The sequence below is a fragment of the Solanum lycopersicum genome, chromosome 3, assembly GCF_036512215.1.
Source record: "Solanum lycopersicum chromosome 3, SLM_r2.1".
NCBI lineage: Eukaryota > Viridiplantae > Streptophyta > Magnoliopsida > Solanales > Solanaceae > Solanum > Solanum lycopersicum.
The window spans coordinates 9,630,877-9,765,444 of record NC_090802.1 but is presented as its reverse complement, the minus strand read 5'-3'; the positions used below and the strand labels follow the sequence as shown (position 1 = coordinate 9,765,444).

Below are 134,568 nucleotides of genomic sequence, written 5' to 3'. Positions count from 1 at the left end.
GGTGTACCTCTATGTCATGCTTAGAGTCACACATTCATCAATTACTATGTCTAGTCATGCATCATTTTCTTTTATCAGGATATAATTTTAGCCATCATGATTCAGAGTTAAACTATGTACACAAGATATAGGCAATGCCGGTTAAACAGAAAAAAATAATTAGTCTCTTGGGGGAAAAGAACACAGGCACGAAAACCCCAAAAGAGGATAGTGAATTGGGTTACTCAGTCTTCACCCTACCACTCACTTTACATTTACCCCACCCCCAACAAAAAGACATGAAATATTCCCAAATGCATAAAAATTTGAAATACAAGAGTGGTAGGTGAAGCAAACCTCAGGCGCAAAGCGTCAATGATCAGCAAGCTGGTGGGTCCGGTTCCCCGGAACCCACTACCCCTGTAATATGGACACCCTCAGTAGTTTCTACAACATCAACAGCACTATCAGTAATGCCTCCCGCTATTTCCACATTTCTGGAGCTAGATTCCCCAATAGCTAACTCTACTACCCTCATCTGACGCTCCTCCTCATCAGCAAGTGAGGCTCTCCTCGCAGCCTCCATCTCACGGCGCTACTTCTTCCGTGCTCGATCCTCCATCTCACGGTAGCTGACCCAGAAGGTGTTCCTGTCAGAGGGCTCCTCATCAAACTGGGAGGTAGTGACTATGCCAGACGCCACCTTTTTGGGTGTGACTTTGGCAGCACATGCAGCTCGAGATGGGGTGGAAGTGTCTTGGGGCACATACTCGGGGTCACGCTCATCATCACAGCCAATGACCAGGTATGCAGATGAGGTGACAAACTTCGATCGCCCGCGTGCGTAGACTCGATATTGTTTTGGTGCCATAATAGATAGTACCTGTAAAGAGTCATTATTAGTACTAGAAGGAGCAAACAAGACAAGCAAAACGACACAAAATAAATAAAAGAGTTAAGATGTAATGACATTTCTATAGTAATAGTGAAACACGACGGACCAAGTTGTGAGTAGGACGGACCGTCATGGGGTCCGTCATGTCTTACTTAAAATGTATTTATGTGGAGAACCTGAAGGAAAGCCTCTGACAAGTATGACGGTATATGCAGGACGGACCGTTGTGATTATGACGGTCTGTCGTTGATGTCCATCGTGGGACACTTAGAAAAAAATGGGCACCCTTAGGAGAGAGGTCTCTGACAATCATGACGGTGTATGCAGGACGGACCGTCGAGGGTATAACGGTCCGTCGTAGTTGTCCGTAAGAGGACACTTGGAAATAGGATGGAGGCCCTTAGGAGAGGGGTCTCTGACCGTCTTAACAGTTATGTAGGACAAACCGTTGTGATTATGACAGTCCATTGTAGATGTCCATTGAAGGATGAAATACCGTGGTTTCACGGTATTTTTAATACTTTTCCTTAAGTTTAGCGGGTCCAAAAGCCTTTTTGTACTAATTTTTGTGTAAGTTTCTCTTTATTTGCAGGAAATCTATCTAAAAGATGAATGCAGAGGTTATTGAGAGAGAAATATAGAAAAGTACCACCTGCAGAGCTTGTGACGGTTCATCGTGCCCGTGATGGTCCATGTGTGGCATCGTAGTGCAGCTGCTGAAGAAAGATGGGGAAGTCTGACCAAATGTGGGGTTACAAAGTGCGTGACGGACCGTCGTAGCCATGACGGTTTGTCATGCTGGTTTGTCATGAAGATCAGAGTAGTCCAGTACCCAAATTCCAAGAGTTCAAGTGTTTTGGAACGGAGACCCTCGACGGACCGTTGTGCCTGTGATGATCCGACATACCTGCCCTCAAGGGTAATGAAGAGAGAAGCAGAAGAAATTGCACAACTGTGGGACGACGGAGTCCATGACGGTCCATCATGATCATGACGATCCATCGCGAGGTCCGTTGATCCAGCAGCATTTTAAAAGATTTACAGCAAATAGAGTCCTAATTTAATTAGGTTTTTATTTTTTATAGATAGTTCGAAAAACCTCGTTTTTGAGGTTAGACCCTTGATTATTTCTAGACTCTTTGTTAGACTCTTGATTATTTTTTAGACCCTTTGTGAGACTCTTGAATATTTTGAGACTCTTGTAATTGATTGTTGGTGATTTTTGTTGATTAATCAAGCGAACTTTCGGATTTTACTCTTTCTCATTGAAGTAAGTGCATGAATTCTTATATCATATATTTGAATATTGTGATTATGACTATGGGTAACTAAACTCCATAACTAGGGTTGTGGGAACCATAGGTGAATAATGAGGTAAAACCTAACTAAAATAACAATTCTAGAATAGTGTTTTGCATGTATTGATAATTCTTTCGCATAGAAGTTTTTTTAACGGATGGCCAACTTTAGAACTCGCCTTAATGCTACTTGCCGGACCAAGGAGGTAGATAATAGGCAAAGAAATATAAACACAGATTTAGTGTATACTATCTAATAGGCTAGTATTGATTGGTACAAGGTAATAACTTAGTCAAATATCGAATATGATGCTTAATATGAGGTAAATATAAGGGTTAGTATAGCAACACACGTAGCTAGACCAAGGTGCGGAGTGAAATTTTCTAGATGTCGGACCAAGGATTTAGAAATACATAACTTATCACTTTGCATGCAAGATACTAGGAAAGTATTGTTATAGTTAGAATTATCAAGTTATGAACCTGTGGGGAACACATAAACCCTAGTTACTTTTATTAATGGATTAAACTCCAACATTTGAAGCTGTTAGTGGTCTCTTTAATTTCACTAGTTATTTTCATCCATTTAGAAATAGAAAACCCCTCTTTTATCATTTTTGTTTTCCAAGGAAATAACTGACTGAACAATAGTAACAATAGATTGAAGTTAAGTCTAAACTATTTTCCTCGTGGGAACGATCCCTACCTCATTAGTTGGGTTATTTACGTGACACTGCCGCTTTACTTCTTATTTGTGAAGTAGGTTTGAGCGTACCAAATTTTGGCGCCGCTGCCAGGGAAAGTAGTTTTTAGATTAACTTAAACTTATTACTATAGTTTAGTTGATATTTTCTTTATTTTACTTTGTTTTATTGTTTTTGATGTTCGCACAACCATCTTCCTTGTATGCCAAATACACAGAGATGAAGAGAACCCTTGTTTCCCTACGATCATCAATTAGAGTGTACACTACGCAACATGAATCAGGGCTTCCTTCAGTGTAGGGAGGCCTGACTTGGACTTAGATGTATTAGGTCTAAGAGTGTTTCCTCTCTCACTGACGGAAGAGGCTTCTATATGGTTCACTGAGCTCCTTTACAACTCAATTTTCACTTGGAACCAACTAAGGGACGTTTTTCTTAGCACGCTACTACCCAGTCTCCGAGAAACTAAACCATAAAGACAGAGTGAACAACTTTGTGGCACTACCAGGAGAGTCAGTTAGTAGTTCTTGGGATAAATTCACCTCATTTTTGAGAAGCGTACCCAATCACCGCATATATGAAGAGTCACTGAAGGAATACTTCTATTGGGGACAGGATGATAATAATAAAGCGGTGTTGGATACTATAGCGGGTGGTTCTTATGGGGAGTGTCCTTATGCTGAGATTGCTGAAAAGTTAGATAAAAACTCCCGGAATAATAAAGCTTGGAGTACTAGGAAGTCAGATACTGGGAGAAACACCTTCGCAGTGCAATCCACTCACAACCCAGCCACGGATGAGATCCGTGAAGACATGGCACAGATGAGAACTGAGCTTGGGTTTGTATTAAAACATATCAATGGGGGTGCAAAAAAGATAAATGCAGTTAACTACTTGTCTACACCACCACCACCTAATGATGAATGCTATTATGCAGAGGATTTTTGTGCAGTAAATGAGCAGACAGGGGGTTTTCGAGAGCGTGACCAAGGCTCAAATCAGGATAATTGTCCCCAAGGTCAAGGGAACCAAGGTCGGATCTATGGTAACTATAACTGTAGGGGTCATTATGTCCGAGATGGAAACTACAACTGCGACAACAACTTCAACAAGGGTCTATGGTAACAGAAATGATAGGAATGGGCCCTATGTCACTCCTCAAAATCGTGAAGTTACTATTAGGGATGGTGGAGATAGTATGGCGCGAGTTGAGGATATGTTGCACCAAATGATGAGGAGGTTTTATGCTAGTGATGAGCACATTAAAGAGTTAAGGGGTAATTTAGCGGGTATTGGGCAAAAAGTCGATACACATGCAATATCGATTAAGCAGATCGAGTTGCAATTGGACCACTTATCCGCGACTGTGAACACACGGCAACCGGGCACTCTTCCTAGCAACACTATCCAACATCAGAAAAAAGATGCACACTGTATGGCAATCACTACTCGGGGTAGTAAGCAAACCATTGACCCACCTATGTGGTCTAATGAGGAAAAGGTGAGAAAGGATAATGATAAGGTGGTAGAGGGTAGTGGTGAAGCAGAAGATAGCACTGGAAAAGATGCAGAAGTTCCTATAAAGGTATTCTAGACCATTACCCCCCCCCCCACTTTCCTTAGAGATTAGTAAAAATGACCGAGGGTGATAAATATCAGCGTTTTATAACAATTCTGAAGCAGCTTTCTATCAATGTCCCTTTGGTAGACGCTTTAGAACAAATGCTCGGTTATGCAAAGTTTATGAAAGATCTAGTTACAAAGGAAAGATCGGTCACTTTCGAGGATGACGATCAAATGCAGCATTGTAGTGCTATTGCTACAAGATCTCTCGTACAAAAGAAAGAAAATCTGGGTGCATTCATTATTCCTTGACAGTCGGGTCATTACATTTTGGGAAAGCATTATGTGATCTGGGGGGCAAGCATAAATCTCATGCCCCTCTCAATTTACAAAAAGTTGGGTTTGGGTGACCCAAAGTCCATTGTGATGCGGCTACTGATGGCTGATCAAACAGTGAAAATGCTTATAGGGATACTCCACGATGTGCTAGTAAAAGTGGAGTCGTTCATATATCCGGCAAATTTTGTTATTCTTGATTGTGAAGTCAAATTTGAAGTGTCTATTATTCTTGGGAGGCCATTCCTTGCTACATGTAGAGCCTTAGTTGATATGGAAAAGGGGCAGATGAAATTTCGGTTGAACAATGAAGAAGCGACCTTCAACATTTTTAGGTCCATGAGGAAGAGTGGTGAGCTCCAATCGGTATCTGTTATATCACACAAAGAAAATATGAAGAAGGATAATAAACTAATAAGTGAAAAACAAGAATTTATGGTTGGGGATTTGGTGCTTTTAGACAATTCTAGGTTGTGTTTGCTTACGCGCAAGATCAAGTCCAAACGGACTGGCCCTTACTTGATTAGCCAAATATTCCCTTATGGAGAAATTGAGTTAGAAACCAAGGAGGGAGTGCATTTTAAGGTGAATGGAGAACAAATAAAACTCTATTTTGGGCATACTGCATCGGTGAATGAAGTGATAGAGGCATACCATCTTGATGAAGGCTGAGTAATCAAGTGCCCTCAATCATGCTGCGTCATTAAATCAGCCGCTTGTTGGGAGGCAACCCAATACTTATAGTTTTTTTATTTTTACTAATGGTAATATTTTCTACTAATAGATTTTAAATTTGCAGGCACATCACCAGGAAAATACAGCAAAAAATCACTCTGCAGCAGTCACTGACGGATACATCGACAGACCGTTGTGCCTGTGATGGACCGTCGCATGAATCTGTCATTCATTTCACCCCATTCCTTCCCTCTTTATCCCATTTCCCTCCCTTTTCAACTTCCAAAGATCATAACCCCCCTCTCTTACAACCGATATTTTTCCCCAATATCTCCAAATTCCTAAAATTCACTATCTACTAGTCGGAGTTGCCGTTGTGGGTCTCTACTTCATCACCAAGTACCTTCCTCACTTGTTTTTCTCAAATTCTCAGGTATGTGTCTCTAATTTCTAATCATTTTCACTGCATTTGTTTTTATCAATTGATATTAGCCTAGTTCTTCTTGATAGGTTCATTCTTTAATAAAATTCTGTCTGACCTAGATTGAGAATCCTCGAAATTTCCGTGTTAAAACTCTAGAAATAGGTGCTTTAGCATTTCTAGTTTACTAGGTAGTTGGGTTAGATAAATCAAGGTTAAAACACTAACAATTCCATTTGGGTCATAGGGGATGAATGGGGCATCCCCAGTTTTATCACTGAATGACAGAACGAGACCCCGATGTTGGACCGTCGTGCCCACGACGAACCGTCATCGGGTCCATTCCAATAGACCTAACACCCTACTGACCAATTTTCTCCAAATTTCCACCAACAGACACATGCGATGGACCGTCATTCCCACAACGGACCGTCCTACACAACCTTTGTGGTTGTCAGAGACCCTGTTCCTAAGGGTCTCTCACTTTTTCTAAGTGTCCTCCAACAGACATCTACGACGGACTGTCATACCCAGGACGGTCCGTCCTGCATGACTGTTATGACGGTCAAATACCCCTCTCTTAAGGGTCTGCATACTTTTTCCAAGTGTCCTTTTACGAACAACTACGACAGACTATCATACCCTCGATGGTCCATCCTGCATGACCGTTATGACAGTCAGTGACCCCTCTCCTAAGGGTCTCCATATTTTTTTCAAGTGTCCTCTGACGGACACCTACGACGGATCGTCATACATGTGATGGTATGTCCTACATATACCATCATACTTGTCAGAGACTTTCCTTCAGGGTCTCCATATAAACATAGTCTAAGTAAGACACGACGAACCCCATGATGCTCCATCGTACTCACGACGAGTCGTCACCAAGTCTGTCGTGTTTCACTGTTACTATAGAAATGTCATTACATCTTAACTCTTTTATTTCTTTTGTGTGGTTTTGCTTGTCTTTTTTGCTCCTTTTAGTATTAATATTGATTCTTTACAAGTACTATATATTATGGCACCAAAACAAGATCGAGTCTACACACGCAGGCGATCGAAGTCTGTTGCCCCGTCTACCCACTGTTCATTGGCTCTAATGATGAGCGTGACCCCGAGTACGTGCCCCCAGGCACGTTCACCCATCCCGAGTTGCACGTTCTTCCAGAGCCATACCTAAAATGGTGGCGTCCGACGTAGTCACTGCCTCCCAATCTAAGCAGCGCACACTGAACGGCACACCTTCTAGGTTAGCTACTAATGAAGAAGGAGCATTTGACTCTTTAGGAGTTTCGTAATTGGAGGAAGCCTCCGGATTTGCTGAGGTCCCTACACCCACCACCGCTGCACAGTCTACCTTGTCTGATAAGGCTGACAATTCGGAATTCACACCCGATTCACCGACTCGTGCTCTCCCCCCGGTTACTGACCAGCCCAATCAGTGGTGTGTCGACGGGTAGTATCAAGCCTATTCTGATGCAAAGATCTTGAATGACAAAGGATTCATGACTCGGACACTTACATTGGAGCGGCGGATCCTTACGGGAAGTCTTTTGACGATGCCAAAGATCTACAATCTCTTCACCAAACATCGACTTGAATAGAAAGTGCGTCCGTTGGGACGTTATAGTGAAGAGTTTTTTCGAGAGTTCTACGCCTCCTACGTAGCGACTCTCCGATCACAGATTGATAGGCATGCTGCCCCCGCCAAACAGGCCCTACTGGAGCAGGTCCGGGTATGTGGCATTCAGGTTGATATCTCCCTTCCTGCCATCCGCCGGTATCCATACGGCAAGAATGTTGATGCTAATCGGACCCCTTTCACTGCCAAGTATTACTACCGATGGCAGATTGTCAAAGATGTCCAATTCTTGCGTGAGCCATAACTGAGAGAGACCACAAAGATGTGGATGTCCCTAGACTTGTCCATTGATGGGGAGGGTGCTAACTGGGTGACCGAGCCGAAGGGAGCCATCAAAACGGCTAACCTGACCTTCACGGTGAAGTTTTTGTGGTTGATTGTCCGCCACTGCCTTTCCCCCACAGCCGCTGATAATATAGTCACATGGGTTCGAGCAATACTGATGGCAGTGATGATAGCCAGATTTGAGATGGATTTTTCTTGGCTTCTATAGGCAGTCATGCACGAGAGGGCTTTTAAGGTCACAACTACTTTCCCTTTCCCGTGCATGATATTTTCTCTATGCAGGTCCACAAGGTGTGCCTATATGGCACGTTGATCAGCTCAAGACCCCGTTGGGAACTGTTGATATCGGCCTCATCAGGGATAAGGCCAATGAGTTGGCTCCACGCAAAGGGCCCGTCCAGAGGTTCCTCCACTTGGTGAAAATTTGGCTGATACGGTGGCACAGGCCCGCACGGCTACGCAGGCGGCTTCCACTGACACTACCTCGGTCAAGTCTATCCTAGGTAGTAGCACAGCCCCGAGCTCCTCTCGCTCAGCCCCTTTCTCCGCTCTGGTCCCGCTTGCTAGGGGCCAGAAATTAGAGGCACAGATTCCTACACTCATGCATCACATCCAGCCTTGGATGCAGAGGTCTATTGCTGAGGCAGAAGAGCGCTTGGAGCAAAGAATGGTCTAGCACACTCAGCGATATCGCTGAGGTTCATCAGCGCTTGGACGTTTTTGAGTTGCGGGTGTTAGCTCGACCAGCCCCTCAGGTTGGTGTGTCGACCCTTCAAGCTGTGGTCGACAGTCTTCGCGCAGACATTGATACGATCTTAGAGGCTAGGGTGCCTGAGTCTCAGGCCCCTTCTGCAAGCCTGCTGAAGACACAGTGATGGCATCCCTATTCGCCACATCATAGATTCTACCACCTCTCCCTAGAGAGCATGCTAAGAGGAGTAGGGGTCGAGAGGAGGATGAAGCTCAAGCACGGAAGAAGGAGCACCGTGAGATGGAGGCTGCGAGGAGAGCCTTGCTTGCTGATGAGGAGATGTGTCAGATGAGAGCAGTAGAGTTAGCTGCTGGGGCGTCTAGCTCCAGAAATGTGGAGATAGCGGGAAGCACTGCTGATAGTGTTGTTGATGCTGAGGACACTACTGAGGGTGTACAGATTACAGAGGTAGTGGGTTCCGGGGAAAAGACCCACGAGCTTGCTGATCGTCGGCGCTTTGAGCCCCAAGTTTGCTTCACCTACCATTCTTGTATTTCAATTTTTTTAATGCATTGGGGACAATTGCATGTCTTTTGTTTAGGGTGGGGTAAATGGAAAGTGAGTGCTAAGGTGAAGTCTGAGTAACCCAATTCACTATCCTCTTTTGGGGTTTTCTTGCCTGTGTTCTTTTTCCCCAAGAGACTGATTATTTTTTCTGTTGAACCGGCATGTCTATATCTTGTGTACATAGTTTAATTCTGAAGCATGATAGATAAAATGATATCCTAATAAAATGAAAAATGATGCATGACTAGGCATAGTAAATAATAAATGTGTGGCTCTAAGCATGACATAGAGGTACACCACTGCATGACCCTAAGTCTAAAATTCAAACTAGGTGTCTGATAATCTGATAGAGTATTTAGATGTCAAGTGAGTGTGAGGAATATTTGGATAGTCCACTATTTGTACTGAGCTAGAACTTGTCTGGTTAGTCTTGCTAAAAGTAAGTTGTAATAGACAATTAGGAAAGGATGATAGGCCCTTTAAGGGGACTGGGGGACGGGACGAAGGGGGACGGGACGAAAGGGGACGGGACGAAGGGGGATGGGAAGGGACGGGGGATGGGGAGGGGGGATTTCACCCGGGACCAGGATAGGGGGGATGAAAATAGGTCCCATCCCGTCCCACTATATATATGGGATGGGATGGGATTTGGGGGGACGGGACGGGACGGGACGGGATGGCATGGGACGGGGGATTCTATTTTTTTTAATATTTATATATTTTTATTGAAATGGTACGTCTTTAGCTAAGAAATTTTAAATTTAATTTTCAATTTTCAATTATCAAAATAAATTTTCTAATTTAAAGTTTCAATTTTCAAATTTTAAGATTCATTTTTCAAATTTCAAGTTTCAACTTTAAAGTTGTAAATTTCAAATTTGAGAAGTTTAAATTTGTAATTTAAATATTTTAAAGTAATGTAAATTGTAAACTTTAAATTAAGTATTTTAAAATTAGTTTAGTACTTTAGTATATATATTTAATTGTATATATTAAAATTAAAATTCAAAACAATAATTGTATAAAAAAAATTTATTCACTAGAACTTATAAGTTACAACTTACAATCAACAAATATTAGTGGAGTAACTAATCTACGCAGCCACCTTGTAGGAAGGGTTCTGTTTCAATAAGTTCTCATACGTAAAACTAATATTTGTTATAGATATTAGATGAATAACTAATTTTACTCACCCACCTTCTAGGAAGGGTTCTGTTTCAATTAGTTCTCGAATGTAATCTAATAATATCTGTTTTCTCCTTTAAAATTTAATTCTAATTGTCGCATCATATCGATGGTGATATCCTCCGGTGTTGGCAAACTTGTTAGAAATTCTTGTGCCTCTAATTCATCATCACTGCATTCAATATAAGTTTTGATCCAAGTTGCTTGTTTTTTACTTAACTTTGGCAAATTGTTATTCCTCCTTTCGGCATTGCACCAGTCTCTAAATAAAACTATTGTTTCCAAACTGTCTTCCACCAATGAATGTCTATGATCACCGATTTAAAACCTTGCCGCACTGAAAGCAGCCTCCGATGCAACTGATAAAGCTTGAATAGCTAGAACATCACGAACCATTTTGCTCAAAGTTGGAAATGCATCGCTTCGTCTACTCCACCATCCTAATAAATCTTCATTGCCATCTTTGATTTCCAAGTTTTATAAAGATTGATTAAGATATTCTTCAAAATCATCATGGTTAGTAGAATTAAGACCAAGAAAACCTCGCATATAACATGAAATTGAAACTGACAAATCAATCTCAACATTAGAAGTTTGACCAACTTCTCCTTAAAAATTTTCACTAGTTCTATATTTTTCATACAAAACTTTTGCTTCTATTTTTATGCTACACTTACACGTTTCACAATCTGCAGTTTCTTCCGGTAAAATTTCTAAAGTTTCATAAAAAGTGTAAACAAGACCTTTCACACCTTGTAATTTATAAGCAGGATGAAGTAAAGTAGCCGTTTAAAAAACTTGAGGAATAGGAAAAAAATATTTTTTAAATTTTTCAATCATACCTTCAATTGCAACTCTAAAGTGGTATATTTTTTTATATTTAGAAAATTGAATTGAAAGAGCACAAATATTTATCAATACGGATGATTTAGTAGGATAATAAATTCCCGAAAACATGGTAGTAGCATCATAAAAAAGTCTTAAAAATTGTAATAGTTCTTTAGTTTCTTCCCAATCTTCATCATAAATTCTATCTAATGGGTTAGCATTATGAGCATTAAAAACCATTTGTATGGGTATTCTATATTTATAAGCAACCAAAAGCATTTCGTAAAGAGAATTCCACCTTGTTTTAATATGTTTTTGAATTTTTCTAGGTGACAATTCACATAGTGAACAACGCTCATTAAATTCCCTAATTCTAGCATCATTGTTTGTATGAAAAATCCAGGTAACAGCATATTCAAATTTTACGCTACCACAATCAAATAATGAAATACCATCTTGTACAACTAAATTTAATATATGTGCAACACATCAAACATGAAAAACTTTATTGTCAATTGGACATAATCTAACTTTTAACATGTTAGCAGCATTTGTATTATTAGATGCATTATCTAATGCGACAGACATTATTTTATCTATAATCATGTAATAATCTAAAATACTTCAAATATTTGTAGCTAAATATGCACCAGTTTTTTTCTCTATACATAGTTTATAACATATAATTCTTTTTTGCAAATTCCAATTATGATCAGTCCAATGTGCAGTTACAGTTAAATAATCATTTCCATTAACACTACGACCAATGTCCGAAGTAATAGACACTCTACTATCTAATATGCTAAATAGACAACGAAGAAATTGACAATGTTTACCTTGATATTCAAAAACATCAGTTTTGACAATATTTCTTGAAAAACCTCTATAATCCGGATTATAAGTTTGTTGAATATATTTGACAAAACCGGGATTTGAAGGAAAACTATAAGGCAAACCACAAACAGAAACCATTTTAGCTAAATTTTCCCGATCTAATTCCTTATTATATTTATGTTGTGTTATTGGACCAGCGGGGTTAAAAGGATCTAATGTTCCTTGAACCATGTTAGATGCCGCTATCGATGCATTACCGGTAATATCTAATTCATTAATTGAAATTCCCTTTTTTCTATTGGCTAATGCTTTAGCTTCTTTATATTGAATCGGCACACAAGATAACAAATGTCTATTTAATCCCCCCGTTCCACCTTGACCCCCACCTTGTTTATGTTTAAAAGCTTACTTACACTTATTACAAATAGCAACACTATTTTCTTTATCAAAAGTCATAAATTGCCACACAATAGAATTTTTAGGTCGTTGATACTTCACCTTCTCCCTTGTGGGAGGTATAAGGGGTGGATATCCAAATTTTTGCTCCGGTAAATTGATAGTCTCATTTGGAACTTCTGTCACTGGACTAGTAGGTGATTCATGTAACTCCTCTTCTCCCAAATCAGCTTCTACTTCTTCACCTGAATTTTCATCAACATTAGAATTAATATTACCATAACGTCGTTCTAAACTTTCGTGATCGAGTTGAACATTTGAATCAGTATTATAAGGAGTTTTATCAACATAAGTAGAATCATTTATGTTAAATCAAACTCTACTCGTTGATTTAGATGAAGTACCACCACTTTTACTACTCATTTTTTCTTTACTATTTTTTTTACCAAAATTAAATAATTTAAAAAGTCTACTTTCTTCATTATCTTGTGCTTTCTCTTTTCCTTTACCGCTATTTTTTTTGCTAGAACTCATACTTAATTTTATATATATATATATATATATATATATATATATATATATATATATATATATATATATAAAAAGTTTAATATAAAAATAATAATAACACAAAATTAAAGACGAATAATAAAATATAAATATTATGAAATGAATGTACCAAACGTCTGCGTTAATAGCAGACGTTCAACCGATTGTTGAAGCTTGTTATTTGTTGTAACTTGTAATTTGTAACTCCAAGCCAATACTTGATAACAAATATGAGATAATATAATTATATTTATTGATATAATATGAAAATTTTGAATTGAAAATTGAAAAAAATGGATTCTAATAATATGAGAATTAAAATTGAATAGATATTAAGATATACACTTGAGAGTTGAGAATTGATAGAATATAGAAAATAGATGAGAGAAATGAGAATAGATGATTTTGTAAGAAATAGTAGAGGATAGGTGTATTTATAGTATTAAAAATTGGTTAAAATATAATTATAATAACTTGAGGGTTTAAAATAATTTTTTAAAAGTAGGGGGTGGTAAGGGGTGTTTGAGAAGTCAAAAAGAAGCATAAATCCGTTGGAGGGGGCCCACTAGCCGTTTCCCCAACGGATAGTAAAGGCTACATTTTTAAATTTAAAAAAAAATATTGGGGGGGATCCCGCGAACCGGCCGGTTCAGCCGGGCCGGGACCGGGCCGGGTCGACCGGGACGCAGGGGTGAACCGGCCCCTGACCGGTCCCCTCATCCCCCATCCCGTAATCCCCTTAAACCTGGGGGATGGGCCGGTTCCAGGGCGGGTCGAGACGGAACGCGGGCCGGGGCGGTATGACCCAGTCCCCGTGCCAGCCCTAGGCCCTTATTCAATATAGCCCATTTTTAGCCGAAATAAAAGAAAACCAAATGAAATTTATCCTTCTTTGATCCAAATGATTTGAGCTGAAACCAGACCTTTCTTTTTCACCCCAACTGATCTTTTCTAAGAATAATGTGTTGGCCCTGGTCCCTCATTGGACATGTGCACCTCATCTTATGCCAAAAGCATAAGTTGATGGTGGATAATAAAGTAAACAACCCTTTTATGGATCTGACCCAATTTCGGGTATTGCCTACTTTGACTCATGGCAAAGCCATGAGTTGAGGGTGGCTATTATGAGGAATGCTCTAGAAAATGGGGTTGAAAGAACAAATAGAGAGAAAGAACAAAAGAAAAGTGAATCAAGAATTAGTTGAAAGAAAAGTATGTATATATATATATATATATATACAAGCAATAAAAGAAGAGAGTCACTTACACAAATGAAGAAAGAAAGAAAAATAGCAAGGTGAAAGAATATGAGAAACTAGGTAAAATAAAATGATAGAAAATGGTATGTTTAGTCGATATGTAAAGTCACTAAAGTATACCTAAATATACCCTACCTTACCCTGAGCCTATGTTACAAGCTAAGAAAGTCCTATTGTGATCCTAAGAGTTGTATAGCGAACTTAAACCAGTGAAAATAAGGGCAAGCTTATCGCAATATGTATGAATGAGTATGAATTTGTTCTGAGAGTGAGTGTTCAAAAGTAATCGTTATACTCAAACTGAAATCATTGTGTGAAAAATGAGGATTTTGTTTTGAAGTGAGGACACTAATTGAAATATCGGAAATATTAGCACCTTGGTGAGAAATTTAAAAGGATAGGTGTTAGTGCATGGTGAGTCTGTTTCATGGATTGATCGGGATTGATAGCATATTGATTGTGAAGGATAAAACATGGATACTATTGTATAAAGATTTTGTATTGAGTCATATTGCACCGCTTGAGGACAAAAAATGAATTTTAGTTGAGGGTGTTGATATACCGTGGTTTCACGGTATTTTTACTACTTTTTCCTATAGTTTAGTGGGTCCAAAAGCCTTTTCATACTAATTTTTATGTAAGTTTCTCTTTATTTACAGGAAATCTGTCTAAAAGATGATTCGGAGGTTTTTGAGAGAGAAATACAGAAAAGTACTACCTACGGAGCTTGTGATGGTTCGTCATGACCATGACGGTCCGTAGGTGGCATCGTAGTGCAGCTGCTGAAGAAAGATGGGGAAGTCTGACCAAGTGTGGGGTTACGGAGTGCGTGACGGACCGTAGTGCTGGTACGTCATGAAGATCAGAGAAGTAGTCACAGTACCCAAATTCCAAGAGTTCAAGTGTTTTGGAACAGAGACCCTCGACGGACCGTTGTGCCGATGACGATCTATCATACCTCTCGTCGAGGGTAATGAAGAGAGAAGCAGAAGAAATTGCACAAGTATGGGACAACGGAGTTCATGACGGTCCGTTGTGACCATGACGATCCGTCACGAGGTCCGTTGATCCAGCCGCATTTAGACAGATTTCCAGCAAATAGAGTCCTTTTTTAATTAGGTTTTTATTTTTTATAAATAGTTTGAAAAACCTCGTTTTTGAGGTTAGACCCTTGATTATTTTTAGACTCTTTCTTAGACTCTTGATTATTTTTTAGACCCTTTGTTTGACTCTTGAATATTTTGAGACTCTTGTAATTGATTGTTGGTGATTTTTGTTGATTAATCAAGCGAACTTCAGATTTTTCTCTTTCTCATTGAAGTAAGTGAATGAATTCTTATATCATATATTTGAATATTGTGATTATGACTATGGATAACTAAACTCCATAACTAAGGTTGTGGGAACCATAGGCGAATAATGAGGTAAAACCTAACTAAAATAACAATTCTAGAATAGTGTCTTGCATGTATTGACAATCCTTTCGCTTAGAAGTCTTTTTAACGGATGGACAACGTTAGAACTCGCTTTAATGCTACTTGCCGGACCAAGGAGGTAGATAATAGGAAAAGAATTATCAATACAGATTTAGTGTATACTATCTAATAAGCTAGTATTGATTGGTACGAGGTAATAACTTAGTCAAATATCGAATACGATGCTTAATATGAGGTAAAGATAAGGTTTAGTATAGCAACACACGTAGCTAGACCAAGGTGCGGAGTGAAATTTTCTAGATGCCGGACCAAGGATTTAGAAATACATAACTTATCACTTCGCATGCAAGATACTAGGAAAGAATTGTTATAGTTAGAATTATCAAGTTATGAACCTGTGGGGAACACGTAAACCCTAATTACCTTTATTAATTGATTAAGCTCCAACATTTGAAGCTGTTAGTTGTATCCTTTAATTTCGCTAGTTATTTTCATTCATTTAGAAATAGAAAACCCCCCTTTTATCATTTTTGCTTTCCAAGGAAATAATTGACTAAACAATAGTAATAATAGATTGAAGTTAAGTATAAACTATTTTCCTGGTGGGAACGATCCCAACCTTATTAGTTGGGTTATTTACTTGACATGACCGCTTTACTTCTTATTTGAGAAGTAAGTTTGAGCGTATCAAAGGACACTTAGAAAAAGTGAGAGACCCTTAGGAATAGGGTCTCTTATAGCCATAATGGTATGTGCAGGACGGACCATCGTGGGAATGACGGTCCGTCGCATGTGTCCATTGGAGGACACTTAGAAAAAGTGAGAGACCCTTAGGAACAGGGTCTTTGACAACCAGAATGGTTGTGCAGGACGGACCGTCATGGGAACGACGGTCCGTCGCATGTGTCTGTTGGTGGACACTTGGAGAAAATTTGACAGTTGGGTGTTAGGGATGTTGGAGCGGACCCAATGATGGTCCGTCGTGGATACGACGGTCCGTAATCAGGGTCTCGTTCTGTCATTCAGTGACAGAACGGGGGATACCCCATTCATCCCCTATGACCCAAATGGAATTGTTAGTGTTTTGACCTACATTTGTCTAACCTAAATACTTAGTAAACTAGTAATGTCAGAGTTTTAACAAAGCAATTTTGAAGATTCTCAACCTAGGTCAAACAGAATATGTATTAAAGAATGAACCCATCAATAAGAAATAGGCTAATACTAATTGATAAACAAAAATGCAATGTAAATGGTTATAAATCAGAAACAGATACCTCAGAATTTGAGAAAAACAAGCTAGGAAGGTACTTGGTGATCAAGTAAAGAACCACAGCGGCAGACTGCGACTAGTAGAGAGTAGATTTTAAAAATTGGGGAATTCGAGAGAATGATTGGTTGAAAGAAAGAAAGGTAGGAAATTTGGAGTTTAAAATGGACGGAAATGGGATGAAGAGGGAAGGAAATGGGTGAAATGAAGGGGGTGGAGGTTTTAAACGTTAAGAATTTTTAAAAACCCCAGCCGGGTCGGGTCGGGTAAGCTTCATTAATGACGCGACGAGTCCCCAACGACGGTCCTTCACTATTGTGACGGTCCGTCATTGGTTTCGTTTTGTCTGCCCTAGTTTTGAAAATAATAAAAAGACATACCTGGCATGACGGATTCATGCGACGGTCCGTTGCGTTCGTGATGGGACGTCGATGGTTCCGTCAGTGACTGTTGCAAAGTGATTTTCTACAGAATTTTTTGGTGATGTGCCTGCAAATTTAAAAGAAAAAAACTATAATTATTGGGTTGCCTCCCAACAAGTGCCTGATTTAACGTCGCGGCACGACTGAGAACACTTGATTACTCAGCCTTCATCAAGATGGTATGCCTCTATCACTTCATTAACTAATGAAGTATGCCCAGAATTGAGTTTTATTCGCTCTCCATTCATTTTAAACTGCACTCCCTCCTTGGTTTCTAACTCAACTGCTCCATGAGGGAATACTTGGGTAATCAAGTAAGGGTCAGTCCATTTGGACCTGAACTTGCCCAGAAGCCAATGCAACCTAGAACTATCTAAAAACACCAAATCCCCAACCATAAACTCTCGTTTTTCACTTTTTAGGTCATTATCCTTCTTCATCTTTTCTTTGTAGGATACAAGAGATACTGATTGGAGCTCACTACTCTGCCTCATGGACCTACAAATGTTGAAGGTCGCTTCTTCATTGTTCAACCGTAATTTCATCTGCCCCTTTTCCATATCAACTAAGGCTCTACCCGTAGTAAGGAATGGCCTCCCAAGAATAACAGGCACTTCAAAATCTACTTCACAATCAAGAATAACAAAATCTTCTGGAAATATGAACAACTTCACTTTTACAAGCACATCGTGGAGTATCCCTATAGGCCTTTTCACTGTTCGATCAGCCATTAGTAGCCGCGTCACAGTGGGCTTTGGGTCACCTAAACCCAACTTCTAGTAAATCGAGAGGGGCATGAGATTTATGCTTGCCCCCAAATCACATAATGCTTTCGCAAAATGTAATGACCCGACTTTACAAGGAATAGTGAACGCACCCGGATCTTCTTTCTTTTGTACAAGAGATCTTGTAGCAACAACACTACAATGCTGCATTCTATCATCATCCTCGAAAGTGACCGATCTTTTCTTTGTAACCAGATCTTTCATAAACTTGGCATAACCGGGCATATGTTCTAGAGCTTCTACCAAAGGGACATTGATTGAAAGCTGCTTCAACATTGTTATAAAACGCCGATCTTTACCATCCTCGGTCATTTTCACTAATCTCTGAGGAAATGGGGGGTGGTCTAGGCATGGGAATTACCTTTATAGGGACTTCTGCATCTTTTCCAGTGCTATCTTCTGCTTCACCACTACCCTCTACCACCTTATCATTATCCTTTCTCACCTTTTCCTCATTAGACAGCATAGGTTGGTCAATGGTTTGTTTATCACCCCGGGTAGTGATTGTCACACAGTGTGCATCATTTTTTGGATTTTGGACAATGTTGCTAGGAAAAGTGCCCAGTTGCCGTGTGTTCAGAGTCGCTGATAATTGGGCTATTTGCAACTTGATCTGCTTAATCGATATTGCATGTGTATCAAATTTTTGCCCAATCCCGCTAAATCACTCCTTAACTCTTTAATGTGCTCATCACTAGCATCGAACCTCCTCATCATTTTGTGCAACATATCCTCAACTCGCGCCATACTATCTCCTCCATCCCTAGGAGTAACTTCACGATTTTGAGGAGGGACATAGGGCCCATTCCTATCATTTTTGTTACCATAGTTACCCCTGTTGAAGTTGTTGTCGCGGTTGTAGTTTCCAACTCGGACATAATGACCCTCACGGTTATAGTTACCATAGATCCAATCTTGGTTCCCTTGACCTTGGCGCCAATTATCCTGATTTGAGCCTTGGTCACACTGACGGAAACCCCCCGTCTGCTCATTTGCTGCATAGGTATCCTCCGCATAATAGCATTCATCATTTGGTGGTGGTGGTTTAGACAAGTAGTTAACTGCATTTATCTTTTCTGCACCCCCAGTAATATGTTTTAATACCAACTCAAGCTCAGTTCTCATCTGTGCCATCTCTTCACGGATCTCATCTGTGGCTGGGTTGTGAGTATCTAACTTCTTTGTACTCCAAGCTTTATTATTCTGGGAGATTTTCTCTAACTTTTCACCAATCTCATCATAAGGAAACTCCCCATAAGAACCACCCGCTATAGTATCCAACACCACTTTATTATTATCATCTTGTCCTTGATAAAAGTATTTATTCAGTGACTCATCATCTATGTGGTGATTGGGGACGCTTCTCAAAAACTAGGTGAATATATCCCAAGAACTACAAACTAACTCTCCTGGTAGTGCCACAAAGTTGTTCACTCTATCTTTGTGGTTTAGTTTCTTGGAGACCGGGTAGTAGCGTGCAGAGAAAACGTCCCTTGGTTGGTTCCAAGTGAAAATTGAGTTGTAAGGGAGCTTTGTGAACCAAATAGAAGCCTCTCCCGTCAGTGAGAGAGGAAACACTCTTAGCCCTATTACATCCAAGTCCAAGTCAAGCCACCCTACACTGCTTTTACACATTGCCCTTACCTTAGCTATATAGGCATGTGGATCCTCAGAAGGTAGCCCTGAAAAAAAACCTCTGGCAGTGAGCATTTGCATCAGGCTACTAGTTACCACAAAGGTGTGGCCTAGTGGTAGAGGGGGCAAGACAAGCGGCCCATCGGAGTTTGTTATATTGTCATAGCCTCTGTAGTATTCTTGGGGACGTGGAGCGGGGTTCTGTCTCCTTTGTTGGTTCTCACCTAGAGCATCAGGTAACAACTGACCATGAACATCAACCGAAGCTGGGATGTTCTAGTTTGGATCATCATCATTAATACTCAAGTTTTGATTCATGTTGCGTAGTGTATGCACTAATTCGTTATCGTAGGGAAACAAGGGTTCACTTCCTCTCCGTGTATTTGGCATACAAGGTTGATGATTCTGCAAAAATCAAAAACAATAAAACAAAGTAAAATCAAGAAAATATTGACTAAACCATAGTAATAAGTTTAAATTAATCCAAAAGCTACTTTCCCCGGCAGCGGCACCAAAATTTGATACGCTCAAACTTACTTCTCTAATAAGAAGTAAAGCGGTCGTATCAAGTAAAGAACCCAACTAATGAGGTTAGGATCGTTCCCACGAGAAAAATAGTTCAGACTTAACCTCAATCTATTATTATTACTACTATTTAGTCAATTATTTCCTTGGAAAGAAAAAATGATAAAAGGACGGTTTTATATTTCTAAATAAATGAAAATAACTAACGAAATTAAAGGAGACAATTAACAGCTTCAAATTTTGGAGTTTAATCAATTAATAAAAGTAACTAGGGTTTACATGTTCCCCACAACCCTAGTTATGGAGTTTAGTTACCCATAGTCATAATCACAATATTCAAATATGTAATATAAGAATTCAGGCACTTACTTCAATGAGAAAGAATGAAATCCAAAAATTCACTTGATTAATCAACGCATGAAAAATACCGTGAAACCACTGTATATCACCAACTTCAAGGAAAAATTTACTTCTCCATAATAGACCTTCAGTCAGGCTATCACCAATTGAATATGAAGGAAAATGACATTCCAAAGATGGCTTTTTGAACTCGAAAAGGTCATATGACTTTTTCATAATGTTGTTTAGGTTGACTAATAATCTAGAGGCATTTATGTATTTGATGAATATAGTGTTTAGATATTACCTTGAAATGTTCGTGACTGTGTTAATTGATGATATTGATCTATTCTGGAATTGAGGATGAACATATTGATTATTGGAGGAATATTTTGCAAATTCTCAAGGACCAACAACTTTTTGCAAAGTTTATGTAAATGTGAGTTTTGGTTATGGTTTGTACCTTTTCTTGGCGATATTGTTTCAACTAAGGGTATATAGGTAGATCCTAAGAAGACTGATACATTCAAGAGTTGTCCTAGACCTCTATCCCCTTTAGATATTAGATGTTTCTTTGGTTTAGCCAGTTACAATAGAAGGTTTGTTAAGGTTTTATCTTTAATTGCCTCTCTTTTGATGGCTTTGACTGAAAAGAAGGCTAAGTTCATATGTTCTGAAATGTGTGAGAAGAGTTTCTAAGAGTTGAATATAAACTTACTTGCACTCAAGTGTTGACCTTACCAGAAGGGACTGATGATTTTGTTGTTTACTGTGATGCCTCGAGAATTGCTCTAGGTTGTGTACTTATGAAAAATTGAAATTTATTTGTAATTCCTCAAGATAACGGAAGATTCATGAGAAGAATTATCATATACATCACCTAGAAGTAGCGGTAGTTGTTTTTTCCTTAAAGATTTTGAGGCATTATCTGTATAGTGTGCATGTAGATGTGTATACCGACCACAAGAGTTTGCAATATGTGTTTAATCAGAAGGATATAAATCTTTGCCATTGAAGGTGGCTTGAGTTATTGAAATATTATGATATTAGTGTTCCTTATCACCTCGATAAGGTGAACATAGTAGTTGATGCTCTTAGTCAATTGTGTTTGGGAAGTGTTTCCCCCACTAAAGGAGGTAAAAAGAAGTTGGTTCAAGATGTTCATAGCTTGATTAGATGTTTCATTAGTGGACTTTACCAATGGTGGTGTTAATTTTCCACAATGTTTTATAATTGTCTTTTCTGGCGGATGTGAAAGCCAAGCAAGGTCTTGATCCAACTTTGATCGACTTAAAAGAAGCGGTGCTTAAGAAATTCGCTGACACTTTCTCAAAATGAAGAGATGGTGTAGATAAATACCAAGGCTTCTTGTGTGTTCCTAATGTTGATGAATTGAGGGAAATGATCGCCATAAGCCCACAATTATCAATACTTTATTCACCCGAGAGACACCAACATGAACCGTGAAGATTGGGACTCTATTGGTGGAATAGGATAAAAAATGATAATGCGGAAACAAGTGAAATTTGAGAATAAAAACTGGGACGTTTGTCCCAAGATATCAACATTCCTACTTGGAAGTTAGAAGATTTGAATATGGATTTTATTGTTGGTTTGCCTTGTACCTGGTGACACTACCCGATTTGCGTTATAATAGATCGAATGACGAAGTCAGTTCACTTTATCCTCATTAAGGTTTCTCATTCGGCAGAGGATTATGCTAAGTTGTACTTGGTAGAAATGGTTAGTTTCATGGAGTTCCTTTGTCCATATTTTCCAATCGTGGCACCCAATTAACTTCTGAGTTCTAGAAATTTTCCAAAAGGGTCTTGGTACTCGTGTTAAGTTTAGTAAGGCTTTTCATCCCTAAACCAATGGGAAAGCAGAGCATACTATCCAAACTTTGGAAGACATGTTCAGAGCATGTGTGATTGATTTTAAGGGTAATTAGGATGATCATTTGTCGTTGATTAAGTTTTTATAACAATAGCTATCACTCGTGTATTAATATGGCTTCATTTAAGGAACTGTATGGTAGAAGGTTTAGATCTCATATAGGTTGGTTTGAAGTGGGTGAAGTTGTCCTAATAGGTCCTGAGTTAGTTCATGAGATCATAGAGAAGGTTCAACTTATTAGAGAAATGTTTAAAATGGCTCAAAGTTGGCAAAAGTCGTATGTTGATGTAAGAAGAAGAGATCTTGAGTTTGATGTTCATGATTCAATTTACTTTAAAAGTTCACCCATGGAGGGTGTAATTAGACTTAGTAAGAAAGAAAAGCTTTTCCCCATTATACAGTCACATATCAGATTTTGAGACGTGTTGGTGAGGTCGCTTAAAAACTATATTTGCCTAATGAGTTAGCAACGATGCATTTGGTTTTCCATATCTCTATATTGAATAAATGTTTTGGTGATCCAACGACTATAGTTCCCTTAGAAGGTTTGGGAGTTAGAGAATATTTCTTATAAAGAAGGTCCGATTGAGATTTTAGACTTACAAGTGAAGAAGTTGAGAAACAAAGAAGTTGTTTCTGTGAAAGTGTTGAGAACGAATCAATTAGTTGAGTGTGCTATTTCGGAGGCTGAGGCTATTATAATATGTCTATATCCTCATCTCTTTCCTTTTAATCCTACTCTAGCTTGAGATAATGAGTTCCTCATGTTCTACTCTTTGTTTGGTGTCGTGTGTGTCAAATGTTTCTATGATTTCCTTACTATGCATGATTCATAAAAAAAGTTATGTTTTAAGAAAATGAGTCAATTTATTGTTTTCTACATGTTTATATGCAGTAGAATATGAGTTGCATATAGACTTCAATATGTGATGTTTTATGATGTGTTGAGCTTGGAATAGATGTTTCTTCCTCAAATGTGTGTATTGCATACACGATGGGTTGTTAGATTTAGTTCCACACCTCTCATGATGTTTTGATTACATCCTATCTTGGGGTCGATATTTCCTCCATGGTTATATGCATTTAGAAAAAGTTTCGTTGATGATTAGGTTGTTAGTTTCTCTCCTGCTCTCTTTTCGTACTATCTTGAATCTCATTCTAGGATGAATGATCCCAAGGGGAGATATTATAACACCCCGGATTCGATAATGGTCAAAGTTTTAGTTTTCAATTTGCAAGTGTCATGCGATGGAGGTCACCCATGGCCCGTGGATTGGACCACGGCCTATAGGTGTGGTTAGTGGTTTTTCACCCCAACTAAGACACATAAGCGCAAAACCATAGCTAGACTAATGGACCATCTGTGGGTCCACGTCTGTGGTCGAGGGTCTGTAGGTAAGGACCCCTAAAATCAAGTTTATGACCATGGACGACAATGATGCAGGGTGAACCATCGATCAGTCCACCATGTGTCGAGAAGAGGCATCAATCGTAGGTCAATATCTATTTTCACAGGTAGTTGAGTCTTTTCCTAATTAGTCTAGCATAATACTATGTCATTTTATCCTTCACTAAGACCCCCATATAAGCATTTTAACCCCAAAAATTCTCCAATAGAAATCATTCTCTCAAATTTCTAAAAGAAGAACAAGTCTCTTCTACAAAATATTTCTCTCTCTAGAAAGCTTGAAGAAGAGGAATTCAAACTAGGGTTTCAAGTCAAGTCTCTATTCCTCAATTGAAGATAATAAATTGGCTTTGAGGTATGATAGTTTTCATATATGAATTTCTTCCATTAATTCATGAGTTTCCAAATTCTCCTATTTTCACAGTTAGAAAGCCCCAATTGAGTTAGGGTTTTCTTCAATTGTCATGGGTTCTCTTGATTATTGATTTAAATGATTGAATTATTATATCTTATGCATGCATTTAAGAAATACCATTATCTTATGATGATTCCCCTATGATTATTTTATTGTTGATTTATCCTTGAGTATTCATAGTTGAGTATTTTACTGTTGAGTTGAGTCTTATCTCTCTGAGTTGACTATGCTTCACTGAGTCAAGTATCTTATTATTGAGTTGAGCCCTATTTTCCCTGAGTTGAAGTTCACTTTGATTCATTGAGTTGAGAGAGGTAAGTATGTTTCTTTACATTAGTTCAAGCTTATATTTATGCTTTATAATTCCCCTTGTGTGCTCGTACATTCCATATACTGAGCTATTTGGCTTGTATCATTTCATGACAGATACAGGTATTCAGGATCATCAATAGATGTTTCGTTGAGGTCATATGAGCTTTCATTCATCTTTGGTAAGACTTCTTACATTCCGAAGGACTTCACCTTTATCTTACAATTATTAGTTTTGAGATGTCTCAAATCTTCTCCTTATATCCTTCTGTAATAGTAGAGGCTTCATACATTGACAAAGTTGAGGATTTCCTGTATTTACTTTTATTTTGAGTATTGTAGAGACTTTTAACAAAGTTGAGCATTTGAGTTTATTGAATTTATTTCAATTTTAAGCTTTTGCATACTTGAGTTAGTGTTTCGCTTGTAGTCAACTAGGATGAGAGTTTGCTTGGGGACCAGCAATGATTCTCGAGTGCCGACGATGCTAGAGTGTAGGCTTGGTTCGTGACAAAAGTCTACCCGAAGGTCATATGCTAACCTAGAGGGTCTAATCTATCACAAGCTCAAAATGTGAAATTAACCCTACAGGCTCAAAAAATCAACTTTTGAAGTAACTAGACCAAAGCTAGGACAACACTTCAAAAAAATGCAATTCTAGCCTAAGATAGACTCACTAGGACTAAAAAATTAGCAAATATAGAAATATCAACAATTACTCAAAAATAACCATAATAAGGCTAAGGCAAACAATTACAATATATTCCCCAACACATGCTCGAAACCATCCCCGCAAATTAGCTAATAATGTGCTAGCACAATTACAAAAATATTAAAGAATAGTAAATCGTATCCCACCTCGAAGTCGATCATGTGCGCTTCTTACCTCTAAATCAAATTCTTTCCCTTCTAAGACACCTCTAAATGTAGAAACGCTATCATATTAATGATCTAGTATTAATATGGTCATTTAGACACCTAATTTAAAGAAATTAAAGATGAAACTAAAATTAGGCAAAAAAATTATTATTCAATCCGTGCAAGCTATCCCTAAATTAGTTCTATCAAATGATTCTCACTAGATCAAGGAGTTTGTGAGCATCAAAATGCCCCAAAACATATCATACATCTAATTTTTTGAGGATTCAATAAATAATCAAAACTGACAGGATTCGAGTGAAACTTACATGTTTAACATGATAAACATGAGCCTACCATGTCCAAAACATTTCACAACGATTTACACTCTTAATCGAGCGTTGAAAGTTATTCACAATGAGGAATTATCAGAAATAAGTTGATGAAAAAGGCATAAACTAAATAAAGGTCACCACATTAATTATCATGATAGCGAGACCCAAATATTTCAATCTCAATAATCAATTAATAATTGGAGACCATTAGTCTATCAATGTAATCGAGTGAATCAACAATAACATAGTGAAGACCAAGAAGAAAGGCCTACACAAACACCACACCAAGCCTGCAACTGCTACAACAAATTTCATTTAATTAGTGAAATAATGCTCAAAATATTTAGATGTGAAGAACAAATTGAGAAGCAACACCAAGGGTTGCACTAACTCAACCAATAAGTTTTGCCCCAATGAGGCTCGAGATTTGTTCAGAATCCCGTGCATAGAAACAAATTATGCTACCATAACAAATTTTGTATGCAAACTATATAGAGAGGTCAATACTACCAACGAGCGTTGTCTCGACAAAAAGTAGGTCTCCCACCCAAGGATCTATTTATGCCAAAAGCCACAGATTTTCTGAAAATGAGTCTCAAAGCCTCAAAACCCAAACCAAAGGTCTATTATACTAAACTATATGTTCCTGATCTAATAGAATTATTGAAATTATATTTTGAGACCGTTTACATGATGATTTGACTTAAATCAGCCGTTCAAGTTTCAAAAGCTATAAAATATAAAAATTCATATAAAAACCAAATGAATGGATAGGTGATCAAACTACCAGTTCCATGTGGTCATCAGTAAGCAGATAAAATGACCAAAAGGGTCAATACAACATCCACTTCTAAAAGAACTATCGTCCTCAAAAGTTAAAAGCCAAAAAGTGTTTGAAGTGTCGAACTAGTAAGGATGCTTAGTTCGCAAGTCACGCTCGGTCCCCAAGTGAACTCATAAACTAAATGATGTCTTCACTATACTTTATCCACATAAATCTCCGTTGAGTGAAACCACCTAATATATCTAGCAAAAATAGAAAATGTTTTCTCCATGAAGGTCAAACATTCATCCAACTAGATTAAGTCATATCAAAGCATTGGTACTCGTCAAGGAACACTTTTGGATATTATTGTGTTCTATGGGACCATTCTCTTGGTCGTAAATCTTCTAAAGACCGTTGAAGGCATCCGTAGAAAAAGGTTTAAATGATTTTGTAAATCTAGTCCCAATACTTCCTTCTCTGACTCACTAAGATGTCCCGTCAAATGATCTACAAGTCATAGATGAGTCTCATATGTAGGTCCCACACTTAATAAAATTTTGAGATCAAAGTTGAATTCTACAGTTAGGGTCTTCAAAACATAGAAATTCCTATCGACCATAGACGGATTTCGTCAAAATTGGTCAAAAGTTAAGGCTTTTGAACCTTTCTACATTTGAACCAACGATCCATAAAAATCCCTATGGACCATAGGAAGTTCTGGTAATTAATTTTTGGGGGGTTTTTTCCTAATTTTTTTCGGTAATAGTATAAACATTACCATTGACAAACATAATCCAGAAAAATACAAACTGAAGAGCACCTTGTAATCTTCTTTGAAACAGAAGGACAATCATAGGCCTCAGAATGCAAACAAACAAAAATTAACTAGTTACAACTTCAATCTATGTGTTAAACCTCTATGTCTCTAAAATTTCATATTTAAACTAGGTATCATCAATCTCTCCACCAACTCCTCTATGATTTGCTTAATGGCTCTCTCTGTATGTACAAACTCTCCACAAAACAGCTTTCAATTCTGTGCGCTTCATCCTTCTGTATTGTTTTTCAATGTTTCATTTTAATCTCTAATAACACTTGTCGCACACCCCCGGATTGTAATTTGATACCAGCTCATTGCATCATAGCTTCCTCTATTGTTCTAAACCAAGCACATTCACCAAATAAGTGCTTAGTCATTTCCTAATTTTTTTAATTCTAAAATATGTCAGTTTTTCTTATATCTTAAGCCCTATATAGAGCCGTCAAAATGGGCTTAGCCCATGGGGCCGGCCCAAACCATCTCGTTATTGGGGTAGGATTGGATAGGATTTTCATGCCTTTTTAAAATTAGGGCTTATAAGCCCTGCCCATATAAGTCATTAGCCCTGGAGGCTTGATCAGGGTCAGGACAGGGTCAGCCCATGGGACAAAACTTTTTATTAGGTAACTTACAATAATTTGATTACATAAATACACACTATGTTGTAATATTATGAATCTTATCAGATTTTAGTATGTTCAAATGCATATATTTCAGAATATATGGACTCAAAATTAGGTTAATATGTTCTAGATAACAATCTATCAAAGTAGATTTGCATGTAACTAGGATGCATTTACAAAATCTCACGCCCTCGCCTCCTTCAAATCTTGCTTATCACTTACTTATCTCGCTCGCGTATCTCGTATGTAAGATACATACTAATTACACTAAACTTCTTGCTAGTGTTACTAAAACAACACCATTATTTTTCATATTTGATTTGAAAATCTTCTCATTTTCTTAATGTTATAGAATTATAAGTTTTAAAACAAATGAAAAAAAAAGGTTTAGCCCGCCCCAGCCTTCTGCCCTTCAAGGGTTGGGTTAGGTTGAGGATATTCAGACCCTCCCGAATGAAAGGCCCACCCGCCTTGGCCCGCGAGGCTTGCGCCAACCTTTTTGATATCTCTATTCCTATATAAGGATTTAAGTCCTAAAACTATTCAATTTGAACCCATTCTCCTAATTTCACAAAATTCAACCAAATTCATTCTCCCGAATTCCCTCCCAACCTAAGGAAGAAGAAAAAGAAGACAAAGTTCATTCAAGTGCATCAATTCACTATTCATCTTAGGCTTTAAGTATAAAGGTATGTTGGTATTCACCCATAGAGTCCATTTCTCCATGCGGTCCCAAGGTTTTGAATTCCATAATCTCAAATTCAATTGAACAAATTGGGGTTTTTCCTAATTCTACATGGGTTTCACACAATTATGATTTTTCATTGTGATTAAGTATTCTAATGAATGACTTAATGTTAATACATGATATTTAATTAAATTTTAGATGAAAGTATTAATGATGTCGTGAAAGGTTATCTCAATTACGAATATGATTATGATTGTGTAAGGTATTTTTCACATATGGCTTCACTTTGTTAAAAGGTTTTCTCACCTATGCATGACTTGTAATTTAAGTAGCTATTTTAAGTTTTGATCTTAAAATAGGTATTTCATTAAATTCTATTGGTCATTGTCTTTCCTATTTTGTAAAGAATATTTGGCTTTTGTCTATTACGTTGGAATTTAGACTTATCATCGAGAGGGTTTTGTAGTGGAGGCTTAAATAAGATAGTATCTACTTGCAAACTCTATTCCTTAATGACATGACCACATAGGATTGTCTTAAATGACCTATCAGTTGGGTCCAATTAAGAAAAAGATGATGTGTACGGGTTTCACCTTGGCAAGTAGAATCTCATTCTTTCGGTATGAGGGATATACCAAATTTCATGAGTTCATTTTGTACGAAAATTAGGTGTAACGAGGTTCTATACACCATCTTATACCAAGAGTATACTTTGGATCGTGATAAACTTTGTTTTCAGAGAATACAGAAAGGTCCTAGGATGTCTCATAAGCCACATTGGGTAGAGTCTTGCTCATTAATATGAAGTGTGCCCCATATATGAATAGGAAGCTACAAGACATTCGGGAAATTTCACTCCTTTCATCACTCTAAATTCGTGCAATAAAGTTTAAATCTATGTATCTTTCTTTTAATCCTTATCCGATGTTTTTTAGGATATGACCCTCATATGTTAGAAGGAATGTTAATAAGATTGTGGAACAAGAAACTTCTCAAGTTTCTCAAGTTTTGTCAGATCTATTGGCCGAAAAAGTGACTAATCTAGATTTTTGGATCGTTTTTTAACTGTTGGCTCAAGTTATGACGTCTCAAGAAAATAGGGATACTAGTGCTCCCATGAACCTAAAGTGGGTACAACCCCATCTAAAATGAGGGACTTCACTATGATGAATCCCCCCTTGTTTTATGGTTCCAAGGTTGAGGAAGATCATGAAGAGTTCATTGATCATATTTATAAAATTTAATGATCATATTAGTGATAATGGTGGAAAAGTGGAATTAACCGCGTATAATCTTAAGGGTGTTGCTCAAATTTAGTTTAACCAATGGAAGATAGGGTGTGCGATTGATGCGGGTCATCTTAATTAGGAAAGTTGAAGGTTATTTTCCTTGATAAATTCTTTTCCCTTCAAATGATGGAGGAAAAGTTGTTTGAGTTTATCAACCTTTATCATGGGAATATGTGTGTGAAAAAGTATTTCTTGAAATTCACACAATTATCCAAAAATGCTCCTTCTATGGTTGGTATTCTAGGGCAAAGATGAGCAAATTAATTTTAGGAGTGTCTCAAATGGAGGTTAAGGAATTTCGTTTAGTCATTCTCATCAAGGAAATAGATATTTCTCATTTTATGGTTCATTCTCAACAAATTTAAGAGGAGAAGCTTAGGAAAAGGTCTAGGGAGGCAAAGAGGGCAAAGAATATTGGCAATTACTTTTCACATTCAAGATTTGATGGACATTGTTGTTCTAGGTTCCAACAAAGGTTTTTCGTTCAAGGTTCCTCCAATGATCCAGCTCTTAAGTTCAACAAAGAAAGGGTGTCGAACCATAAGCCTCGCGTAGAAAGTATATTGGAAATGGATCTTCAGTTCTCGCATACCAAAATGTGATAAGAGTTATTAGGGGAAATGTTTGATGGGTATAGATAATCATTTTTTTGTGTGGAAAGAGTAGTCAATAATTAGAGAGATTGTTCATGCAACACCCCTAAAATGAACTAAAGGGAACTAGAGTCTAACATGTGTGTCATGAGTTTATAAGGTCTTAAAATGAAGTATTATAGTGTTAGAAGTCAGTTTGAAGAGTTTGAAAGTGAAACATCCAAGAACGTCCATATGACACCAAATACCAACAGAGAGTTAGAAAAACCAAAAAAGGAAAGGATGAAGTGATATTAGAACATTTCACCTGACTATTTACCTCAACGAGTGGTACCATCAAAAATTAGATTTGAAGGGAACAATAGAGATTTACTCGTGCTGATAACGTATTATAAAATGGAAAACTTTCACATATAGCCACTTAAAAATAATTAATTACACTTCATAGCTATAGTTTGATAATTACAATTTGTAGCTACATATTATATGGAGAAGAGAGGGGAGAGAGACTGGGAGAGAGAGGAGAGAGGCGAGAGAGATGGGGTAAAGAGTGGGAGAATGGTGAATTGTATATGTATATTGGTGAGATAATTGTATATTATACATACGTAATTGTATATATGGCAAGAGATATTGGGATAGGGAAGAGAGAGGCGAGCGAGACTGGAAGAGAGAGGAGAGAGGCGAGCGAGATTGAGAGAGGGAGGAGAGGGGCGAGCGAGAGAGGGCATAGAGAGGGAGAGAGGTGAATTGTATATGTATATAATTGTATATAACTGTATATTATACATATACATTTATATAAATGGCAAGCGAGATTTAAAGAGAGAGGAGAGAGGCGAGCGAGATTGAGAGAGGAGGAGAGAGGCGGGCGAGAGAGGGCACAGAGTGGGAGAGAGGTGAATTGTATAAGTATATAGGCTAAAAAATTGTATATTATACATAATTTTTTGTGTATCCTGGCGAATTATACATATACAAACATGAATAATTATACAAATTTGAAGTCAGTCCACGTAATTAATGTATAATGTTAGTCCCAGGTGGTAATTATAACAAACTATAGCTATGATGGGTAATTAAATAGTATAAGTTTGCTTATCCGCGTAATTTTTCTTTATAAAATCAAGCTCATAAGAATATAATCATAAAGAGAAGAAGACAAGAGAAGTAGATAGAAGAATATGAATTTTCTTCTTATTCAAGTATGTATTCCAAATGATGAGTAATATCTCTATTTATAGTATTGAGATTAGAGTTGTCAATATGACATGGTCTTAATATTACTATGAGTTATCATAAATATTGACAAAACAATATTACATGATGTTAATGTTACTATTTGTTAATAAAACTCATAATTATCCAAGTAATTCTTTCACCTTAAAAATATGTATACATGAATACAATTATGTGTTCAGTATATCTATTTTGTTGTAAAATAGTTGGAGTGCCACGTAAATGGAAGGTGGCATCACTATTGATTGTGTATACATGTCATATGACACCTTCCCATTATTGATGTTAATGTATGGCTATAAATAGCCATTGTATAAAATATATACATATACCTTTTAAAGAATATTACTTCCTAAAATTTTCCTTCTTTTGGTATATTAATTTTAGTAAGTTCTTTTATAACACGTTATCAGCACGAGTCTCTGCCAGTTCAAGTAAAGATTTTAAAAGCCTCGGAGGTATAAATTTCATTTTCTTAATAATGTCTAATCTCTCTAAACTTGAATTTCTTGCTCTAGACATATCGGGAAAAAGCTATCTATCATGGGTACTCGATGCAGAAATTCATCTTGATGCGATGGGTCTAGCAGACACCATCCAAGAAAATAATGAAGCATCGAATCAAAACCGTGCCAAGGCGATGATATTTCTCCATCATCACCTTGATGAAGGTTTGAAAATGGAATATCTCACTATTAAGGATCCTCTGGTATTGTGGAACAATTTAAAAGAAAGATATGACCACCTGAAGTTGGTCGTCCTTCCACAGGCACGTTATGACTGGATCCACTTGAGACTTCAAGATTTTAAATCTATCACTGAGTATAACTCTTCCATGTTTAAAATTATCTCACAATTAAAATTATGTGGAGAAAATATCACTGACCATGATATGTTGGAGAAAACATTTTCCACTTTTCCTGCCTCAAGTATGCTTCTGCAGCAGCAATATCGAGAAATGGGATTTAAAAAATATTCCGAATTAATTTCACATCTCCTTGTTGTTGAACAACACAATGACTTACTGATGAAAAACCATGAAAGTCGACCTACTGGTTCTATGCCATTTCCTGAAGTAAATATGGCAAATTTTCACCAATCTAGGCGTGAAAAAAGGTCGTGGCCCCAGTCGTGGCCGTGGTCATGGTCGAGGAAGAAATTTCAATCATGGTGATCGTCTTGCACTAAATAATAACCTTCAACACCAGCAGTGTAAAAAAAGAAGAATGAAAAACATGATGTAGCGCAGAAGAAAAATTCAGACAACAAATGTTATCGATGTGGAGGAAAAAGACATTGGTCACGTGCCTGTCGTACGCCAAGGCACCTGGTTGAGCTATATCAAGCTTCCCTGAAGGAGGTGAAAAATAACGTTGAAGCCAACTTTATCTCGGAAGATACTGTTGAACCCATGCATCTAGATGTAGCGGATTTCTTTGAGAATCCCGAAGGAAAGATAGATCACCTGATAGGTGATGGATCTGTGATAATGTAAATATGTTTCATTTTTGTCGTTTGTATGAACTAGTATGAATATGTTTTCCTAAACTTGTAAATAACTAAAAGGTTGTCTAATGTTTTTGTTTAGTGATAATATTATAATGTTTATATCGTTTATATCTTTTATCTTGAAGAGTATATGGATACCTCAATGATCAATCATGAAAATATTTGTGTAATTGATAGTGGAACAACGCACGCCATATTCAAAGATGAGAAATACTTCTCCTACTTGCTTAGAAGAAAAGCAAATGTTACTACAATTTCTGGTAATTCAAACTTAATAGAAGGCTCCGGAAGAGCTACTATAATTCTGCCTAAAGGGACAAAACTCGTCATAGAAGATGTTTTGTTCTCTTCTAAATCCCCAAGAAACCTGTTAAGTTTTAAAGATATTCGCCGAAATGGATATCATGTTGAGACAATAAATGAAATGAATATTGAATACCTTGGTATTACCAAGATTGTCTCAGACAAGAAATATGTGTTGGAGAAATTATCAACTTTATCTTCTGGCCTATATTATGCAAAAATAAGTATGATTGAAGCACACTCTATCGTAAACCAGAAGTTTACTGACTTAAAGACTTTTGTGCTTTGGCATGACCGAATAGGTCATCCTGGATCAATAATGATGAGACGAATCATTGAAAACTCAAATGGACATCCATTAAAGAACCTGAAGATTCTTACAAATGATAAGTTTTCATGTGCTGCTTGTTGCCAAGGCAAATTGATTATTAGGCCATCACCAATGAAGGTTAACATTGAATCCCCTCAATTTTTAGAACGAATACATGGGGATATTTGTGGACCTATTCACCCATCTAGTGGGTCGTTTAGATATTTTATGGTCCTAATAGACGCATCTTCAAGATGGTCTCATGTGTGCCTCTTATCATCTCGCAACCTGGCGTTCGCAAAATTATTGGCACAAATAATACGATTAAGAGCGCAATTTCCAGATTATCCCATTAAGACAATTCGCCTCGATAATGCTGGCGAATTCACATCCCAAGCTTTTGATGCTTATTGCGTATCAGTAGGGATAAAAGTTGAACATCCTGTAGCTCATGTTCATACTCAAAATGGCCTTGCTGAGTCATTTATTAAGCGCTTACAATTAATAGCAAGACCTCTACTTATGAAAAGTGAGTTGCCTACTACTGTTTGGGGACATGCTATCTTACATGCAGCATCACTTGTTCGTCTTAGACCGACTCATTATAATAAATACTCCCCATCACAATTAGTGTTTGGCCATGAACCAAATATTGCTCATCTTCGAATTTTTGGATGTGCTATATATGTGCCTGTAGCACCACCTCAGTGCACAAAGATGGGCCCTCAAAGAAGGTTAGGCATATATGTTGGGTTTGATTCACCCTCAATAATTCGCTACCTTGAACCATTGACGGGAGATTTATTCACTGCAAGATTTGCAGATTGTCGATTTGATGAAACAAATTTTCCGCAATTAGGGGGGAGAAAAAGAAACTTAAAAGTGAAATTGCATGGAAAGTTTCATTATTATCTCATTTTGATCCACGCTCCCCTGTGTGTGAACAAGAGGTCCAGAAGATCATCCATTTACAAAACATAGCAAATCAAATGCCAGACGTATTTACTGATTCAAAAAGGATAACAAAATCACATATTCCTGCAGTAAATGTGCCTATCCGAATCGACGTCCCAAAAGGACCATCTACAAGTGTCATAGCTTCTGAATCACAAATACGCCTGAAGCGTGGTAGACCATTAGGTTCAAAAGATAAAAATCCTAGAAAAAGAAGTATAAAAAATGACACTACAAAAGAATCTCACGAAGAAATTCAAGATCTGATTAATCCTGATATTCCTGAAGAGATCGGTGAACACGAGACTCAAGTAAATGAAGAACTCTCAATAAGTTCTACAGATGATGAGATACGTTTAGATCGATCAAAAATCATAGTGGATAATGTTTTCGCATATGATGTTGCACTTAACATTATGAAAGGAAATGAGGATCTTGAACCTCTATCTGTCGAAGAATGTCGACAAAGATGTGATTGGCCAAAATGGCAAGAAGCAATTCAATCAGAATTAAATTCACTTGCTAAGCGTGAGGTTTTTGGACCAGTAGTCCAAACGCCTAGTGATGTTAAATCAATTGGCTATAAATGGGTCTTTGTACGAAAAAGAAATGAGATTGTAAGATACAAGGCACGCCTTGTTGCACAAGGATTCTCTCAACGACCTGGTGTCGACTATGAAGAAACATATTCACCTGTTATGGATGCAATAACTTTTCGATATCTCATCGGCTTAGTTGTACATGAAAATCTTGAAATTCATCTAATGGATGTGGTTACAGCTTACCTTTACGGTTCACTAGATAATGAAATTTATATGAAAGTTTCGGAAGGACTTAAAATTCCTGAAGCATATAAATCTCGGGAAATGTATTCAATCAGATTACAAAAGTCATTATATGGCTTAAAACAATCAGGGTGCATGTGGTATAATCGCCTTAGTGAGTACTTGATAAAACAAGGTTATATAAACAATGTCATTTGTCCTTGTATATTTATTAAGAAAACAACATTCGGATTTGTTATTCTTGCTATTTATGTTGATGACATTAATCTCATTGGAACTCCAGAAGAGGTTCAAAAGGCAATTGAATATCTAAAGAAAGAATTTGAGATGAAAGACCTTGGAAAGACAAAAACTTGTCTTGGACTACAAATAGAATATTTAGTAGACGGGGTCTTCATCCATCAATCTGCCTATACTGAGAAAATCTTGAAACGATTTTACATGGACAAAGCACATCCATTAAGTACTCCAATGGTTGTCCGATCACTTGAAGTGAGTAAGGATCCATTCCGACCTCAAGAAGAAAATGAGGAACCTCTTGATCCAGAAGTACCTTATCTCAGTGCAATTGGGGCACTTATGTATCTTGCTAATGCTACGAGACCCGACATAGCATTTTCTGTTAATTTATTAGCAAGATATAGTTCTTCCCCTACACGAAGACATTGGAATGGAGTTAAACATATATTGCGATATCTAAGGGGAACTAGTGATATGGGTTTGTTTTATTCTAACAAAGATAGTGCAGATCTTGTTGGTCATGCAGATGCAGGTTATTTATCTGACCCACATAAAGCTCGATCACAAACAGGCTATCTGTTCACATACGGAGGTACTGCTATATCATGGCGATCTACGAAGCAGTCTATTGTCGCTACTTCTTCAAATCATGCTGAGATAATAGCCATTCATGAAGCAAGTAGAGAATGTGTATGGTTAAGATCAGTAATACATTTTATCAAAGAAAGATGTGGTTTGAAGTGTGACGTCAAGATACCCACAATACTCTTTGAAGACAATGCTGCATGCATAGCTCAATTAAGAGGAGGCTTTATAAAAGGAGATAGAACGAAACACATTTCACCAAAATTATTCTTCACACATGATCTCCAGAAGAATGGTGATATTGATGTGCGACAAATTCGTTCAAGTGATAATCCAGCAGATCTATTTACCAAATCTTTACCAGCCTCAACTCTTGAGAAGATGGTTCACAAAATTGGAATGCGAAAACTTAACCATCTGAATCGTGGTTTTTATCAGGGGGAGTAAAATACGCACTGTACTCTTTTTTCCTTAGTCTAGGTTTTGTCCCACTGGGTTTTCCTAGAAAGGTTTTTAATGAGGCAGCAAATAATGCGTATTATGTATATCTATGTACTTTCTTTTACATAGATATCCAAGGGGGAGTGTTGTAAAATAGTTGGAGTGCCACGTAAATGGAAGGTGGCATCACTATTGATTGTGTATACATGCCATATGACACCTTCCCATTACTGATGTTAATGTATGGCTATAAATAGCCATTGTATAAAATATATACATATACCTTTTAAAGAATATTACTTCCTAAAATTTTCCTTTTTGTAACATATTTTCAATTGTACAGGGATATTTCGAAAACAAAATGTCTTGTCCGCCTCAGCACCAACCACCCACCCTCCCACTTCCCCTGCCATTTAAAACCCTAATTTCATTCCTACCGCTATTACGGCGGCGATGGGTGGCGTAGCCATTTCCATTGCCTCCTCATGAGATTCCAACTAATCTCCGTCAGCTCCATTTTCATCCTAAATTCTCGCCACCACACATACCTTCATAGAAACCTTTCCATGGCTACTGAAACCCTAAATTCCGCCATTAACGGCGAAGTCGTCGACGACGATCTTCTTTGCTCCGACGCCACCACCACTTCATCTATCATTGAACAAGAAGGAGGGAGGCATCCAGTCGGACTGAATTGTGCGAACGGTTACTTAAAGGGGGAAGCACGGATAGAGAGAGCTTGGGCTCATTGGAAGAAGTTAGGAGAGCCGAAACTTATTGTTGCTCCAATGGTTGACAACTCAGAGTTGCCTTTTCGTCTGCTGTGTCGAAAGCATGGTGCGCAAGCTGCTTATACACCTATGCTTCACTCCCGTATCTTCAGTGAAAATGAGAAGTATCGTTCTCTTGAATTTACTACCTGCAAGGTATCTAATTCTCATTGTTGTGTGGAAATTCGGATTTGTAAACTACTTTGTCATTGGAAATTTTCAAATCCAGTAAATTTAGTTGAAATTTTGTATTTTGTCATTGAATGTGTACAAGTTAATAGTAAAGAACTAGAATCTCAAACCCATTAGAAGAACTAGAATCCCAAACCCATAAGGTTCAAATTTTGGCTCACTAATGCGCATTTTTGAGGGTTCATAGTGCTCCAAAGCCTTTAACTTTCTTCAAGAGACAAACTATTGAGTATAAAAATGAAAAAGGCAGAATAGCATGATTTTATGGAATGTGCTAATCACTTCTTTTCACTTTAGTTGCTTAGAAATGTTCAATACATTCTTAACTGAACAATTGTACAAATACATTTGACTTGCGGAATTACATTGTAATTTTTCAAGTCTTGCTTACCTTGTTTGATATATTTTGTCTTTTCCAGGCTCTGATCTCGTACTTTATCCCTTTGTCATTTTGTAAATTGCAGGAGGACCATCCACTTTTTGTTCAATTCTGTGCAAATGATCCAGACACTTTGCTAGAAGCAGCTCGAAGAGTAGAGCCATACTGCGACTATGTGGACATCAACTTGGGGTAAACTCCTTTCCCATTCGTTTCCTTTGTCTAATCTTAGGATTTGTTATTTTGGATTGTATTTCTTGACATCAACATACTTTATGGGATGAAGGGATATAATGTATTTGAACTGTGAATACATCTTCGCCTCAGTTGTAATTTGAGTTAACATTTCAATTTAACATAGTAATTAGGGATAAGGATACTACATTCAAGTTTGTACAAGTTTCTTGAAAACTAGACTCTGTTTTGCTTGAGAAACATTTATCTACAACATGGGCTCTATCAGTAACTTGGAATTAGTTGAGGTAAAGAAAAGTCAGTTTATGAGAATTATTTTTGGGTTTGCTATGGACGTTTGGGTAATGGCGCCCTAGATGACATCATTTTCCATTACTCTCTTTTGTTTCCATCTCCTTCTCTCCCTGAAGTAACTATTTTCACCTTACTGGCTTACTTGCAGTAGCCACCTAGCGCTTTCTATGCCTTGCTTGAGGTCAACTATGTAGTTATAGGCTAAGTTGCTCGAATTCTTCACTTTGTGGCGCACCCGTGTCGACACGACGTGGGTGTGGGATCTATGTCCGATTTGGTCAACCTATTTTGGGTACATTGACCAAAATCGATGGGAAAATTTTGGACAATTTGGATGATTTATGTAATCAATGCAAAAGCTATGGTGAAATTGAAGGAAATGAAATAGCTTTTATTAGAAATTTCTATGTCACTCCTTTACCTTTGATCCCTTTCCAATATTCTTTTTTTATATATATTAGGTAAAAGCTCCTTCCAAGATTCTCCTCAAGTTCTCCACATAATATCTCATAATTTAGGTTTTATTGCTCTAAATTTTAGATATTCTAATTATTTTTGGGCAAATCCTCGCACCCATATCCATACATGGTTCTATTTCCCCGAAGGGAGTAGAATACGCGTTGTACTCTTTTTTCCTTAGTCTACGTTTTGTCCCATTGGGTTCTCCTAGTAAGATTTTTAATGAGGCAACAAGCAAATAAATGTCTATTTAAAGATATATGTACTCATTTTCCTTCCTAAAGTTTCTTTAGTTAGGCATAGACATCCAAGGGGGAGTGTTGTGACATGTGGATGTCATATGTGGATAGTGTGTGCATGGCAAGGTTAAAAAGTGTGGTATTTGTGCACTACTTGTGCAATGTGATAGATGACTTGTGTCAGCTATTTACTGACACATGCACTTTGCCTATAAAAGGCTTGTTTCTTTCTTTTGAGTGACATACGAATGAAGGAAATACAATACATCCTCTCTCTTTTTTTATGTTCAAGTACTCTCTCTATTGTTCTTCCTTTTTTTTTTACCTATTTAGAGTAATTCGAATTGGTAGAGTCTCGTGGTGATAATGTGTTATAAAATAAACAACTTAACAAAACTAAAGTAAAAAAGGAAGAACAATAGAGAGTACTTGAACGTAAACAAAAAGAGAGAGACTAAGGATGTATTGTATTTTTCCTTCATTTGTATTTCATTCACAATGAAGTAACAAGCCTTTTATAGGCAAAGTGCATGTGGTAGTAAATGGCTGACACAAGCCATCCATCACATTGCACAAATACCACATTTTAACCTTGTCATGCACACACTATCCACATGTTCACAACATTCTTAAAAATTAGATCATGAAGGATCCAACATTTAGGTCCGCATCCGTATGGGACACCTACGCCCGAGTCCGAGTAACTTAGGTTATAGGGAGTTGAGTGATCGTTTTTGATGAGTTATTGTATCTTGAGAACCATATATTTAGTATAATATGATAGATAATGACGGCATTGCTGCTCTCTAGTTACAAGTAGCAGAAAGGATGACCTTAAGGTTTCCATTAGGATTGCCAGGTGAAAAATTTACTCCCACTGGAAGGCCTATTTTATCAGGCTCAATGTTGGGAGAATTCCATTCTTCGAAGTTCGATCCACCAAATTACCATTTGGTCGAGTCACAGACTGTTCTTAAATTGTCACGTTGTTGACTTTGTAAAATGGTGCACTAGTAACTTCTTGTTCAAGGAGGCATAGATTTGGTACAGACCTAACCGAGTTGGATGTGCTTGGGGCTCGTGGCCCTGATCACAGAATGAACAAGCTTTGCATCTTTACGACCTTCAGATGTAGAGCAGCAGAATAATAACAAATTTGGGAATGCTTTAGAAGTTGTATTAGGTTTCAAGATGTAAAAATTTGTGCGATTTGTAAAGTTTTGACTAGTAGAATTCAGAAAAGTACTTCGGCTTGATAGGTTGTTCTGTTGCCAGAGCATAGAACAAAGCAGCTTTTGTTTTCCAGTTCAAGATGAGTATGTCCTTAATTGTGATATTATTTTTTTCCCATTTCTAAGCTGACTGTTTTATGAATGTTACTGTAGTTTGTCTTACGCTATGTTTACTGGATTCTCTAATCGGATCTTGAATCACTTACCATGCATCTTTATTTTAGTTGGTTTAAATTGTCCCACGCAGGTGTCCCCAGCGTATTGCAAGACGAGGGAATTATGGAGCATTCCTCATGGATAATCTTCCTCTTGTGAAGTCTCTGGTAGAAAAGTTGGCTAACAATCTTGATGTTCCTGTGTCATGCAAAATACGAGTTTTCCCTAATTTGCAAGATACACTTAGTTATGCAAAAATGTTGGAGGATGCTGGTTGTTCTCTTTTAGCAGTGCACGGCCGAACAAGGGATGAAAAAGACGGAAAGAAATTCAGAGCCAATTGGGAGGCCATCAAAGCTGTTAGAGACGTTGTTAGGATTCCTGTCCTTGCTAATGGTGATATACGGCACATGGATGATGTACATAACTGCTTGGAAAAGACTGGTGCCGATGGGGTACTTTCAGCGGAATCTCTTCTTGAAAATCCAGCTCTATTTGCAGGATATCGAACTGCTCAATGGGGATTGAGCACTGCAGGAATCAAAGAAGATGGTAAGCTAGACCAAGCTCAGTTAGTCGTAGATTATTTGAAGTTGTGTGAGAGACATCCAGTGCCATGGAGAATGATCCGTTCTCATGTGCACAAGATGCTGGGAGAGTGGTTTAGGATCGAGCCAAGCGTTAGAGAGGATTTCAACCAGCAATCCCAACTCACCTTCGAATTCCTTTATGGCTTGGTAAATCGATTAAGGGAACTTGGAGTGAGTGTACCACTTTATGTGAAGGAGACTCAAGAGGAAGCTGCATCTCCAAATGGAGACGGGGCATAAATTATCTTCTGTAAGTTCGATTTGATTCCACTTAGTTGTACAATCAAAACATAGATTGTCATTCTTGCTGGCAAAAAGGAAAGTTAGATCGTCATTCTTTACTACAAAGTTCTTTTATTGCTGCGAGAGATCTTTATTTATTTATTTTTACATATAAGATACATATGGGATTACAGGCAAGAATTTTGAGATCATTCCCATAGAAAGATAAGATGGGTGATTTATGGTTATGGTTAAAAAATCAAAACGAATTGCAATCTGAATTAGATCGATTAGAAAAAATGATATTGGTTTGGTTTGGTTTTAAATTTTGAAAATTGATAATGTTTGGTTTGGTTTTGATTACTAATAAACTATTTCAAAAATCACCAAACCAGTAATTAGATATATAAATTTTATAATTATTTATATATTATTCATAAATAAAAAATTAATATTCTGTTTAATTTTAAGTAACTTCAATTTTAACTTTATCATTTTCTCAAGCCCAATACTTAAATTTTTGGATATATTACAAATTTCACATGCTTTTAAGGGAAAATTATAATTTATCGCTTAAAAGTTTATAATTACAGAAATCCCTCAAACTGATATAATAATATAAGCGCTGATACACTAAAAAGAGGGTTGGATACATTAATGGCCGAAAAATCAAAGCGCTGATACATTAAAAAAGGCATCGCATGCATGTGTTGATACATTAACAAGAGGGTCAAATTAGGGGTAGGCGTTCGGTTTTTCGATTCGGTTCTTCGGTATTCGGTTTTAGAAAAGTGTGCACCATAGTTTATACCAAATTAGATTGGTCCATTTGGTTTTTTCTACTTCGATTCGGTTTGGTCCGATTTTTAAATCAATTTTTCGGTCTGAATAAAAATAAAGAGGGAATATGATAAAGTGTTAAGAGTTTTATAATATATTTAATAAAAATAAAGGGGCATAGATGATTTTTTAGCAAAGATGTCAACGAATTTGTTTCCTTTTCTTAGCATAGATGACTGCCATTTTGCTTAAGCCTAAAGGCTTTCTTCCATACCGGAATACTGAATGAATAAAGAAGAGAGCAAGCAGCCTAGCAAGCACGATACCACGATGAAATTTCGAACAATCAAAATATAAGGACTCATAGTGTACAATTGTACATAAACAACAATAGTTCAACACTTTATTGACATTATATTTGTTGTCATTTAAAAATTAAAAATTTAAATGGGTCATGTAAATGTTTTGAGTCAAAATTCAAAAGTATATAACGATTACTCCCTCCGTCCCATTTTATATGACACCATTTGACCCGGCTTGGAGTTTAAGAAATAAATAAAGACTTTGAATTGTTTACCAAATTGTCCTTCAAAAGTGGACTCACTTTTCTTTCTCTCTCCTCATAAATGTATTAAAGTACTACTTAAAATTAAGTGGGACCAACAAGGATAAAAGAGAAAATGTACCTTTAGATACTTACCATATAAGAAAATGTGACATTCTTTTTGGAATTGACCAAAAAGGAAATGGTGCCACATAAAATAGGACGGAGGGAGTATTAATTAAGCAATATAATTTAAATATTTTTAAATTTAGTAAATAAAACTTCGGTTCCTCAGTGCACCGTAGTTTCAGGACCCTTGCACCGAACTCCTTACCGAAGAACCGAAGTTTCAAGAAAAGAAAACCAACACCAAACCGAAACACCAAAGAACTGAAATTTTTCAGTTCGGTTCAATTTTTTGGTTTTTCGGTATTTATGCTCACCCCTAGGTTAGATACATTAATGGAGGGTTCGGATACATTAATGGCCAAAAAATCAAAGTGATACATTAAAAAGAGAATTGTATACATGCGTTGATTCATTAAAAAGAGGGTCGGATACACTAATGACATTTTTGCCTTAAGAAAAAAATGAGAAATTTTGGAGATTTGTAAAACTTATAAGAAATAATGACAATAAGTAAACTAAAATGTGAGATTTCTATAATTATTCCTAAAAAATTTTCGACTACTATGATCTTAAGTCCAAGTCCATTAAAATTCATTACTTTGATCTTTACCTACATTGCATCACATAAAATAGTTACCCTTTCTCATAATCGAATCACTTTGTTCGTGTAATGATAACTTTAATATGGCTTGATTGCATAATTAGACCAACAATAGTTGTTCTATGGATTATTCATGTATTAAAGTGTTTGGGTCTATGTAGTCCCCAAAAAACTTATTACTTTCAAGCCAAATAGTAGAACCAAACTGACAATAACCGAAGCAGCGGTTATTTTTTTTCCGTTTCGTTTGGTTTTAAAAATTTTAAAAGATAACCAAACCACGAACACCCTAGGTAAGATCACATTGGGTATGTTGTACTCAACCTCACTTTGATCTATACAAGAGACTATTTCACATCTTTGAATCCGTGACTGGCTACGCAACAACCCATGATGTAAAAGACCAACAAGCTCTGCAATGTGATGCAAAGGACTTCGTCAGTTAACAGTGGTTCTTGATGGCTTACACTTGGAAAAAGTTTCTCATCATAAAAAAAGGTAAAATTAAGGAGAAAGCTGAGTTATGACCAAAACATAAAGTAGATATAATGAGATCAACAAATTAGGAATAGTAGATGTACTCTGATATCACAAAAGAAATTAGAGAACCAATGACATGTTTCAATCGTCTGAGACAATTATAGCTTTGCATGTTAATACACACACATATATGATGACTTAGTAACAATGAAAACCAGAATCAGGTATAAATTCCAACTATAACGATTCAATTCGCTGCTGCAACAAAACTAATCAACCATCATATTGCCAAAACAGTGTCAGCTATCAGTAGGTTATGACCAGCTAACACACACATACACATGATTATACCAAACATTATTAAGACTACACCAGAGGCGGATATTGCTTGGCCTGCAGCTTAACCCGTTTCTTGTACTCAATAGCATCCTGCATAAATGTGACCATAAGCGTAATCATCTCATTTAAAAATAAAGCTTAAACGATTGAAAAGATCAAACTTCTAATTACTTTATTATGTTGTCTTCAAACACGTCCCCCGACAAGCAAGCATTGTTCACATGAAAATTGTTTTTGTTTATTATTTTGATAAATCGATATTGATGACTAAAAGAGAGCCTACTTCTAATTACTTAGATCTTATTCTCGTCGACATTTTATAGGCAGTACCAAACTCCTGATTTCCATTGAACAGTTTGCGAATTTGAAATGGAAACAATCAGTATAAGCAAGATAAATAATATAAGCAGACTAGCCGATAGTGCCAACAATAAGAGCTATGGGATCACTTCACCATTCCGGGAGTAGTACTCCCATACTAAGTGGTGGCCTACACTGCTCAAGATGGTTAAATTTCTAGTCTCTGTCCCCTATTGAACTCTCATATGATCCGCCATGGTTATCAATTATAAGTGTAAACTAACAAATTTAGTGTATTTTAATGAAATACGGGTCCATGGTTGAAGCTTTAAGTGTGTAGTTACTACCTTTTTTGGGATGTCATATAGAAAATGCATTGGAGAGTACTAAATATATTTTTCCATTACAAGAAGAATCGATTTGAAAATATTCAGAGTTGAGGGTAAGACAACTGATTTGGGACATACGCAATAATATTTGATTTGAGGAAACCAAACTTACCTGAATAAAGAGATGATATCCTTCAGTTTGAGCAGGATCAGCAGGGTTTGGCTGATCTAACAGGTCTTGGATGCCAACGAGTATCTGTTTCACTGTAATGGCTGGTCTCCAACCCTGCAGATGATAAAACACAACCAACAGCCGTCATAATGTAAACACAGAAAACAAGAAGTGAAATAGTACAGAGAAATGGCATATTCCACATACACTGTCTTCATTGAGGATCGACAAGCAAACTGTTCCTGATGGATACACATTCGGATGGAAGAAACCTTGTGGGAATTTGCACTTTGGTGGTTTGCTAGGATAATCTTCACTGAAGTGAATCGTAACTGGATAACAACCACCTTCCCAATCCGTCTGCATGTACTCAAAAGTTGTTAGTCACCAAACAAACTCCTACTATAAAGGTACACGGTTAAGAATCAGAAAAGGCAATGATTGACACACATCATATGGATCCTTGTTTACATATAAGTTTAACGTTTGTTGCTATATACTTTAGTTAATGTTGGGCAAAATTCTCTAACAAGCATCATAAAGACTTGAAATGCTTCAAAGGAGGGAGGGGGAGATTCACAAAGTATAAGTGGAATCCATATTGCATATTGCCACAAATAAATTTACCATAAATAAGTATTCTCTTTCCTAACATTAATGTGAGTGTGTCCAGGTTGCTAATGTCAATGTGCCGCTAGACAATAGCAATTAGCAACCAACATGGAGGACTTTGGGTTCACATGTACCCACGCTCTTCCTCATAGGAGTCAGGAAAGCAAACCCCTCTTTGGTGGTCTTTTGTCTAGATAACTTTTGTTTCAAAACAAACATTATTTTCTATTTTCTCTCTCTTTGTTTGAAGTTTAGTCCCATATGCTAACGAATCCCTCCAGTATCTTGAATCTCATCCTCGGTGTCATCATTATTGTAAGGTGTTGGTACTTCTTTAATACCAAAGTTAGAAATCTTATTGTCCAAAACAACTTCAAGATCCTGTTAGAATTTAGGTAGTGGCTAAAACATACAAATGCTACCTTTTGTACTGAGTTATTAAAAATTGTTAAGAACTCTAGTGCTATGGTTACCTTCTTAAAATACCATCATGCAATAGGCTACAAGAAAGAGAACATTTGCTGGTAGCATGAGTTTTCGGGAAAAAAAAATCTATTTCTATGAAGACAACAGTCCCCAACACTTCTCTATTAATCGTAATTGTTCCATAATATACAACTACAATAACATGAAATAGGAGAAAACGAAAAACAAAACAAATCAAGCAGAAAAGGAAAAAATTAAAGAGCATCAGCCATTTGATCATTTATATATAGCAGTATGCTTCCAAAAGTTTTATTACTTAGCTCAACTCAATCTATTTTCTCAATCTGGCTTTAAATGGTCAGGCCTATTATGAACATTCAATTTCACTCTCAACAAGTAAAGCATATTCAAGAAACTGGTAAGGAAAAAGTATCGTGGTGTGTTCAAATTTCATTTAGTTTCAAGATTGGTCATTGGAGTGTGTAAAGCAAGACCGAAAAATAATCCTCTAAGAAATTTCAAGAACTGTACATACATCAGTATTACTTTTATTTAGTTTTGACTCATAATGAAGATTAAAAAGTTCTTTTAGACCTTAAAATTCTTAATCTACTTCTTGTTTGCAAGACTCAAAGCCAGACAGAAGCTTCAAAATTTTAATTTTAAATAAATCGAACGAATATTATAGAATCAACGAATTATAGATACGCATTTAGTTTTAATTATCTTACTTTTCATACAACCAAATCGAACATCGATTTTAAAGGTGGTAGTGCATCCATCTTCTTGAAATCATTGGTAGTTGAGAATGATAAGGAAAATGAAGTTAGTAGCTTCGACAATGAGATTTCAAATCGTCCTAGCATCTGAATCCACATTTTTTTTAATTTTGAGAATTGTGACGATAAAGGTATCCACAAAGTTCGCATCCCTAAATGTAGTATATACACTTTTTACCGCTTAAGAGCAAATGAATACCAAGATGTCACACTTCAAAAAATCTCATGCCACAGCTTAAAGCATCTTAAAACACTTGCTACCAGTGGCATATGCAGGATTTTTCGTCAGCTTACATATATATGTGTGTGTGTGCCTCTTTTAAAAAAATAAAAGAAAAATACTTATAACTTATTTTGATTGAGCTTTCTTTAATGTATTCAAAATATAATAAGTAGTACCAAATTAAGAAAGAAGGGGAAAAATATAAAATAATAAGTGCTCCGTGCTAAAGTAAGGAAGAACGGAAAAAGAACAAAACAAATTGTATAAAAAATGAGGTTATGCAGGTTTGAGCCGCTGATCTCAGCTTTAAAAATTTGAAGTCACACTGACTGAGCTATGCGCAACTTTTCCTTAAGAAGTGTCACCTTGTAGTATTTATCTCTTTTATCTGTTTTTCCCTTCTAATAATTTATCCATATGTAGTAAATTTTATCTAGAACAGTGTCATGTGACACACCATAGTCCTTCTTAAATCCACTGCTACTTGCTACCATCATGTTCTACATATATATGAGGTGGTTAATTTTTAAAACTTATTATCCATTTCAGACAGGACTGATTAAGTTCACTTCCTTCAAATGAAAAATGAGAAATAAGTTAACAATCAAAACGACTGGACATTTGGTTTCCATTTGCAGCCAACAGGACTTGTTTCCTAAGTATGACGGAACAACAAATCCTAATCATATGCTGATAGTGAGATAGTCATATATTGACTTGATGTAAGGATTTCACAGTAATGTGAAATACCATGAGGCATAGCGTAGTGACAGAAATACCAGCAACTCACTGAAACATCATCTAAAGCCCTTAGACTCTTGTTCATAAATATGATAGAAGCAACACCAATATGGTAAAATGTATGCATAATGCACCCCAAGTATACTATACTTTGAAATTTACAAAAACAACGAGAAACCATTTCTTCAAAGCTACTGAGAAATTCAAGGAAAAGATGGGAATTCCAAAGTCACCATGGCATCTATTAAAGCTTAATTGCACACTACTAAGGTTATACATAGATAGTTCAAAATCACTAAAAGCTATTCAATTTTGAGAAGTATCACGATCAGAATCATCATCAACGACAACATACCCAATGTAGTCCCACAAATGAGGTCTAGGGAGGGTAGAGTACACGCAGACCTTACCTCTACCATAAAAGTGAAGTAGAGAGGCTGATTCCAATAGCAGTATCACGATCAACATATACATCAAAAATCTTGCATGGTCTTAATTAAGCATAATGTTAACAACCAAGAAAACCCTGAACATCAGAAGCTACAATTGATGCCTTTCCAAAGGCTTCAATCCAGATATAAGAAAACAGATGTTATTCAACAAAAGGGATCAAATTTGACTGACCCTTTAACTGATCACACACTCTAATCAACAAGTTTTGTGAGAAAGATGAAATCTTTTACATCCTAACAAGAAAAACAAGAAGATAAACAAACTAAAACACTGATGGGGTTGATGAGAAATAGAAAATTTACCCCTGTTTTACCAGGAATAGAGCAGTGCCACACCATCAAGTTCACTGACCCATCTGGAAGCGTCTCCGGTTTAGCCACAAACCCCTACACAACAACCAAACAAAAACATCAAAATCTTGAAATGAAAAGACCAAAAAAGCACTAAAATTAAGAAAGACTTGTAGCTTTTCATCTATATAAGGGAAAAAGAGGAGAGAAATCAAACATGGGGATGATTCCTGCGCCAAGCTTTGCGTTCTTCAGCAAGACGGCCACGAGCGATTCCTGCAGACATTGCTGTCTCTCAAGTCTTTTCTCGAAAAACAACACAAAGAAGCAAAGTATTTGAAGCTTTGTTGGCTGCGCTGCCATTTTAAAGAGACAAATTTTCTTGGGAACAAAAATATTTAGGGTCAAGATATGTGATCCAAGTTGGAAATTAAAAAATTACTTCTTCTGTAACATTTTAGATGAGCTAATTTAATTCGAGACAAAATTTATAAAATAATAAAAGATTTTTAAAATTTATTATCTAAAATGAATGAATCAAATTTATGTGAAGGTATATAATTTCATAAAAAGTAAAATGAACATTTCAAAATTAAATTGTTATTTAATATAAAAATATATCATTCTTTTTTTAAACCGATTAAAAAAAATAAATCATATAAATTGAAACAGAATAAGTACTATTTTTTAAATGTTGGATTTTGTGGAAGGGATATTAAGACGAAGAATCGAATCTTTACTAATAAAATAAAAGTTTAAATAGTAAATTAATTGAGTGCGTAAAATTCTTCGATTAGGAAATATAATGAGCATTTGAAATTGAGCATTAATATGATATAAAATGCGAATGAAAATTATAATTTTACTTGAAAAACTTCTGTAAACTAGGGTTAGAATCATTCTCTCTGTTTCAAAAAGAATCATCTAATTTGATTTGGAATAGAGTTTAAGAAAAGAGAGAAGACTTTTTAATCTTTGTGGTTCTAAATTAAAGTTATGTCAATGTACCAAAATGTCCTTTAATCTTGTGGTCTTAAACATGTCACGTGAAAAGTTAAAGTTAAAGTGTTGCCAAGAAAGAAAAGGGATCTATTTGCAACAAATTTTAAACATATGAAAAATATATAAACCATACAAATAAAATCTGAAGAAACATGATTTTATTGATAAATATTGCGGGTACAATTCTGTTGATCCGTTGATTCCACTCTCCTAAGATTTATCCATGATTCGAGGGTCGTTAGTGACGTGTTTATCGAACTAGGATGATTTAGATTTGATCTCTTTATATATGAATAATCCATCAGTTTGTGGAGTATTCGAGATTTTGATCTCTTTATGAAATTTTTGAGATGCCTTTTAAGGGAATTTAGTACCCTTTTTATAGGCGTGAACTAGGGTTTAGGGTTAAATAGCCTCCAAGAATATTATTTGAGTTGAACACAATTTGTAGAGTTCCAACTCGAATTAAACGCATCTTGTAGAGTCCCACAAAATTTCAATGTCTACAAATGCCCCTGCTTCAAGGGTTGTCGGAGTGTAGACTTGATAAAACTCAAAGACGAGGCTTGAAGTACGTACTCATTCTTCCACCTTTGCAGCTTCAGATTTTCAGATTTGATTTAAGAGAGAAGAGATGAAGGGCAGATTTGGTCCCACTAGACGTGCCAATTTGTTATGTCGTACACAGTTTATACTCTTGCAGGCCAGGAATGACATGTAGTTTAGGCCGTACCTTAAGGAGCATTTTAACTCGAAGATTTAACGCAAATTTAAAGAGTTTTATGATATACAATTTAGACTCGTGCCTCAAGAAGGATTTTAACTCGATAATTTAACTCAAACATGAAGATCTAAGGGACATACAGTTTAAGCTCATGTTTCAAAGGGCATTTCAACTTGAAAATTTAACTCTAACTTGAAGATTTAAGTGACATACAGTTTAAGCTCGTATTTCAAAGAGCATTTCAACTTGAAGATTTAACTCGAACTTGAAAATTTAAGTGACATACAATTTAAGCTCGTGTTTCAAGGAGCATTTCAACTTGAAGATTTAACTCTAACTTGAAGATATAAGTGACATACACTTTTAAGCTCGTATTTCAAGGAGCATTTCAACTTGAAGATTTAACTCAAACTTGAAAATTTAAGTGACACACAGTTTAAGCTCGTGTTTCAAGGAGCATTTCAACTTGAAGATTTAATTATAACTTGAAGATTTAAGTGACATACAGTTTAAGCTCGTATTTCAAGGATCATTTCAACTTGAAGAGTTAACTCAAACTTGAAAATTTAAGTGACATACAGTTTAAGCTCGTGTTTCAAGGAGCATTTCAACTTGAAGATTTAACTCAAACTTGAAGATTTAAGTGACATACAGTTTAAGCTCGTATTTTGAGGAGCATTTCAACTTGAAGATTTAACTCAAACTTAAAAATTTCAGTGACATACAATTTAAGCTCGTGTTTTAAGGAGCATTGTAACTTGCGTTTAAGCTCATGCGTTAAGGAGCGTCTAGATATACATTGACTATTCAAAGTCATCTTCGGATGCAAACTCGACCCCACTTTGGAGTTCTTCTATATCTTCATCTTCATGAGGTCCATAGACAAGAGATTGTTGATCTTCTCTTAAAGTCACGCTTAATTCCATGTCATGTGCACGAGTTGCTAACTCTTGAAATTTATTGGGCTTTAATCCTTGCAAAATATAGTGAAGATCTCAATTCATACCTTGGATGCACATTTCAATGCTAAAAGGTTCACCAAGGCAATCTTTACAGTTGAGGCTTAAACTTCTCCAGTGATTGATAAAGTCAACAACTAACTCATCTTCACCTTGACGAGCCTTTGTAAGTTTCATCATACTAACGACACGTCTTGTGCTATAGAAACGATTAAGGAACTCTTGCTCTAATCTCTCCCAACTATCTATAGAATTAGGTTCAAGATCTGTGTACCAATCAAAGTCATTTTCTCTAAGAAATCGAACAAACACTTTAACAAGATAATCACCATACGTCCCAGCAATATTGCAAGTCTCGATAAAGTGCGCTATATGTTGTTTGGGATTTCCTTTGCCATGAAATTGTTGAAGCTTAGGATGTTGATAACCCTCATACATTTTCAAGTTATCAATCATTTGTGTATATGGATTTGCATATACGAGAGAAAATTTGGATGAAGACTCAGATTTGTCTTCGATAGCCTCTATAATAAAGTTCTTTAATTGATCAATTGGAATCAAACCTTCATCTTGAGATATGAATCTCTTTGGTCTTTGTTTGTTTTACGCAAGACACTTCTTTGTCTTCAATTTTAGAAAACTTTAGAGGTGATTTACTTGATCTTCTTTCAATCATGTTATCTATCTTATTTGTTAGCTTTGAAAGTTTAGCATCTTGTTCGTGTGCGCATTTATTCAGGCCTTCAATTACTTTAGTTAAGTTTGCTAGTTGTTCTTCTATAGTGGAAGACATTTTGATATTCTTTGATACTTAAAAAGTTGAGATGAGAGGTAGAGAATGGCACGCCCTAACAATTCTGTTGATAAATATCAATTCTGTTGATTCCTTGATTCTACTCCTAGGATTTATCCATGATTCAAGGGCCGTTAGTGGCGTAATTCTCGAATTAGAATGATTTATATTTGACCTCTCTATATGAATAATCCATCAATTTGTGAAATATTCGAGATTTTGATCTCTTTATGAAATTTCTGAGATGCCTTTAACGGGAATTTAGTACCCTTATATAGGCATAAACTAGGGTTCAGAGTTGAGTAGCCTCCAAGAATCCTAATTTGAGTTTAACACAATTAGTAGAGTCCCAATTCGAATTGAACGCATCTTGTAGAGTCCCACTAAAATTTCAATGTCTACAGAATCATTCATTTTTAAAAAGACAAATAGGATCATTCTTATTGAAACGAGGTGAGTACTTATTACTTTATAAATACTATTTAATCATTTGTAAGTGGAAATTATATACAAATATGTATGACACGCTGGATTGATCCTTTGTTAATACCTAAAATGATTCTTTATATAAAGTGTTTTTCCCTAATGAGCTATACAAAACACAAATTTAGAGTAGTTGGGATCTAATGTAAAATTACAAATATCAGGATAAGAAACTGGAAAACAAATTGACAAGATTGGGCCACATGTTAGTCTTTCTTAAAAAAAAAAAAAAGGAAGCTGACGATTGGAACATGTCAAATGAATAGGTCTAACGCAATTAACTAATGTGTCTGCAATAAATGTTGATAAAGATGGAAGCTGACGTTAACTAATTTCCCTTTTTAGATATAAATTATAATAAAAATGATTAATATTTATAATATATTTTCATCATATTAATATGCAAAAATATTGCAATTTATAATTATAATTTTTTATATTTTTTGAATCTCTAAATTTTTTGTTTAAATATTGAATTATAATATTATTTAATTTAACTTTGAAAAATTGTCAAATTGATTTTTTGAAAAGTGCAACATGACGAATAAAATTGAATAAAGAAAATATTTACTAAATATTTAAGTTGTAAAATTATATTTAATCAAATTCTAATATAAACAATAATACCGACCAAAAATGAGAAAAAAACAAAATAGTAATAAATTGAAGTTATAAAACATTAAGTTACCAACACTTCCGAGTTGTAAACTAATTGTGTAATATATTTCATTTATTTGTTTATTAAATTGGTTAAAATATTGAAGGAAAATAAATTTCTTCAAGAAGGTGTTTATTTTTCTATACTTGAAAGATTACATCTTTTGCAGCAAAAATAGTAATAAACAAAATAGGTCAGGATATTGTAAACTGTTTGTGTAATATATTTCATTTATTTATTTATTGAATTGGTTAAAATATTGAACGAAAATAAATTTCTTCAAGAAGGTATTTATTTTTCTATACTTCAAATATTACATCTTTTGCAGCAAAAATAGTAATAAACAAAATAGGTCAGGATATTATACACCATATCAGAAAATGCGAGATGTTTGCATGTCTTTCTCCGCATTTCTTACTTTATAAATAAAAAAAAAGTTGGGACAATGCACAAATATACTCTTATGTCCGAAATTTTATAGACACACTTATACTATACTAAAGTACTATTACTTTCTGAACTTATTTTAATAGTAACTTTTTATCCCATTTTGACCTATGTGGCACTATCTTGTGGGTCCAACACTGATTGATTTTTTTTCAAGCTAGTGTCACGTAGGTCGAAAAGAGGTAGAAAATGACGTATAAAATAAATTAAGGGGTGGAGGGTGATAGGACCTTAATATAATTTAAATGTGTCTCTAAAATTTCGAATATAATTTGAGGGGTTAATTGTGCATTTTACCAAAGAAGTCTACTACTCTCTGTCTCCATTTTATATATATATATATATATATATATATATATAGAAATAGGCGGCTGTGCTGGTACGGTTCAATATCTTAATGTTTTTTTTTTATTTTAATTCATGTGATATAGATAGAATTTAAAAAATTAAATAAATTTTAAAATGATTTAAGTTAATTACTTTTTGTCCTGCTTCATCTGTGAAATTTGGTATTTAAAATTAAAAGTCATAGTTAAAATAGGTATCATAATTTCAAAAAAATTACACACTAATTAAATTAAAATAGAACAAAAAAAATAATTTTTTGAATTTTTTGAGAAAAGAAAAAGAAACACGATGAAGACGACAAGTCGATGGAGACGTATCTGCTTCAGCACAAATTGTCTCTTACATAATAAGAGAAAGGTAGAATTTAGCAAGTTGATTATATTTTAATATGATTTAAGTTGTTAGTTACTTTGTCCTTCTTCAACGTTAAATCTTGAATTTAAAATCAACGTAACCAAAATAAATTTTATATTAAGAAATTATATAGTAATTAAATTAAAAAAAAACAAAAAAAAATTAATTTTAAATTTTCTTTAAAAATCGCGCTACATACTTCAACAAAAACTGTCTTATATAAATAAAGAAAATAATAGTATTTTATTGAGTACGCAATTTTTCTTTTAATAAAAAAGAGTGAAATTTGCCGTCCAAAAAATTACAACATATATATATTTATATATATAATTATTTCAATAATGTAGAATTATTTGTAAGTATAAAAATGGTGTAACTCTTTTTAAATTTAATTTAAAAGAGTGACGTAAATTTGGAAAACAAAAGTAACCGAACATTATTCCATACAAATACTCACCTTGAATATTGAGACACGCAAATTGGACGGTACTAATTAAATCAACAATAATTCACGAATTTGCCGGTATAATTAAATATTATTTGTCTAATATTATTTTCATTCACTTTAATTATCCTTTTCTATTTATGTAGTTTGAGAAATAATTTATTACTTCATTCTAATTTATTATTATTAATAATTATTATAATATTTATTAAAATATTAAATTTATAATATCTTAAAATAATAATATAATAAAATTTATCATTTAATTTGGGCAACTTTCACATATAGCAAACAAAAAATTCATATTTGTATGCTATAGCAAACTTTGCATAATTGCGCTCCATAGCAAACATAAAACTGTATAATTTGCTATACATATACAATTGTATAATTCGCTGGTCTAAATTATATAATTCGCTGGCCTATTTCGCTGCAATTGTATAATTTGTTTTGCATACATTTGAATCGAATTAAAATGTATATATATATTGCATAATTATAAGTGTATAGCAAGAAGATATATGTTTTTCTCGCTTTATACAAAAACAGAAACACAATATATACACTTCTGTTGTATAAAGCTAGAGAAAATTGTATAATTCGCAATTGTATAATTCGTTGACCTTTTTCTCTGCAATATTTGAAGTAAAATGTTTGTAAATTGTATAATTAAGTGTATAACACGAAGATATACATTTTTGCATGTGTATATACAATTTTCTCTCGCTTTATACAAAACAGAAACAGAATTATACACTTCTGTGTATAAAGCGAGAGAGACGAGCGAGAATGGAGAGTGGCGAGCGAGATTTTTGGGAGAGAGACGCTGGCAAATTTTAGCTAATGTTTGCTATGGAGCACAATTAAATCAAACCCTAGCTATTCCATTTAATTTAGGTTATTAGTTTGCTATTATATACAATTTTTTTTTTTTAATGTAAGTACAAATAGATTTTATATTCTTTTGTAACCTTTGTGGTCCTTGTTTTAGTAGGTTTTTAATTAAGAAGTCAATGAGTTGAAATTACTATTATAGCCTTAAAACAACGCAAATATGTATGTGGGCTCACGTGGGAAATGGTTGGTTGGTATAGCTAGGTATTTATAGTTACTTTTTTTTTTATAAAATTACTTAATTTGATATTTAGTTTTTGTGTATGATCGAAAGTTGAAAATTTGTGTTTGATTTAAAATATTCGATTCAAATGTACTTTTGTGAAACACGAACTTAAAACATTTGATGTGGTTTGTCAGGATCATTTTCAAATATTTTTATTGAAGTTGTGGACTTCTCATGACTAAATCGTAGTTTCAAACATTTTTATTGAAGTTGTGGATGTTTCATGGCTAAATCGTAGAACTTCTTTTTATTAAAGTTTTATCTGACTAGTAAAAAAAACTAATTTCAAATACTTTTGACTGAAGTATGTTGTAGACATTGAAAATTTATGAGATTATATACCATAAGTTTAATTTTAAATGGAATTTTTGGGGGTTACTTCATTATAAATTTTAAATTATGTCTATATAAAGGCTAATATTTTTTCTTGAAGCGGCATCTCAAGAATTTCTTAAATTAATGAAATATCCACAAAGAGATCAAGACGTGATCGAACTCTTCTTGACTATCAAATACTTTAAGAAAATTCACAAAATTCTCTTTACATGAAAATCAATTAATTCTCAAGAAGGTCCACTCATTAATGTTTGAGAAATATACTGTTCACTTAAGTGTGATGGATCTTGACTTGGCTCTGTTGAATGACAAATCTACTGTCATTATTGATAAGAGAAGTGAGGATCAGAAGTCTTTTCATAAATAATAGGAGCGCTCTAATAGATTGAGACTCATGTTCATGCGAATAACTGTTGCTAACAACATTAAAAGTACTATTCCACAAACAGAAAGTGTCAGGCAATACCTGAAGTTTGTGGAAGAACATTTTCGTTCTGCTGATAAGTCTCTCGCTGGTACACTAATGGCTGAACTCACGATCTTAAAATTTGATGGATCGATTAGTATGCAAAATCATATCATCGAGATGAATAACATTGCATCAAGACTTTCAACCTTGGGGATGAAAGTGGATGACACCTTCTTGATTCAGTTTATTATGAACTCATTGCTTCTTGAGTATGGATTATTCCAAATGAACTATAACACTATTAAGGATAAGTGAGATGTTAGTGAATTGTCCAGTATGATTACTCAAGAGGAATCAAGACTAAAGAAATAAGGAGATCATTCTATTAACCTTATGGGTCAAAGAGCTGGTAAAGGACTTAAAGTGAAAGCCAACAAGTATTTACAAAAAAGCACCTGCTAAAATTTCACATGATGTTTATAAGGAACTCAAGGCTGATGTGTGTCGTTCTGTAAAAGGAAAGACACAATCAGAAAGATTGCTTGAAACACAAAACTTGATTTGAAAAGAAAGGCACATTTAGTGCCTTTGTATGTTTCAAATCAAATTTTTAGTCGAAGTTCTTAACAATACTTTGTGGCTTTCTTTAGGTGCAGTTATTCATGTATCCACTATATTGCAAGGATTCATAATGATCCAAACTACGAATCCTAATAAAAAAATTCTTATTCATGAAAGATCACATGAAGGTTAAAATTGAAGGCATAGGGACTTACTGTTTGATCTTGGAGACTGGACACACATTGATCTGTTACAGACTCTTTATGTTACTTTAGTTTCTAGAAATTTGATTTCCCTTTCAAGACTTGATGTTCTGTATTTGTATTTAAGTTTGGACATGGATGTTTCAATTTATATAAGAATACTATTTTATAATTCTGGTGTTCTTATTGATGATTTATATAGATTAAAAAACTCGATAATAATTTTTCTGAATCCCTACTTACTATTCATCAAAATATTAAAACTAAAAGTAGTTCGCTAAATGAAAATTTTGCTTATTTGTGGCATAAACGTTTGGATCATGTATCCAAAGAACGATTAGAGAATTAGTAAACAATAAGATTTTTTGAATACGAATTTTAATGATCTTGATATATGTTTGAATTGCATTAAAGGAAAGCAAAAAAAGCATATCAAGAAAGGTTCCACATGAACATTCAGCTTCTTGAAATTATACACGCTGATATTTATGGATCCTTTAATGTTCCATCTTTTGGTGGATAAATATATTTTATCACCTTTATCTATTATTCACATTAAGGATTTATCTATTTGTTGAAAAAAAAATCTCAAGCAGCGGACGCTCTCAAAGTGTATGTTAAAAAGGTTGAAAGACAATTAAATAAGAAAGTGAAAATCATTAGGTCAGATAAAGGTGGTGAATATTACGAAAATTATAATAAATTAGAACAATGTCTAGGTCTATTTGCGAAATTCCTTGAGAACGGTGTTGAATGATGAAGTGTAGAAATTAATGAGGTAAGGGTAAATATTTCATTGCCCATGGATGTACCTACTTCTACACCAATCATAAATGTTGTTCCTCTTGTTGAAGAACACTTTAACAATTTTGAACAATATTTGGGTGAAACACTTCAAAAAGGAACTAACTCACAAATATCTGACGCAAATGAACCATAAACAATGTCATAAAGAAAATCGGCATTATGTGATTTATTTGCAAGAGTCAAATTTTTGACATTGAAATTAATAAAAATTTGATTTCATTTTTCACTAGACACAGAAAGCAATGAGTCTAATAAACGAATTGATGCCATGAATGAAGAGTTGAAATACATGGAATACAGAGTTTGGGATCTCGTTCAATTATCAGAAAGTTCTAAAATAATCGAGTGTAGATGGGTCTTCAAGACTAAACGTGATTCAAATGATAATATTGAACGATATAAAGCCAAACTTGTTGCCAAGAGAAACACTAAAAAAAAGGCATTGATTATAAAGAGACCTTTTCATCGGTCTCAAAGAAAAACTCATTAAGAATTATTTTGTCTTTGGTAGCTCATTATGATTTAGAATTACATCAAATGAATGTGAAAAGTGTCTTTCTTAATGTAGACCTCAAATGAGGATGTTTATATGGACCAACCTAAGAGTTTCAAAATTAAAGGAAAAGATCAAATGGTGTGTAAACTAAAGAAGTCAACATATGGACTCAAATATGCCTCACAAAAATCATATCTAAAGTTTAATGATACCATAAAATCTTTTGGATAAGGAAATTACCGTTGATCCGTGTTAATACCAAAAGATCAGTGGGAGTAAGTTTACATTTTTAGTCTTATATGTTGATGACATTTTACTTGCTGCTAATGATTTAGGCATATTTTGTGAGACGAAAAACTTTCTCTCTATGAACTTTGAAATGAAAGACATGGGTGAGACATCCTATGTGATAGGGATAGAAATATTCCGTGATAGATCACAAGGATTATCGAAACTGTATCAAAGGGCTATATCAAAAAAGTTATAGAGAGATTTAACGTGAACAATTGTTCAGCAAGAATAGTTCTTATTAAAAAGGATCTCATGCTATGCCCAAAGAATGATGTAGAACGAAAAGAAATGGTCTCAATTCCTTAATCTTTAATTGTTGGAAGTTTCATGTATGTTCAAACATGCACAAGACCGTATATTAGATTTGTGGTCGGAATGTTAGGAAGATATCAATGTATCCTGGAATTGATCACTGAAAACCTACAAAGAAAGTTTATGGCACGTTATGAAGGCACAATTCATATATTATGGTTGAAAAACTTTATTTCAAGACTTGGGGTTGTTGACACCATTACCAAGCCACCGAAAATTAATTGTGATAATGCTGCAATAATATTCTTCTCTAAGAATGATAAGTACTCCAAATGTGTCAAACATATGAAATTAAAGTACTTTACTGTCAAAGAAGAAATTTTGAAACAAAAAGTGTTACTTAAGAATATTACAACTAATTTCATGATTGTAGATCTGTTAACAAAAGGTTTACAGCCAAAGACATTTAAAGAACATGTTCAAAGAATGAGTCTTGGTTGTACTTATGATTGATACATTTATGATGTTTTATACTCTGAGCTCAAATTATGTATTTCTAATATACATTAATTAACATCTTGTTTCTCATAATGATGTACACGTTATTGTTTCAAAAAATTACAAGACGAGTCTCTATGAGACATTATTGTGGACCGTAATGTTATATGTTTTTATAGCTTATGAACCTAGTATGATAAGTTTCTAATGTAGTAGTATATGGAAGGAAGTATGTAGCTTAAAATCTATTTACAACTACCATAACTCGCATTAGTAGTTTGTTATTATTTTGTATGCATGAAGGACATTATAGAAGAGATCTATTGTATGCCAACTAATGTTTATTAAATATTAATGATATATGGTTATGGGCCAAGTGGGAGAATGTAAGAATTATTATTAATTATTAATTATTTCATACTTATGGCCCAAGTTACTAGCAATTCAAGTAATACCATGCGTAGTATTTAATAAGGAATAGATCTCGTCCGTACACTGGTTACTTGATGGATGTACCAGATTAAATTATAACCTCTATAAATTGGTCCTCCTTCCACCAATTAGGGTTACCACATATTCTCTACAATAATTTCATCACTGATGATTGTGGTAACATAAAGTTAGGGCAAGAAGGTTGAAACCAATTTACAACTAACGCTTTTGTTTTTCTCTGTGATGATATCTTCCTTATCATGTATGTGCTCTTAACGATCTCTATATATGATTATCGTGTTCAAGATCCTGAAATTATGTTATAAAGTATTTAATCTTACAAAAACTACTATTACTACTTGTAATTGCACGTGACTCTAGAGAGTAAACTACAATAAAAATTATATAAAATATGTGCATAGCGATATAATTTTGTACAATAACTAAGAACGAATTTATTCCAAAACTACAAATGATGAGTGTTTTTATAAATATAAAAGTTTGGGGTAATTTTTAAATTTTTAAATAATAATAGAATTTGGTTCAAATTCCAGATTTGCTTAGAACTTGGGATGTTTGTCAAGTACAAACAAATTATATGACCAAACACTAATTCACAAAAAAAATTCAAGTTTTTTCTCAAATATATTTGTGGCATTAGATGCAACTCTAACTCCACATAACCACAAAAATGAAGCTTTATTTTAGGAGCACTTCAAATTAAATCTCGTGTTTGAGTTTCATCAAGTCTTCATTCCGATAAATCTTAAAATAGAGATATTTGTAGATATTTTAATTTTGTGGGACTCTACTGTTGACATCCTTTAAATTGGAGAAACGTCGCGGTGACTCAAATTAAAAAGAATTTTCTTTGAAGAATTTTAAAACGAGTAAAGGAGTTTAAGGAAAAGGGAGTCACCACCTAATTTTTAGGAAAACTAGGAAACCAATCGATAAATTAACTAAAAAGGAATATCTACGAAATCAATTTGATTCTAGGTAAGGGGTTCAAGTTATTTCAAAGGGAAGAGATTAGACATCTTTCGAAATTCACAACTATGTTTCCGACTGAGTTCACTTTTTCAAATTAAGGAGGAGAATGAAATAATGTACAAATATAATAAACATGCAATATACATAATAAAATAAAATAATAATACCGGCCTAAGGTTTGCCTAACATCGATATATACAAAATAATGAATTGAAAATAGTAATTCGAACTCCTTTCGAATAGCTTCAAGCAAGTCTTGGGTACTTGTAAACATACTTAGTAAAAGTGTTAGTAATCAATAAATAAATATGAATAAAATTGAATACATGAAATAATAACTTAAAAATAGAATCCCGTCTTATTAACATGGGAGATCTTGGAAATCGACGATAATTTCTTCATCAGCCAATTTAACAAATAAAAATATATGAACTTAAATTAAATTTCCGTCTATTTAAATAGAGAGACCTCCAAATCCGATGAAAAAGTTCTCTCATTGGCCAATTGTAACATACAGTAATATAAATCGAACAAACTAAGTTGTAAATCAACATAAGATAATCTGAAAGATGACCATATGATAACAAATTAACAATAGTATAACTGAAAATACTTAAAAATACATATAACCTTATTAAATAAATCAAGAGCAATTAGTTAACGAACATATGAAAGGAGATATATAAACTATCATTATAGTAAAAATGAATTAAACAAGAAATAACATTACACAATAAGTAAAGCTATATCAACCTAATAAAATAATACCTAGAAAACAGTAACAAAAAATCAAATAAAATATTTATACAAAGGAAACTAAACAAACAAACAATAATATCAATTAAATCCCAATAAAATACAAAATAATAATAAGCAATAATATAGTAAACTCAACAATTATGAATATTGAAGTAAAAGTTCACTAGAATATTTTTTTTTATAGTAAGTAAAGTCCAACACAAAATTTTAGACAAATAGTAATATAATAATGATATATCGTGGTTTTACGATATTTTTAATGCTTTTTTATTTAAGTTTAGTGTGTCCAAAAATCTTTTTGTACTAATTTTTACGTAAGTTTCTCTTTATTTTGAGGAAATCTGTCTAAAAGATGAATGCGGAGGTTTTTGAGCGAGAAATACAGAAAAGTACCACCTACAGAGCTTGTGACGGTTCGTCGTGCCCGTGACGGTCCGTGGGTGACATCGTAGTGCAGCTGTTGGAGGAAGATGGAGAATTCTGATCAAGTGTTGGGTTACGGAGTGAGTGACAGACCGTCGTAGCCATGACGGTCCGTCCTGCTGGTTCGTCATGAAGATCAGGGAAGTAGTCCAGTACCCAAATTACAAGAGTTCAAGTGTTTTGGAACGGAGAACCTCGACGGACCGTTGTGCCTGTGACGATCCGTCATACCTGCCGTCGAGGGTAATGAAAAGAGCACCAAAAGAAATTGCACAAGTATGAGACGACGGAGTCCATGACTGTCTGTCGTGACCACGACGATCTGTCGCGAGGTCCGTCGATCCAGCCGCATTTTGAAAAATTTCCAGCAAATAGAGTCCTTATTTAATTAGGTTCTTATTTTTTATAAATAGTTTGAAAAACCTCGTTTTTGGGGTTAGACTTTTGGTTATTTGAGCTTCTTTTGTGGATTAGAGTTGGTGATTATTATTACACTTTTGGAGAATCTTTAGTCTTCGATTAATTGCAGTAATTGATTGTTGGTGATTTTTGTTGATTAATCAAGTGAACTTTTGGATTTTATTCTTTCTCATTGATGTAAATGCATGAATTCTTATATTATATATTTGAATATTGTGATTATGACTATGACTATGGGTAACTATACTCCATAACTAGGGTTGTGGGAACCATAGTCGAATAATGAGGTAAAACCTAACTAAAATAACAATTCTAGAATAGTGTCTTGCATGTATTGATAATTCTTTCGCTTAGAAGTCTTTTTAGCGGATGACCAACGTTAGAACTAGCCTTAATGCTACTTGCCGGACCAAGGAGGTAGATAATAGGGAAAGAATTATCAACATAAATTTAGTGTATACTATCTAATAGGCTAGTATTGATTGATACGAGGTAATAACTTAGTCAAATATCGAATACGATGCTTAATATGAGGTAAAGATAAGGGTTATTATAGCAACATACATAGGTAGACCAAGGTGCGGAGTGAAATTTCTAGATGCCGGACCAAGGATTTAAAAATACATAATTTATCATTTTGCATGCAAGGTATCACGAAAGAATTGTTATAGTTAGAATTATCAAGTTATGAACCTGTGGGGAACACGTAACCTTAGTTACTTTTATTAATTGAATAAACTCCAACATTTGAAGGTGTTAGTTGTCTCCTTTAATTTCACTAGTTATTTTCATTTATTTAGAAATAGAAAAACCTTTTTTTTCTTCGTTTTTGCTTTCCAAGGAAGTAATTTTCTGAACAATAGTAATAATATATTGAAGTTAAGTCTAATCTATTTTCCTTGTGGGAACGATCACAACCTCATTAGTTGGGTTGTTTATTACTTGACACGACCGCTTTAAGTTTGAGCGTAACAAATAACTTAAAAGAAAAATTAAAAATGAAAGAATATGTCATAATACTTGCCGGAAAGAATCCAAAATTAAAAACAGACCTTTGGAGCCTCAAGTCTTTTTTTCGGTGAGACCAAACGTGTGACCATTCTAGCATATTTGGAAATGAAGTTCTCTTGGAGTTCGAAGGTATCGCCGGAGCTGGTGTTGAGGCTTGCTGCTCCGATATTGAATCGTAAAGGGAAAAAGAGAATAGGAACGGTGGTTTTATTATTCTTCGATTTGGAGCTTGTTTCGCCGGAAAAGGTAAAAAAAGAATTGGGTTTTAGGTGGCTGTTTGGGGTAGGATTTCTGGTGGATTTGGGGTTGTGGGAGGTTTTTGATGGTGGTTTGGTGGGTCACGAGTTGACTGCTTTCCGGTGGGGTTTTGGAGGCAGTTTCGGTTGGTAGTTCGGGATCTGTTTCAGGTGTTTTTCCAGTGATGTTTTGGTCAAAGAAAATGGAGGTTGCTCCTTTTTTTTGGGTGTCTGTTTGGAGATAGTTTCTGGGTGGTTTCTTGTGGATTTCCGGTGATGTTTTGGAATGCAGTTTGTACCACCACTAATGGTGTTTTCCGGTTAGAATCTGGTGGGTTTAGGGAGGAATTTTGTGGTTTAGCATGGGGTTTTGGGTGGTGGAACGGTGAAGATTTTGTGATGTTCTGGTTGTTCTGAGGTTGGTGTTGTTGGTCGAGCTTGGTTTTTGGATTTTGCGTTTTGTAGCCGCTTAAAATTTATTAAACATAAACTTGTTCGAATTATATCAAATGAATGAATATATTAATCCAAATAAATATTATGAATTAATATAATTAATTTAATTCATATATGAATTTAATTAAAGTTCGCTTCATAAAGCTCATATGATATTTCACTTAAATTTGATAGTCGACGAAAGTCCTGTTCCAATAGCAACTCTTCTATTCTAAAACTATAAATAGGGGTCTCATAATTCAGGAAAATAGAACCGAGAATTCTAAACAAGAAGCTAGAGAAAACTCGTAGATCAAAAGCCATAAATTTCTCTACAGTTTCAAGAATTCAAGAATTCAAGTGTTCAAGTTCAAGATTTGAAGAAGTCAAGATCAAGTTCAAGAACGATTAAGATCAAGACTATCGAATTTAAGATCAAGCTCCAAGCCCTTGAATTCAACTACAAAGTCAAGATCAAGATCAAGATCAAGTCCAAGTATAAGTTCAATTCCAAGATCAAGTTTAAGAACGATCAAGATCAAGACCACCAGATTCAAGATCAAGTTCCGAGCCATTGAATTCAACTATAAAGTCAAGTTCAAGTTCATGTTCAAGTTCAAGTTTAAGTTCAAGATCTAAATAAATTTCAAGTCAAAATCAAGTCCAAGATCTAAATCAAGATAGAGATAGAGATAGAGATCAAGTCCAAGTCCAAGATCAAGATCAAGATAGAGATCAAGATCAAGTCCAAGTCCAAGTCCAAGAAGAAGTCAAGATCAACTTCAAGAATGATCAAGATCAAGACCATAAAATTCAACATCAATCTCCAAGCCCCTTGAATTCAACTAGAAAGTCAAGATCAAGGTAAAATTTAAGTCCAAGATCAAGATCAAGTCCAAGTTCAAGTTCAAGTCTAAGATCAAGATCAAGTCCAAGTTTAAGTTCAACTCCAAGATCAAGATAGAGATCAAGATCAAAATAAATCACAAGTTCAAGATCAAATATTAAATTCCTGAAATTATATTTGAAAAGGCGAATTCAGAGGAATCATAGAGATTGTAACACTCGCACTGAAAATAATAAATCGATTGTTGCTATAATCTTCCGTTCTTGATTATTATTTTCTCGACGTGAATTTTATTGTCTATAAATTCTGACACGCCCAGTGGGACAATCTCTACCTTTCATGTCAACTTTCAAGCATAAAAAAATATAAAAATGTTTTCCACTATAGAAGAACAATTAGCAAGCTTAACTAAAGCAATTGAAGTCTTGACAAAGTGCACACACAAAAAAGATGCTAAACTTTTCAAGCTGACAATTAAGATGGATAACATGATTGAAAGAAGATCAAGTCAATTACATTTGAAGCTTTCTAAAATTCAAGACGAAGGAGAGTCTTGCGTAAAGCAAAAAAAGATCAAAGAGATTCATATCAGCTGAAGGTTTGATTCCGATTGATCAATTAAAAAACTTTATCATAGAGGCTATCAAAGACAAATTCGAGTCTTCATCCAATTTTTCTCACATATATGCAAAGCCATATACACAAAGGATTGATAACTTGAAAATGTATGAGGGTTGTCAACCTCCAAAGCTTCAACAATTTGATGGCAAAGGAAATCTCGAACAACATATAGCGCACTTTATTTGAGACTTGCAATGCTGCAGGGATGTATGGTGATTATCTTGCTAAAGAGTTCGTTTTATCTCTCAAAGAAATTGCCTTTGATTGGTACTCAGATTTTCAACCTATAGATAGTTGGGAGCGATTAGAGCAAGAGTTCCTTAATCGTTTCTATAGCAAGAGACTTGTCGGTAGTATGATAAAACTTGCAAAGGCTTGTTAAGGTGAAGATGAGTTTGTAGTTGGCTTTATCAATCGTTGGAGAAGTCTAAGCCTCAACTGCAAAGATCGCCTTAGTGAAAATTCTAGCATTGAAATGTGCATCCAAGGTATGAATTGGTGTCTTCACTACATTTGCAAGGATTAAAACCCTATACATTTGAAGAGGTTGTAATTCGTGAACATGACATGGAATTAAGCATGACTTTAAGAAAAGATCAACAATCTCCTACCTATGGACCTCATGAAGATGAAGATATATAAAAACTCCAAAGTGGGGGTAAGTCAACATTCTAAGAAGACTTTGAAGAGTCAATATATATCTAGACGCTCCTTAACACATGAGCTTAAATTGCAAGTTACAATGCTCCTAGAAACACGATCTTAAACTGTATGTCACTTAAATCTTCAAGTTGAAATGCTCCTTCAAACACGAGCTTAAACTGTATGTCATTTACATCTTCAAGTTGAAATGTTCATTGAAACACGAGCTTAAACTGTATGTCACTTAAATCTAAGTTTGAGTTAAATATTCAAGTTGAAATTCTACTTGAAACACGAGCTTAAACTGTACGTCACTTAAATCTTTAAGTTTGAGTTAAATATTCAAGTTGAAATGCTCCTTGAAACACGAGCTTAAACTGTATGTCACTTAAATCTTTAAGTTTTAGTTAAATCTTCAAGTTGAAATTCTCCTTGAAACACGAGCTTAAATTGTATGTCACTTAAATATTCAAGTTAGAGTTAAATCTTCAAGTTGAAATGCTCCTTGAAATACGAGCTTATAATGTATGTCACTTAAATCTTCAAGTTTGAGTTAAATCGTCAAATTGAAATGATCATTGAAACACGAGCTTAAATTGTATGTCACTTAAATCTTCAAGTTGAAATGCTCCTTAAAACACGAGCTTAAACTGTATGTCCCTTAAATGTTCATGTTTGAGCTAAATCATTGAGTTAAAATACTCCTTGAGACATGAGTCTAAACTGTATATCGTAAAAATCTTTAAATTTGAGCTAAATCTTCTAGTTAAAATGCTTATTAAGGTATGAACCTAAACTGCATGTCACTCATGGCGGCATGGTTCACAAGAGTATAAATTGTGCACGACACAAAATAAAATCACTCACTCCTCCAGAACTACATTGTGACTTGATCCTTTTCATCTAGGTACTTAGGCACTTAGAACCATATTCTAAGTTCAGTTGCATGAGTGTCTGTTATTTGTAGTTTTGATAATTTGACAAACTTAGGGACCTCATAAAGGTACCGGGTTTTCTATTTGAGTATTGCAGGTGTCTTGTTTGAAGTATTGCATATGAAACAAACCCAGAGACCTAGTAGAGGTACCGGACTCTCATGATGATGAGCCAGTCGACTGCCAGCTGGAGACGGTACAGAAAGTAGGTGCACACTTCCCGATGGCGTCAGAAAAGTGTGACCTTTCCAACCAATGGCAAAGAAGTTTAGGAAAGTGACTTGACCATATAAAAGGCATTTTCCTAAACATTTGTAGTTAGTTTTTGCTACTTGATAAATTTTTTTCAAGAACTCTTGCGAAGGCTACACAAAAAGCAAAGGCAGAATTATTTCAAGGACAATAGCAACATCTGGAGCATTTCGTCTAGTTGTTTAGGAATTTATTCTCTTGTTCTTAAATTGTAAACCACTCCTAACTTTATAAAGGAATTGGTGTGTTGTGTTAGAAGTCTAGGTTGTCCAGGTGGGATAGCTTAGTGGGTAGATTGTTTTTCTACTTAGGCTTGTTGAGCAATAGAGGACTATTGCTTAATGGTAAGATTGATAACTCTTTCTTATGTTTGGTGTAATCGTGTTTCGCTTTTGCTTTTGAAGATTAGTGAAAACGATTGAAAATCCTGTGAGACAGGTCGTAGTTTTACTCCCTTAAGCAAGGAGGTTTCCACGTAAAATCATTGTGTTGATTTTACTGCATTTAACTTTCTGGTATTTTTCTGAAGTAAAGTAAGGGACCTGGTCCATTACTTATTAAGTGAAGGCATACATTCTATCAAGTGGTATCAGAGCAGGCACTACCTATTTGGTTAACACCAAGGAAGTGATTTTGTTCTAGAATGGCAGCTCCACTTAACCTCGAAGAAGGTCAGTCATCACACAGACCTCCTCGTTTCAATGGACATTCCTACAGTTGGTGGAAAGTTAGAATGCACGATTACCTCATGGCTGAAGATATCGAGTTATGGGATATTATACTAGATGGACCCTTTGTTCCAATGATGGAAGAAAAGGATGGAGAAAAGACCATTACTGTTCCAAAGCCCAGGTAGAAATATGATGATGCTGAAAGGAAAAAGATTGAAAAGGGTTTCAAAGCTAAAACTCTTCTGGTCTGTGGGATAGGACCTGATGAGTACAACAGAGTGTCACCCTGTGAGTCTGCTAAAGAAATTTGGGATTGCTTGTTGATTGCACATGAAGGAACTGAACAAGTCAAAGAATCTAAGATTGACATGCTCACATCACGATATGAGAACTTCAAAATGAAGGAAGGAGAAACAATACATGACATGTTCACCAAGTTGTCTTCCATTACAAATGAAGTCTGGGTGAACCTATAAGCATGACCAAACAAGTCAGGAAAGTGCTTCGAATTCTTCCAAAGTCTTGGGAGAGCAAAGTTGATGCCATTACAGAAGCCAAGGACTTGAAGGTGCTGACCATGGATGCCTTGATTGGTAATTTTAAAACACATGAGATGAATCGAAACTATGATTTGTCAAAAAAGGAAGCCAAGAAGGACAAGTCATTGATGTTGAAGTATAAATCAGATGAAGATTCAAGTGATGATGATGATATGGCATATCTCATCAGTAGATTTCAAAAGGTTGTGAGAAAAAACAAAATTTATAAAAGAGGAACAAATGAGACTCGAAATGCTGCTCAAGGTGATACTTTCTACAAGTGTGGAAAATCTGGGCACTTCATCAGAGAGTGTCCTTTGCTCTAGAATGAAAACAAGGAACATCAAAAACACAGGGGTGGTATAGAAAATAGAAGGGACCTAGTACCTGGTAACAGAGATCGTAAAACTGCTGCTGATATGGTTGTCAAAAGGGCTCTTGCTGCATGGGGGGATTCTTCAAGTGATTCAGAAGATCCTGATGAGCCAAAAGATGTGTCTATGGTTGCTGTGCATGAGGAGGAAACTGTCTTCAATGAAATGTTTGCTCTCATGGCACACACAGAAAATAAAGAAGAGGACAATCAGGTAACTCTCTTGACATTAAAAATGACTTGGATAAATATTCTCTTAAAAAATTGAGAACCTTGGCAAAAGTCATGCTAGATTCTGTGATAGAGTTAACATCTGAAAGAGATACCATGAATGCTGAACTTGAAATTTTAACTGAAAACAAAGGTCAATTTGAAGACACAATGTCAAGCATGGTGTCTCTAGAGTTAAATAACTCTGAACTTAAGAACCAGTTGTGTCAGATTACTGAAGAAGCTGAAAAGCTAAATGGAAAGTCAAATAGTTTGCAAGCTGAAATTCAAGAAAAATTGAAAAACTGAGAAAAATCTTAGTCTGTCACTTGAAAAGAGTAACAAATTAGAACAGGATATTGTGAAACTTAAGGAAGAGCTTGAAAATTCTCTTAAGTGGACTAAATCCTTAAAGTTGCTGTCAAATGTGACAAATCAGAGTAATTTCAATAAGAAAGGACTAGGAACTCTGAACATAAGTCCTCCTTATAATCCTCACAGTAAGTATGTGTTTGTGTCTGACAATCTGTTGTGTCTTCATTGTGGTAAGAACGGACATTTGAAGAATGAGTGTGTTGGCTGGAGAAACTCGTGTGAAAAATACTCTAATTATGCTGAAAGACAAAATGTACCAAAAGAGAGACCTGGTCCTACAGAGCCTGTCTCAACTCACAGATTTTCAAAGAAAAAATCTGTTCCTGCTCCTATGTCTTTTGTTAGAAAGCCTCAAAGTTTACCATATTGGACCAAGTACAATCTGATCACTCCTTTGCCTGCCTACTGGGAACTCAAGCTGAAATGGGTTCCCAAGCTTAACAAGTGATTTTTGGTGCAGGTGAGTGAGAGGAGCAGCAGTCAATGTTAGTATATGGATAGTGACTGCTCTAAACATATGACTGGTGATATGACTGGTGATGTAAAGAATTTCCTCTCACTCAAGACCCTCCAAGGAGGAGGTGTCTCATTTGGTGATGGCAAGAAGGGGTACATTCTGGGAGTTGGCAAAGTAGGAAGATCTCTTGAAGATTCAATTGACAATGTTTACCATGTGGATGGGTTGAAGTACAACTTGCTAAGTGTGTCACAAATCTGTGACAAAGGAAATGAGGTCAAGTTTACTTCTGAGAAATGCACTGTGGTGAGTTTAACTACAAACAAGGTAATTCTCACTGCACACAGAAGTAAAAATATGTATGTGGCAAACTTGGAAATCTCTCATGGAGATGACTTAACATGTCTCAGTGCTCAAAATGAAAATGCTGATCTCTGGCATCGTAGGCTGGGACATGTGAGTTCATCCTTATTGAATAAGTTGATTTCAAAGGACCTGGTCCGAGGGTTGCCCAAAATGAAGTTTGCTGAAAATAAAATATGTGAAGCTTGTGTTAAAGGAAAGCAAATCAGATCATCATTCAAGCCCAATAATCAGGTAACATCATCCAGAACCTTAGAGCTGCTTCATATGGACCTTTGTGGACCCTTGAAGGTTCAAAGCAGAAATGGCAAGAAGTACATTTTGGTGATTGTTGATGACTATTCAAGATACAGCTGGACGAGATTTTTGAGATCAAAGGCAGATACAGCTGATGAGCTGGTGGTATTCTTTAAAATGATTCAAACCAAATTGAATCAAGTTGTTTGCAGCATTAGATCTGATCATGGGACAGAGTTTGAAAACTCAACACTGGATAGATTCTGTATGGAAAATGGTACAAGCCACAACTTCTCTGCTCCAAAAACTCCTCAACAAAATGGAGTAGTGGAGAGAAAAAACAGAACCTTGGTGAACATTGCCAGAACTATGATTATTGAATCAAATCTTCCTCAATGTTTCTGGGCTGAAGCTGTTAACACATCATGTAATGTTACCAACATGTGTCTAATAAGAGCTGTGTTGAATAAGACTCCATATGAACTGCTCAACAACAGGAAGCCAATGCTGAACTATCTTAGAGCTTTTGGATGCAGATGTTTTGTGCTGAATTTTGGGAAGGATGATCTGGGAAAATTTGATCCCAGAAGTGATGAAGGAGTATTTGTTGGATATTCTTCATCCAGTAAATCCTACAGAATATTCAACAAACGAACACAATGCATTGAAGAAAGCATTCATGTTGTTTTTGATGAAAATGAAAGCCTGAAGAATGATGGATCAAATGATAATGATGATGATGATGTGCTCAAAATGCTAAAATCAAAGAAGATTGAAGGTGCTGAAACTGATGCAGATCAACAACTGAAAAATGATTGTGATGATCAGAATCACAGTCTACCTGAAGAGGATGCTGAGGTTGAACAGGATGATAGGGTACCTGGTACTACTCAAAACTCCAGCCAGAGTACATCAGACTCCCCAGGAGATGATGTCACTCCTGATGAAGAAGATCATGATGATCTACCAAATCAGTCTGCTACAAGGTCAGGATGGAAGCATAGTTCATCACATCCTCTTGAGAATCTCATTTCTCCCTTGAATTTTGGAATTCAAACTAGATCAAAAACAAGAAATCTAGTTGCATTCTCAGCATTCATATCATCCATTGAGCCTAAGAATGTTAAAGAAGCATTAGGTGATGCAGACTGGATCAATTATATGCAAGAAGAACTTCATTAGTTTGAAAGAAGTAAGGTATGGTACCTGGTTCCTCGACCTGAAGGCAGAACAATAATAGGAACCAGGTGGGTATTCAGAAACAAACTTGATGAAAATGGAGTTATTACTAGAAATAAATCCAGGCTGGTGGTGCAAGGATACAATCAAGAAGAAGGAATTAACTATGATGAGACTTTTGCACCTGTTGCCAGAATGGAAGCTATTAGAATCTTAATAGCTTTTGCTACTTTTATGGGGTTCAAGCTGTATCAAATGGATGTGAAGAGTGCATTTCTGAATGGAGATCTCAAAGAGAAGGTGTATGTCAAGCAACCTCCTGGTTTTGAAGATGTAGAGCTACCAAATCATGTGTTCAAATTGAATAAGGCACTATATGGTCTGAAACAAGCTCCAAGAGCATGGTATGAAAGGTTGTCAAAGTTTCTGCTGAAGAATGGTTTCAAAAGAGGCAAGATAGACAATACTTTGTTCTTACTAAAAGAGAACAAGAATTGCTTATCATTCAAGTCTATGTGGATGACATAATTTTTGGAGCTACTTCAGAACATCTTTGTGAAGAATTCTCATCACTGATGGGAAGGGAGTCTGAAATGAGTATGATGGGTGAGTTGACATTCTTCCTGGGGCTGCAAATCAAGCAATCATCAAATAGAATTTCAATATGCCAGGAGAAGTACATCAAAGAGCTGCTGAAGAAATTCAATATGTTTGATTCCAAACCTATTGACACTCCTATGGAAACAAATTCCAAGATGATAGTAGAAGAATCTGATCCCCTTGTGTATCAGACAATGTACAGAGGAATCATTGGCTCCTTGCTATATCTGACTGCTAGCAGGTCTGATATTGTGTATAGCGTTGGAATTTGTGCAGGTTTCAAGCATGTCCTCGTGATTCACACCTGAAGGATGCAAAACGTATTCTTATGTACTTGAAGAAAAATGGGGACCTAGTTCTCTTTTATCCTGCAGGTGATACTTTTGATCTGGTTGGTTTTGCAGATGCTGATTTTGCAGGTTATCAAGTTGACAGGAAGAGCACCTCTAGAATGGCTCATTTCCTTGGATCATCACTTATCTCTTGGGGAACCAAGAAATAGAACTCTGTGGCTCTTTCAACTGCTGAAGCTGAATATGTAGCTGCTGCAGCCTGTTGTTCTCAATTGCTGTGGATCAGGCAACACTTAGAAGATTTTGGAATCCACATCAAAGCAATTCCTCTCATGTGTGACAACACTAGTGCTGTGAGTATGGGAAAGAACCCAGTTCATCATAAGAGAACAAAGCACATTGATGTCAGACATCATTTTTTGAGAGATCATGTTTAGAAGGGTAATATTGTGCTCACATACTGTCCAACGGAGGAACAGATTGCAGACATCTTCACCAAGGCTCTGAGCAAGATCAATTTTAGAGAAATCGATTAAAGTTGGGGATGTTGATCTCCAAGTGATGCTTTTAGCCTCCAACAGTAAAACTCTTTTGATGGTTAGAATTGCAGTGCAGGTATCCTTTGTGTGAATTTTAAATATCTGAACAAGATCACTTTTGTACCTTTCGTAGGTATACTCTCAATAAGGACCTGCTCAGTAAAAGAAGAGACTAGAACAATTAAGGAATGAAGTTAAACTCTATCATGGTACCTGGTACTTGTCCAGGTTAGCATTTTTACATTAAATTTAAACTAAAAAATTTGACCGTTGAAAATGCCACGTGTCAGTCATCGGGTACTCTGACTGATCAGTCCAATCGTTTCTCCCTCAAACGACGCATCTAATCAATGACCTGGCACCCTTTCACTTCTTTTAAAAAGGCCTTTTTTCTTTTTGGAACTCACATCTGTCTCTTAACTTTATCTCTCTCTTTTTATCAAAAGGCTTATCAAATTCAAAGGCAAAATCTGTCTTCTTCTTCCCTTTCTTTTCAACGAAACCTTCCAGTATCACAAACATGTCTTCCTCTTCATCTTCTTCTAAGAAAATGTTGGATGCCCTTAGTGAAATTGAGCCCCTTGCATTCTATTCTCCAACAACTGCTCAAGCCAGACTTTCTCCCCCACCCAGTCCTCCACAAAATACTCCTGATAACCCTTTCTTCTCCATAGATTTAAACACTTCTGCAGTGCCCACTGGACCTGGTCCATGTGAAGACATGTTGCCTGACAACATGTTTGAAGGAGATCTACCAAAACATAGGGCTTCTGAGTCTAATATTCTGGCAGCGAGTGAGGAACTCGTGATTGAAAGTCTGGCAATGATGCGAGAAGAGGCCAGAGCAGAAAACACTGATTTCTTGGAAGGAGAAGAGGTCAGGCCTTCTCAACCCATTTTCGATAAAACCCCGATTTGGGGCGGTACTCCTCTTCCTCTTCATCTGAATCTGCAAGTGAGGAAGTACCATTAAAATGGAAGGTTGAGAGTCGAAAAGGGAAAGAAAAGGTCGTGGAGGAGACTCTTAAGAGATGACCTAATACAAGGTCTGCTGCACAAAAATTGATGGTAGATGCCTTGAAGGCAAGCGCACGCTCTGCTGCTGCAGTCAGAAGTGCACGAACCTTCAAGGTATCAAATTTTAGGATACTTAAAGAAAAATTGGTTGAGCTGTCTGGAGAAGAGGTTGAAAAGAAAAATAACAAGAAGAAGTCAGAAAAGAAAAGGGAAAGGGTTACAAAGAAGGTTGAAAAGTCACAGTCAAAAGGGAAGAGATCTGAGAAAAAGAGAAAGCGGACACAGGGACCTGGTCCTCAAGCCAGGAAAGTTGAGAATGTCAACTTGCAGGAAGTAGTTGACAGTCTGAGGAAACAAGCGGTTCTCGCTGGAAGAGTGTTTGATATGGGGATTATTACTCTTCCGGGCATGGATTCTCTGCATGACATGGTGGAGATCCAATCTTGGCTGCACCTGTTTAACAAGAAATCCCCCATCCTCCATGAAGAAGAGGTTCGTGAATTCTATTATAATGTTCAATTCATGGAAGGTGGGAGTCCCTCACACGTGTGAACAATATTGCTATTTCTTTGAATGAGGTGGTGTTGGGCAGAATCCTCAGAGTGCCTACAGAGGGGACCCGGTCCGTGCTGAACAAAAATTGTTCTTCAGAATTTGCCTCCATGATTTCCAAGACTCCCACAACTAAGGTTGCTGGGATCTATAAGAAAATTATGAAGAGTGAGTATCAGTTGGTCTTCGAGTTCGTCAACAAGGTGGTTCTTCCTCGCACAGAAAAGAGAACACTTGCTACTGCTTCTAACTTGTACGTAATGGAGATGCTGTGCAGCTTTGAGGCTCTGAGCCTTCCTAGTCTCATGATTGAACACATTCACAAAATAGTTATTGAGAGGAAATGAGTACATGGAATGGGGTATGGATACTTTCTCACTAAAGTATTCAAGCACTTTCAGATTCCTCTTGGTGTTGGAAAGGTGGGGACAGTTAAACAAACTATCTATGAGCATACCTTGTTTGAATATGAATGTATTGAAGGAAGAGGCTTACCAAAAAGCAAGATGGCTCAACTTCTTGAGGACCTGGATCAGCTTAAGCATGAGATTGAAGAACTCACTCTGCGGTTGAGTAGTAAAGAGGCTGAAATTGCTGTACTCAAAGCAGAGCTGCTTACTGCACAGAGTGAGGGACCTGGTTCTTCAGTTGTACAAGCTCTGGAGAAAGAGAAAAATGAGTTGAAGGCGAAGATAACTGCCCTGCAAGAAAAGGCCATCAAGGATAATGATGCTGCCAATGCACGACTCACTCTTGTTATCCAGTCCCTATCTCAAACTCCCCCCTCTTCCTAAATTGTCAATCAATCCTTTCCTGTGTCATTCTTTTTTTGTGTGGCTGATCATCGTGTTGATGGATTTTTAGTTTGTCTTTAATGTATTTATGTTATAATGGCATGTTGGATACTTTATTCCTTTGCTGTTCTTCCTATGTTCTTTTGCGATTGCTCTTCCTCTACTGTTTGATTGCTTATTCGCTCTGATCTTGCTCAGTATTTATGTTCACTCAATGGTTTACTGCATATCTTTTTTATGATGCCAAAAGGGGGAAGTAAACTGTAAGTAGCTAAATAAGGGGGAATATACAGTAAGGGGGAATACACTACAGTAAGGGGGAATACACTGTCAGGGGGAACAATTCTGGTGAAGATCTCAGATCATATCATTGTTTGTCATCATCAAAAAGGGGGAAAATGTTATTTGTAGTTTTGATGATTTGACAAACTTAGGGACCTCATAAAGGTACCGGGTTTTCTATTTGAGTATTGCAGGTGTCTTGTTTGAAGTATTGGATATGAAACAAACCCAGGGACCTAGTAGAGGTACCAGGCTCTCATGATGATGAGCCAGTCGACTGCCAGCTGGCGACGGTACAGAAAGTAGGTGCACACTTTCCGATGGCGTCAGAAAAGTGTGACCTTTCCAGCTTATGGCAAAGAAGTTTAGGAAAGTGACTTGCCCATATAAAAGGCATTTTCCTAAACATTTGTAGTTAGTTTTTGCAACTTGATAAAAACTTATCAAGAACTCTTGCAAAGGCTACACAAAAAGCAAAGGCAAATTATTCCAAGGACAACAACAACATCTAGAGCATTTCGTCTAGTTGTTTAGGAATTTATTCTCTTGTTCTTAAATTGTAAACCACTCCTAACTTTATAAAGGAATTGCTGTGTTGTGTTAGAAGTCTAGGTTGTCCAGGTGGGATAGCTTAGTGGGTAGATTGTTTTTCTACTTAGGCTTGTTGAGAAATAGAGGACTATTGCTTAACGGTAAGATTGATAGCTCTTTCTTACGTTTGGTGTAATCGTATTTCGCTTTTGCTTTTGAAGATTAGTGAAAACGATTGAAAATCCTGTGAGACAGGTCGTGGTTTTACTCCCTTAAGCAAGGAGGTTTCCACGTAAAATCATTGTGTTGATTTTACTGCATTTAACTTTCTGGTATTTTTCTGAAGTAAAGTAAGGGACCTGATCCATTACTTATTAAGTGAAGGCATACATTCTATCAGTGTCAAAAAACCAAATGTTCCCACTTGATCTGTTACATGAGTTAAAGCTATGAGTAAGCTTTTATAAAACTTCAAACTTGCACCAAATGTTGGTGACTCAATGGAGGTAGACCCTTATGAATAAAATTGTTTCAAGATGAAATTTTAAAATCTCCAAGTATGCAAGTTGAAGTCTTTAAATTCTTCAAGCCTAGTCTTTGAAAGATAAAATATCTCGACAAGACTTGAAGAAGGGGGCATTTGTAGTCACTTAAAATTTATTAAAGATAAAGTTGTTCGGATTATATTAAATTAATGAATATATTAATCTAAATAAATATTATCGATTAATATAATTAATTTAATTATTGAAATTCAGATAAATATGAATTTAATTAAAGCCTGCTTCATAAAGCCCATATGATATTTCACTTAAATCTGATTGGCCGAAGGAAGTCCTGTTCCAATTACAACTCCTCTATTCTAACATTATAAATAGGGATCTCATATTTTAGAATTAGAGAACCAAGAATTCTAAACAAGAAGCTAGAGAAAGCTCGTGGATCAAACACCATAAATTTCTCTCCAAGTTTAAGAATTCAAGAATTAAGGATTCAAGAATTCAAATGTTCAAGTTCAAGATTTGAAGAAGTCAAGATCAAGTTCAAGAACGATCAAGATCAAGCTCCAAGCCCTTGAATTCAACTAGAAAGTCAAGATCAAGATCAAGCCCAAGTATAAGTTCAAGTCCAAGATCAAGTTCAAAAACGATCAAGATCAAGATCACCGGATTCAAGATCAAGCTTTGAGTCCTTAAATTCAACTAGAAAGTCAAGATAATGTTCAAGTTCAAGATCAAGATCAATATCAAGTTCAAGTCAAGATCAAGATCAAGATAGAGACAAAGATCAAGATAAGTTCAAGTAAAAATAGAGTCCAATATCCAAATCAAGATAAAAATAGAGATAGAGATCAAGTCCGAGTCTAAGATCAAGATCAAGATAGAGATAGAGATCAAGATCAAGTCCAAGTCCAAGTCCAAGAAGAAGTCAAGATCAAGTTCAAGAACGATCAAGATCAAGACTACCAAATTCAAGATCAAACTCCAAGCCCCTTGAATTCAACTAGAAAGTCAATATCAAGATCAAGTCCAAGTTCAAGTTCAAGTACAAGATCAAGATAGAGATTAAGATCAAAATAAATCACAAGTTCAAGATCAAGTTTTAAATTCCTTGAAATTATATTTGAAAACACAAATTCAGAGGAATCATAGAGACTGTAACACTCGCACTTGAAATAATAAATCGATTGTTGCTATAATCTTCCATTCTTGATTACTGTTTTCTCAACTCGAATTTTATTGTCTACATTATTGTTCATCATAAAAGGGGAGAGGATTTTGGCTTTAAGATTTTTGCCGAAAAAATGGAGGCAGTGGTGGAAATGATAGTTGTTGGCTGTTGTTTTGATGTTATTTTTGCTTAAAGAATGAAAAGAAAAATAACGGATGTCTTACTTAAAAATATATGATATATATAAAATGACTAAGTTTCAAAAAATCAATTAATCTTATGATTTTAAGAGAAATCAATTTTTCGAATTAATAGAGTCGCCACTTAATTTTTTAGTTATAATCAAGAAAACTTAAAATTATTTTTTAAAAGATTTAAAACAGATAGAAATCAGTAGAAAAGGGTTCGAAGTTCAAATGTACATTCCGAGAAGGTTTTAGGCCTCAGAATGCCCGCTAACTTGCGGTTGACCGGCGATATAACTAAACGACTTTCAAATATTTTCTAAATATTGACTAAATTAAGTGAATTCAGATTTTAGTTATTTACTTATTTACTATTATTTTCTAAGTAATCATATGAGTATTTTATTTATATATTTTTTTTTGGAAAAGCAAAAGAATAACATCATTTAAAAAAGGGGGAAGGGACATAAAGGGATTAATGAGACCAAATATAGAACAAAGCTAAATAATATATGTATACATATATATATATATATATATATATATATATATTGTATCTTGTTTCTTTCTATCTCTCCTATTCCCTACACTCGTTATCGTTGATTTCGGGGTGTTAAGCTTACCTATTTAAGGGTTTTAGTAGGTGCCATCATGACCTTGGTATTTGGGTCCAGGTATCCTTTCTTTTTTAAAAAAAAAAAATTAAAAATGAAATTAAGAAGAATAAATTAAAACATTAGGAATAGTCAATTACCTTTCTATCCTAATTTGAGATAAAATTGTTGCAATCAATTCTATTAGTATATATTGAACATTCACCCCCTTTGACTGATCTTTTTCATTGCATCACAGTTATTTCTCTAGTTTTGCTTTATTGTGAAAATGGTAAGTCTTATTTTTTCCTCTTTTTTTGAGCTTTTTTGGTCTGAGAATAAGTATTTGAGATTGAAGATGCACAAACCAAATGTATGTATTTAATTAATTTTTAATTTGAGAAGTTTAGACCCGAGATCTTGAATTCAGTTTTTGAAAATGAGAAGCTAGGAATTGTATGCAATCTCAATTTGGTTCTATTTTTTGTTTCCAATTTAACAATTTTGGTGGTTATTAGGATTATTTATTAGCACTAAGTTTCTTGAGTTTTCATTTACCTTTCTTGTTTCATTGTTTTTGCACAAGAATTCACTGTATTTGGGGGAAAGTGATGAAGCATCAACGACATCAAAATTTTTTGACTTTTTTGTCTTAATATTTGACTTATGATAGAATTTCCTTTTGATAAATAGATGAATTTTGGTTTTCTTTCACTTTTTATAGCATTGATTTCTACGTCAGCTTACTTGCATCTCAACTATCCATATCTTCGTACATCAACATATTTTTTTTTATAAATTTTCTTCAATTGATAGAACTTTTGATTCACATATTCAATTATTTGTGATTATTGAACATTATAATTTTTTCTACAATGGTACTTGAACTTATGTAGCTTCGTGTGTAATGTTTTAGTTGTGTTACTGTATAAAAGTTGGTCTATGTTCTTAAGATGACCTACCAAAACAAATATGTATTTTTGTAGATTGTATTTGAATATTAATAATTTCTCTTATTATTATTTACATTTTCCTTATTATTATGTACGTCTTATCAATTGAAGTTGACATGTAGGCTGGCAGTCACAGAGACGATCCCATTATAATAGAGGTCAGTATTATGCACACTTTATCTAGTATGATTTCTTTATTTGACATGTCTAAAGATATGATAGAAGTCTTCTCTATCTTATTCTTAGTATGTATCTTAGAAGGGCCTTACACCCTGACTTTTTGCTTGAGAAGCTTCTGACAATTTAAGTAACAAAATCTTTTGTGCCAAAGCCATGAATCATTTTTAACTTTATTTTTAATGCATTTTATTAAAATTTTACAGAAAATTTTCTTTTTATCATCTCTACTTCAACAATAACTTGATTTGACTTAATTTTATCAGAAACTTTGCAATAATTATCTCTAAACACAAGAGAATAACCATTTTCCATGAGTCAACCAACACTAAGCAAATCTTTTTCCATGTTAGGATGAAAAAGAATATCATGAATTTGCTTACCACTTCCTTTTAATATCAAGAATATGACTGAGGCTCCTCTATCCCTATTCTCACTTTTGTAGCAATGATACTATTAATTGAGAGAAAATCTTTTTTTATCTCAAGTAATGTGATTACTACAACGCTATCAATATATAATTCTTTACTTTTTTCTTGAATACATCAGATTGAGAATCAAAAAATTTTTCTTCCATTTTTCCTCATATTCTTCACAAAAAAATGCTTTCTTCCATTGCTTGTTCTGGCAATACTTCTCAATGTGGCCAAACTGTTTACAAAAGTTACATTGAGGCTTGCCTTTCTTCCAATATTATTCTGCATTATGATCAGTCAATTTTGCAAGTTCTATAAAAAGTAATAGAACCTTTATCATCTTTTTCTTCAACCTTCTTAGAAGAACCATCATGATCCTTTTTTTTTAGATTATAATTTTTTTTGTTGATTTTTTGAGAAAATTTTGGTATTCCCATTGGTTCTAGACTGGAAATCCATCTCCTTGGGTTGATCTTCATGAAAAAATCTTCGCTTTTCATTTGCAAGAAATAATCCTACTCTCTTCAATGGAAAACTTAGAAAGATCTTTCGTGTCATCAGTGATAGAAACAATGTACTCATACTTTTGTGTAAAACTAATTAGAATCTTTTCTACAATTTGTTAGTCCAAAATAGTATCACCATGATTTCTCATTTCATTGACAATATAGATGGCTCTTGTGCAATATTCATTTATTATTTTCAAATTCTATCATCTTTATATTTTGATACACTCTACTAAGAGTTTGAATATTTATAGTGCATATCTTTTCTTCACCATACACCTCAATTTTCAGAGACTCCCAATCTTATTTTGCAGTGTCACAAGTAGCAATCTTTAAAAAAAATGATCTTGAGAGTCATATTTTAATTTTTCTCAAGGCTTTTGCATGTAAACAATACTTAACCTCAAATATTTTTCATGCCTACTACGGAATGTTTACAATTTTTTTTGGCTCTTCATATCCATTTGTAACAATAGTCCACAAACCTTCAACTTTCAGACGTGTTCTCATTCTTATCTTCCAGTATTCAAAGACATTACCATAAAAATGGAGTAAGAACAACTGATGAATCAACCTCTTCATTTTTTTGATGTCATATTCTTTTCTTCACCTAATCGTCAATTAAAAATGAAAAACTGCTTTGCTACAAATATGTAGGAAGTATAGGAAGGTACTTTCTTTACAGAATGTTCAAGTGTTATATAAGCTACTTATTATCTCTTGAGATGATTAAAATCATCAGTTACATATTATTTATACTAATAAAAAAAAATAAAACCAAAGGTCTTACACAAATAATTAGATACATGTATTACAGAATCTTAAAAAACTTTTTGAAAAACATGGAAAAGGTGTGTGTCATTAATTCCAATAGTTCTTCCTTATTTTCTTAATTTTTCACTCTTTGGGTAATGCAAAATATCAACACCTGCACTACCCTTTGACACAAGATAAGAGGATTGAACTTTGTATATTTAGGATATGAGTTGATTGTCTTATTTTAGAGAACATCATTATGGTAATCTTGATATGTTGGATATACTATTTGTTTTATATAGCACAGTGAAATGTAGAATCTTCTTTCATACATACCTTTCTCAAAATTTGTGGTTAAGATGGTAATAGAACTGAGTCTATTATTACTGAGAGTTCAAAATGACAGGATGATGAAAATGATGAACCTGCCAATACTAATCCTTTGTTAGAGACTGTGTCTTCTGAGGTAATGTATCAAAACATAATGCATGAACACGTGATACAATTATAATAAATGATCTATTGTTTTCTCAAATTATGGATGGTTTGTGTTTAAGTCATTTTCTCTGGATGAATACATGATTGAGTTGAGGATTTCTACACTTATAATGGCGCGCAAGTATCAACTAAGAGAGAGGAATGATAGCAATGATTCATGTTGCATATGCTTGGTAAGGAGCACAAAACTTTGGCTACTTATGAACATGTTCACAACCTGATTCTAGTATATTATTTCATGTTTGGATGAGTGTAGGATACTTACGAAGATGGGATAGAACTTGGAAAGCTTAGTTGTGGTCATGAATTTCACTGTTATTGCATCTGGAAGTGGTTGAAGATCAATATTAGTTGTCCTTTATGCAAAATGCAGGATTTGAGGAGTGTATGGCTTTAATTTCGACCAACCTAGTACACATAATTTCTTATGTCTCATTTAAAGTTGATTGATTTGAAGATCTAGTACTCATTATGGCTTTGAAAACTTATGATTTTCACCTTTTTGTTTTGGTGACTTTCTTGTTATGAATTAATGTAAGATAAAATCTTTGAGATATCAATTTCTACTTAAGTACTAAATTTATTAGCTTATGAGGCTTTCAATTGCTTTAAAATCTCTAATTCATTGAAGCCTCTACAATTGTCAAAATATGTCTACTAAGATTGATCATTATAGAATCTCTTTTCTCTATCCTTCGAGCTTTTTATTGTTGTGCGAATGCAAATAACTAATGTATATCTTTCTTGGTTTCCTAATTCATGATCATATTGTGTGTGGTCTAACTTTTCAGGTGCCTTCATGGTTAAATATTACTTTAATGCTTTAATCAATTTAGTGTATTTAAATGTGGATGTTTATTAATGGCTTCGACATCCCAACTATTTTTTTTTACCAGTTTGCCTTTCAACAATTTGGAAAGAAAAGAATAGATTCCTTTGGTGATGGATCCGTCTTCAAATTTTGATGACATTGAAATAGTTTTTTGTGACCATCACAACAACTAGGTCATAGAATTTATAGGCAAAGTTCAACGAATAGAAATCATGATCCAACCCAGTGGGCCATGCTGACACCTATTCTAACACATGTACCACCTAATTTTAATAAATGGACAGTGTGAAAATTAAAAAGTACTGTGAAACTCCTTTAATACCTTAAGGAATTATGAAAACATCAACTGTAATGAAAACCTTTTAAAAATAACCAAAAATGTCCAAGTAACACGTATAAGAGCTACTAAAAGAGTATAATTTATACATGAAAATGAGACACAATTCCCACCATAAAGAAAGAAAAATGGAAGTTGTTGGATATCACCAACATCTTTATCTATGAAACATAACTGACTCTACAACCAGACTATGTCAGGTTGCGTTGCAAAAGTAGTAACTGTACAAACAGTACACACGAGTAGACATCATTGGTCAACTTGAACGTATCACATAATATAATATAGATGATTTTAAATGAAATGAAATATGAAGGTTACACCTCCGAAGCCTCTATCCATATTCTTTTACCCTTCAAGTATAATGCTCATAAACTACTGCACCTTGATCCCAAGCTTCTGTGTTATTCCACCATAATATCAAATCATAGCCTAATTCTTCTACCACATAGGGATTCATCAATACAAGTACACCCCTATCCCTATAGACTAACCTACTACTTTCTCTGAAGTTCCCATGCAAACTCCAAAGTCCTTTTGGAATAGTACCTGAAACTCGCATCCTGGACCAACTAATCCATCTTGAATCATATCTCCATTATCATATAAGTTCTAAAAACACTAGACAACCTAACCAAATCCAACACCTACACAATGCACCGGTCCCTTCTTTCTAACTTAGCACCCATCATTTCAACGACGGAGAGACATACCAACTAAAAGCACAAGCATAACATAGCTCAGACTCCCAGTCCTTACCTTGACCTAATCTTGACATGAAACATGTCCCATATGTCTCATACAACCCAAAACCTGAGATAAAATCAATTTTCAAGTAACTTAGACCACTCAAGAATTCAACATACATATATAACATTAAAAAAGGACAATTTTTTTCACATGTGGAACCAAAAATGTACATACCTAGTTATCTCTACTTAGTTTACTCATGGAACCACAATGCTCATATACGGTTCTCATAAGGAACCCAAACACAAACTTTTTATATACCGACATGGTATCCAAGCCAACAGAGTTAGTAATTAGTATACGATGCATAGTACCTGATTCAACCACTAATAAACATACAATATGTGATATCTAAGCTAACCATTAGTATTCCTATACCAGTGTGGTACCCGAGCCAACTAGCAATCGGAAACAATCATAGTCAATCACATTCACAATGAACATTAACACTTGAAACCACAAGTAAAGTAAACAGGTTTATTGAACGAGATTATCAATATGATGTCCTCGCATATCCTTCCCTATGGTATACCCAACATGCATATGTCACGACCCAACCCACAAGGTCGTACATGCACATACTCTAACATTTATAACAGGAGAACCCTTACCATCGAATTTAATCAAAACATACAAAAATTAATAAAATGCTGCAAAAAAATTTAATACTTTAAGATTTATGAAAACATTCAAATTTTTAATGGAGACCTTTTACAAATAACCAAAAAAATCCTCCCTGAGTAATTATTATAAATAGGTATGAGAGCAACTAAAGGAGTATGGTTTATATAATACAATTGACACAACTCCCACCACAAAGAAGGAAAAACAGAAGCTGTCAGACATCATTATTGTCTTTATCTATAAACCATCAGAAACCATACAATCAGATTATGCCAAGCGACATAGTAAGAGTAGTATTAGTAGAAACAACACATACTAGTACACATCATCAGTTGAATTAAACCTACCACATATTATAATATAGATGATTAGAAGAAAACATGCAATAAAAAAGTTATACCACCCCAAGTCTTTATATAATTACTTTACCTCCCTGGATAAATCTCATAAATAGTGCACCTTGATCCCATGCCTCTTAGTTACGCCACCATAATGACAAATCCTAGATTAACCCTTTTTACCATATTAATATCATTGAATACAAGACCATCACAATACCAAATCGTAGTCAAAACATTCTACCACGTTAATATCCATGAATATAAGGCCATCACTAGCCCCATCAACCAACTTGCCATTCTTTTTCAATTTTACTTGCCCATTCCCAGGCCCTTTTTGGAATAATAAATGAAGCATGCACCTTTGAAAAACTCATCCATATCAAAACTAAAGCAGACACCATTATAAACTAAAATAATCATGAGTTTATAGTGGTGTCAACAACAAATAACATTTCTTATAAACGCCACCTAATAGTTAAAAAATATGGAAAACAAAAATCATAAGCACTGAGTTTTCAACAACAAATAACGTTTCTTATCCATCATGAGTAGCACCTATCCCGGAATCCCATTCCTTACCATGACTTACAATAACATAAACCAAATGTTCCACATGAACACATACAAGTTATATATAATATAAATTCACCTTTCAAGTTGCCCAAACAACTAATGGATCAAACATTCAACAATTATGTTATGAATAATCAAATTAGGTCCACTCATGGAACTATAAACACATACTTTATCCTCTCATGGAATCCAAAGTCAAAATTTTAGTGTATTGACGTGATATCTAAGCTATGCCTGATTAGAATAACAGTGTGGTATCTGAGTCAACCATATATGGATATCCCCATACTACATGTGTTATTTGATATAATGATGGGGATATCTTATATCAAGCGTGATACTTAGGCTAATCATTAAACACAAACATCATGCATAATCACAAACATTATGAAGAATAACGTTAAGGCCACAAGTACATAATAAGTTCATTTGAGATGCCACAAGTACATAATAAGTTCATTTGAGATGATATATCAATATGTTGTCATTACTTATGCCTTCTTATGGTTTCTCCTGTTATACATAGTCAAGCGATATATCAAGTAGCAGATATGTATACCTATATCTACAGAACAATGCAACCATCCTTACAAGGAAACTTAACGACAAATAAGAACTAGATAATGTACCTATAGTTATCATCATATATCCCACTTTAAAAGACCAAACAAAAACCTATAATCATTCAAACTCCATGCTTAAACGCATATGCATGCAATATCCAAATAGATACAAGAGATAATTTGGTAGTAACGGGTCTTGACTACTTAGGTTAAGGAAACCTATCCTACCTTTGTTAAGAGCAATTGCTAATGCATTCTACCCATGAAATTTACTCTACGGGAGCAATCTATAATGAAACAACATTGGAAATCCTGTGGTTTTCACCTTCCTTGGATGGTAACTCTCTGCCTTCATTTTTCCCTTGATTCGGGTGCCTTTAGATTGTTTTTAGAGAAACCTATTTTTTCCTTTAAAAAATAGTAGGAAAAATGGTGATGCATTAATTAGTGTCATGACGCCGTGACTACCCCCTACTCCTAACACGATGTTTAAAGTCACAAGTGAATCCATGCTCACTGTTGATACTGATATAGTAATGAGCAACAAAACATGAACATGTAATAGAATAAAAATATCTAAGTGTAAGCATAATTATCGAATACTGGTTGATATATTTTTGAACAAAAATTTTGTATACAACATTTTAATTCAAAAGGAGAGAATACAAAAACTCTAACTGGCAGTCTATGAAGCCTCTACTTATAGTAATTATAGTTAGTGGGACATAACCCCGAATCTCCCCAATCAAATATGTAAATATAAATAAAATACTAGAATTACAAACTTATATTAGTGATCGAAGTAAGAGGACTCATCACCTTCTGTCTGGAAGCTGTGGTCCAACTCACTCAGATCTTGATAGTAAGAACCTCAATCTACATCATATGAAAACTTTAAACACAAGAATTATGTGTATTAGTACTTTAAATATACTGAGTATAAAATATGTGTATGATAATTTGTAAAGCAGGACATGATGAATATGAGATGTTCATTGAACAAGAAACTAAAATACATGAACTAATGCAATGACCAAGTATTAAAACATGTAAATATTAGATATTGAAACTAAAATAATCGAATATAAGCTTAACCAAATAAACTAAAAGATTTAGCTGTCGAAGATACCATTCACCAACATAAACCATGTGAGATATAACATGGAGTCTGGTGTCTTACTCCAACACCGAAAAGAGAGTGTCTTACTTTCAAGGTTAAGGACCATGAGTTTGAATTAAGGTTGATTTTGAAACTTAAGGATTGCTACTAAAGATCAACGAAGGCTTAACAAAAACCTTCATCCCAAAAACCCACTCGATGATAAGTAAAATCCCCAAAAAAATATGTAAATCAGATCATATTCATAATTATAGTCTTTGAAATGGTAAGAATCTAGTAATACCAATTCGTACAGTTAGGTTAAGCATTGGCTAAAAGGTCTAAAACTCAGGTAAATTTCAAGGTTCTTAGTCCAAGGAGGTAGGGAGGACAACACTTGTATCTAGGAAAATTCAGTCTGCCATGCTTGCCTGTACATGTAATTACTCAAAAACTCCACCTCATAATTTTGATTAAGGATAGCCAGGGAGTTGCACATGCGACGGGTGGCATACCATCTTTGATCGTACTTGTTATAATTGTGGAGAACTTGGGTATATGAGGAGAGATTTTCCTCTACCACGAGTGATGGATTCCACACAACAGCAGACTAAAGCAGTGGTCCGTGGGAAATGGTAATATTGGTCGAGGACGTCAACAAGGTGGACTGGGAGGTAATCAGTGAGGTCGTGAAGGTACAGGAAATGGTTACACATGAAGGCGTAACGTGCAACCAAGTAGGGAAGTCACTCGACATGATGCTATAGTTCAGTGTTATGTGTTCATGGGTATGAATGTGGCAGAGGCATCAGATGCATTGATCACATGTACTATTCTTGTGTGTGACCGGATATTTAATGTGTTATTTGATTCATGTTCTACTTATTCTTATGTATTCATTCGATTTGCCTCAGAGTTTGATATGATATGTGATATACTTGATGCTCCCATCCATGTTTCTAACCCAATTTGAAAGTCTATCATAGTTACCCATGTCTATCGTGCTTGTCCTATTTTATTTATAGGTTTTTCGACTTCGGCTGAATTGGTAATATTGGATATGACTAACTTTGATATAATCTTAGGAATGAATTTTTTATCCCTCTATTATGTTGTGCTTAATTGTTACACTAAGTATGTAACTCAAGAAATTATGAAAAGGGAAAATTTATAGTGGGAAGAGATGTACAATCCTAAGCAAGCTCATATCATATCCTCCATTCATGCTAGAAAACTAGTAGGGCAGGGTTGTTTGGATTATTTGGTGCATATTATGGGTGTTGAGGTTTAGTCCCCATCTATTGAGTCTATTTCTGTGGTTTCAGAATTTAGAGAAGTGTTTCCTACTGATTTACCTGGTATGCCTATGGATAGAGATATAGATTTTTGCATTGATGTGAAGCCTGGTACTCGTCCTATTTCCATCCCTCCATATCGCATGGCCCCAACACAATCAAGAGAGCTTAAGTCTCAAATCTAAGAATTTCTTGACATGTGATTTATGTGTCCTAGTGCTTTCTAATGGGGTGCTCCAATTTTATTTGTTAAGAAAAAGGATGATAGTATGAGAATGTGCACATATTGCCGGCAATTGAATAAGATTACCGTTCTAATAGTATTCCTTTCCTTAAATAGATGATATTTTTTACCAATTGCAAAGTGCATCAGTTTTCACCAAGATTGACAATGGTCTGACTATCATCAGTTGAGAATTAGGCCTAGCGATGTGCCTAAGACAATGTTTAGGACCCACTATGGGCATTATATGTTTTTGGTTATGTCTTTTGGGTTGACTAATGGTCCCTCCACTTTTATGAGTTTCATGAATTAGGTGTTCAAACCATTTCTTGATTCATTTGTTATACTAATAAAAAGTATTACTAAATTACTAGAAAAAGTGAATATTAGTGTCGCAATAGTAATTCAAATTGATATGAAAGGAATTTTTAATTCACATTATTAATCATCACGATGGATAGTAGCATGAATCTATCGTTTGTTGAATTATGACTTTATACTAGCCGAAATGGTAGGGTCCTTTTTGAACCAAGGGCATGTGTTGTTGGCTTAGTAATTATGACATATAAAAGGGTCGCATGACCACCTTGATGTATAATTTTCACATCGAGCAGCAAATATAATTTTAGCAAATGACTTAATTATTTAATGGAATATTATATGTGGCAAAGTGATCTTCCTATTATGATCCTCTAAAATCAGTCATTTTTCGCTTCGATTCATTAAAGGAAAAGATGCAAGTGAATAACGAAAATCAAATTGTTATTGATAAAAGAGAAAAGACATAAAGTCACCAATAAAGTCACCAATAAATTTGTCCCAAATGTTCAAAAGAACACCTTAATTTTTCGGGAATCCTATTACCCCACAAAAGTATTGAATTTCTTCATAAAGAAAAGGACTATTTTAGGCCATGCATTTTCTCATCTGGTAAAACGCGTAAGCATATCACCTAGTATTGAATTTCTTTCTTTTCTTTCTTTTGTTTTCCATTTCTCGGATTTTCATGTCTTTTCAATTTATTAGTCAAGGGATAACGAAGTGGAGATAATGTCCTTCATTTTTGAAAATTCTTGGTCAAAATTATTGGAGGAATAGCTGAGTAAACAAGGAACTGAAGGTTTACAAGCTAGTGTTTTCTTACATTATTTGAAAAATATCACATTTTAATAAGAAATAAACCTTGAACAATTTGAAATTATGTTTTTCGACAGGAATTTAAAAATGAATAATTTTTTTGGAAGATGATGAATTCACCGGAGAGAGTTCCAACAACTCTTTTGAGCTTGTTTTGGGGAAGATGATGAATTTAAATAAAGTAAAGAATTAATAATGAAAAAACTAAAACATGACACTTTGGTTTTTAGCACAAAAATAGACTTCCACATGCATGTTCACAAATCAGGTGAGAAAATGGGTCAAATAGTCATTTACAAAGATATTCATTACTTTTGTACGAGAATAAGACGATCACAAAATTAAGGTATATATTTAAAAATTCATAACAACTTTTATGTCTTTTCTCTCGATAAAACAAATATACTAGATCATCAAGCCTCATTAAAAAAAGACTGACGACCCTGAATCCTATAAATCTAGGTACTTCCCAACAACAATAAGTAATTATCTAGAAATGGTTACAACAATAACTAGTGCCTAATGGTCAAGAAATAAAAAATAGTGTTTGACAACATTTTCCTTAAAACATATCAATAATTGGCCCAACATAATGTAATAAAATATCCATTTTTTATCTTTATGAGCCAAAAGATGAATCTACTTCCCTTACTTGTCAAGCCCTCTTTGCTAGTTTCGTAGCCCTTTTTGTTAATTGTTCTCTTCCACTTTCAACTATGTCTATCATTGTAATAACCAATTTTCTCATCATCTTGTTTGCATACTTGACAAATTCAAATGACATGTCTTACAAGAATAACAATATCAATAATAATAGAAATTAGGAGGTAAAAGGTATATATATAAAATATGGTTGGTGGAGCACGGAAAAATATATAATGGGCTAGGAGAAAAAGGAAAAAAAGATTCAAGATTTTTAAAGTTAATTTGAGGTTCATCGAGGAACTTAACAACTCGAAATCAGATTTATGTGCTAGGATTGAACCGGTTTGCTGATCTCACGAACGAGGAATATAAGACCATGTATTTGGGCCCCAAGAGTGATTCTAGATACCGCCTTATTAAGTCTAAGAACTCTAGCCATCGTTACGTTTTTTGGGCTAGCGATCATGTACCGGAATCGATTGATTGGAGGATAAAAGGCGCAGTTGCCCTTATTAGAACCAAGGGAGTTGTGGTAGCTATACTTTTTTTTTAATTTTCAAGTCAATATTGTTATACTTGCTAAGTGTAGGATGTAACCTTTCTGTAATATTCCTAACTAATTAAAATATATTCTTTCTTATAGCTTCAACTTTTACATTATGCATGATATCAGGACAAATAGGAGACCTCAATTCGAGTTACACTGTCATCCATTAAAAAAAAAAGATCTGCACATGCATAATTTGCTTATCAAAAGAATCATTTTTTCACCACTACTAGAAACAAAAGTTTTTTACACCGTGAATTAAGGAGAAATTTGTGCAATAATATATTTTCTGCAATAATATATGATGTTTCCACTTATATCTCATTGAACAAACTCAGTGGGAAAATACATGATGGGAAATAGATATTCATGATCGATTCAACAAAAAATATCTCTGGAAATAAATACTGAACAATTTTCATTGGAAAAATAGTAATCTTTTAAATAGTGCAGATAAAAAAAAGCGCGTTGAAAACACAAAAAATTACTCCTACATAAATAAAAGTATGATTTCTCTAGCATTGTTATCAATATATGGCTTTCATAGAGGAGTTTTGATCATTCTGATTTACAAGGAGTTGTTGGGCCTTTTCAATAGTGGTTGCAGTAGAAGGCATAAACCAAATAGCAATAGGAGATGTGATCACCTTATCTGAGCAAGAATTAGTAAATTGTGGCACAACGTATGATGATGGTTGCAATGGTGGCCTAATGGATTATGTTTTTCAATTTGTTATTTCCAATGGTGGTATTAACACTGAATCTCACTATCCTTACAAGGGCATCGACCATACATGTGATCTTATTCGGGTAGGTTTATAAACATCAGTTAAATATTCGAATTATAGTTTTCTTAATTCAAATTGAGTATCTGACCACATTTTAAGTGAAACAGACAAATAATTCGAATGTCAAGATAAAATCCTCAACTCTTTCTATCTATGAAGCCTCTACTATTACAGAAGGATATTGGGAAAATTACGCAACATCTCAAAATTAATAACTATACGATAAAGGCAAAGTCCTTAGAAATATGAGAAGGCTCACCAAAGGTGTCTGAAATCTCATATGACCTTAACGAAACGCCTATTGATGATCCTGAATACCTGTATTTGCATCATGAGACAATGCATGCCAAATGGCTCAGTATATGGAATGTACGATTCTAAAGCACAAAAATAAGCTTGAACTGATAGAAAAGAAACATACTTACCTCTTCTCAACTCACTCAACTAAATGAAACATACTTCAACCCAACTCAGAGAAAATAGGGCTCAACTATATAATAAGATACTCGACTCAGTGAAACATAGTTCAACTAAACTTAGAGAATAGATCTCAACTCAACAATAAGATACTCAAGGATAAAGAAACAATAAAAGATGCAATATCTGGAAAGCTTTTAAACAATGGATAATAACTTAGTTTTATGCAAAATACAATAATAACACTTATATGAATGTAAAGATAACTCGGTTTGGGAAATTCTCTAACCAAAAACCATCGTTATGAGCTATGTGATTATACGTCTTGCCTATGTTGCCAAAATTTTCTTATACTTTTCCAGGGTATATAGCCTACTAACAAAGTAGATCCACTAGTTTATGCTAAAAAAACAATAAAGAATCATCTAAAATGTATGAACTTCTCTATCCACATTGGCTACATAGTTTATGGGGGCTGCGAGTTGTCTGAACTCTCCCTCATATCAGTGATCAATACTACTCCCAAAATATAACAATCTCATATGTTCAAATACATAACTCTTTATGTGTTTTGAGATAAAAACTAAAAAATCTCTCTTAAAAGATATGGTACTCAAACTTCTCAAAACTCTTTTGGAAAATCTCAGTTTCCTCTCATATTAAATGTAAAAACATTAACTCTTCGAAGTACTTTAATTCCATATATCATTTTAAAGAAAATGAACTCACCTCTAGTCTTCCTCAACTCAGTGCTCAAGTTTGTAAAACAATTTATAAAAAGACTTTTTAAAATAAGGTTCATGCCAATTATGGACATAAATGACTCATTTCATAACTATGCATAGAACTCAATACTTGGAACTCAACAACTCCATAATTAATGGAAATGATACTACTCATCTCAAGAATGCTCAAGTCGGAGGGCTTCTGCGAAATTATGGACATGAACTACACAAATCAAGGACCTTCAATGGTAACATGTAATAGTCCCATATTTAGTAATAAAATACTAAAACGATCAGGAACTCAATACTCAAGACTTATAACTTGAAGATATCAATCTTCTAAAACAAAATCAAGTTATGGAGTTCACATGAAATTATGGGTTAGAACGACTTGACTCAAGGATCTCAATGGTAATGTAAACACATCAATACATTCTCCTCCTTCTCATACTCACTTAATTGAGTCTTGAAACAATTTAAAAGTAATTGTAGAATACTCCTTGAAAATACTCGTAGGGATTTTCTCAAACTTTACTTAAGCCGATAGTTGATCTTGAAGGATTCACAATTTAAATCAAAGACTTATTTTCTAAAACTTTACTTAAGCCGATAGTTGATCTTGAAGGATTCACAATTTAAATCAAAGACTTTATTGCACTCTACTCTTGACTCTTTGCTGAATTTAAATTATAAATTTTAGGATCATAACTTGATATATATGATTTCTTGATGATTGGATGTAGGTTGAATATTAAAAATCATTAAGAGAGAGAATACATGTCTTGAAAGATTGAATACAAAATGAAAAACAGAGGCGAAAAGGACCAAACCTCCCTGGCAAAGCAGTGGCGCACTGCACCAGCCCTCATATGACCGAGGCTGGTCTGGGGCGTACTGCAAGAGCAGGGCGCCAGCACCTTAGGTGCTATAGGGGCGCGAAACCCCAACCATATCTCAAATGAATCTGAAGAACATTTATTCAATTATTTTCCGGTCCTACCTCGTCTAAACTCGAATAACTTCCTAAAAACGATTTTGGACTCTTAACCCAGCCTAATTACAGAGAATTCTACACCAAAAATCCACCAAGAACTACACACATTTGCAATTTTCACCTCAAGAACTCAACAAGAACTTCATTATTAAAAACGAAGCACAAAACTTCATGAACTCAACAAGATTATAAATATACTCAATCTCATGGATGAAATTCGTAAAATGAACTCATAATTGGTGTGGGTGAACAAACCTAACACTATGTACCTTTTAGGATAAAATCCTTGGCGAAATCCCTTAAAGAATCACAAAAATCTTGAAAGCTCTTCATTTTCTTCTTGAATTCCTTTCAAAACCCTAAGCCTATTCTATGAATGATTAAAACTACTTCCAATCAGTTTATACTCCTAAAACCTTACTAAAATGTTAAAATCTAATTGAGTAAGGAAAAATACCAAAATATCCCTCATATTTTCTAGGAACTTTTCTTAATTGGACAACCTGACTTCAAACAGGCATATTTAAGAAAAAGGATTCCAAGACATCTCATTTGATATCTTATGGGCCTCCTAAATCATCCTATGCTATAATTTATGATCGTTTGAAGTAGACCCAAAACTTAAAAGAACTTAGGTTTGACTTGAATGAAATCTCTTCTAAAACCCTAAGAGTATTTGGATTTATGAAAGCTGAATCAAATCAATTTTTTCCCAATATTACTCAAATTTGTCTGAAGCTGATTGGGTAAGAAAAAGACCAAAATACCCCTCATATTTTCAGGTAACTTTCCTTAATTGGACAAACCAAATTCAAACGGGCATATCTCTCTCATACGAATTCAAAAATTAGTAAACTCTCATTGAAAAGAGTACTCCAATATCTTTCATTTGATATCTTATAAGTCCTAGCTAATCTTGTGTTATATGTTGTCGTTTCAAGTTGACCTTAAACTTAAAAGAATCTAGGAATGACTTGAAGGAATTCTTTTAAGTTCTTTTTGACACTCAAATTTCTACATCTAGCGACCATAAAACTTAATTATATTTCAAATTACTTGGTAAAAGCTTACTCACAACGAAGAATGTTCGAGTCTTAACTCAAAATATTTCTGCGGTGTTACACTTTACTAGTATCTATGGTTGGTTAGTTATGGTGAGTGTCTACCTAGACTCATCAAGGAGGCCCCCCCCCCCTCAACCTATTTTTTTCCTAGTTGCATTATAATTTTGTTCGGGGTGAAATTTCGAAAGAGGTTTACTAGTGTTGTAGCTATTCTGATGTAAGATTGTTGGATGTGCGACGGTTATATAATGCTGATTTGATGTGAGATGTTGAAATATGCTAAGTGTTTGTGTAACAATTCTTGCCATGACCCAGGGGTTCACCCTAGATGTAACATGATGTATAGGACTCAAATAGACCCCATACAAGACACTTAGCAGTCAAAACATAAGAAATAGAACAAAAAAGGTAAAGACAACATTTCAAGTTCTAAAGTTTTATAAATGTAAAGCGCAAGTCTAAACACTTTGTCTTAATGGCCATCTAATACAATATAATGAAATTAGTCCTAGACCATACATCATGCACAAAACTTAAAATAAGAAATAAGCTAAGAACAATGAAAGTCTATTATCACGCCCTGAGCCTACACCCTAAATATGGTCGGCACTCGAAGACCATTGTTGGTCTCGAGTGGACCCTTGACCTAGCTTACTTAACTCAGCGGAAGACAAAAATTGATAACTATAATGATCAAATTTAAATGACTCGATAAAGCATACTAACTAAGAATGTAGTAAAGGTTTAAAAATTCACATGGTCAAAATTGGAAACCTAAAGTCTTACAAAAATAGAAAGAAATGGAAAGACTGAAGGAATAATATCTTATTCTCTATCTATAAAAGCCTTCTAAAACTGAGATGGATGATGGGACAGACCCCACAACATTCTATTAAAGAAAATACTGAAAAACAAAACAATAAAAGGAGTCCTCCGGAACGCAAAGAGGCTCACCAACTGACTCTGGAGTGGTCCACTGGATCAATAGTGTGCCGGATGCCGATCCTTGTTATGTCCGTCTATATCATGATACGATACAAGTCAATTGAAATTAGTACATTTTTTGTACGAGTATGCGAGTTGGATCTCTAAAACAACTTAAGCTTTAAAAGAGTAAGAGGGAACACTTACCTTGGTTGTACTTAACTCATGAATAACATAACTCAATAATACTAATTCATTTCAATATAAAGCAACTTAAAATCAAGTATAATATAAAGAAAAGTTGTTTAAATATATGCTATAAATTTTGAGTGTATACAAGGATACAAATAACTCTGAATGTATGTAAGAATACAAATAAACTGATGTATATATACAAATAAAGTTAACTTATGTGGGAGTTTATGTAATCGGAAACCATCACTTAAGATATATAGTGATGATACAACGATCTACCTCACACTGCTAGCACATCTTATACCCGGACAGAGTCATAAGACCACTGCCTAATGGATCAACTAGTCTACTGTGAGAAGGATTGATCGAAAAAGTATGACCCATTTCTACCAATGATGACTACATGGTTTTATGGATATGTGAGTTATCTGAACTCATGCTCGTCCCCAATTCGGTGCTCAATACTACTCCTAGAATATATTGGCTCGTATATTTTTAAGACATACTTCTTCCATGATTTGAGATTAGTGCTCAACAACTTGGCTCAAAGGATATCTTGGAAATCTCAGTTCCCTGCTTGCTTCATTTTTATAAAGATATAACTCTTTTCTGACAACTAGCGTGAAGGCTATTTGGAAAACTCAGTTTCCGTTCTTGTTCAAATGTGAAAAAACATTTCTGTTAGACTTCTTTGAAAATAAATAGTCCCCATATATTTCTTTGAAAGAATAACTTCAAATGAATACCATTTACTTATCTTGAAGCTTAAGTCTTTAAAAAAAGTTAAAAACATTGCTAAGGACTCTTAAAAACTTTTAAGAACTTAGCTTTGACTTGATTCTTTGACTTTTAGACTTAACTCTTAACTCCTTTGACTTTGATCAAAAAATTTCTTGAATTAGATTATGGATTTGAAGGTTAACGATCTCATGGTTATGGATGATTTATGAAGTTTATATGTACGTTAGAGTGTTAGAATCAACTAAGAAACATTGGTACATCACTTAGGAACTAGTACGAAAAGGTGGGGAAAAATGGGGAGAATTCGCGTCCCAGGCGCTCAAAGAGGCACGGGGTGCCAGCCCTAGAAGTTTATAGAACTTTATGTGGTGCTCTGGCTGGCGCGACGTGACAGAGGCCAACGTTCAGAAGAACTTTTGTGGTGCTCGGCGCCCCAGCCCTTGTCGAGAAAATCTCCGACTTTTCTCCTTCGTTTTTCATCTCTAAACCCTTTAAACTTCCACGGTTCTTTTTCCAAAAACTTTGGATCATTAGTACCCGCAATATCCAATAGATTTAACTCAAAAAAAAACCAACCCAGAAACACGAACCAAATCAATACTAGGCATTCAACAACTCAACCAACAAGAAGTCAACAATGTTCTTTAAGAAGTTCAAATACTAACATGTAAACAATTCACCCATCACTGAATTGAAACAAGTTTGGTGTGTGGGTGAATTGACCCAACACTAAATCATGTCACATACTTTGATTGAGATCACCCCGATGAATTTCACTCACAAAGCTTGACGTTCATAGTGAATTCTTGACTTCTCTCCCTTTCTTTCTTCTTTTCTCTCTTTTCCAATGCCTAAGCATAATTCTAACTTTTCCAAACTGAACTAATTTAGTTACACCCCAATAAATCCCTAAAAACGAATTCGGAAATTATTTAGAGAAAAGACTAGTTTTCCCTTACTTAAACCCGAATTGAGACTTTCCTCAATCCAACAACCCAACTTTCTAAAAAGGCATGGAAAGATTATTCCAACATCTTTTCGCCCATATCCTGAAGCACCTCTAACTCATCTTGACTCAGAAGTTATGGCCAGTTTAAATGACCAAAACTCACTTTCTTAACATAGAATATTTTCCCATATTTTCCATTTCTCTTTCCAAAAAAAAAGAATATTTTTAATTTTTTAGCTTATTCTTAGCTATTTCAAGTTGCGAGATGTTACAATATCTCCCATTTGGGAATACTCGTCCTCGAATAAAGTTACTCTTACTATACTTAGGGTAGAAATATCAAGTTGAAAAACACATAAGAAAATACAACCAAATAACATGTTCACTCAAGATTAGATGGTACTAAGAATAAAATTAGTACCTTAGTATGCATTTTCTCCTGGTTCAAAGCGATGTGGATATCTTTTTTTCATGTCCTCTTCAGCTTCCTATGTAGCTTCTTCAATAATTTGGTTCCTCCAAAAGACCTTGACTGATGCTACCTCTTTTGTCCTCAACTTACAAAGTTGGCGATCTAGGATTTGCACCAGAATCTCCTCATAAGACAAGTTATCTTTGATCTAAATATTCTCAGTTTGAATGATCAAGGAAATATCACCCATGAACTTCTTCGACATGGAGATATGAAACACCGGATGAACTGCTTCTAACTCTTGTGGTAGCTCCAACTCATAAGCTACATAGCTCTTGGCTATATGATAAGGTCCAATATATCGGGGACTAAGTTTCCCCTTCTTACCAAACCTTATAACACCCTTCACTGGTGAAACTTTCAGATACCCAATCATTTACTTCGAACTATAACAACCTTATCCTAACATCAGTGTATGATTTTTTACGACTGTGCACCGTTTTTGACCTCTCTTGAATCATTTTCACCTTCTCCATATCTTGGTGAACTAAATCATCTCATATCAAACGCGCTTCACCCATTTCAAACCATCCGATAGGAATTATGCATTTTCTCCCATATAGTGCTTCACAACGATCCTTTTGGATGCTAGATTGATAACTGTTGTTGTAAACAAACTTATGAGAGGTTGATTATCATCCCAATTCCCTTTGAAATCAATCACCCATTCCCTTAACATATCCTGTACAGTCTGAATAATGCGCTCTGCTCACCCATCTGTCTGCAGAGGAAAGGCATTACTTAAGTTTACCTTTGAACTCTAACCTTCATAAAAGGATTTCCTGTCTAGTAAATTGTGCATCTCTCTCTGAAATAATGGAGAATGAAACTCCATGAAATCTTATCATCTCTTGAATTTGAAACTTAGCATAATCCTCTGCCGAATAGGTAGTCTTTACCTGTAAAAGGTGAGCTGATTTTGTCATTATATTCGACAATCACCCAAATAAAATCATGCTGTCTGCGAGATCTAGGTAAAGCTGTGATGAAATCAATATTAATCATCTCTCACTTCCATTATAGAAGTTTTATATTCTAACCAAACCTCCAGGCCTTTGGTGCTCTACTTTAACTTGTTGTCAATTCGGGCACTTGACAACAAATTTATCAATGCCTTTCTTCATACTATTCCAATAATATACTTCTCTCAAATCACGGTACATCTTTGTGGAAATCAGATTAATGAAATATTTGGAGCTATGAACTTCCTCCATGATCTCTTTTGGATTCCATCCACCATATGTACCCATAATCTATCTTGATATCTTTATGAACAATCTCCCCCTTGTTCAAAAGCTAATTCTCTTTGCTTATGAACATTTTCCTTAAATTCAAACAAAATGAGATCTTGGTCTTGCATCTCTTTCACTTCTGGAACTAACGATTACTCAAACTCATTTGTCACTACTATTCATTCTTCTGCGGAATCCATGAGTCAGACTCCTAAGCGTACAAGTCTATGCACATCTTTTGCTAGTTCTTTCTTCTCTTATTCATGATGGGTGGTAGTACCCATAGACAACTTGCTTAAGACATCAACAACCACATTAGCCTTATCTGGATGGTAACGAATGCTCATGTCATAAATCTTAAGAATTCCAACCATATCCTCGTAGGAGATTGAGATCTTTCTGGGTGAACACATATTATAAACTCTGGAGATCAGTAATATATCAATATAAATACCATACAAGTAGTGCCTCCATATCTTTAAAGCAAAAACTATAGCAGCCAATTCTAAGTCATGGGTCGGGTAATTGTTTTAATGAACCTTTAACTGCCTGGAGGCATAAGCTATAAACTTACCCTTCTACATTAGAACACAACCCGAACCAAATTTAGATTCTTCACATTTCACAACAAAGACTTGAGTACCTTCAGACCAATTCAATACTTGGGCGGTAGTCAACCTCTTTTTCAAATCTTGAAAGCTTTTTTCACAAGCTTTAGACCATTGAAACTTAACTGTTTTCTAAGTCAACTTGGTCAAAGGACATGAGCCAAAGAAAACACCTCAACAAACCTCTTATAGTAGTCAGCCAAACCCAAGAAACTCCTAATATCAGTGGGAGACGTGGGTCTAAGCCAACTATGAACTTCTTCTATCTTTTAGGTATCAACTTTAGTTCCATCACCGAGACTATGTGTCCCAAGAATGCCGCAGACTTATGCAAAACTCATATTTTGAGAACTTAGCATATAACTCCTCATCTTTCAATGTTTGAGGAACTATTCTGAGATGACTAACATGATCGTATTCATTCCTTGAATATATTAGTATGCCATCAATGAAGACGATAACAAACATACCTAAATAAGGCTTGAAGACTTTATTCATAAGATCAATGTATGTTGCAGGTGCATTGGTCAACCCAAATTACATGATCAAAAATTCATAATTCGCATATTTGGTTCTAAAAGATGTCTTTGGAATATCACAATCCTTTACTTTCAACTGATGCTAGCCTAATCTGAGATCAATTTTTGAGAAGCAGGAAGCCCCCTAAAGCTGTTCGAAAGGATCATCAATTTTAGGAAGAGGATATTTATTCTTAATGGTGAACTTTTTCAATTGGCGGTAATCTATACACATCCTAAGGGAACCATCTTTCTTTTAAAAAAACAAGACCGGACTCCCCATGGTGAGACACCTGGTTGAATGAAAACCTTATCTAACAGATCTTTCAACTGTTCTTTCAAATCTACTGGTGCCATTCTATATGACTGAATAGAGATAGGATGAGTATCTGGAATGATGTATATGCTAAAGTCTATTTCTCTCTCAGGAGGGACTCTGGGTAGATCATCAGGAAAGACTTCTAGATTCTACTACTAGAACTGACTGCGTAGAAGGTGACTCAACACTTGAGTCATTAATTTGGACTAGGTGATAGACACCCCCCATTAGAAGCTAACTTATTTTTCTTAATGTACAAAATGAAATGACCCTTACGCACTGCTAAACTGCTTTTCCACTCTAGGACTGACTCATTTTGAAACTAAAACTTGACTACTCGAGTTTTATAATTGACTGAGCATAACATGCATAAAGCCAGTCCATACCAAGGATGACATCAAATTATATAATGCATAACTCAATTAAATCGGCCATGGTACTCTTATAATCAATATAAATGGGACAATAATAACAAACTCTTTATGCCAGAATGGATTCACCAATAGGTGTAAAAACACTGAATGTTTCACTAAGGTTCCCAGGAATAATATTAAAGTTTATAGAAATATATGGAGTTACAAAAATATAAACTCGCTCCCGGGTCTAGCGAAGCAAAAACAATAAATTCAAAGACTTGAATCATACTAGTGACAACATCTGGCAATCCTCTTGCTCTTTGCAATTGTTGAGAGCATACAAGTGATTTGTTCCTCCTCTAGTTTTGGAAGTAGCTTCTCTAGGTGCAGCCCTATATGGTAGAGCAACTGATGAAGACTCGACTTTTTTTACTTGCTTATTCCTTGGACACTCTTTCATGAAATTCCTAGTCTAAAAACACTTGAAACAACTAGCGGAGCCCTCACGACAAACATCGAAGTGGTTTCTACCACACTTGGCATAGACAGGAGGCTTGCTACCTTCTTGCACCAAACTACCTTATGCATAGACAAGTTTAACTCTTGAACTCTGACGATAGTACTCACCCTTGTTCTTCGGTGCAGGTGCACTAGTAGATGATGAAGGAGGACTTTTCTATTTCTATTGGAAGGATGACCAGTTGGTATTACTCTTCTGCTGCCCGGACTCATTCCTTATATTAGCTCTCTTGTTATTGAAGTCCTCTCAGTCTCTTAGTTTTACCTCCTCTACCTTCTACACATACATCATCAACCTTGAGATGTCCATGTCCAAAATGAGCATAGTTTCCTGACCACTTTGCTTGATGAATGACCCAATCCAGGAACAAACAAACTCATTCTACTCCTCATGTATTTAACAATTTCCGGAGTATAATGAGATAGTTGGGTGAACCACAACCCATACTCATGCAAACTGAGGGAATTCTATTTGAGTGTAAGAAACTATCGTACCTTACCCTCTTTCAATTCTAGGGGAAATAAATGTACCAAGAGAGATTCTTCAAGACAAGCTCAATTTAAATGTGGTGCATTCTCACCTATACCCTCATTCCACTGATCAAAAAAAATCCTAGCAACGTTTATCAGTTGATATGTAGCTAGCTTAACTTTCTCAACATCTGCAACATACATGACATCAAACACCCTCTTAAGTTCCTCAATGAAATTCGCCGAATCCTCAGTAGTGCTTAAACCGATGAAACTTGGAGGATTGATCCTCAAGAACTCATAATCCCTTGAAGTTTCAGCCTCTTTTTATTGAGATTCTCATCATCGCCCGACATGGTTAGTAACCGCTCGACTTAACATCCTAATAGCCTTACAAAACTTAATGTTAGTGACTTCCCCTTCAGGTTGAACTTCAGGTGCATTGAGTAACTCTTGTTCCTCTACATTCCTCCTAGTTGGACGACCTTTTGCTAATTTTTATAGAGGCATGGTTATCTAAAAAAATGCGCAAGTATGAATTAGAGAGAAACTTTTGAGATAAACTCTAAGGAAGGAAAGAAATATGAAAGAAGTGAAGAATTTCCTAAATATTGCAACCTCCTAATTATAGATGTGGCACGCTTCACACCGATAACTAGAAATCTACAAACACGACTTCATAGGCTCCATAGTACTCTTGAAATCTATGCTCTGACACCAAGTTTTTTACGCCAAGGGCATACATCCTGAACGGGGGCGACACTTGAAGACCATTGCTGGCCTTAAGAGGATCCTTAGCCTGGATTACTTAACTCAGCGGAAGACAACAACCAATAACTATAATGATCAAACTTAACTAAACTGATAAAGCACACTAACTGAGAATGTTGTAAAGGTTTAAAATATTCATTTGTCAAAACTGGTAAACTAAGTCTTAACAAATAGAAAGAAATGGAAAGTAAAAAGGACTAACATCTGAATGTCTATCTATGAATTCTTCTGAAACTAAGATGGATGTTGGGATAGACCGCACAACATCTTAATAAAGAAAATACTCAAAAACAAAACAATAAAAATAGTCCTTTTGAATGCAAAAAGGCTCACCAACTGACTCTGGAGTCCTCAATGGGATCAACAACGCAACAGATGTTGATCCTCATTACCTACGTCTGCATCATGATACAATGCAGTCCAACTAGCTTCACTACATTGAATATACGAGTATGCGAGTTGGAATGCTAAAACAACTTAAGCTTGATAAGAGTAAGAAGGAACACTTACCTTGGTTTTTCTCAACTCATGAACAACATAACTCAACAATACTGATACATTAGTGCAATATAAAGAAAAGTTGTTTGAAAAAATGTTGTAAATTCTGAGTGTATACAAGGATACAAATAATTATGAGATATATGTAAAAATATAAATAAAAGGATGTATATATATACATATATTTTTCTTCTATGGTAGTTTCTCTAACCGACAACCATCAATTAAGAGCTATAGTGATGATACATCGATCTACCCCGGCCAAAGGTATAAGACCTAAGATGCCTAATGGATCCAGTTGTCTTGAAACGGGTTCATCTAAGTATGATCCTTTTCTACCAATGGTGGCTACATAGTTTTATGGAGATGTGAGTTATCTGAAATCATGCTCGTTCCAAATTTGGTGCTCAATACTACTCCCATAATATACTAGCTCTTATGTTTTTAAGACATATTTCTTCTATGATTTGAGATTAGTGCTCAAAAAGGCTATCTTGGAAATCTCAGTTATCTTGCTTGCTTCATTTTTATAAAGCTATAACTCTTTTCTGAAAATTAGCCCGTAGGCTCTTAGGAAAACTCAATTTTTGTTTTTGTTCAAATGTGAAAAAACATTTCTGTTAAAATTCTTTGGGAATACACAGTCCCCATATATTTATTTGAAAGAAAAACTTGAGAAGAAACTTTATTCATAAAACAAAGTTAAAAACATCGTTAAAGACTCTTGAAAACTTTTGAGAACTTTGCTTTGACTTGCTTCTTGACTTTTAGACTTGACTATTAATTCCTTTGACTTTGATCTTAACTTTCCTTGAATTGCATTATGGATTAAAGGTTCATAATCTCATGTTTATTGTATTTTAGAGTGTTGAAATCAACTAAGAAACATGGGTACATCACTAAGGAACTAGTACGAAAAGGTGGGGAAAGAATGGGGAAAACTGACGTCCTTGGTGATCTGAGAGGCGCAGGGCTCCAGCCCTCAATGTTCAGAGAACTTACTGTGGCGTTGTGGCTGCCGTGATGCGCTAGAAGCAAAAGTTCAAAAGAATTTTTGTGGCTCTCTGGTAGACGCGACTTCCCATCCCTTGCCCTAAAAATCTCTGACTTTTCTCTTTGTTTTTCATTTCTAAGTCGTCTAAACTTCCATGGTTATTTTTCTAAGCACTTAGGATCATTAGTTTCCTCAATACCCAATAGATTTAACTAAAAAAGAAAACTTGAAAACACGTATCAAATCAACACTAGGCATTCAACAATTCAACCAACAAGAATTCGACAATATTTTTCAAGAACTTCACATACTAACATGTAAACAACTCACCAATCAATGAACTGAGAAGGTTTGATGTGCGGGTGAACTTAATGTCACGATCTGAGTCTACACCCTAGACGTGGCCGGCACTCAAAGACCATCGCTGGTCCCCAAGCGACCCACATCCTGGTTGACTACAAGCGGAAGACTAACTTAAGCATATATACAACAGCTTAAAAACTAAACAAAATTCATGAAACTGGAATATAAATCTTTAAGTCAAATGAAAAACTTTGAATAAAATAATGTATTCAACTCGCCGTACAATAGGCAACTTGAATGTTTAATACATTTAATAAAATAAATGAATGATACAGACTTCATAACTAAACTGACTATATATGAAGCCTCTAACTAATAAAGATGGAAGTCGGGACGACACCCACGACATCCTGACTAAACTGAAAAGTAAATGAAATCCTCTAGAAGCAAGGAGAATCACCATAGCTAGCTCGAACTCTCGGATGTATCAACGAATCTCATTTTGATGATTCTGAATACTGTGTCTGTATCATAAGAAGATGAAGGCTAATTGGATCAGTACATGGAATGTACGAACATGTAAAGAGAAACATAAAGCATAAAACATAGGCTTGAACTTGATAATAAAGGAAAACATACTTACCTCTTTACAAACTTACTCAACTCAAGGAATACTAAAGATACTCAACAATGCTCAATTTACTCAACTCAGAAGTATACAAGGATAAGATACTCAACAATAGTGAACTTACTCAACTCAGAAGTATTCAATTATAAGATACTCAACTCAAAGATATGATATTCGACTATGGATACTCAACTCAATATAAAGCAAGAATATGCATGCAATATATAGAAAACTTTATAAAACATTAGAAACAACTTAGTTCATTTAAGAAAATGGAATAAAAACTTAACTTTACTTATATAACAAGGTAATTAATTTTCTTAGGGAGATTCTCTAACCAACAACCATCACTATGAGCCTAAGCAATGGTACAACATCGTACCTCACATTGCAAGAGGACCTTCGTGTACCTTGCCGTCAGTATAGAACCTGAACTACTATGTAATCCACTAGTTTATGCTAAAAAAACATTAAGGAATCGTCTAAAAAGTATGATCCTGCTTCTGCCTATATTGACTACATGGTTTATAGAGGCTTGAGTTAATCTGAACTTGCGTCCCCATATCGGTGTTCAATACTACTCCCAAAATAGTTAAGCTCATAAGTTATATAAATAACTTCTTCTCTGGTTTGAGGTAATTTCTCAAACTTAGCTTTAAAAGCTCTCTTCTAGATCATAGTTTCTTTTTTTTCTCTAGAACTAGCCAAAGAGTCTGTAGGAAGTCTAGCTTCATTTTTCTTGCTCAAAAGTGTGAAAACATTTATAACTCTTAAGTACTACTTAGTTCCCTAATAACTTTTGAGAAAATGAACTCAACTCTTTAATCTTTGCTTAACTTAAAAACTGGAGTATTAAATTAACTCTTAGGGAATACTTATTTCCCTTATATTTCTGTGAAGGAAGGACTTCAACTCATTACTTGAATTGAAACTTGAACCTTTAAAGGAATTTAAATCATTTAATAAAGACTCTTGAAACTTTAAGAACTTTGCTTTGACTTACTTCTTAAATTCTAAACTTAAATCTTCACTTTCCTTGAATTGAAATATGGATTAAAGGTTCATGATATCATGTTAATGGATGATTTCATGATTTTTCAACTTGGAGGATTCCTGCAGAATTTTGAGAAAGAACTTCTCAACTCGAGAACTCAAAGGTACTTCTCATCTCAAGATTGTTCAACTAATAGGGTCATGTGGAATTATGAGTATGAACAATTCAACTCAAGGAATTCATGGATAACATGTAATAGTCGCATGATTAGAAACATAATTGCAAAGGAATAAGGAACTCAATACTCAAGGCTTAGAACTTGGAGATACTACTCCTCTCAATGATACTCAATTTATGGAATTCATGCGGAAGTCATGGGCATGAACCACTCAACTCGAACGTCTAAGTAACTAGATGGAACTCATGTATATTAGTATTCTCATTCTCTTATTTACTTCCTAGAAACTTAGCTAAAATCAATAGTTGATCTCAACGGATTCACAATTGAACTCAAAGGCTTTCTTGAACTTTACTCTTAACTGTCTCTTGAATGTGAATTATGAATTCAAGAGTTATGGTTAATGATATGAAGGATGTAGGTGATATTGTAGACTCATGAATACATTATTCTCACTCTCATGCTCACTTTCTTGAGTTTTGAAACAAGTTATTACTAGAAGTTGTAGAACACTCCTCAAAAGGACTTTCTTAGAACGTCTGAAGGAATTCTCAAAAACTTAACTCTCAACTCTACCTTGAATTTGAATTATGAAATTAAGTCTATGAATATGTTCGGAATGATTTTAGATAGGAAGAACAAGGTTCTTGAAGAAGTTTGGATAAGAACATGAATAGAAACCTTTCTTGAGATTCTTGAATTAGTTTCTTGAAATCTCTAACCAAGAATTATGATTTTCATTAGTTAAGATGAAAATATGATTGTTTTGAACCTTTTATTAGTCAATAAGTTCGTACAGGACTTTATTGGAGGTAAAAAGCAAAAACAACCCATTTATTGTTTTATAGTCGTCTAATTCGTAACAACATTGTACACGGCTAATTCGTAACAACATTGTACAGGTTACTAAAATAGTCATAACGTTTTACTAAGAAATTGGGTTGACACGAAATTGATGCGTTGGAAAGTAGATTTAAGTACCTTTAAATGGATAGGTTATGACTCACTTAACTCTTAATATGCTAAGATATATGGTCGCTTAAAGTTGACCCAAGTAGAATTTTACATCAAAACTTAATGAAACTTCAAGAACGCTCATCAAGAACTCATAAAAACTTAATCCTTAAATTTCAAGAACGAAATTACGCTGAATAAATCATGAATGGAGTGTGGGTTAACAAACCCAACACTATGGAAGCTTACATTCCTCTTAGATATTAAATACATTCAAAAAACCACAACTAATTTCAAGAACGTCGACAAACGCCTTCATCATTAACTCTTTTCTCCTCTTTTCTGTTCTTTCTTCTTCTTGTCTCTTCTTGAATTCTCAACTAAAATCGTAGGCATATATTAGGATTATAAAATTGAACCTAAAAGGATAAGAACCCTAAAATATTACCAAAAATGAACTAAATCTGATTGGGTAAGGAAATGACCAAAACATTCCTCATATTTTTGCATAACTTTTCTTAACTGGACAACCTAACTTCAAAAGGTCATACCTCACTCATCCTAACTAGAAACATAACAAACTCGGCGACTTTGTAAAGATTATTTAAAGATATTTCCTATGGTATCTTGTAGTACACATAAATCATTCTTAAGTAGGAGTTATGGCCGTTTAAATTTGACTCAAAACCCTTACTTAACTTAACTCTCCAAATTTCAGATTTTGCTATTTCCAATTTAGTTCTTTTTGGAACTCTTGGTGCGTGAACTGACCTTAATACTAAAGAAATTTTTCATTCCTTGGTAAAATCTCACTCACTACAATGAATTTTTTAAGCCTTAGTTCGAATTCTTTTTGGGTGTTACACTGACCCTACACTAAATGATATCACATTCCTTGATAGGGATCACCCCGACGAATTCCATTCGCAAAGCTTGATATTCTTGGTGAATTCTTGACTCTTCTACCTTTATTTCTTATTTTATCTATTTTACAATCCCTAAGCATAATTCTAACTTTTCCAAACTAAACTAATTTAGTTTTTACCACAATAAATCCCTAAGAACGAATTAGGAAAATATTTATAGAAAAGACTAGTTTGTCCTTCCCTAAACCCAGATTGAGACTTTCCTCAATTCAACATCCCTACTTTCAAAAGGCTTAGCTCACTCATATGATATCAAAATTGCACAAATCCGCGTGTTTTTCCAAGATCTTTCCACCCATATCTAGAAGCACCTCTAACTTATCCTGAGTTAGAAGTTATGGTCGTTGGAAAATGACCAAAACTCACGTTCTTAACTCAGATTTTCTTTCATATTATCCTTTTTCTTTCTAAAAAAATGAATATTTTTAGTTTCTTAACTTATTCTTAGCTATTTCAATTTGCGAGATGTTACATCTGTCCTCGAAGCATGAAGACTCGCAAAAGCTCAAAAACCTTGCAATTGACCACTTACCATAAAACAGAGAATCTTGAATGTTGAACTTACATTCGGGGGGAAATGTAGGCAAGAGTATATGTTAGTATAAAACAATGTACCATGTATGATAGCTATACATAAAACATTTAATTCGTACTAAAAGAGGACATTTCATGATATGATATTGACTAAACTAAGACATGATATTAAAAGGTTATAACACATAAGTCATAAAACATGGTCAATGAAAGCTAACATCAATTAAAGCCTTTGAACACATGTAAGATAATCTTTGAAGTAATGCCAGTTCATTATTATTGTGGAAAGTATCCTTTACCGAAATAGAGACGGTGTGAGCTATAGTATGATCCCCTGGTGTCTCCCAAACTGAAAATGGTTGACTTACTTAACAAAGTAAGGACCATGAACTTCTAGGTTAAGTATATTCACTAGTTAATGTCTATCTATACAATCATCCTATGAGGGCACATAGGTTAGGGATAAGGATTTTGCCTTTAGAAACCCTGCCTCTACTAACGGGAGAGGTTCCATCTCACTGTACTCTCGGGGCTAAGCATAAGTCCCAAGAAATGGTCATTCTTACTTGTTCTTATTATCCATGGAAGGGCACAAATTCTTTCCAATACAAGCTAGGTTTCATTAGGATAGCTCTTAGTCTTTGATTCAATTAGGTGAGAAGACCTTTCAACCTTGGAATCCTTATTATGTGAGAAAACCTTTCACATCATGTTTTTATCTGTTTATAGAAATCCTTTCAACAACACAAGAATACCAACATCATTGATACATCACTGTTAAAGCATCCTTCAATTTTTACATAGATTTCTTAAAACATGCATAATTCCTTTATTCACCTTTCAAGGTTCAATACCCACTTTCAATCATCAAAATTTAAAAGGCATGGGTTAGATATGGATTCCATCATAAATTCATATAATTTTATCAATTCATGCTTGATTTCATAAAAGACTTCCTTCATAATGCAAGACCAATATTAAATGTTCATAAGTTGGAAAGCATGGGGATACATGGGTTCATAGGGGAATCACCATAAAATCAATGACATTTCATCAATTCATGCATAAGAGATAATAATTCAATCATTTAAATTATAATCAAGAGAACCTATGGAAGTTGAAGAAAACCCTAACTCAATTGGGGATTTCTTACTTTGAAATTCACTACAATATATAAATATGATATATAGATACGAAATTATTAGCTACGACATCCAATTTGTCATTAATTGTTCGATTTTAGTGATAAAATTTACTTTTCGTGCTTAAATATATGCAACACATACTTTTAGCAACGAAACATAAAAATTTTGAAGCAATGTTTTGAACACTAAAGTTTTTCACAAAAAGATTAATTGGCGTCATTTGTTAAATAGTGTTAGTTACAAATTTAACATTATTAGTGACACATTATTTCGTCACTAACAATGTATCTAATTCATGACAAATTATTTTTTTTCTTAATAATTATTAATTTTTTGACAAAAAAAATTCATCTCAAAAAACATGTTACAATATCGACAAATTTGAATTCGTAGTTAAATATGAGTTTTAGCTATAAAAATTTTCATTTAATTATGAAATTTATTTTCGTCACTAATAATATAAATAATTGGTGACAAAAGTTTTATTGTGCTTAATCAATCTGTGATTTAGTGACAACAAAAATATTGTCACAAAATATATAATGTGTTAATATCAACGACTTAAAATTTGTATCGAATCGACTATTTGCTACGACAAATAATTCAAAGCTAAATACAATTTTTTGGCTATCATTTTTCATAATTACAAGTGACAACTCACCAAAAGAATAATGCAAGTGCTTCATAAGAAATAGACAGAGTCCATTCATTAATTGACAAGGGAATATATTAAAACCAACGAATTCAGTCGATTTTGTAAAAACGAAAAAAGTATAGTTCATCAATTTTCTCAAATTATGCAATAAAATGCATCATATAAAAAATACAATTATGTTTATAAGTCTCGTGAGTGGTTTATGGTTCTACTACTATATTGATATTATTTGTTGATTTTATACTTTTATTTTATTTGATACACTTTCGTCAATAAAGACTATAGAAAATATAATTTCTCAAGTCTTGGTGCTAATTTCGTGTCTATTGATTTGTGATGGGCGAACTACATGGATTAAGCCGATCTATTCTATTTAAAAATATGTTCATATTCAATAGTAATTCCACATATGTACATAGAGCAAGTATACACAGATAACATGGACTTACAAACTTAAACTTTGCAAAGGTGCGAAATATTTTATAAATTTATATTGATTATTTTCATCAGTGTAAAAATCTAAATAAACTAAATTAAGAAAGCAAAAATAAAGAAATGAACCAACTTGGATTTTAAATATATTATGATGAAGTACTATAGTTATGGGTATCAATATTTTTTTTTAAAACAACTGATTTACTTATCGAAATGATCCGATTATTAATTTTTTTTTATAAAGTCAAAAGTTTAATTTATATAAATTTATAATTGTAATGAATAATTTATAAAATTAAATAAATAAATGACAGAATCGTACAAAATATATTAAAGGGTATTTTAAGAAATATACAGTTTAACTAAAATATGATCTATATTTGTGTATGTGTATAAATAATCATATAATATATTATTTCTATCGAAGTTAACTTTAAAAAAGTGAATGAAATTAAAATAAAATAAAAATGAGAGACAAGAGAGAGTTGATCAGGTGGTATGGTGTCTTCACTTCCAACCTTAAGGTTGTGAGTGTGAGTCTCCAAGAAAACCTAATGTGGGAGCCCTTTGGAGGGGTGTTAAAGAAATTGAGATGAGAGATAATAAGAACATTAAATTTAACTATCCATATGCTTGGTATATCATCATCTTTTTGATAATTTTTCTTCTATGTAATGATTTATAGAATTTTTTATTTCACATAATCAATTATTTTAGCCACCTTTTTTTTTTGGTAACGAACTCATGCTTATTAGATCTTTTCATAATTTTCTTAGAAAGGTATTCCAATAAAATTGTTATGATATTTGGTTAAGATACAACTCAATTCATTCATTTTTTTTGTATACTTGCTTGTTTGACCCTATATTTTCAAGTTCAGATTACATGTTCATTTAATACTATTAGATCTATATGTTTTGCTTAGTTCTTCTAAGTTCACATCTTATTAATATGTACAAATTATTCTGTTAGTAAACATTTTCATTATATTTTTTTCTGTAAAATGGTACTTCGGCTTATGTAGCTTGGTGTATAATGAAAGTGGGTTTATGTTAATAAGTTGACCTACCAAATGAAATATCCATGTTTTGTAGATTAAATTTGAATATTAACAATTTCTCTTATTCGCATTTGGATTTTCCTTATTATTACATACGTCTCATCATTTGAAGTTGCATGTAGGTTGGTAGTCACAGAGATGACCCCATAGAAATAGAGGTCAGTATCATGCACACTTTATCTAGTATGATTTCACTTAAAAGTTTGATCTCTTCCTATTTTAACAATATTAATGTTTCTTTAGTAGTAAAATTTTATGACATAAGAAATGATGATTTATGATAATGAAATGTACTTTTTGTCCAAGAGAATTACCCATAGAGAAAACAATTATCTCTCACACGTAGAAATAATAGACTAATGAATATACATGACATACACTTTCTATGTGAACTTTTTGTCTTATTGAATCAAAGTCGTTTGTAAAATGATATTTCTATTTATACAACAAGTAAGAGTATTTTTTCAAATATTTAAAAAAAATAGACTCCTAAACTTGTCCCCCTCCTCTGCTTTTTTCAAAGATAGAGGTACGATTACAAGAAAAAACTCCAAAAGGAAAAAAAGTAAAGAAATATAAAATTCTACTAGATGGTTATCAGATTAGCAGTAAAATGCAATTTTAGTTTCTTTTGACACCATAAAATAAGGTAGTAATGCAATAAAAGGTGGAAAAGTAATAAAAACTAAATTAGAGACCATAATGAAGAAGAGTGGTGAAACTAGATTTCAAATAAAAACTGAGCGAGTAGGAAGGAAAAAGCTATGACATTGAAATCTTCTTCAAGATAAGTCTCACTCTAGTTAATTTTGGAGACTTTTAGGATAGGAATAAGAATTTTTTCTAATAGAAGTGAGAGTATAATTGAAATAATTTCAATGATACGGAAAAAAAAGAAACTTAATGTTCAATGAGCTCGATATAGTTGTCTGATGAAAGGTTAGTATGTCGAGTAGTAAAAATTTTTTTCGTTCGAACCCTGATTACACTAAGCACACCATTTTACACATTACTATAGATCTTACGATTGTGAGCTGGCCAATTAAATAATATCATATGTTCATAAAAGAACTTAATTGAAAAAATGAAAAAAAGTTAAAGCTAATTAAGTCTTTAGTTACCATGCCCCGTGCCTTTCTTGGTTGGAAAAACTAACCCAACCAAACAAAAATCAACACTCATGGAGGAGAGGGGGAAAAGTGGATAAAGAAAAATATTTTTCATGAATATATGTCATCTCTTGTCTGTATATTTCGTTTGTTCTATGATTCTCCTTTCTATTATGGTAATTGGTAGTGGTCTCTTGTCTTAATTGATTACCTTTGATCCATAATTACCTTATCGTAAAAAGTGTCAAAGGTTTTTTTTACTCCATGCCTTACGTGATTTTCTTAGACTCTTTGACTTATAAGTGTCAATATGCCTTCTTCTTTCACTCGTCACCTTTGGTAAGAGGCTGCACCAGCTTGCACACCAACCCGTCAATCTTCCTCCCATACATGTCTAGCCAACCCTCTTCTTCCTAGCCCTACCTATCCAACTATCTTCCAAGAATACTCTAAGGAAAACTTGGGGTCTTTCGATCAAGCGTTAAACAACCGTCTCTACTCATAAAGCTTTTTCCTATGATTTTTGATGATGATTATTATTGAAAAGAGCTTGAAAGTGGGCTAGAACCCTTTTATAATAAAAAAATATATATAGATAAAGTGATAGATGATATGCTCAAACTTACTTCTCAAATAATAAGTAAAGCGGTCGTGTCAAGTAAATAACCCAACTAGTGAGGTTGGGATCGTTCCCTCTAGGAAAATAGTCTAGACTTAACTTCAACCTGTTATTACTATTGTTTGGTCAATGACTTCCTTGGAAAAAAACAAAGCAATAAAAGGGGGTTTCTAATTCTAAATGAATGAAAATAACTAACGCAATTGAAAGAGACACTTAACAGCTTTGAATGTTGGAGTTTAATCAATTAATCAAAGTAACTAGGGTTTACGTGTTCCCCACAGGTTCATAAATTGATAATTCTAACTATGACAATTCTTTCCTAGTATCTTGCATGCAAAGTGATAAGTTGTGTATTTCTAAATCCTTGGTCCGGCATCTAGAAAATCTCACTCCGCACCTTGGTCCGGCTGCGCGTGTTGCTATCCTAACCCTTATCTTTACCTCATATTAAGCATCGTATTCGATATTTGACTAAGTTATTACCTCGTACCAATCAATACTAGACTATTAGATAGTATACACTAAATGTATGTTAATAATTCTTTTCCTATTATCTACCTCCTTGGTTCGGCAAGTAGCATTAAGGCGAGTTCTAACTTTGGCCATCCGTTAAAAATATTTCTAAGCAAAAGAATTATTAATACATGCAAGACACTATTCTAGAATTATTATTTTAGTTACGTTTTATCTCATTATTTGCCTATGGTTCCCACAACTCTAGTTATGGAGTTTAGTTACCCATAGTCATAATCACAATATTCAAATATATTATATAAAAATTCATTTACTTACTTCAATGAGAAAGAGTAAAATCCGAAAGTTTGCTTGATTAATCAGCAAAAGTCACTTGCAAGAATCTCAAAGTAACCAATAATCTCACAAAAAGTCTAATGATAATCAAAAGTCTAACAATCCGGAGTCTAACTCCAAAAACGAGGTTTTTCGAACTATTTATAGAAAATAAAAACCTAATTAAACAAGGACTCTATTTTCTGAAAATCTATCAAAACGCGGCTGGATCGACGGACCTCGCGACGGATCGTCATGGTCACTACGGACCGTCATGGACTCCGGCGTCCCATACTTATGAAATTTCTTATGCTGCTCTTCTTCATTGCCCTCGACGGCAAGTATGACAGACCGTCATAGGCACACCAGTTCGTCGAGGGTCTTCGTTCCATAACACTTCAACTCTTGGAATATGGGTACTGGGATTACTTCTCTGAACTTCATGATGAACCTACAGGACGAACCGTCATAGACACTACGGACCGTCACAAGCTTCGTAACCCCACACTTGGTCAGACTTCCCCATCTTCCTTCAGCAACTGCACTACGTTGCCACCTACGGACCGTCACAAGAACGACGGACCGTCATAAGCTCCGTAGGTGGTCTCTTCTACATTTCTTCGCTCAAAATCTCTGCATTCAGCTTTGGACATATTTCCTGCAAAATAAAAAGAAACTTATATAAAAATTAGCACAAAAAGGCTTTTGGACACACTAAACTTTAGGAAAAAATATTAATAATACCGTGCAACCACGGTATATCAATAAACCCTATTGTTGATTTTCTAGTTCAGATTGAAAAACATATTTAGTTGCACTAGTGGAACAAGATTATTTGGTTGAATCTCATATTGCAAAGAGTCACCAGATCAAAGGGGTCATCTTCTAAGAAAGGGGACAATCTCTTAGTGAAAGGACTTTTGCTTTGCACTCGAAGAATATTTTCTATCTAGATATAGTGCAAAGCCTTCAATTTTGGCAGGTTGAAATCACCATAAAAGATTATATTGTCTTTTCTGAAGGAGATTATATTTTTATAGGAAATATAAAAGGAGAATACTTTATTTAAAGAATGCTCAAGTTTATAATTAATATCACTTGAAATGATTAGAATTATCCATTACATCTCTATTTATACTAATAAAAATGTAAAACAAGAATTTTTGCACAAATAACTAAATACATGTATCACAATTTACTAGATACATGTTTTAAAGAATCCTAAAAGACTTCTTGAAGACTAATAGACAATAAAATATCAAGGTGTGAGAGAATTAATCGCATCACTCCCCATTAATGCATTTGTTGACAACTCCAATGCATTCTCGAACCTTGAAAAAATTTTCTCTAGGAAGTTCTTCGGTGAAGATGTCATCAAGTTGTTCTCAAATATTAATTTTCTCAATCGTCCGAATTTCTTTGGCATGGATTTCTTTCGAACATCATATTTTATTTCCTCCTCATGATTTTCTTGCTCAACAATGGTAAAGTTGCATCTTTGATAAATTTCCTTCAATATTTTTGTTTCTCTTCGAGGTGGTTCTTCATCATCTTATTCTGAGATTTCACCCTCTTAGGATATCTTTATCATCTTCTTCCTCATCCTTTTATTTATTTGACAAGTCTAAAGATATGATAGAAGTCTTGTCTACCATAATCTTAGTATATGTATTAGTAAGGCTTTACACCAAGGATTTTCCTTCAGAAGGTTCAGACCATGAAAATTCAAGTAACAAAATCTTTTGTGCCAAAGCCATGAGTCATCTACAACTTTATTTTTGAATGCATTTTGATAAAATTGTATTAAAAAATTCTTTTTATCACCCTTCTCAACATCAGTATCCCCCATATCCACCAGGATGTTATGCACCTCGTCTACAAACTCTTGTGGATCCTCTGATGTCTTAGCCCCTGTGATTATAGGAGAATTCATCCTCGTGAAATCTCGCAGTCTGTCAGCCATGCTGTGAACCGGTGGATTCTCCCTCTGAACATCCTGTCGGTTGACTTGGACAGTCATAGCCTCAGCTTGCATCGTGATAGCATGAGCAATTTTTTCTAGAGATGCCCATACCTCAGCATCAATCAACCCAGCTGGCTTAACTGGTATGGCCACTCCTTCAGCTGGAGCTTGGGGTGGACTCTGATTACCCCTAGCTGTTGCTCCTCCCGTCCTCAGGCCCTTAGTTCTGTAAGTGTTCATTCTCTAAAAATAACAAGGATTAATGTTAGACACGTTCATAAAACCAAGAACTCAGACATTAGGAAAAGCACGATAAAATCAGAAGAAAGGAAATTTTCCTACGCATCAGGCAATCTCTAATCCAAGATAGTGGTGCACTTCACTACCATGACATAAAAACTACTCAATGTAGTTAATATGAACTCATTATTCTCGCAATTTAACCTAGTGCTCTGATACCAACTTTGTTACGACTGGAATCTAGACCCCAGACGAGACCGGCGTCGTTGGCCTCTCAAAGGTCGTAACAAGACTACTTACGTCATCCTTACTTTACATAGGTTAATTTTAGCGGAAAATTTGAAACTTTTTGATCTTTAACATACTTGCTAAATATTCTTAATATTTCATAATCATTTATCATCAACCATCTAACATTAAAGAGATAAGCAACTGAAAGAAATAATTCATTAATTATTAATTGTATAATAGCCAAAATGGAACCAATACAAAGTCTAAACTAAAAGAGGAAAGAAACTCTAGTAGAACATGCTCCACTATCTCAACTCTTAAACTACGCTAGAATGTAAAACAATAGCATCCTCTAAAGCGTGAGGACCTACCAAACTCCGGATGAATTCTAAAGTCTGCATAGCTACAACAATGAACCTGTAGCTCTATCGCCCACCTGTGCCTGCACCTAAAATAGTAAATATGTATAGGGTTAGTACACACTTGTGCTAAGTATGGGTATATTCAAGCACACACCAAGGACATGCATGATAAAGAACAGCTCTTTCCTAACGACATGATTTTGAAAGTCAAGTTAGTAGACTTGCCAATTTAAAATTTGGGAAGTTAGTAAACTTTCCAAATTGAGTTAGGAAGGTCATGCCATGAAAGTAACATGCATCATTATAAATATCGTATTGCACACAACAGATAACATCTTCATGTAGCACATATCATAGCACGTAACATATAACACATAGCTTCTCTCATATCATTCATTCATATGCCATGAGACCTTGGAATTATGGACTTGACACTAAGACTTTCCAAAATTAGGGTTCAACACACGGGACCTCAACTAAGGAGTATTCATTAGCAAACACAGAGTCTGCTTCATTTATTCATACATACTTCATTTCATTTCATTCATAGGCTAGTATGAACACTAGCTGCACCTAGGCTATAGTTTAAGACTTTCATCGGGTTTGTTGTGCAATGATCAAGAATAACCTATTGTCATTACCTAGGTCTAGGTCACCTCTTGATTATCCTATCCTAATACCTTTGGAATCATTCATTTCATTATGTTCTTTATTTGAGGCTGGACTCATTCATTCATTGGGAACTTTAACTTAAACCGACATAGATCATGTGAGCATCATGCAATCCAGTGTCTCCCCTACACCAAAAAGAGGTGGAATCACCAGCCAAAGTGACTCAATAACATGCTAGCGTGTATGGGAATTTAACCCTGCCAGATCCCTATATTGGAAGTATAGGTTCAGAGACAAGGATATATATATGGGGACCCATACCCGGTGTAACGACCTGTTTAGTCGTTTTGAAAAGCATATTTTATTTCTGGAAAAACAGGCTGAGGCGACGGACCCCACGACGGACCGTCATGGGCACGACGGACCGTCGCAGGGTCTTATTTCAAAACACTTAGAAAATCTGAAATTGGGTACTGAAAATTGACTCTCTGAACATCGTGACGGAATGGCAAGACAGACCGTCACAGGCGTGACGGACCGTCACAGAGTCTTCAGTGGAAATCCAGTCTCTAAACCTTGCAACGACCTGCAGGACGGACTGTCGCAGGCACGACGGGCCGTCACAGGTTGCGTAATCCCAGTCTGGGTCGGATTTCTTTACATGTTTTAAGGGACGTTTTGGACTATTCCTACTTTAATTATAAAGTTAGAGGGTTAAGGTTAATAAGTCCAATTACTTGGGAGTTAAAAGAGGTAACCTTAAGTTAATTAGTGGGTTATTATTGCCATCTTTTATTCTTAATTATATACTAATTAGGGTAAAAGAAAGAGGGTTTGAATAAAGAAAATAGAAAGAACAAAGAGAAGGAAAGAGAAACGATAAAGAGAGGATCGAACGAGAGGAAAAACACAAAGCTTGGGAAATTGCTTGCTTGATCACGAATCTTCGGTGGAGGTAGGTTATGGTTTCTCTTACGATATTCGTAGTAAACTCTTAATAGCGAATGATATGTATTGATAATATTGTAAACCCTGCTATGTGCTTAATTGTATGCTTGCATGAATGTAATTATATAATTGTTATTATATAAGCATGATGAAGTTATTGAATCCCAAATCTTGCAAAACCCTAATCTCTTTGTTAGTGATGAGCCTTGGTATAAAAGAAGGCGTGATGAAATAAAATAATGAGATTGATGATGCCTTGGTAAGAAAGAAGGCTTGATGAATTGATAGAAGGATATTAAGGGATCGGGTGTCACGAACCGACACGTAGATTTAGGGGATCGGGTGTCACGAACCGACACATAGATTTAGGGGATCGGGTGTCATGAACCGACACGTAGATTTAGGAGATCGGGTGTCACGAACCGACACGTAGATTTAGGGGATCGGGTGTCACGAACCGACACGTAGATTTAGGGGATCGGGTGTCACGAACCGACACGTAGATTTAAGGGATCGGGTGTCACGAACCGACACGTAGATTTAGGGGATCGGAGTGTCACGTTCCGACACATAGTAGTAGGGGATAGGAGTGTCACGTACCGACACAAGAGGATTTATGAATATGAGGGAGCGGAGTGTCACGTACCTACACAAGAGAAATAAAGATAATGAATCTTGAAAGATGTTAATATACTCAATCTAATGAACATAATTCCCAAATGAGTATGGTATTGAGGCTTGAGTCCTCATGTGTGAACTTGACGGTACTTGTTAATGATATAGTACTTGCTATTGCTACATGTTGAGTATCATAGTTGATTTTATGATATTACTTGGTATATATTGATTTCTATTTTGAGTTGGCCGATGATATCTACTCAGTACCCGTGTTTTGTACTGACCCCTACTTTTATGTTTTCTTCTTGGTTATTTATGGAGTGCAGCAAACGTGCCGTCATCTTCGACTCAACAGTAACTCTAGCCAGTCTTGATTACTCCGGATATCAGGGTGAGCTAATGCTTCTAGCTTGGACTGGATCTTCCTCTTCATGTCTGGATGCCTTGAAGTTTCGGCATGGACTAGCTTTTATGTATTTTTAGCTTCTTAGAAACTCTTAGATTTAGTAATTTGAAGTAGATGTTCTTGTGATGATGACTTCCAGATTTTGGGAAATAATAGTTATTGAATTGGTTTTTATTAATGAGTTTAAGTCTTCTGCATTACTTTATGTTGATATTACATTGAAATGTTAAGGTTTAGATTGGTTGGTTCGCTCACATAGGAGGGTAAGTGTGGGTGCCAGTCGCGGCTCGGTTTTGGGTCGTGACAAACTTGGTATCAGAGCATTAGGTTCGTTGGTCTCATCACACAAGAACGAGTCTAGTAGAGTCATAAGGAACGGTAGGGGGACGCCTTTACTTTTCTTTGAGAGGCTATAAGACTTTAGGAAAATTCCATTCTTTCATTCCTTCTTTCGTGCTATTACTTGGATCCAATTGGTATCTAGGTGATACAAATTGGTATCTGACCATCTTCACTCTATTTCGTAGATGGTTAGAACTAAAGCAACAACCGCGCCAACACCAGCACTGGTGGGACAGGGTGCGTCTGAACCAGCCACTGGGGCTGTAGCTAGAGGAAGAGTAGCGGCAAGAGGCCGTGGAAGAGGTCGTGGGAGGACGTCATCTAGAGGAAGAGGACAAGCACCTAGCCCATCTGATGCTAGGGCGGTGACTCCTCCACCGACTGAGGAAGTAGTAAGAGAGGGTGAGGAAGGGGAGAATGAACAAGTGCAAAATGAGGAATTGCCACCCCAACCTACCCAGAGATGATCAATCAGGTTCTCGCTTATCTTAGTGGGTTGTCTGATCAGGGTCAGGCACCTCCAGTGTTTTCTGCACCAACACCTCCGGTTTCAGAGGTACAACATGCAGCCACTATGGCTCCTCGTATGGATGCCTCATTGGACATAGGCACGTTTCCACGTCTGACTACTGGGCCTATAATGACAAATGATTAGCATGAACTTTTCAGTAAGTTCTTGAAATTGAAACCTCCAGTCTTCAAGGGTGCTGAATCTGAGGATGCTTGCGATTTTCTGGTTGACTGTCATGAGCTACTACACAAGATGGGTATAGTAGAACGGTTTGGTGTTGAGTTCGTGAGTTATCAGTTTCAAGGGAACGCCAAAATGTGGTGGCAGTCACATGTTGAGTGTCAACCAACAGAGGCACCACCTATGACTTGGGCCTCATTCTCTAGCTCATTTATGGAGAAGTATATCCCCCGGACTTTGAGAGATAGGAAAAGGGATGAGTTCTTGACCCTAGAGTAAGGTAGGATGTCGGTCAATGCATATGAGGCTAAGTTTCGTGCACTATCCAGATATGCCACCCAACTTTGTTTCAGTCCACAAGAGCAGATTCGTCGTTTTGTGAAGGGGTTGAGGTCAGAGTTGCGGATTTCAGCCTTACAGGTAGCGGCTACGGCAAAATCCTTCCAAGAAGTGGTAGATTTCGTGGTAGAGGTGGAAGGAGTGAAGCCAGATGAATTCACCATGGCATCGACATCAAAGAGGTTTCGAAAGGGAGGTGAGTTTAATGGTTCTTACTCTAGAGGACAGGGTTCCGGAGGTTACTCAGTTCAACCCATTCAGTCTTCACTACAGACTGTAGTTGGGGGTCCACCTCAGACCGGTCAACACTTCTCTGAGAGACCTATGCTTGACTCTAGAGAGTGTTATGGATGTGGGGAGACTGGACATATTAGGAGGAATTGTCCCAAAGAGAGTTTTAGACCCCCAATAGCTAGAGGTAGAGGTGGTCAGGGTAGAGGCCGTTATTCTGGAGGACGTGGTGGTCGAGGTAATGGTGGTCACCAAAACGGCTGGGGTGATGGGCAAACTGGAGCCACTACATCACAACATGGTAGGGGCAACGGACAAACAAACGAAAGGGCCCATTGTTATGCTTTCCCTGGGAGATCGGAGGCGGAGACATCTGATGCTGTCATCACAGGTAATCTTCTGGTTTGTGATTGCATGGATTCTGTATTGTTTGATCCTGGATCCACATTTTCTTATGTATCTTCCTCATTTTCTAATGGTCTAACTTTACATTGTGAATTACTTGATATGCCTATTCGTGTTTCTACTCCGGTGGGTGAGTCTGTGGTAGTTGAAAAGGTATATAGGTCTTGTTTGGTGAACTTTGTGGGGAGCAACACTTATGTAGATTTGGTTATCTTAGAAATGGTTTATTTTGATGTAATTATGGGTATGACTTGGCTTTCTCCGCAATTTTTGATCTTGGATTGTAATGCTAAAATGGTGACGTTAGCCAAGCCTGGGACAGATCCGTTAGTGTGGGAGGGTGACTACACTTCCAATCCGGTGCGTATCATCTCCTTTCTTCGTGCTAAGAAAATGGTTAGTAAAGGGTGTTTAGCTTTCTTGGAACATCTCAAGGATGACACTACCCAAGTACCTTCCATTGAGTTGGTTTTGGTGGTCCGTGAGTTTCTGGATGTGTTCCCTGCAGATCTTCCTGGTATGCCACCAGATAGGGATATTGACTTCTGTATTGATCTTGAATCGGGTACTCGCCGTATTTCTATACCCCTTATAGAATGGCTCCCGCGGAGTTATGAGAGTTAAAAGCCCAACTTCAAGAGTTGTTGAGCAAAGGCTTCATTAGACCAAGTGCATCTCCTTGGGGTGCTCCGATTTTGTTTGTAAAGAAGAATGATGGGAGTTTTCGGATGTGCATAGACTACCGGCAGTTGAACAAGGTAACCATAAAGAACAAGTATCCTCTTCCTCGCATTGATGACTTGTTCGATCAGTTACAAGGTGCTTGTGTCTTCTCTAAGATTGACTTGAGATCCGGTTATCATCAATTGAAAATACGGGCAACGGATGTGCCAAAGACTGCTTTTCGAACAAGGTATGGGCATTACGAATTTGTAGTGATGTCTTTTGGTCTTACGAATTCCCCTGCTGCATTCATGAGTTTGATGAACGGGATTTTTAAGCCATATTTGGATCTCTTTGTGATCGTATTTATTGATGATATACTGATATACTCTAAAAGTAAGAAGGAACATGAGGAGCATTTGATAATTGTATTGGAAATGTTGAGGGAGAAAAAGCTTTATGCCAAGTTCTCTAAGTGTGAGTTTTGGCTAGATGCAGTGTCCTTCTTGGGGCACGTGGTTTCTAAGGATGGAGTGATGGTGGATCCTTCTATGATTGAGACAGTGAAAAATTGGGTAAGACCTACTAATGTGTCAGAAATAAGGAGCTTTGTTGGGTTAGCTAGCTACTACCGTCGATTTGTCAAGGGATTCTCTTCCATCGCTTCCCAATTGACGAACTTGACTAAGCAGAATGTTCCATTTGTATGGTCGGACGAGTGTGAAGAAAGCTTTCAGAAGCTCAAGACTTTGTTGACTACCGCACCCATTCTCACCTTGCCCGTAGAGGGTAAGAACTTCATTGTTTATTGTGATGCATCCTATTCTGGTTTGGGTGCAGTACTAATGCAAGAGAAGAATATGATTGCTTATGCTTCGAGGCAATTAAAAGTGCATGAACGTAACTATCCAACTCATGATTTGGAATTGGCTGCGGTAGTGTTTGCATTAAAGCAATGGAGACACTATTTATATGGGGTTAAGTGTGAGGTCTACACGGATCATCGTAGCCTTCAGTATATCTTTACTCAGAAAGATTTGAACTTGAGAAAGAGGAGATGGATGGAGCTACTAAAGGACTATGATATCACTATCTTGTATCATCCGGGAAAAGCGAATATTGTGGCAGATGCCTTAAGTAGAAAAGAGGGAAGCATGGGTAGTCTGGCTCACTTGCAAGTTTCTAGAGGCCCATTGGCTAGAGAAGTTCAGATTCTGGCTAACAACATTATGAGATTAGAAGTTAATGAGAAGGGAGGATTTTTAGCTTGTGTGGAGGCAAGATCTTCCTTCCTTGACAAGATTAAGGGAAAGCAGTTTAATGATGAAAAATTGATCCGGATCCGAGATAAAGTGTTGCAAGGAGAGGCTAAAGAAGCGACAATCGATGAGGAAGGTGTTTTGAGGATTAAGGGAAGGGTATGTGTACCCCGCGTTGATGAGTTGATCAACACTATTCTGACAGAGGCTCATAGTTCAAGGTATTCGATACATCCGGGTGCAACCAAGATGTACCGTGACCTAAAGCAACACTTTTGGTGGAGTAGAATGAAGCATGATATTGTGGATTTTATTGCCAAATGTCCAAACTGTCACCAAGTAAAGTATGAACACCAAAGGCCCGGAGGAACACTTCAGAGAATGCCCATTCCTGAATGGAAGTGGGAAAGGATTGCAATGGATTTCGTGGTTGGTCTTCCAAAGACATTGGGAAAGTTTGATTCTATTTGGGTAATTGTTAATAGGTTAACTAAGTCTGCTCACTTCATTCCGCTCAAGGTGACTTACAATGCAGAGAAGTTAGCCAAACTTTACATCTCGGAAGTGGTGCGATTGCATGGGGTTCCACTCTCCATTATATTAGATAGAGGTACGCAGTTTACTTCTATGTTTTGGAAAACATTGCATGCGGAATTAGGTACTAGGTTTGACCTTAGTACTGCGTTCCAATCCTCAGACCGATGGTCAGTCTGAGCGAACGATTAAAGTGTTGGAGGATATGCTTCGTGCATGTGTGATAGAATTTGGTGGTCAGTGGGATAGCTTCTTACCCTTAGCAGAGTTCTCCTACAACAATAGCTATCACTCAAGCATTGATATGGCCCCATTTGAGGCACTATATGGGAGAAGATGTAGGTCTCTCATTGGGTGGTTTGATGCATTTAAAGTTAGAGCTTGGGGTACTGACCTTTTGAGGGAATCGTTAGATAAAGTGAAATCTATTCAAGAAAAGCTTCTAGCGGCGCAAAGTAGACAGAAGGAGTACGCAGATCGGAAGGTTAGAGACTTGGAGTTTATGGAGGGTGAACAAGTCTTGTTGAAGGTTTCGCCAATGAAAGGGGTGATGTGGTTTGGTAAGCGAGGTAAACTTAGCCCAAGATATATTGGTCCATTTGAAGTACTTAAGCGAGTAGGGGAGGTGGCTTATGAGTTAGCCTTGCCTCCAAGGCTGTCCGAAGTGCATCCGGTATTCCATGTGTCGATGTTGAAAAGATACCATGGGGATGGAAACTACATTATCCGTTGGGATTCAGTTTTGCTTGATGAGAATTTGTCTTATGAGGAAGAACCTGTTGCCATTCTAGATAGAGAAATTCGCAAGTTGAGATCAAGGGAGATTGCATCCATCAAAGTTCAATGGAAGAATCGACTCGTTGATTAAGCCATTTGGGAGAAGGAGGCAGATATGCGAGAAAGATACCCACATCTGTTTACAGATTCAGGTACTCTTTTTCGCCCTTGTTTTCTGTCTTGTGATCGTTCGGGGACGAACGATGGGTAAATTGGTATCTATTGTAACGACCTATTTAGTCATTTTGAACAGCAGATTTTATTTCTGGAAAAACAGGCTGAGGCGACGAACCCAACGACGGACCTTCATGGGCACGACGGACCGTCACAGAGTCTTCAGTTAATTAGTGGGTTATTATTGACATCTTTTATTCTTAATTATATACTAATTAGGGTAAAAGAAAGAGGGTTTGAATAAAGAAAATAGAAAGAACAAAGAGAAGGAAAGAGAAACGATAGAGAGAGGATCGAACGAGAGGAAAAACAAAAAGCTTGGGAAATTGCTTGCTTGATCACGAATCTTCGGTGGAGGTAGGTTATGGTTTCTCTTACGATATTCGTAGTAAACTCTTAATAGCGAATGATATGTATTGATAATATTGTAAACCCTGCTTTGTGCTTAATTGTATGCTTGCATGAATGCAATTATATAATTGTTATTATATAAGCATGATGAAGTTATTGAATCCCAAATCTTGAAAAACCCTAATCTCTTTGTTAATGATGAGCCTTGGTATAAAAGAAGGCGTGATGAAATAAAATAATGAGATTGATGATGCCTTGGTAAGAAAGAAGGCTTGATGAATTGATAGAAGGAGATTAGGGGATCGGGTGTCACGAACCGACACGTAGATTTAGGGGATCGAGTGTCACGAACCGACACGTAGATTTAGGGGATCAGGTGTCACGAACCGACACGTAGATTTAGGGGATCGGGTGTCACGAACCAACACATAGATTTAGGGGATCGGGTGTCACGAACCGACACATAGATTTAGGGGATCGGAGTGTCACGTTCCGACACATAGTAGTAGGGGATCGGAGTGTCACGTACCGACACAAGAGGATTGATGAATATGAGGGAGCGGAGTGTCACGTACCGACACAAGAGAAATAAAGATAATGAATCTTGAAAGATGTTAATATACTCAATCTAATGAACATAATTCCCAAATGAGTATGGTATTGAGGCTTGAGTCCTCATGTGTGAACTTGATGGTAAGTTTTAATGATATAGTACTTGTTGTTGCTACATGTTGAGCATCATAGTTGATTTTATGATATTACTTGGTATATATTGATTTCTATTTTGAGTTGGACGATGATATCTACTCAGTACCCGTGTTTTGTACTGACCCCTCCTTTTATGTTTTCTTCTTGGTTATTTGTGGAGTGCAGTAAATGTGTCGTCATCTTTGACTCAACAATAACTCTAGCCAGTCTTGATTACTCTGGATATCAGGGTGAGCTAATGCTTCTAGCTTGGACTGGATCTTCCTCTTCATGTCTTGATGCCTTGAAGTTCCGACATGGACTAGCTTTTATGTATTTTTAGCTTCTTAGAAACTCTTAGATTTAGTAATTTGAAGTAGATGTTCTTGTGATGATGACTTCCAGATTTTGGAAAATAATAGTGTTATTGAATTGGTTTTTATTAATGAGTTTAAGTCTTCCGCATTACTTTATGTTGATATTACATTGAAATGTTAAGGTTTAGATTGGTTGGTTCGCTCACATAGGAGGGTAAGTGCGGGTGCCAGTCGCAGCTCGGTTTTGGGTCGTGACACCTGGCAAGCTGGACATCCTCATCTCATGAGAGTTACGTGAACCTTCGCCCTTTCCGAGAGAAGGCATCACCGCTCGTAGCTAGACTATCGGTACTCAGTATAAAGTTCCATTACATTCAACTCATACGTCATGAAAGTTGTCTTCTAGTATGAAGACATCATAGCTCATTAGATTATTTCTCATCTCATCATTAGTATTAAGTGTGTTTAACAACACTTTTATTGGAGTGTTCATAGAGACTGGTCTCTTCATTATCTTACGCTCTCATTGGTGAGTAGGTATTGGTAACATTTACTTAGGCTCATTTGAGATTGCTCTCATCATATATATTAGCCTCATATCATGTTGTCACCACATTCTTCATTATTAGCACCTTTGCTTTTCATAGTTACTCACCTCTTATTACGTGAATGTTTATTTCATCATTTCATAGTTCATCTCATCATATGCCAATGCACTTGGCCATTTAATGTATCTTACACTTATACTTAACCCTCCTAGGGTTCATCATTTCATTATGTACATCTTAGGTTCACTTACTTTTGAACATACGTTAGACTTATGTGTCTATACAAACAAGCCATGAGGCTTCAATCATAGTTCGTTAAGTGGTTCATACTTTCTTAAGATTATGTTGTACAAGACTTATGTATCTTGTATATATGCCAATACCTTGATTTTTTATTTAAGTAGATGGCATTACTCTTGGATATTTTACTCATGTATGAATTATGTATCAATATGGAAGTTCGGGCAATGGAACCCAAATCTTGAATCACTTGGATAACATTTATATTTTTCATTTATTTTATTTCTAATATTTATAACATTAGAACTCTAAATTAAATCTCAACATTTACATGGAAGAATTAATTTTCTATTTTAATTTTACTCTTAGTTAACTGGAGGGTTTGGGGGTTCGAACCCCAACAATCCCTTTTTTTAAATTTTTATTAGTCTCTTGTTGCCCATTATTGCCTAAACCAAGAGGTTGTGGGTTCAAAACCCCACAACCTCTTGATTTTTTTTTAAATTTTCGCTGGGGAAGGGAGGTTGTGTGTTCGAACTCCCACAGCCTCCTTATTTTTTTTTACTTTCCAATTCGGCAGCTACTGAGGGGCGTGGGATCAATTCCCCACAACCCCATTCTTTTCACTTAATAAATTTTCCCCTTATTAGCTTCTCATTTCGGCTACTGGTCGAGAAATTGTGGGATCGATTCCGATAACCCCCCTTTTTCTTTTTTTTCTCCTTCGCTACCTACCTAGAGGACGTGGTTTTGAATCCCACTCCTCTCATTTTTATATTGACATTTTAAGTAGAAGAGTACGGCCAAGGGCACACGGGTCCGAATCCCGTGCACCTCACTTATTATTAATTACATACTTGTGGGATCCTCCGTGTCGTGGGATTGAAACCCCTCATCAACAAAATATTTTCTTCCTTTTTCTGCTAAATTTCGCTGGAACCCCAGCCCCAGTTCGAGCCCTACTTAGCACACCCCTCTTTATTATATTATTACGGTATGTTTTAGTGAGGTCTTGGGTTTGATCCCTGCAGGCCTCACTTATTTTTTTTTTTTATTTTTTTGACGTCCAAAAATTTCAAGATTCTTTCTAAAGCCTATTTCCAGGTTCTGGAAATTTTTTCCACAATTTTTCTGTATCATTTCAATCAAATTACACATTAGTTCTTAGGAAAATTTCATAGTTCATTTATAACGTCTTAGGTACATTTTCATAGATTCATTTAGCCAAGATTTTCTCCCTCAATCAAGCCAAATAACATTTTGATGTGAACTTCATGCCTTACCTCAGTATATTCACGAAGAAGGTACAACCATAATACATTAAGCTTTTGGAGCATTACACAGAGAACCTCATTCACTGTAACATACTTACAAACAACACTGGCACATAATTTTGAAAAAACATGGTTGCCTTTCATACGATTTAAAGTACACAAACATAATCATATTCATCACGAAAACATAATATACACCTAAATCTACCGGAAATCATACCCAACCTACAATTCATTGGGAGCTAGTGACAGGGGCATGCAACGGGAAACAACCTTAGTTTCAAAGTGGATATTTTGAATCGTAAGGGGTCACTTGGGAAAAGGGCCAAGAGAGAAGAAACCATACCTTAATTTGATTGATCAAATGTGAATTTGATGTCCAAAATCTTTTCAAAAACCAAGTCCAACTCACCTAAAGTTTCACCACCAACTCGACGGAATCTTCTCTTTGGATTAACGTTTTGGTTACTTTGTTTTTCTTAAAATTTCATGTGAGTTCTTCAAGTGTGAATAACTCTTGATGTATTTTCAGTTCTTAAAGTTGTTTTTGGCAGAAACCAACGTGACAGAGGTGGTGAAATGTGAGAGAGATTGTGAGAGAGAGAAACATGTGTAGTTGTTTAGGCTTGATTGTGAGACAGGGAAACGTGTATAGTTGTTTAGGCTTAGATAATGACTTAGTCAATTTAGGAATCTGCTTAATACTTATAATCTTATTTAATTAACTATGCGTGAAAGGACCATTTTACCGTTAATGAATAGACTTTAAATAATAATTAAATCACCTAAAGTATTTATCCTATTCAATTTTTAGGATTGACACATTATCCCCCCCCCCCTTTAGGAACATTCATCCCCAAATGACACTACCACTACACATCGTAATGACAATCAAATCATAACACAATTACTATGCACAGTCAAGCAATAGCAACAAAATACGGAGAGATAAGGAAATATAGCCTACGAGTAGGAAGTCTAACCTCAAGAGCTAAAAAGATGAGGATAGAGAGATCTCATTTTGGCCTCAGCCTCCCATGTAGCATCCTCAACTAGATGATTTCTCCACAATACCTTCACTGTTAAAATCTCCTTGTTCGTCAGCCGCTTGACTTGTCTGTCAAAAATCTCAACAGGTACCTCCTCAAAAGACAAGTCTTCACCAACCCCCAAACCTTCAACAGGTAGGATTGATGCTGGATCACCTAGGCACTTCTTCAACATTGAGACATGAAAGACTGGATGAACAGAAGCTAGCTCCGCAAGAAATGCTAATTCATAGGCCACCTCACCCACACGTTATTAGGATCTCATATGTCCCCACATACCTCGAACTCAGCTTCGCTTTTCTATCAAATCTCATCACCCCTTTCATAGGTGATATCTTCAAGTAAACTTGGTCACAAACATTAAATTATAAGGTGCTCTTTCTGTTGTCTGCATATGATTTCTGTCTGCTGTAAGCAGCAGCCAACTTGTCCCTAATCACTCTAACTTTCTCTAAGGCCTCATGAATAATCTCTGGACCCAAAATGGATGACTCTCCAACCTCAAACCACCCAACTAGAGATTTACACCTTCTACCATACAATGCCTCAAACTGTGCCATCCCAATGCTGAAGTGATAGCTATTATTATACGAGAACTCTATCAAAGGCACTTGGTAATCTCAGTTACCTTTGAAGTCAATCACACACGCTCTCAACATGTCCTCCAATGTTTGAATGGTGCACTCTATCTGCCCATCTGTCTGAAGATGAAAGGCAGTGCTAAGCTTCACCTGTGTGGCCAAGCCCTTCTGGAAAGATCTTCAGATTTGTGAAGTAAACTTAGCTCCTCTATCTGAAATAATAGACAAGGGAATCCCATGCCATCTCACAATCTCATCAATGTAGAGTCTCGCATAATCCTCGGCTTTGTAAGTAGACTTCAGAGGGATGAAATGGGCAGACTTAGTCAATTTGTCCACAATAACCCATATGGAGTTATGTAGCCTCGTATTCGTCGAAAGACCAACCACGAAATACATATTAATAGCCTCACATCTCCAAGTTGGAACCTCAATAATGTGAGTCAGACCACCAAGATTAAGATGTCCTGCCTTAACCTGCTGATAATAAGGACACTTAGCCACATATTTTGCAATGTCCTTCTTCATGCCATCCCACCAATAGTTCTGCTTAAGATCATGATACATTTTGGTGGAACCTGGATGTATGGAATATCTGGAACCGTGGACCTCTGTCACAATCCTGGTCCCTAAATTTTCCATATTTGACACACACAGCCTTTCCTAGTATTTAAGTATGCCATCACCTCCCAAAGCGAAAGACTCATTCATTTTTTACAACACTGAGTCCTTCAGCTCTATCAACACGTGATCAAAATGATGACCCTTCTTGACTTCAACTACCAGGGATGATTCAGAATTAGGGTGAACTGAAACACCCCCACTAGTAGAGTCAACCAATAGCACACCCAGTCTGGACAGTCTGTGTACCTCTTTTGCCAACTCCTACCTCTCGTCCTCAATGTGGACTGTACTCCCCATGCTCATCCTGCTCAAAGCTTCATCCATAACATTATCCTTACCTGGATGGTAGTGCACATTCATGTCATTATCCTTCAATAGCTCCAACCATCTGCGCTGACGTAAATTCAACTCCCTCTGTATGAACACGTACTGGAGACTCTTATGATCCTTGAACACATCCACATGCACTCCATACAGATAATGCCTCCACAGCTGCAATGCAAAAACCACAGCTGCCAACTCCAGGTCATGAGTGGGATAATTTTTCTCATGAACCTTGAGTTGTCTGGAAGAATAGGCTATTATCTTACCAGCCTGCATAAGAACACAACCCAAACCAACACTAGATGTATCACAATAAACCATGTAATTCTCACCACACTAAGGTAGAATAAGCACCGGGGCAAAAGTGAGTCTGTACTTGAGCTCCTGGAAGATCTTCTCACAAGTCTCCATCCACTAAAACTTGGCTTTCTTCTTAGTCAGAGCTGTTAATGGGGAAGCAATGGAAGAAAAGCCCTCCACAAACCTGCAATAGTAACCAGCCAATCCTAAAAAGCTATGAATGTCAGTGGGATTAAGAGGCTTTGGCTAGTTCTTAAAAACCTCAGTCTTCCTGGGGTCCACCTCTACACCCTGATCCGACACAACATGACCCACAAAGGTCACTGATCTCAGCCAGAATTAACACTTGCTGAATTTGGCATACAACTGATGTTGTCTAAGTACATGCAAGGTTAGTCTCAAATGTTGTTCATGCTCTTCCTTGGTATTAGAGTAGATGAGAATGTCATTAATGAATATTATGACGAAAGAGTCAAGGTATTCACGAAATAATCTGTTTATGAGATCCATAAATGCAGCAGGTGCATTCGTGAGACCAAATGACATAACCAAGAACTCATAATGACCATAACGACTACGAAAGGCTATCTTTGGGACATCACCATCCCTGACCCTAAGCTGATGATACCCTAAATGAAGATCAATGTTAGAGAAGAAACTAGACCCTTGGAGCTGATCAAACAAATCATCTATTCTGGGAAGTGGATGCTTATTCTTTATAGTGACATTGTTGAGCTGCCGATAATCGATACACATTCTAAGGGTCCCATTTTTCTTAGTTAACTGAAGTGTTTGGGGGTTCGAACCCCCACAATCCCTTTTTTTAATTTTTATTAGTCTCTTGTTTCCCATTCTTGCCTAAACCAAGAGGTTGTGGGTTCAAACCCCCACAGCCTCTTGATTTTTCCTTTAGTTTTCGCTGGGGAAAGAAAGTTGTGGGTTCGAACCCCCACAACCTCCTCCCTTTTTTTACCTTCCAATTCGGCAGCTGCTGAGGGGCGTGGGATTGATTCCCCACGACCCCATTCTTTTTCCTAAATAAATTTTCCCCTCCTTAGATTCTCATTTTTGCTACTGGTCGAGGGGTTGTGGGATAGATTCCCAAACCCCTCCCCCCCCCCTTTTTTTCTCCTTCGCTACCTACCAAAGGACGTGGGTTCAAATCCCACTCCTCTCATATATATATGTTTACATTTTAAGTAGAAGAGTCCGGATAAGGGCACACGGGTTCGAATCCCGTGCGCCTCACTTATTTTTAATTACATATTGGGGGATCCTCCGTGTCGTGGGATCGAAACCCCTCAACAACAAAAAATTTTCTTCCTTTTTCTGCCGAATTTTGCTGGAACCCCAGCCCCAGTTCGAGTCCCAATCAGCACACCCCTCTTTATTAAATTATTAAAGTATGTTTTTGTGAGGTCCTGGGTTCGATCCCTGTAGGCCTCACATATTTTTTTTAATTTTTTTTTTGCGTCCAAAAATTTCCAGATTCTTTCTAAGGCCTATTTCCAGGTTCTGGAAATGTTTTCCACGATTTTTATGCACCTTTTTCATCAAATTACACATCAGTTCTTCGGGAAAATATCATAGTTCATTTATAACATTTTAGGTACATTTTCATAGATTCGTTTAGCCAAGAATTTCTCCCTCAATGAAGCCACATAACATTTCATATTAACTTCACGCCTTACCTCAGTTTATTCACGAAAAAGATACAACCATAATACATTAAACTTTTGGAGCATTACATAGAGAACCTCATTCACTGTAACATACTTACACACAACACTTGCACATAATTTCGAAAAAACATTGTTGCCTTTCATACGATTTCAAGTACACAAACATAATCATA

At 35.5% G+C, this 134,568-nt stretch overlaps 3 protein-coding genes and 2 pseudogenes across 4 annotated transcripts; 3 read left to right on the top strand and 2 right to left on the bottom strand.

Moving 5' to 3' along the window:
• Nucleotides 1-37,216: 37,216 nt before the first annotated feature.
• LOC101247588 (uncharacterized) lies at nucleotides 37,217-41,739 on the top strand. The gene is made up of 3 exons (XM_004234615.5): nucleotides 37,217-37,811; nucleotides 38,312-38,418; nucleotides 40,893-41,739. The coding sequence occupies exons 1-3, from the start codon at nucleotides 37,371-37,373 to the stop codon at nucleotides 41,629-41,631; spliced, it is 1,287 nt and encodes a 428-aa protein (XP_004234663.1). The 5' UTR covers nucleotides 37,217-37,370; the 3' UTR covers nucleotides 41,632-41,739.
• Nucleotides 41,740-43,759: 2,020 nt separating this feature from the next.
• LOC101247296 (SUMO-conjugating enzyme SCE1) lies at nucleotides 43,760-49,254 on the bottom strand. 2 transcript variants are annotated; one of them, XM_010319489.4, is made up of 5 exons: nucleotides 49,029-49,236; nucleotides 48,824-48,907; nucleotides 45,495-45,647; nucleotides 45,288-45,401; nucleotides 43,760-44,080 (listed from the first exon to the last, which is right to left on the bottom strand). In XM_010319489.4, the coding sequence occupies exons 1-5, from the start codon at nucleotides 49,095-49,097 to the stop codon at nucleotides 44,015-44,017; spliced, it is 486 nt and encodes a 161-aa protein (XP_010317791.1). In that variant the 5' UTR covers nucleotides 49,098-49,236; the 3' UTR covers nucleotides 43,760-44,014. The 2 variants fall into 2 exon arrangements, with proteins under 2 accessions (XP_010317791.1, XP_004234662.1); XM_004234614.5 differs by lacking the exon at nucleotides 43,760-44,080 and adding an exon at nucleotides 44,230-44,576 and having other exon boundaries at nucleotides 49,029-49,254.
• A 19,392-nt stretch (nucleotides 49,255-68,646) lies between these two features.
• Nucleotides 68,647-69,150, top strand: LOC138347385 (uncharacterized). Its single transcript, XM_069295684.1, has 2 exons — nucleotides 68,647-68,855; nucleotides 68,952-69,150. The coding sequence occupies exons 1-2, from the start codon at nucleotides 68,647-68,649 to the stop codon at nucleotides 69,148-69,150; spliced, it is 408 nt and encodes a 135-aa protein (XP_069151785.1).
• Nucleotides 69,151-88,521: 19,371 nt separating this feature from the next.
• LOC138347384 (cysteine proteinase mucunain-like) lies at nucleotides 88,522-94,628 on the top strand (annotated as a pseudogene).
• Nucleotides 94,629-98,955: 4,327 nt separating this feature from the next.
• On the bottom strand, nucleotides 98,956-117,826 carry LOC138347383 (uncharacterized; annotated as a pseudogene).
• Between the last annotated feature and the right edge of the window lie 16,742 nt (nucleotides 117,827-134,568).

Bases quoted from the DNA above. Each gene is read 5' to 3' on its own strand.
- LOC138347385 (XM_069295684.1), top strand. From the start codon at position 68,647: ATGGCAGCTCCACTTAACCTCGAAGAAGGTCAGTCATCACACAGACCT. The intron at 68,856-68,951 runs GTAGAAATATGA...TGAGTACAACAG, and splicing joins ATTACTGTTCCAAAGCCCAG to AGTGTCACCCTGTGAGTCTG.
- LOC101247296 (XM_010319489.4), bottom strand. From the start codon at position 49,097: ATGTCTGCAGGAATCGCTCGTGGCCGTCTTGCTGAAGAACGCAAAGCT. The intron at 45,648-48,823 runs GTAAATTTTCTA...GAGTACATGCAG, and splicing joins CTATTCCTGGTAAAACAGGG to ACGGATTGGGAAGGTGGTTG. The intron at 45,402-45,494 runs GTATGTGGAATA...TATCATCTGCAG, and splicing joins CGATCCTCAATGAAGACAGT to GGTTGGAGACCAGCCATTAC.
- LOC101247588 (XM_004234615.5), top strand. From the start codon at position 37,371: ATGAGATTCCAACTAATCTCCGTCAGCTCCATTTTCATCCTAAATTCT. The intron at 37,812-38,311 runs GTATCTAATTCT...TGTAAATTGCAG, and splicing joins TTGAATTTACTACCTGCAAG to GAGGACCATCCACTTTTTGT. The intron at 38,419-40,892 runs GTAAACTCCTTT...TGTCCCACGCAG, and splicing joins TATGTGGACATCAACTTGGG to GTGTCCCCAGCGTATTGCAA.